The sequence below is a fragment of the Rhea pennata genome, chromosome 13 (genome assembly GCF_028389875.1).
Source record: "Rhea pennata isolate bPtePen1 chromosome 13, bPtePen1.pri, whole genome shotgun sequence".
NCBI classification, from domain to species: Eukaryota; Metazoa; Chordata; class Aves; order Rheiformes; family Rheidae; genus Rhea; species Rhea pennata.
In genome coordinates this window covers 5,028,465-5,172,643 of record NC_084675.1, presented here as the reverse complement: position 1 = coordinate 5,172,643, position 144,179 = coordinate 5,028,465, and the positions used below count along the sequence as shown (strand labels likewise).

At 39.9% G+C, this 144,179-nt stretch overlaps 4 protein-coding genes across 8 annotated transcripts in view; 1 reads left to right on the top strand and 3 right to left on the bottom strand.

The window, feature by feature from the left end:
- Nucleotides 1–38,085: 38,085 nt before the first annotated feature.
- SLC12A4 (solute carrier family 12 member 4) lies at nucleotides 38,086–87,189 on the bottom strand. 3 transcript variants are annotated; one of them, XM_062586916.1, is made up of 25 exons: nucleotides 86,928–87,189; nucleotides 67,915–68,009; nucleotides 65,426–65,557; nucleotides 59,228–59,374; nucleotides 58,596–58,650; nucleotides 58,148–58,278; nucleotides 57,474–57,715; nucleotides 55,344–55,558; nucleotides 54,250–54,414; nucleotides 54,067–54,165; nucleotides 52,782–52,839; nucleotides 51,700–51,874; nucleotides 51,170–51,288; nucleotides 50,584–50,682; nucleotides 50,104–50,223; nucleotides 49,213–49,317; nucleotides 48,021–48,189; nucleotides 46,762–46,957; nucleotides 45,626–45,795; nucleotides 45,318–45,449; nucleotides 45,117–45,224; nucleotides 44,117–44,301; nucleotides 41,271–41,404; nucleotides 39,140–39,235; nucleotides 38,086–38,459 (listed from the first exon to the last, which is right to left on the bottom strand). In XM_062586916.1, the coding sequence occupies exons 1-24, from the start codon at nucleotides 87,070–87,072 to the stop codon at nucleotides 39,144–39,146; spliced, it is 3,288 nt and encodes a 1,095-aa protein (XP_062442900.1). In that variant the 5' UTR covers nucleotides 87,073–87,189; the 3' UTR covers nucleotides 38,086–38,459; nucleotides 39,140–39,143. The 3 variants fall into 3 exon arrangements, with proteins under 3 accessions (XP_062442900.1, XP_062442901.1, XP_062442899.1); XM_062586917.1 differs by adding an exon at nucleotides 81,247–81,300 and having other exon boundaries at nucleotides 38,086–39,235; nucleotides 86,928–87,166; XM_062586915.1 differs by having other exon boundaries at nucleotides 38,086–39,235.
- A 10,289-nt stretch (nucleotides 87,190–97,478) lies between these two features.
- Nucleotides 97,479–113,182, bottom strand: LOC134146089 (dipeptidase 2-like). Of its 3 annotated transcripts, XM_062586274.1 has the most exons (13): nucleotides 113,016–113,182; nucleotides 111,384–111,481; nucleotides 105,737–105,789; nucleotides 105,508–105,655; nucleotides 104,644–104,770; nucleotides 104,016–104,145; nucleotides 103,530–103,671; nucleotides 102,589–102,658; nucleotides 101,890–102,066; nucleotides 101,564–101,651; nucleotides 100,825–100,900; nucleotides 99,099–99,234; nucleotides 97,479–97,934 (listed from the first exon to the last, which is right to left on the bottom strand). In XM_062586274.1, exons 4-13 carry the CDS (start codon nucleotides 105,636–105,638, stop codon nucleotides 97,755–97,757), a joined length of 1,257 nt encoding a protein of 418 aa, XP_062442258.1. In that variant the 5' UTR covers nucleotides 105,639–105,655; nucleotides 105,737–105,789; nucleotides 111,384–111,481; nucleotides 113,016–113,182; the 3' UTR covers nucleotides 97,479–97,754. The 3 variants fall into 3 exon arrangements, with proteins under 3 accessions (XP_062442258.1, XP_062442259.1, XP_062442260.1); XM_062586275.1 differs by lacking the exons at nucleotides 111,384–111,481; nucleotides 113,016–113,182 and adding an exon at nucleotides 111,018–111,101; XM_062586276.1 differs by lacking the exons at nucleotides 105,508–105,655; nucleotides 105,737–105,789; nucleotides 111,384–111,481; nucleotides 113,016–113,182 and having other exon boundaries at nucleotides 104,016–104,119; nucleotides 104,644–104,744.
- Nucleotides 113,183–125,818: 12,636 nt separating this feature from the next.
- Nucleotides 125,819–139,770, top strand: LOC134146347 (galanin receptor type 1-like). Its single transcript, XM_062586716.1, has 3 exons — nucleotides 125,819–126,526; nucleotides 127,662–127,727; nucleotides 139,453–139,770. The coding sequence occupies exons 1-3, from the start codon at nucleotides 125,819–125,821 to the stop codon at nucleotides 139,768–139,770; spliced, it is 1,092 nt and encodes a 363-aa protein (XP_062442700.1).
- Nucleotides 139,771–142,244: 2,474 nt separating this feature from the next.
- DDX28 (DEAD-box helicase 28) overlaps nucleotides 142,245–144,179 on the bottom strand; it is a gene marked incomplete at its 5' end in the record, with an annotated part of 2,179 nt that continues 244 nt past the window's right edge. The window contains one exon of the mRNA XM_062586848.1: nucleotides 142,245–144,179. This exon is cut by the window's right edge and continues 244 nt beyond it. Coding sequence (XP_062442832.1) covers nucleotides 142,861–144,179 — 1,319 coding nt within the window.

Below are 144,179 nucleotides of genomic sequence, written 5' to 3'. Positions count from 1 at the left end.
AACCTTTAGTGAAGAGTATGCTTAGCAAAGAGCTGAATTTGTAGTCAGACTCTGTTTCCAGACATTATCTCAGAGATGGGCAGTCTGGTAATACAAACACTACTGAGTGACACGGGTAACTAAGTGTATATTTGAATTAACCATTTGCTAAGGATCCAGAAAAGCAAACTTGCTGAAAAACATAATGGGAAAGAATTTCAAACAATAAATGCATTCAAGGATTTTATGATCTGTTCAATGGAAGTTTCACACCAGGAATAACAGTGGGGGTGGAGGATTGTTTTGTGAGTAACCAACAGCTTGATAGCTGCATTGTGCAGCAAAATACATTAAGCAAGTGAGCAAAGTTTCCAACAGTTCATAAAGCTGATACATTTCTATTAACTATGAAGAGTTTTAGAGTTTGTTCTATTTAGTTTGGCTGTTTATTTAAATTGGAATTATAAAACGTGCATTTTACACAGATACATGAAAGAGTCATCAGTTCAAGAATACAGCCAAAGAACATTTAATCCAGATGGTAATTATTCCTACAGTTTCTGGCTACATGTGCCTATTTTGGCATTCTGTAATACCTTAACATAGTAAAAATATATTTTAGCTTGGCAGTTGAGGTAGTAGAACAGTATCTGTAGTTTATTCCTTTCTTCAGTCCACTGCAGTACAGGTACTGTAAAATGAGTACATGAAAAAGTTCTCTAAACATTTTAAGAGCCATATATCCTGTCTTACTTTTTCTGAAGGAGATATAACACTGTCCTTACTCCAATAGAAAATAAGGACTCTTCTCCTGGGATCTCTCTTGAAACAAAACAAAAAAAAAACAAAAAACAAAAAAAATGTATATAGACTCCCAGAAAAATGTTTTCTGAGACTACACAAGCATCAGGTTGTTGGTATGTGATTTCAGTACCAAAAAGAAAGATGAATAGAAAGAGTTTTTCATCAGTTGTTGCTGGATTTTTATTTTTAGCTTTTAATCTGGAACAGTCTTACTAGAATTCTAAAAAGAACTTTCCCCATCTTAGTAGTATTAGACTGCACTCTCTACTAGGAAAAAATCCTCAGCCATTTATAAACATTTATTGTGGACTGTGCAATACAATCCCTATAAATAGCAAGCTTCTTGACAAATATCTATCTAAATACATTACTAAAACATTATTAATTGTTCCCAAGCCACTAGATTAAAATGTTTAAATGTTTTAGAAGTACAGAAAGAAACTGCACTCCTGCTATACATGGGCAAAGAATGTCAAGCGTCTATGACATGGCAGTCAAATGCCTGAAGCGCAAAAAACCCTACAACCTGTAAAACAAAATGACCATTCTTTTGAATAAATAAAACTTGTATGCAGACATGAAGACAATCTAGTTAGCAAAGGCTGCACTGTACTCCACAGGGTTATTAAGTAGCAAAAAAGGTTTCACTGTCACAAAAAGGTGCATTGGCAGTAATTCTTTTTTCAAAGTCACCATCACAGACTGCTGAGGGGTATTTAAATGAAGCCTCTGACCTGGGCTATATCAGGATGAGAAGCAATAACTTCAGAAGGTCATTACAAGAAGTACAGTCTCAAAATTTGTACGTGAATTACCTTATATTGATATGCAAGATGCACAAGTCTTGCGAGTTCTGGCTAAATAACACAATGGAGCCACATATGCCAAAGAAACATGCCTTCAGGGCAAAAATGGCACATGCTATGTAATTTTATAACCTCAACATCTACATCCTTTTCCTGTGTCTTGCTAACTATAAACAAACCAGGTCATGTGTTGTTATACGCAGCAAAACTTCCAGAAGTTTCAATTCCTCTACAGAACGTGAGGTTCCCAACTGAAAAAAAGAAATAATTGCTGGAGAAGTTGGTACTTAGTTCAGAGTTAAGCTAATACACACGTTTAACACGACAATAAACAAAGCTCACTCTATATAATTTTCTGGCTCATTGACAAGTACCATGCAATTAAAAGATGTCAATTTAACTTGCTTAGCAACTGCTAATAGTTTGCACATATTTGAAAAACAGAGCAATTGCTGTCTGCTACAAATTATTTAAGGTTGATTCATTCTCAGGGTTTCGTAGCGCCATAGCGCTCCCAGCTTTTTCATGACACTGCCTGACTTTCATAAAAATGACATCAAAAGAGTTTAGGAGTAATGATAATAAACAACCCTTATGCAACTTGTTAAGCTTTATTACAAAAAAAAAAAAAAAAAAAAAAAAAAAAAAAAAAACTTCAACAAAAATAGGCAGACAGTGCTCTTCAGGAACACCAAACAATTGTTTTTTAGCCTCAGGAAGCGTGTGATAGTTCACTTCTTACCATATCCCACCCCAAGAAAAATTGGGGTTAGAAGAGATGCTTCAAAGTACCTAACGCTACAAAGATCTTTTTGCATGTGAAATAGGAATTACGGAATTTTAAATACATAGCTTATATTGGGTATACTTCACCAACCTACATAATGTTGCCTGAAGCTAAACTCAGGCACATGGCTTACATTTAGGTAACCCTGCTATGCTCTTTCCCTATAAAATGAATGCTGTTACTTCATTCCCTCACAGAAATAAGCTTATTCATACAAGTTCTATGAAACCTCCAACAGAAAAACTGAGTTTAATACAATTATTCAGCTTTTCTGATTAATATGCTGTATACAGCAGCATTCTTGATTCATTTGATTCAACTGAAGCCTTCTATAGGGAAAGCAAGTATTGTGGTATCTAATGAAGAATTTGCTTTTTCTCTCTGGTAATATTGTTCTTCCTTGTGCAATCATAGGTGATGACAAATATCACTATGCTCCATACAATTGAAATATATTATTATGTTCCAAACAATTGAAATATATAATATTGAATAATTACAATAAATTTGTTAAGTTAATTTTTCCCCTGATAGAAGTCTACTTAACCTACCGAGCTTAATTTTACACTCAGCTCAACTGGGGAAAATGCTAACCAGCTATAGAACGACACCAATAAAACCAAAAGCAGAATCGGGCCTGATGAACTTATACTAAGACCAGGATCACTCAGAAGCTAAGGAATATATTAGGAAGTAGCTTTAACATAACTATAGTGTTATGATGGTTGAAAGAAGTGGGTATTTTATACATAATATATACATTATTTCAGCTGGGTAACCACGGATTTCAGTCGCAATGGAAAATAATAATTATGACTAACAACAAATACTTTCAGAAAGCCGATGGGGACTCAGAAATTCCATCTGTTATTGGAATTTTAGAAGCAATTCTCAAGCTGAACCAAAGATTAAAAAAGAGCAAAACATATAGTTTGAAGTCTCTGAACTTAGAGGCTTTCAGTAAAGAATGAGCGTATACCACCCCATCCAGATCTAGCACTCCTAGAGCACATCAATGTCTTCTCTTCTGTGCACAAGTCTCAATCACTTAAGTCAGTCTTTTTCCTTGGTAGGCTTGCAACAGCATAGGATTTGGGTTGTCTCAAAGATAAACCTGTAAGTCTTCGTTTCAGTGATTCAGATATATCCCTTAAGTTACAAATGAGCTACAAGGCAGGTGGGTGGATTGTGTGTGTACACACAAATAAATCATACTTTTTTTGAAAGTTACCATAGAGACACACTACTTACTATTGACCAGTATGGCAGCTCCTGTAGAAGTAAACAGGGCTGAGAAGACAAGAAGATAATAGACTTTGAGATGTAAAAACTAAGTCTCATTTATCTAGCTCTTCAATAAAACTCATTAGTTACACTGGGAATGAATTTGGTACTGAATATTCCTATGGGCTACTGTAACTCGTTGACTTCAGTGGAGTTACCTCAGGGATCAATTTGCCTCTGAGTTGTAATGATGCTCCCAAATCCTGATAAAGCTTACCTGTCAATGTAGAGCTGAACAGAAGGACTGAGTCAATAGAAAGCTATCTCCTAGCTTTGGCTGTAAGAACTCTCATGACCTAAGTGAAGCTCCTCAGGACAGAGCTACTGGAAAAAAAAATATACAACTGCCAGAACTCAAATGAATTTTATATTAAATTTGATTTAAAATGCCCCTTTCAAATCAATAGATAACTTTTATATATATATATATACAATATATATATAGTAAATAAATATATATATATATATACACACACACACAGTATGTTACTAGCTTTAACTCCTTCCAACTCCCAATTCCTCACTCTGTCCTCTTTTCCAACTCTGACAATCACCTACATATCTGTGTACATGTTAGAGTATTTTCATATCTTACCAGTTCTTCCCTTCTGTCGAATTGTTCAGAAACCTTTTCCTGCCCAGCATTTCTGACATCCTAATTAGTCTAGAAACAGCATCTTCAGGGAAGCCAGACCAGACCAGCATCATTTCCTCTAATAATGCAAGTGAGAAGCACCAGAAAACTGTTACCCAGCTCCTCAAAAGCTTAAAGGTTCGATTCAGATCAGCTACAGCCCTCTAAGTAAGGTGTCCTCTGACATACAAGCCAAGAGCCTGCTCTCATAAGAAAGCTTCCAGTTCAGTACATTTAGTGACTATTAGAGCAACAAGCAGAATTCAGCAGATACAGGAATAGTAACTTCCTGAAGGTCTCTAGATACAAGAGATTACAGAAGGAATGCGAGACATTGAAATAAAGTTGTATACACCACCAGGCAGGTCAAAACTTCACCGCTTCCTCACTCAACTAGTAAGATCCATTCATACCATGAGGGGAGGCTGCCACAGTCCTTCACAAAGGTGAGGGAGCACAGACAAGTAACAAAATGGGAGAGTGGAGATTAAACTGAACAGCTTTTATTGACCTCCCAGCATCTCTCTCTCTCTCTCTCTCTCTCTCTCTCTCTCCCCCCCCCGTACTAGAAAGTCAGCCACATACTCCCCAGTATTTTTCTGCCAGGGTAGCTGAGCCTGGGATGCAAAGGAGACTCAAACACCAGATTGTAACTAATTCACTGTTTTTGTACATCTGTTCACTATCAGGGCCGCTGGTGTTTAGACAAATATCAGATAACCATCAGTACACTTTGCAGGAAATAGTTGTGACAAGATATCAGTGATCAAGAAAAGCTTTTCAGATTTCAGAGACACTGCTACATTTTTTTTTTTTTTCCCTCAGAATTCTGGTGTTGAAGTTCATCTAACTAAACGATAGCATAATGGTTCACATCTGAAAATAATTTATGTATCAGAATTACTCACATTTTGCTGCCACCCAGCAAAAGCTGCCACAGCACCAGGCATGACGATGTTTTAGTTCTGAAAACAGCTTTTAACAGCTATGTCCATAAAATATGACAAAATATAATCAAATGATGTCATAAGATTCGCAAAGACATTTATAACATTTAAGAACAGGCGATCCACATCTTTCAAATCTTCTGTAATATTTTAAAGAAAGCCTTATTTGTTTTTATGTCCTGATTTTAATAAGAAAATAGCACTAAGGTTGCTACCAAAGCAATGTAACATGGCAGTTATAAAAGCTCACACAAAACTAGGAAAAGTTTGATACTTCAGACTGATTTTGTTGAAACTGAAAAGCTGGAAGACTGAAAATTGCAAAAAGATGTGTTTAAACAAGACAGAAGTATGTTCTGAAATGAGAAAGATTTTTTTAACGTTCAGTCCCAATCATGTTCCAACTTGCCTCATTTCTGAGTCTTCATAAGCAGAGTCTGATATATATTATGCAGCTAGAGATGTAACAACTGGCAGCTTCACTTCCTGGAAAGTGAAGTCATTTGCTAAACCACAGACTGTAAATATTTCTCCCCAGGAAAGCCATTCTAGGCTTACAACATGGTAAGATTTGTAACTAGTTCTCCCAACCTCCTCCTTCCCACAGATCCTCTAGGAAAACACAACAGGAGGATTTGTTTTGGACATCAACACATGTAGCATGCAAAAATATATCCTTAACTTTGAAAGAGTCCTTCTTCAGGGAGCCACTCAGGTATCACTAAAACTACTCTCTCCAAAAGAGACAGGAGGGGGAAGGGAAAACTGCAGAACGATTTTATTAGTACACCACAGATGCAGTCCAAAGAAAAAGCTGCTCCTTCCCTGACTTCAAGTCAAGGATGAACATCCAAAGCTCCTGAGCTTTGCCACAGGGCAGGAGGTTTGTCTGGATCAGTATTTCTGAAAATGTGAATATGGACAATATTACAGCTGCTGTATTCATTTCTTTCCAGCTCGAAGGATAGGCCAACACTCCCTCTTCCCTGTCACTGCTAGGTCACCTATTGTCAGAAACTTTGTTTCAAGTTTTTTGCTCTCCTTCTGGATTTTATAACTAAATAAAAAAATATATATAATAATAATAATAAAAAAGGCTATGTGATCCATTGTAGCAACAACAATCTTTCAACATTAATTCCTTACTGAAAACTGTATAAGATCCAAGTGATTGCTTTAGTAGGACAACCCTACACATTACTCAGATATCATTTACAGGATCTGACAGTTCAGGTATATTCCTTCCTCCCCAGCATTGCAGTTACTATTTTGTAGAAATAAAAGCCTCAGAAACCATTAATTTCTTTAAGCATTCTGCTACAGACTATATATATGGCTTCAGCAGAGCGTTTGGTCCTGGGGGGGGGGGGAGTAAAGAAACAAAGACCCTGAGACAAACAGGTGGTACTCCTTTGCCTAATCCAGTTTACAGAAGTATTTGCCTTTTGCTTTCCTTACCTGCCCCTCCATGTAGGAGCTGCATAAGATAGGAGACTATATGAGAGTCGCATTGCACTGAGTAAATTTAGATTTCCTTAATTTCAGGGAGTTAGATATTTTGGTTTAAATCTGCTTTTGTTGAAACTGCATAGGGAAATAGACAGTCCATTGGTGGTTTCATTTTTTCCTACCATTTGTTAATATTCATGCTAAATTGAAATATCATGTTTATTTCCACCGTTCACACACATCTTTTAATTGAAGTTTCTAGTGTAAAACATAAGATACTCAACAAAACAATATGCTGGGGAATATAAAACAAGTTCTTTAGTTCACTGAATTGGAAATGGCTCATACAAGTCTTTGAGATGAACACTTAAATAAAATCTCAATTTTAATTTCATGGGAGACTGCCTTTTCCTTCTGAAGACTGAAAAATGGTAAGATCCAACATAAACAATCAGTTGAACACAGAGAACTTTAGACTGTTCCCTGCAGGCACAGAAGCCAGAAGATCCCTACCACACATTCTACTTAATTGAAGCAAATCAGTCAATTTGGCAATGTCAACATCAGAAAAATTTCCACAGCCTCAGCAGGCACTGAAAAAAACCACTGAACTTTAACAAAATAAATGAAATCTCCTTGCCACATTAAAAATCATATTTAAGAAACAAAAACCCTAAAACATTAGGGGTAAACAAGTCAAGAATGTTGCAAATGGAATCTAATATAAGTTTTTATACCTTATTTCTATGCTGCTGATCTTTAAGTAAAAATAGCAGTTTACTGAACAGGAAATTGACATTGCAACATACACTTTTTTTTAAAAAAAAAAAAAAACATAGTTGGCATTATACTAGCTTTTGTTCAACTGCAATCCTCAATTTTTGGATTAAAAAAATGGTAGTAATCTCTTTTCAGTTCAACACTATGGTATGGGGGCACAAAGGAATTTTGCAAATAGCAGTAATAGTTTATGCCGTCTCTTTTATGAAGAAAGTCAAAAATAGACACAACCAAAATACACATTTACTAGAATTCCTCATTCTGCAAAGCTGCAACCCCACAAAATTTCATATAGAATAAGTATACTTTGGCAAGCTACAATGTTGCTATCAATGGCAAGAAAATGTGCAGTTTTCAGCCAAAAGGCATTCACCTAAATTTTACTTCATGTCCCCATACAAAAAATGCAGATGGTAATTCCTTCCACCATGCGTATGGTGTAGGTGATATGAAACTTTGGGGCATGGCTTCTTACAATAGGTATTTTATTTTGTGAGCCTAGAATGGGCACTCAGGTGCTCAGATTTAAATATACTGCAGGAACTGGGTTAGAAGCATATGTGAAACAGTGGTAAAGCTAGTTGTTAGCCAGAAGTGGCACTGAATGAATTATTTCTTCACAACTCTGCTGATTTTCCCAGCATAGGTAAATAATGGGAGATCATAGGATGGTAAGGTTGGAAGGGACCTCTGGAGATCATCTAGTCCAACCCTCAGCATGGCCGATACAGGGACTGAACCCACAACCTTGGCATTAGCAGTACCATGCTCTAACCAACTGAGCTAAACCTACCCTCCAGCATCTTCCTAGCTGAAGTGTTAGTTCAGTGTCATTTATGTTCAATACTGTATTTAAGGTTTTTTCTTTTAAGTTCTTCATTATTGGTCATAAAACATTGAATAAGTGAGCATGAACAGAGTTCTCTACAGGGAAACCACAGCCGTCATCTCCTAAAATAGTTTGAGAAGAAGCTTGTATAGCCTCTACAAATACAATATAAACTAGTTTCTTCAAAACGCCAATCTCAACATGCTTTTTTGAAAAATATCATTACCATTTTTTTAAAAAATCCTGCAAATTAAGGCATAAAGATGAAAGAGATTTGCAAAAGCCAATCAATAAGGCAGGAGGAAGGAATGAGGTCTTTCAAGCTCCAGCCTACTACCTTAGACCACTAAAGGTAAGTTTTAATATGCATTTTCAGAGGGGAGGGAAAAAAAAAAAAAAAAAAAAAAAAAAACTTTGCCTACTGCTGAGTTTTTCTTCCTGCCAAGAGCAAAATATAAATGCCAGCAGTGGGAAATAAGCACCCATCTTTATGTGGCTGAGCTTATTTCACTGACTGTAACCATCAAAATTAAGAGCTCGGTTTCCCAAGTAGCTGTAGTCCCAGAAGAGGCTGCCACTTTTCAAAGATGACCCGATTGCTAATAATTTGTTGAAAGAATTTAAGTGGAGAATTTAAAACAAACAAAAGCTCCAGTGATGACTATTAAAATGTCAGACCTTCATGGTAAATGCTGAAACTATTGACATTTTAAATAGCAACTATTTAGCAACACTATAGCAGAAGCCCTTTATCATTTAAAGAGAGCTATCCACTTTTTTTAAACTTCATATTTGTAGGATTTGTTTAATTTTCATCACTTTATGCATTATGTACAATTTAAGTCAAACATATTCTAAATCTAGATTATTTTTTCCCTTCTGTGGTAGCCAGACAGAATTAAGAAAAAGCCCTTCTGGTGCCATTTATAACAATGTCCTCACCCACCTTCCTTCTCTCTAGAGAATACTTACAATATGCAGAACTATAATTGTGCATTTCTAACACAGATTGGGTAGCAGCACTGCCACCCTCAACTCCAGTGTAGCAATATTTCCAAAAGCATTCATCACAGACTCAGCCTTTGCTGTCATTTGATTCATTTCAACGAGAGAAACAGAACAATACTGACCATGCTTGAAATCTTCCACCTGAAGTTTAAATTGAGTGATTTAGGAAATGCCAACACACAGCTCTTGAAAATAGTATACAAATTAATCCTTATCTTCATACAAGATTCAATCCTAAGAACTATTCTGCATAAGCAACCTTTCTTGAAGGCATTCCAGGTAACAGAGTCCAAGAAGCTGCAGTTCCATGGGTTCCAAAGACAACAACTGATCAAACTAACTAGAACATAAGGCAAAAGCAGGGATTTTTGCTCATCTTTAAAAACACATAATGTTGCATGTGAAGGAATGGAGCCACTGGAGGATTTTTCTCATTTAACATTAACCCTCTACATCAGGTTCTTATTTTCCTCCTTTCCTACACTGTAACTAACCACACTGTAAATAGCATTTCCAAGAATGACTAATGTTGTTAGATGACTAGTTTTAATTCATTCTCAGAAACAGTGCCTTGGTATGAAGTTAGGTGACAGGTAAATACTATGGACCGCATTCTCTCTCTCTAGTACAGCTTGTACATTTGCTCTACCAAATCACTAAGCTCTTACAACTTCTCCCTAATCTTTAACTCATGAGAGTTCCTCATCAGAATAGGAAAGTATAGATATCACATCACTGTGGCTTTATTGCGCTGCTATAAGTGATGCTCATATTTCATGCTTTCAGAGAATCACATTTAGACCAAAAATTGCATTCCTGATCATCTCAGAGTTAACTTACTTAAGCAATTAATAAAATACTATCAGCTGAAATACTGAATTTCAAAGCTTGAATTAAAATGGTATGATACATCGGCTACCTCTTCCTATCTGGGCTCCAGTTCTGCTCTCTCTTTTCTTCCTTTTTGCCAAGTAACTTCGAAGCCAGACAAGACATTGTTCTCAGCAACATTCTTTCTTTACTCCTTCCCCAAGTCACAGTCTCATCCACCTTTTCTCTCATGACTGATACAGATTTAGGGTAAAAATGATCATATTCTCATATAGATACTAACTAGGGGCCTCCTCTAACATTTCAGTAAAATAAAGTGGCACATCTCTCTTGTCCCTAGCTTTAAACCAGAAGGGGGGGGAGGGGAGAAGCAAATGCAAAAATACAGGTGTCCAAGTTGGATGAATTCCTACTGACATTTCCTTTGTTTTTAGCTCTGATTTGTGTAATTTTCGAAGTGCAGAGCTTTATAGTCCATAATTGTTTAAACTGCTTAAAGGTTGACATTTCTTAAAAACTCTGTTCCTGCAATGGGAAACCGTTTGCAGTGGCTTAGTTACAGTATTTTACACGTTCTTTTTGACAAAATTTTATTTACACCACTAGAATCTCAATTACAACTTTTGGTTTAAAGGACAGTATGTTTTTATTATTCAGGGAGCTGTATTACCCATTTGCAGTAGAATCAACTCATTAGTCTAAATCTCTTCCACCTCTGGCAACCATGAAAGGCTGTAGTTTCAAATGAAATATAACAAAAGAAATCTCAAATGGAGACCAAATATGCCTCGTCTGATAACCTTTGGTACCAGCTATAATAAGGTTTGGAGTGAGTGGAAAGGGTATATTCTCAAGCTTAGTGTTGCACTGGCATCAGAGCTGGGAAACAAGTTCAGATCTCATGTCATCATCTCCCTCTGTGACCTTGAAATGACTATAAAAGGCCAGATTTCCAGGAGACTAAGGGAGGCAGATTTTCAGATCTTAAGTATGATTGGATGCTGGCCTCAGATCTTTAGTTGTTGATCTGCATACATAAAATTAAAATAAATATTTCATCTCCCTGCCAGCTCTGGTCTGTCATAATGCTGCCTGCTGTAAACTTTAGAGGCTGCTGTTCTGCATTTTAGCTTCGCACAGCACAATGACACTAAGATTTATTAGGGCCTCTAGCCACTACTTTAACAGACAGAAAACTAAGATCTTAAGAAAATTCCAATACGCCCCCTATTTCAAGTGGCTGTTTAACTTCACTCACTGACAACACAACCCTAGGAGAGAGTTAATAGACAAAGGAGAACAAACAAAAAATATTTGTCTTTCTTTTTCAAAGTAGTAACCAATGCCCCACTGCTTTCATAAACTTTGCTATGTCAAAGGCCACTTATGTTTAACTAATTAAAAATAAAGCCAAGAAGAACAAACCAACATGGTAACAGAAAATGGGAAAAAAAGATTTGGGAAGTACAAACAAAATGGAGAAAATGTGAAAGAGTAAAGGGCTAACATGACTCAACAGCACAACTCCCAGACGGCCTAAAGAAACATTTTTTGACATAAACGTATGAATGAAACGACATTAAACAAATATTACCCTTGACATTTTTCACTCATCATTTTACACCTTTTCCTGGAATTTTCCATAGCAGCTATAGTTCAGTCTGTAGCCAAAATCCATCAGCAACTTGAAACATAAATCTATGATATTTTTAAGTAGTAAAATATAGTCCTACTGAGATTAAATAATTGATTTGTTGCTTTTAGTAAAGTCATTTCTAAGTAACTGTCATTTCTCTACTCCAGATGTAAACTTGAAATAATTAAAAGAAAACTCATTTAAAATTCAGGAGAAGTGTAAAGGATCACCCCCTCTTTAGCTGGATCATCATCAATATTAGATAATCTATTAAAGCACCAACAAACAACACTGATACTGTGTGAGGGGAGAGGGCAGAGAGGGTATGGGAAAGAAATTCATTCCAAAAGAAAACAAATCACATTCAAAGTGAAAAGCTGACAGACTGACTAGAATGGTAAGCAGCATAATAGATCAATGCACAATAATCTAAAATGGCAAATATACAAAAAGAAAGCTACCAATATCTGAAAAATACCACTGTTGTAAAACATACTAGCATTCCTCCTAGCTCAAAATACAGCTGTATGACCAACAGCAAATACTACAGAAAACCTTGCATAGGCAGATATGGGATTAGTTCCTTCCCACAAGCTTTCTCTCATCTAGTTTCTTCCTGCTCTACTTTAGAGGTTTGTATCTTCTTGTATCCACCTAACACAAGTGTCCATGAGCCTACTGCAATTCAGATAAACACCTATCTCTAAACCAAACTTCTACATTTTATAGCAACGAGTTCCACAGACTGTGAGTTAAACAAAGTTTAACAACCCTCTGAGGCTAATGTTGCAGTCAGAATAATGATGAACTTGTTCAGTGCCTTAAAACAAACAAACAGAAAACAATACTGGAAGCATCTCTTTCAGTACACAGTAGGGAATCTAGACCACATTCCAGGGTTCTTTATTTCTGCGGAAGCAGGCCAGCAGGTCATTGCTCAAGCATCCTCTGCAGACTCATACTACCCCAGAGTGATTCACATTGTAAGCCTGATGTTTGTTATTGTTGATTTTACACACCTTGGTGATGAACAAAGACAAAGCTCTCCAAAAATTACATTTTTATTCAACACTGATCATTTTAGTGATCTAGTTTAAAGGGTGTCCCCAGAAATACCACCTCAATGGAAAACAAAGTCAGTAGTCAAATGAAGAGGTAGGAACATGCATCCTGCTGACTGCGTGTTTTGGGGAGAGGGAGGTTACAACGGTATTTCTTTTGCTAGTTCCCCAAACTTCACTCAATCCTCAGGCCAACTGCAACACACAGCTCCATAGGAGAATACGGCTTATCCCACTTTTCCCAGCTTACAGTGACAAGCAAAGGTATCAACACATCAGCCAAATGAGGGAACACACTACAGCTCAATACAGCAGCTGTCACCTGCAGATTTATAATCATCCACAAATGATCACAGGTGGTACCACAGCTTTAATGCATTCACTTTTAGTTGTTCATTTTTCCCTTAGAGTGTACTGATCAACTTATCAATCAGTACAAATTATCTTCAGCTATGGAATACATATGACAGTCTCCATCACACTGTTTAATGATTTTAATGCTTAATGGTCCTGTATGATGGTTACACCTTTTTCTTTCTGGGCCTTTTTTTATTTTCTTCAAAACTAACATAACTGCCTTGCTCTCACACAGCTGTGAACAGTCTGGAGAAGCAAGAGACTTTAGACTGCAACCAACAGGTGAGAAAGGAGTAGGATTTGATTTTTACAAGCACTGGTCTTGCATGTCTCCACAAGCTAGACTGGCCATAAAGCATTCTGATTCTACATTTCAGCAATGACTGACCTCTTTACTACTGTCTGTGATAATACTTCCTCCCTAGAGGAACTGAGCTCACACTGGATTGTGCCTGACATGTTCTCCAATTTCATTCTTCTCCTTGGAAGGAAAAACTAAATTACAGGTAACCCCAAATAAGTGAGTACAAAGGGACTGGTTTGACTTCAAGCAATTGAATACCAGGATAAACTGAAACTTCATCATGTGACTATACCAAAGTAGCCAATTTCCTTTTCCTTACAACCCAATGACCTGAAACAAACTTACATTTTCCACTGACAAAGAAAAGACCTTGTTTCAAGTTTATTTCAACTAATCAATGTAGTTTTACTTCAAAAAGTTTGAGAAATTGCAGCTACTGATTGTAAGACCTCTATAAGGCATTTTCAAATTTTACAGGATTCTCTACCAAGGCATCTTCATGAGTACATTCTTGAGTCCATGGAAATAGTACTCTCATCTTTACCGAATGAGACATAACTGATCGGGATGAAGAGAAAAAAAAAATCAATCAATCATGCTTTTATTATCAAATGTTGGGGTTTTTCCTCTCTGAGGCAAAAAAGGCATGAATATAGTGCCCAGCATACAGTGAAACAGGTAGATAGCATACAATATAGTAGGGGAAAAGATTTGACGACTCCAAACATCTGCTAATGCTATGAAAAAGAAAAAAAAGATGAAATGTTTGATGGCAAAGTTAGTTCAGCTCTCAGTTTCTTAAGGTAAGCTTCAAAGGTCTGGATCTGATGTAACATACAAGCTTGAACTTTGGCTGCTCATCTGAACAGTGACTAGAAATCTCTGAAGAGCAGGCATTTTTATGAGTTTTAAAATATCTTACAGGTTGGGGCAGGGATGGGGAAAGAAGGGAAAAAAAAAAAAAAGGAGCTGCCCAACCTCCCTCTGCTTCAGAGCTATGGATTCCCAAACCTACATACAAACTAGAAGAGAAATTGAGCACTAGAATGAAACATAGTAAAAAGGGGGAAAAGTTTGAACATTTTCAAGCTCTTTAGTTTTGTTTGATGAGGCCTGGCCAGAAAACAAGAATTCTACTGAATTAAAAAAAAAAAAAAAAAGTAGTTTCAACATTTTTGTTCTGCATCCAAACAAAAATGTAAAACTTTCAAAGGAAATTTTATAAGATTGCAAAATTATGAAAGAAGCAAAAACCAACTCATCATCTACAGCCTAGCAGTAGGGCACTCATTTTACAGATCCTCCCTCTCTCTGATCCAAATCTGTAAGAGCATAAACTTGAATGTCTCCCATGTCCACAATGAAAATCGTACTGCTGGCTATTTTGGAATCATTTATTAAAAGACATTTCTTTGTCTTTCTTTACATTCATTGGCAAGGGAATCACAATTCATTTCTATTATTCTTCTGTAGCTATATATTTTTTTAATAATATAAGCTCTTACAGGGATACTAACACTCCTACCAACTTTGCATTTGCGATTCTTTTATTGCTCCCTTTACAGTCACGGCAGCAGCAAAGTTTCTGTTCTTAAACTCTTCCTAATATCCTGCAACTTTCTCGCATTAAAAAATCACAAAGACAATCCTCTTCTTCTAGTCTTCTAAATCCTTCCTTCTTCTGTGCTCTTTTGTAAACTAAAATTTGACAAAGCCTGTCACCCAAAGTCAACTCTGCCCCTACTCAAAACTCTCCCCATCTACAGTACCATTATCATTCTGGTCTACTTTTATTTACACATTTACTTAGAAGGAAATTTCAGTTTTTAAGTCAATTTTCTGCTGCTGCTCTTTTTGATTTTAATTTAGTTGAAATTTCCCTTTGAGATACAATGGGATACGTTTCTCTCCCTTTCTACATCTAGCTATGGTGCATTCTAGCCACATCTATTCCTCAACTGCCACATCTTCCTGAAGAAATGCAGGAAGTGCCTAGCTGGTAATATATGTCAAGGTAATTCCACTTCCAAGTCATAATAACCACCAGACAAGCATTATTTAACCAAGTACATGACACTTTTCCTTCTACGTTTGTCAGTAATTTGCTTTTAGAAAGACTGCATAACGGTTAACTTAAGATTCCTGTTGCACACAGATAGTTCAGCTTTTCCATAGCTGATACTACATGTATCAAAAAGCTGGAGGCAGCGCATAAAGATTCTAGGAAATTTCATGGCTAGCTACAAGAGAGCTTATTTCAAAGAAAATGTTTTGCTTTGCCTCTCAGGTTTGCTTTCATGACCTTAGTGTTTTTAACGGTTTATTCAGTTACACTCTTTAGATTTGACCACTCAAAAAGTTAGAGAATGTCAACGAAAGCTGGCACATAAAATACGTGTATACAAGGATAATAAAAGTATCTTCATTCATATTAGTTAGAGGAAGCACAGAAGTCACGTACATCTTTCTGCTTCATAGCACAACTTTAGTAGGGAAAGGTAAGGTCCAAAATCAACCAGTCTGATTTCTAGTTACAAGGTTCCCCCAACAGCTTGCTTCATGTGTCAATTCTGTGTTCTGCAGTCACACTTTCCAAGCACGCTAGTAAAACACATTATTTAGAGATACAAAATCTGTTGCGACTCCCTTTTAATCCCTTTCATCTATTTCTTTTACATACTTCTGTTTCTAGTTTTTCAATCCTCTACCTAAAGAGTTTAAAACACTGCCTTTGACTTTTCTTGCTAAATGTATATACTTCTGTGAGACATGCATCAAAAGACATTACTAAATATTTCAAAACTCAAGAGGTGAGCAGTGAACAATTTAGCTTGCAGAATAAACACGACAGAGGAATGCCTATACTGCTTAAAACAAAGCATCTGAAGTGGGTAACTGCAGCAGGTCAGCTTCAAACTACTCTAGCAGATTTGGAATGGAAACAGATTCAAAACTGCCAAATAATTACTGAGCGTAAAACCATTTCTCAAGGCAGTAAAACTAGCATTTTCTTGCACTGAAAGCATATAAAACCACAATGTCACACAACCAAGAGCACAGCTAAAAAATAGCAGGAAGCAGTCATCTGCCAATATCTTCTCTGCAATATGGTCAAGTGCCTATCTGTACATTATCAGAAAGGTACTCCTTGCTACACTTGCTACTCCTATTTAAGACCAAATGCCTGCTTTGGAACTGAAAACAATTATCTGTTGTGTTTGGCTTAGCTCTGATGTTCTTAACGATGATAAATATTTACACTTACTAAAAGCAAGGAAAATGTACATTGTTTTGTTACTACTTGTATTTTTTACCCCCTTTAGATTTTGCAGTTATATCCTTATAAAGGGTTTTTCTATAAGCCATTAGTACTGGCAGAATGATAATGTCATACTTAAAACTTTTCAGATCCAGATTAAAAAGCTACTCAAATAGTCACAAAAATAAGCACTAAGACTGTCACAGAAGTGAGAAAAAGAAATAAAAACCATGCTGCCCTTAAGACTTTCTTTCTACAGCCTAGGCTGTAGGTGTTTTACTGGACTATGTATTTTAGGCTCACCTTGATCACATGCTCATTTTGGGAAGTTTCAATTCCATCAGGTCATAGGTTGCTCCTTCAAGAGTCTGATAATTCACCTCAGGGTAATAGTGCCATAGTCTGAGCAGCAAAACTAAACGAAATACAAAAAAGCCATCAAAAGTCTTAGTTTTTAGGGGACAATATCCTACATAAAAAGAAAACCATTTCAAATACAAGGTTAATTCATTTTTTCATGAACTGAAACCAAATATATGAGAGAAAACTGTATCAACCCACTAAAAGCACACACATGTAACAAATATCTCACCATTCCAAGCTTTCTTGTTCCACTTCTATCAGCTAGAGTTAAAAAACTTTTGGAGGTATCCAGCATACAATCAATCGAAGAACTATGCTGGTGAAAGCAATTCACCACAGAACACAGCACTCACTGTTAAAGAGCTTCAGATGAAGCAAGTAAAGCAAGTAGCTCACGGATGAGGCTGAAGAACCAACAAAGCAGCCTCCCTTACACCAACACTACTAACAAAAGATAGGTTCAGATATAGTATTCCTATTATTTAGTAGTGAAGACCAAGATACTATATTAGCATACCATGCTTTAAGAAGAGTGCTTCAGTAAACAAACATACAAACATTTACATACAGACAAATTTGCAGGAAGGTGTACTATACTCTGCACAGAACTACCAAAAGCTTTCTCTTGGAAGTGTAGAGGATTAAATAAAATCAAATGGGGGAAGAAAGACAACTTAGATTTTACTTCCTTTTAATAACCCAATATATAAGAAAAAAACTGCAGACTAAGTGATTTTTGAGTACAGACAGCTCCCAGCAAAGAACTCGCATAAGTTCTAAACTAAACTTAAGCTTTCTTTTGAGAAGAAATCACAAAAAGGGATATAAAATTACATTTGTCAGCCAACATACTGCTTTGTATAGAGTACTACACTACCACAAAAATTAGATGTTGTAGATTTTGTTCTCCATCATGAGAGTAGATGATAGTTTACCAGGAAGTATTTACATTTTCAATAAACTATTATAAATCTGCATCTAGAGCAGAGAAATAGGCCATTGCCTGTATGATGCCATGTGCTTCTTCACAGAGATCAGGCTTGGGATAAGGCCATCAAGGATATTTGCTCCTGCATCAGTAATAGTCGATCAAGTTAACTGTTGCAGCAATCATTGCCCATTAAATAGATTAGGAAAAATAAAAACAAAAAACTTGCTGTTCTTTCTCATTCTTCAAAAAGCAACAGAAGGATAAATTCCTACTACAGATTTCACAATTGAGAACAGGAGCATCTTGAATTCCTGCCCTTTGGTGAAACTTTAAATGAACTAAGACTGCACAGACTGTATTGTTTGGGACACAGCCATTTGCCAACAGCGGCTGAATTCTGAGCATAACTGACTGAAGTTTGCTAACCCAGATCCTAATCCCAATTTATCATGCCTGTTAAATGTGGTGCAAACTGCACATGAACTAATAATTTTAAAGAAATAATGGGTTTTTTCTTTGGGTGGAAGTGGGATAAGAAAAAATGAGAGCTATTCAGTTTCTCTCAAAAATAAAAGGTTCTTGGCTCATTACAATGAAAAAAAAATGAAGGCGTCATAAAATGCAGACCAGGTTTTATAGATTCAATGAATTTTCCAGCTAAAATTGATGGATGATTGAGCCAAGCCTAGTTTATGACCAGATATATTACTAGATACTTGCCTAGGGCTACAAATAAGAGTCAGGATTTTAACATAAAGCCACCTCTACTTTCACAAACCCTAAAAAAGCGTAGGCCCTAGTTTTGGATAAATTGTTTTTTCTTATATTTTGCTTCACATCTCCAGCTGCTAAATGTACCACTACACACACAAATCCACTCTTTGTTAGTAACAAAAAAAAAAAACATTAAAACATCAAAAACTTATTTTGCTGTTGCTTGAAATCTACCCTCTCAAAATACCTGCTCAATAGCAGATGAGACGACAATGACAAATGCCTGACCAAACTACGAAATACTACCGGCTGTGGCAAGCATCGGGACCTGCCGAGACACCGGGGTGGAGACAACGGACCAACGGTCGCGTGGTGCTAACGGACAAACGGATCAACGGTCGCGCGGCGCCAACGGACAAACGGACCAATGGCCGCGCGGCGCCAACGGACAAACGGACCAATGGCCGCGCGGCGCGGCACCGCGCGACGCTCCCGCTGCCGTCAGGCGGCGCTGTTCGCCCGCAGGCGCCGCCGCCTGAGGGGGAGCGGCGGCTGCGCCCCGTCCCTGCCCCCCACGCAGGGCGGCTCCGCGCGGACGGCCGCAGGGTCCCGCCGCTGAGAGCGGGAAGGGCCCGGAGGCAGCCGCCCGCCGCCGCCCCGCCCCGTCGCTCCTCTTGGAGCCAGCCGCCGCGGCTGCGCGGGCCGCCCCTCGGCCGCCCCCTCCGCGCCCCCTGCGTTCAGGGTGCGAGCGGTCGGCGGCCACAGCCCTGAAGACAAGGTACGGTGCTCAAGACTATCCCTGCATTCCCCCTGCGCAGTGGAACGGCTGCAGTAAAATCTGTTTGTATGTCGTTCACTAACAGCTACCGCTAACTGCACTTCAAATCAGGTGATACACCAGTGCTTTCCCCCATCCTCCATAGCTTCTTGCCTTGGAAGAATCCTTCTAATGGGGGGGGGGGGGGGCTCACAGGTATCATCATGAAAAATACAGTTCTGATACTGGAGGCATTTTTATGGATCTCTATAGATCCATCTGCATCTCCCCTCCAACCGCAGCTGTAAAGAGCAAGAGCTACGGGAAATGAAGAAAAGAGGACAAGAGAAATTAGAAAGAAATCCAGGGTCTGGTATTCAGTATTGGCTTTCTAAAGTGTGCCTGTCTAATCTCTTGCAGTAAGTAAGTAGGTGCCCATACCTGTCATCCATTTTTAAATCCCCAAGTAGCATGTCTCCAGCATATGCCATTTACCAGGATGCAGGAAAAACAGGCAGAACAGCAGCAGAGGTTACCTCCCTGTTTGCTTTAATGCCTACACCCTGCCTTAGGTTACAGCTGTAGCAGTCGCTGCTATGTAGGGTTTAGAGCTGGGGGGAAAATGAGAAATAGCTACTGCTTAGGACTGAGATTTCATCAGTATCATTAGCTCAGGTGTCTCACTTGGAAAGCTCCTTCTACCCAAGTATCAGCAAAATCAGATTTAGTGTTCCCCACCCTCTGCCCAGTGTTTAGTGTTTTATAAGGGTTCTGAAAGTAGTTACACATTATAAAATACTATTTACCCCCCCCCCTTTTTTTTTTTTTAAGAAAAATGGTTTCTACTAATTGTGAGTCATAAGCACAGAGTAAAACCTACTGTTACACAGTAAATTGGAAAATTGCCTATTACATCTTTCCTTGAAAGTAATTAGAATAGGGGTGACCTTTGCACTTTTACTTGCTTTGTGTCTGTCTCAAAGTATATTTTACACTCAAAAAAAATCACAAAGCATGGCCTCAAAGAGTGAAACCTACAAGGGAAAGCAAGATTATCTCAATTATTACAAAAATACTAGTATGGTTACTCCTTAGATAAACCTTTTAGCAAGTTTGCTGCCACAAGAGCTGCAATTGCATGCAAGCCTGACTAAAGCTGACTAAAGAACATAGGCCTAGTACACTTAAGACAACCATTTAACATCCACATATAGTACACTGATAATTCTATTAAAGTCATGAAGGTATATACTTGCTTAAACAAGTTATACCCAAACTCAAATTAAACCAAGCAAAGCCTTATTTGTTGAGCTCTCACTTTCTGAAAGTGGCTTCTGAGCTGACAACTCATTGCTATGTTGTTAAAATATGAAACAATTTCACTTTTGCCTAGCTCAAAATGTGCAGTAGATATAGTTGTTACTGTTTTGAGTCAGTTTAATTTATATCTGATTGATGATACCTACTGCATATCAGGCCAAAATAAAAATTCAAGGCAACTTAGCTCACTGTGACATAAGCAGAGAGAATAAGAGATGGAGAGAAACTAATGCCAAGCAATAGGAGAGTATATATTATAGCTCCTCCTTTTCTTGTAGGCTGTCAAGCATGTTGAAAAGCTCAGGTCTTCTTTTGTAATAGGGTAGATTCCTTCCTGTGCCTTGAATCATGTTTGTTTCAGCTGAAGAGAATGAAGTTACAGCAGTTACATACTGCAAGACAGTTTGCTCACTGTTGGATGAGCAATTTTGAGGCTTGTTTACTGTAGTTTTTTTAAAAAAAAAAAAAAAGACAAGCTAGAACCTGACAATTTAGCTAGTAGTTGTCATCTTTTGCTTCCTTTAGTGTTGAGTATGGCCTAACATAGGACTAGATTATGAAATAGATATTTGGATTTGTCAAGCAAAGGGCTGCTATGTGCGATCACCACATTATCAAATGGTAGGATCTGTTTATAGGAAAAGTGGTTTCCTGTCCTTTATTTAGCTTCCCTTCAGTTATGATGTCAAGTAGATCTAGCAAATATTTCTTATGATCCTGAACACACAAGTCATAAGACATGTGAGAAAAGCCATCCCTTTTTTGCAATGCAGAGTTGAACTGCTCTCCCTCCATGGTACATTTGTCAAATAGGTATACCCTCCACTGCTTAGGCAGCTCAGGGAGCTACAGGTTGGCCACATGGTCTTCACTTGCTTTTTCTGATTACTCAGATGACAGGAAGGTAAATGAAAATACATCTCTAAGCAACAGCTGTCAGCTGGAGATACCAGAAGATGAGAGCAGACTGCTCTCCAGTTCCATCTGTTAGGCAGAAAGGTAAGCAGCAGGCTCCTCTTTAATTCTAGGAGATCAGGACTCATCAGTAGTACTTAGAGGATGGGAAAGCCTATGTGGGAAGAAAAATGAGCATCTTTGGAAGGGGGAGGATATCCTGAACACTGCATCATGCAACAGCCCTGACTCTTAAGAGTCCCAAAAGTCCTGTTATTGTAGGAAGTCAAAGGCCTCAAAACTCAGATAGAAAGACCTACTGCATTCCCGACACCCTACTTGTGACAAAGTGCACAGAGAGCATATACTATTTGCTAGCATTCACAGGAAACTGGGCTTAAGTCATCCTGTCCTATCACCTATATGAACCATTTTCTGATCCCACTCACACCTCAATCCATTGCAAATGATTTAGACAGAATGTTTTCTCTTGAATAGAATGAGGAAATACTGTATTTTCCCCCCGACTCTGCCCTTTCAGCCAGCTGGCCATCCTGCTAAGGCTAAAATCTGTTACTCCAGGGGAAAGTAGAGGGTCACTATTCTTTACTCTCTTAGATCTAGTACTTGAAAGTAGATCTTTCTTCTGATGCCAGTAATAGAGGAATACCAACACCTTTGAATGCTGAGTGACAGAAAGTGCATTTAATAACCAATGCTTTGTTTTCTTAAAACATTTGAAATACCCTTATGGGCCAGACCTCTTTCCCAAATATCAGAGGAATAGCAGCAGCAAGAGGTAATGTCAAAATAAAATCACAAGAAAAAGAAATGCATGATGCTGAGAAGGTTCATGAACAACATGGTAGGATGCATACTCCCTACTGCTTCTCTACACTCTCTACACACAAGCATTAGGTCAGACAGTACTGCCAGACAGAGTGAATTATTAGGAATCTCAGGAAAGTCAGTATTCACTTTATTGTTCTTTTTTTTTTTTTCATAAATTGATGCAGACCATAAATTCTCCCTCTACAGACCTTGCCTCTGCCAGTTGAAAGAAGCCAGCTGAATTAAAGCTGAACAATGGGACATTTGACTTCTGTAAATATTATCAGGAACACACACACTAGTAAGGGTGAATATTTATTTAAGCTAAATGACAGTTTTGTCACAAGAGAAATGGCTATAAACTGAGAATAAATCTAGGCTGGAAATTAGAAGACCTGAGAAGAGTTTTTGAAATAGCCCTCAGAACTCAGTAGCTAGGCAAAAGAAAACCTAGCTATTTGCAAGGTGGAGCTCAAGTTTGAAAGAAATGCATCCTGTTTTCTCACATCCATAGAACCAGATTTACCTCAATTCTGTTGTCTGCTGCAATTTTTCTACTTTTAGGACAGCCTACTGACCTGCCCAAACTCAATATATGAGACAATTGTCATCATTTTATCTCTGCAGTTGTGAGAACTGAGGCTATTAACTGCATTTCCTGGCCAAAGACAGACATGGTAATTGCAAGTCTAAAATTCCAGAAATTCTCTGGCTATTTCAGAGCATGAAGTGAGAGGTCTTCCAGGTGAAACAAAGACTCTTGTCAGGATGAGAAACAGGATATTTTGCCAATAATGAAAATATAAAACAATACTGGTTGTCAGTGCAAACATACATGTGCACTGGATGTAAAGCTTCATTCTGTGAGCCTCATTCCATGAGTTCTTCAGACTTCAGTGATTGTTCTGGATTTTGTACTGCCAGTGTCCCTCCTAGAACTCTCCAGTGTTCTTTGTGAAAAAGATTCCTAGTGGCAGGGAATGAGGATACTGCTTTATCTAATCCTATTTCTTCAGTAATCACATTAGCCCTAAAGTTAGTTGTAACATCATGATCTTGGAGAGGTAGTAGTACCATTAACTGAACATCACAGAGGGACTAAGCATGAACAAAAAAGTCACTGCAGTTTATACAAGGTATCCTGGGAATATTTTGATATTTAGAGAAGAGGGTAGAACAAGTATATTTAAGCATATTTTGAGAATAGGCTCTTTACTGCATGATAGATTTCACCATTTTTAGTTCTCTCTCACACCAAACTTCCTTTCTTCATCCTAAAGTATTACTGAAAAAACCTATTAAAAGTTACTTGTAGTTGTCACAGCTTCTCCATACATGAGTTTCCCTATCACAGCTGAAAGCATCTCAAAATTCCACACTGAGATTGTCAGATCAGCTATGATAGTTTATTATTTACAGCAAGAACTAGTTGCCTTTGCTACAAGGGAATCAGCAGGCAATGAAACAGCAGGCAGGAGGATTTTGGGAGAACAGAACTAAATATAATTGTTCTCCCCATGGACATCCTTAAAGGGATGTTATTACCTGCTGTGCTAGGTCTCCAGAATATAAGAGAGCTCAGGTGCACAACTCACAGGTCTGGTTGTTTCCATATCTTTTAGAAAGTCACACTGCAGTGGGGACTGCTTTGCTTTCATTAGTGGCAGTAGTCTTGAGTAGACACTATCCCTTCTGAATCTCCAAAAAACTCTGAATTCCTATCCAAAATGGGAATTCAGGAAGAAATGTGAACTACTATGGACACTCAAAGCATGAAAGCCCACAAGCTTCCTGGGTGCAACTTAATACTTGGGGGGGGGAAGCCAGAGATTTAGTGCTGCCTCCTGCTTGATCAAAGATGTGGGTAATTTTAATACATCTGACTTAAATTTTGATTTCCTAGTACAGTCAGGATTATTTCCCATAAATGATTAGTCTATAAATCAAAAAACTCACAGCACAAATTTCAGCACACCTCATCCCCCTTATTGGCAAGAAATTCTTCAGACCCCAGAAGAAGTTTAATGAGAAAAAATAAATACTATACAAAAACTATATAGAAATGCAATCCTCCTTACCCCTACCACACAGAACGCAGTGTAAAGATTCAGCATAACTGACAGTTGTTCCCACCCAGTGGTAGTGTACTCCTTTGCCAACCAAATTCTGACTGCAGTTCACTGCCAATAGACTATCTCAGTAATTGAGCTAAGAAAGTTAGTAACAGGCAGGCTGCTTGAGCAGAAGGTAACGTAAAGCTTGCCCCCCCCCCTTTTTTTTTTTTTTAAATTTACTCTTTTAGATTTAATACCTTTAATTTCAGTCAAGTTAATTGTATCCTGAATTCAGTTTTTCTGCAGTACAGGTTTTTGGCAGTACATTCTTTCCGAACAGAGTTACCACCAACTCACAAAACATCTCTGCTGGAAGGGTTGGGTGAAGGGGTGGTTGTGAGGAGCAGAGGAGGCAGAAAACAACAAATTTATATAAAACCAAACTGTTGCTTCTCTCTAGCTTAGCTCTCTTGCTTCACATCTGTAGATGATTCATTTTGGAGCTTCCATGAAAATAGTACAAATCATCCCAATCTAATAACAAACATTCAGTGCATCAGGAGTAGTTTGTTGCCAGTCACATAGAAATGTTACTGAATGTTGGTACCCATACTTCTTCCATACAGCTGCAGCAAGTGCTTTGACATCTTTCTTGATGAAAGCACCTAGGAAGAAATAAATCATTTGTTCTCAGTACAATTGCTGTCAGAAAGTGATGATTCTACACAATAAAAATTCCACATAGAAACTTTCCGCAAAGATTACTTTATTCTCCAACAGCTCATGTAACCCACCGTGTACATGCTTCCGGAAGAGGGCAACAGAAGCCCAATCAGATAAGCAAACAGGGATGCTATAGCATTTACTTCGTTCAAGAGGCAGCCTGTCAGAATTTCTTAATCTGCAAGTGTCATTGTACAAAAAGTATTTTTACTTTGTCTCTGTTCAAGTCAGGGAGGGTTTTCTTTCCTTTTAGGAACTAAAGTTTTTTGCATAAGATGGAAATTCTGTCTCTCAGCTAGCTCTGATTATGGTTCTCAAACTACTAAATATATCACAAACATGTATTTTACTAAGAGTAAAATTACCACTCTTGAGTATAAGGAAGCCAGAATCCTGCTGGTTTGAACTATACTAGCTCCACCTTTGATTTGTTGTTCTTCCTGTTCAGCTGTAGGATTTTTTTTTCTATTGCAGAAAGGTTTCTAAACCTTCATACTACTTGAATCATACATAATGCTTTTCCTGCAGTTGTTTTGCCAGAAGAATACCTATATTCAAAGTATCCAGAAGAATAAAATATTCCAGGAACAGAAGAGCCACTTTAGCAATTTTTGTCTAGATAAGCCTGTGCTAGAGATGCCCAGACTTCTCAGGAGGTGGTGGAGGTGTTGGGGTTTTTTTTGTTTGTCACAGAGCTAAGAGCTATCAGCAGTGGTGCCCTCTGTCACGGCTTCTGCTCATGGCTGTAGTTTAAAACAAACAAACAGTCTTCACACCACTCTGAAGTGACGTGTGTACCAGTAGCACATTGCTAACATAGGCATTGCTTCTCTAAGCTCTAAGATCCATACTATTTACTTGCCACATCTTTCATACAGAGCATCCAAAAAAACCTTAATACAAGCTATATTTGAGCCATATGTATTTGTATATCCTTGTCTGCATTGTAGGGCAGAAGTCCTGAGGAACACAACTTTGAGAGCATCATCATGGTAAGCTGGGAAAACACATCTGTTCATACTGTTTATAGAAAAGGTGCTAGGCAGGAGCCTTCCCCAGGCTTCTTGCAACCCTTGCTGTTTAATTCCAGTCACATGAAGAACTACTAAAATAGCTCATGGTTGTAGGGCACAGGAATGCAGGGGACTAAACACAGAGGCAGTTCTAGCTGAATTGCTTTTTCCAGAGCAACAATTACTTTTTATGGCTTGCTGACTTCCTATCATGGAAGGAAAAAAAAAAAAAAAAAAAGAAAAACACAGACAAGCTCTAGCAGCTATGTTAAAAGTAGGCAACAATAAAAGGAATCATACACCCCCCCTTGTACAACTAGTACACGCATCAGGGAGGGGAAAATAGGGAAGATAGAAAGCAGGGCAGACTAGGTATAAGCATATGCAAGACATAAGCTGCAGTCATAAGAGGTAACAACTTATAATGGTTATCAAATTAGAAAGAGGATTTTAAAGCAAGTTTAGCCCAGGCCAGACCCTGTTTAATACTTTTCAGCAGGAAGGAAGACATTAGCTCCTCTCTTCACTCTTCCAAGCAGTATATAACAGTGTAATCTAGGCAAACCTTAGATTTCCTAAGGTCATCTTTAGCACAACTCCAAGGCCACTGCTGTAGGCCAGTATGTTTGCTAAGTAGTTAAACCCTATTTCTATTACAGAATGTGAGTTCTTGACTAGTCAGATTCATAGTCCCCAATGTAAGCACCAGAAAGGAGAATCTATCCACAGTCAAGGATATTTGTATTAGTAGAAGCACAGTCTGCCAGCAAGAGATGGGAGAGAACTGCTGCAGACATTTGTTCTCATAGCCTAGTTCCTACATGTCCTGAGGGTTTTTTTTTTTTTTTTTTTTTGAGTTAATATCACCTCAACTGAGAAGTCCTGACATTTAATCATTTTTTCCCCTTAAGCAGTCTCTAAGCCTATTGGTACAGATCTCATTTGTCCAGAAAGGCTCATAAAGGAGCACAGTCTCTGAAACTTCTAGAGCAATGCTGCTGAAGAGGTCTGATCAGTATTGTATTCTCACCTTGCTTGAAAGTAGTCTTAATAAAAAGTTTGCAAATACTAAACTAGGGAGGATGGGTGGGATGGGTGTTTTTTTGTTTGCAATAACCAGCAATAATCTCACTGGAGCTTTCAAGACAACATCTATCTTGCAACAGACTATTCATGAGACATGCATTAAGACTGAAATAAAAATATGCGTTCCATTCATATATTTTAATTGGCTCAAAATAAGGGCTTGCTGTACAATAGCACATGTAGGGTTGAAGGTAACACAAGATCCCTCTGAACTGGCAGTTTCACCTATTCTGTATGGACCCATTTTACAGACAGTGAGTGTAGTACTCTACTTGTTTGTGGTTAACCTAAGGGTGTAGTCTAACAGGCAAGCTGTCATAGAGCACATGAGAACTGCTACTGTTTTTCCCTCTCTCCCTGTCCTCTGACACAAGAGGCATTAAGGTTACTACTCTAACAATGGTTTCAGAATGAATTTCTGACTTAAAAGGCATTTAAGTCAGCTGCTCACTGCAAGGTATCACAATTCGTTCATTTTCATCCCACAGCTTAGACATCTGAGTAATATTTATTGACCACATCATTCAGACTGTTCCCTGAGGTGAGGCACAATAGTTTCCCCATAGACAAGCACAGATTTTGTACCCCAAACAAGATTTAGAGTTAGCATTTCTAGCATTTCCTGCTCCAAGAATTGAGCCATTCAGTGACTGCGGAAACACAAGTTTACTCAAGCAAAATCTTCCTGGTTGTGCCAGATCTAATGCCCGGGCAGCACTACTACAAGAGCTATCAACAGTCAGTAATGCAGGTATGCACATGAGCAGCGCACGGAAGATAAGCAAGGCAATTTGTTTACCCTGTACACCTTAAAGAAACATCTTTAATCATAGGCACCATGCATATTACATAAAATGCCTCTCCCAGATTTGTTAAGCAAGAGCTGTAGTCTTGCAGAATTCCCCTACAAAATAAATAGCTTAAAATCCTTAAACATTTACAGCAGAGCAGAACACTAAGACTGCTGTAGGTCTGAGAGCAACTAATCACAATCTCAGGTAGCACTAATTGCAAACACTCCAAGCATCAGAGAAGCTAAAACAGTGAGAAGCAGAGCTTACTTTCTTAAGGAACAGTAATACAAGTACCTCTTTATCAGCCTCAGACCACAACTGGTACTTCCAAAGAGACAAAACAATGAAAGATAAACAAAGTAACCCCAGAAAGACACAGCTGGCATACCGCTCCAGGTTGACTATGCTGTTGCTAAGGTCAGGGTAGAAGTTCTGGCACATGCAAGAGCCTGCTTTAACCAAGTCAAAATCTCCTACCTGTAGTGATACTAGCCAGAAACTCCGAGAACAGAGTTAAATCCACAAGTGGTATTAATATATGTTAGAAAAGCTGTAGACATGAGTGGCAGTCAGTACTTGCCTGTAGGAACCCCAAATAACTAATTATCGTTAAAGGTGTGAACACACCTACAGGTGGGAATATAGTTTAGTAATACTAATCTGCAGCCAAGGATGTGTGTAGGGATTTTGTATGTTCTTCAGGTTACTCTCTTGTTTCTAGAATGCTAGTTAATGCTAGTAAATGCTAGGTGATAGTACCCTTTTTTTGTCAACTAGGAGAAAGGTAAAACACTGGGGCTACTATAGCTCAGTGCGCACAGTTTGTTTGCTCCTATTCACTTTTTTAGCAGCTATTCCCTAAGCCCCAGGAGTTTTGCATAATGTGTGATGCCCACAGCTATTCTCTCTGGGTATTCAGAACTCTTTTCTGGATTACCAGCAATAACCTAGTGGTGGGCTGGGTTGCTGTCATGGTCCAAAGCATGAAAAGTGGGCTAGTGTGCCAAGGAAAACCTGGAGGCTGGACTGTAAGCCTCAAGGTTTCTTAGAAAGAATATAAACACACAATATGGGGAAAGTACTGGAGAGAGAAAAGTAGAGTAAGATAGCTGCACACAATTTTGCGTCTTTGATCCACAAACTTACTGATTCAGTAAATGAGGGCAAGATGGAGCTGGTACCAATGCTCTATTGACTATCATGGGAAAAGTGGAATCACTGGGAACAGTGGGAAGGAGTACGGATAGTTTTTTTGGCTCAACAGCAGCACAAAATGAAGGACCATCTGTTACCATAAAGAGGCATGGTCTCTGAACCTTGGGGGAGAAAAGAAACATCTGAGATGCTGAAGGCTGAAAGGGGGGAAAAGTGCAGTAGAGAAATATCAGCCATTTGTTGAGAGGAACAGATATACTGGAGAATTATTTGACTGTAAAAAGGAGAAAGAAAAACAGCTATTTTCTTAACATTATCGAGAGCAGATACTGGAACAGTGATCTGTGCAACAGGCAGGGCAGAAATGAGCTAAATATTGCAATAGGCCTAAATGTGGCAAACAGGCCACTGCTGACTATCTCTATTCCTGTTTGGTCAAATTGATATGCTGAGCACATGGCAAATTCTGTTTAAGTGATCTTTTAGGATCTTTAGGAACGTATCAGTGGAAAACAAACTTTCTCCTGAAAGCTGTTGTTCAAATATGAAAGACTATGGAGTGCCCAGTGAGCAAGCAAATAACACATTTTGAGATGGGGAATAATAACAGTTAATTGCATGATTCTAGTTGTGAATAAGAAATTATATGAATTCCCAAGGTTCCCATTCTTACTATATGTCCTGAGAGGCATTAAGTCAGTATATTGAGGACATAACACATATTACCATTTTCTTTCAAAGTTCAGAAGGCTTTTGGAAATGGCTGAAGAAAATGCTAGAGATATGGAAAGACTTTCCAGTTGTGTCCATTCATATCATGTTTAACATTTATTAGAAAAAATAGTAAAATATAAAAGCATATGAGTTTTCCTCAGTGCTGAGCCTGGCTTCAGTTCAGGTACTGAGACTGGCCTTTGCAGCACCTGTTTGGAGTCAGAGACCTTTTTTTGTTGAGAACAGAGATAAGAAGTATCTGCTGTTCCCTGAGTTAGTTGTTTCACATTCCTGGTATAGCAATAATGAATTCATTAGACCTAGCGTATTTTAACTATACTTCTAAAAATAATGAATATTCGAACACAGGACCATGTGACACATTCCTGCTGCCTGGACCTAGAAGCTGGATTTTTCTATTGCTACTATGAGTTTTGGTTTGAACAGTAAAATGAACAGTATGAAGAATGAGTTTGTGCTAGTAAATCAGAGTCTAAATGTAATTCTGAAGAAGGGGCATGGAACACAAGAAAAGCTCTAGTTTCTTCCTTTAGCTTATCAGAGGTGTGTGGCTCTAGCTCAGGTTTCTCTCTAATTTTATTTGTGGTACATGATTAACCTGTGAAGATGACTTCTAGTGACTAGAATCTAGTGACTCAGGCTCACCATCTCTCATTTAGAGTAATTTCTGATTTCTCACTTGAAATGTTCATTTTAAAACCCCAAATCAAACTGAAAAATGGGCCCAGACTGCTGCAATGTCATCTGTCTCTTGTTTCCTTAGAACTTGAACAGCCCCTGTGAGCTCTGCTAACTTTCAGAAATTTATGGGTCACAGTCCTGATACCTTAATGCAGCTGGTTCGGAGTCATTATGGATTTTTGACACAACTTTCTTTGATGATGCCAATAAATGGTGCCACTTGGACGTCTGGGGTGGAGGCAAGTCTTAATACTTCAGTCACAAAGCTGAGATCAATTTCTTGACCAATTTTGGTATCTGAGATACACCTGAAATTAAAGGAAATGTCAGCATTGAGAAAAGGTTAGCTTTTTCAAAATATGAAAGCTTTTTCCTCTAAGCTTTTTACCCATTGTACTATTGATTTTAAAAATTTTGTTTTCTAAGTTACCTTCCCTGCTTCTTAGAAAATTTGTGTTTTTTTCCCCAATTTAAAGACATTATTGAGTTTTCCTAAAAATACTGTCAAGCAGGTTGTAGTACCCAGGATTTGATTGTTTAAACATGGTTAGTAATGAGATTCTAATTAGATTGTGATATTTAAGCCTGGTGTGAAAAGGGTCAGTCTCTTAATTGTGTTAGGCTTTGAAGAGATTACAGGAGTGACTTTTTCCTCCTTACAGACCCTGCACTAAGAGCCACTTCTTTTTAACTAGATTGCTGCACTAAATGTAACTTGATAAAATGTTGGCACATCGTGCTGTATTAAGTATAGAATCACAGGCAAAAGTTTACTCATTTTGTAACCCCAACAGCACTGAATTGCAGTATGAAAAAGGGGCATCCCACATGTACATCTCCTAGAATAAATTCTTGGCATAACCACAATTGTCCAATTAAACAAGCACTGTGTATTATAACAGGATTTTGTTCTCCTTCCAGACTTCAATTACAGAGGCAAATTTGCGCAGAAATAAATCTACCTCCAACTTCAGCCTCCCAATGAGTTTTATCTGACTTACTGCTTTTGTGTAGGCCAGAAATAACGGGTAAAGAGCATCTCTTTGTCACTTCTACTGCTCTAACCTCATGCAAAGTGAGGGCAGCAGGAAAATGAGCACCACTGCTGGTGTTAAGGAAGAGATAAAGGAGAGGAGGAAGTATGGGGATATAAATCCATAGCCTAGAGGGTATATGGGCAAAAACTTATAAATTGGTAATCTCGTTCACATTCCTTTCCTTCCCCTCACCCCTCAAGGAATAGTAACCTTTCAGTCATGGGCTACATTTTGAGTACTTAGAACTGTCCTCTGCAGTTTTCAACAGCAGCAGTATTTATTCATGGACCTTAAAAAACTGACATGTTCTTTAGAATAAAGGTTAGAGTATAAATTAACCCTTAATTAAGTTTACATCTGTGGGGTTGGGAGTCTTCAAAGTGAAAAACAAATCTCTAAATATTACAGAAAGAATAACCTACTTTGGCCAAAGCTGTTATGCTGTACTGCCATTGTACCCAATGTACAATCGAGCTAGGAAGGCAAAAGGAGTGATATGCATGAGATGGAAGAAGATGCAAACACCAGAATCAGATTTAGCTGTATTAGAATGTAGCCATGTTCAACACTTTCAAGAAATATTATATTTTCAGCGTGTATTCTTAACGTATATTACCTGATTTTGCAGACGCTAAGCTCCCACAATACTGTTTTACCCAATTATATATATGATATGCCAGTTTCCATTCATTGTTGAAATAGCGGATCCCAGAAAGAAAAAAATCAGATGTCATGTTCTGTCCCGAGACACAAGGAGTAAAACATGCCTGTTTAAATCAAAAAGTTGTTGTTCTTAAAATCTAAGAAAAAAAATACTTTGCAGAAACAATGCACCATTCTGGGAACAATACGACTGCTCAGCTTTGGACACAGGCAGAATCCTACGTGGTTTTAGAGGGCGTGAAGAACAGGAACAGGAATTAAGGTGAACCCACCTAAAAGAGACAGGGTGGAGGCAGGAGGAAATGTAAAGCTCACTCGCTTTTTCTTTTCAGTGTGTCCGTTTCGGTTGGCTGGCCTCCTGGCCGCTTCTGTAAGCTCTACTGAGGTGAGACATACCTCCATAAATGCAAGTAAGTTGTTTAAAATTGTAATGAATGGAGCACAGCTAAACACATTTATGAAAAACAGAGCTGAAGTCACTCTGACAAGAAAAGAGTTGTACTAGTTTAAGGTCCATAAACAATAAACAGGGCTGTGGTTCACCCCAGCACAGCTGGCCTCTGAGGAAGCTAATTGTACTTGTCCTTGAAAGAGAAAGGAGCAGATAAGCCACAGAGAGTTACATTGTGGGAACAGTTTGTATGGACTCTGGTGAAGGACATGAAAGGAGCCAACTAAAAATATATTCACTCCTGAGTGTAGCCAGCTTATTTTGATGAGGGCTATTTACATATTCCATTTAGATCTTTAATGTTTCTGTGGTGAATTTCTTTTCTTCTTTTTTTTAAAAAAAAAAGCTTCAGCAATTAATTCCTTTTTAACTGCTGTTTTTTATCTAACAGAAACCAAATCAAGGTATTTAATCATAGCTGTAAATTTAAAAGTGGAACCCAGATTCATTGTTACACTTAGGATTTTGTTGTTACATATTTCATCTGAAACATTTTCCTATGTATTCAGCCACATACATATTCAGCTTTTGCAAAGTACTAAATTCATGTGACTTCCTACATGTATTAAAAGTCTTGAATTTAGGATTGGTGCCTCTCAGTTTTAAACTGTAATTCTTAAAATCCTTACTGTTGCTTGGAGATCGAGAGTGAATCACCTGTAGAAGCATCAGTAACTGATAATTGAAAGATACAGCCAAAAATCAACTCCCACAAACAGGTCATGAGAAACTGAGGATCAAATAATCAAGATCTGTTCAGAAAGTTCTTGACTTTTGTTTCTATACTTTCTTTTCTTTTTTTTTTTTTGGTCTCATACTCTACTGGCTGCTTCTTCTACTTGTTGAGACACCAGGGAATGGGCTAGGTTCAGTGAGGAAGCACCCGTCTTAGCACTGACAGCATTATCCACCACAGGCACCATGTTGTGCAGCATAAGCTAGTCTGCCCAACAGACAGATGTTCTTGCACTAACTATGAAAAAGGGGTTCACCTCAGCTTTCATGTTTCAGTTTGCTAAAGAGAAGAGCTTTTTTAAAGCATCACTTTCTGAAATTGAAGCACTTGGGTCAAGTTGGAAGAAGAACTCATCCCCACTCAGGTTCACTGTCCTGGATCTCCTGCAGAAGTGCCAAGGACAGGCCAACCCCAACCTGCAAAAGTATGAAAAAGGTGCTCCTCTCAAACTCCATCTGTGTAGCACATTCCCCATTATATGGGGAGTAGCCATTCCCTGCTATGCTTCAAATTGCACCATACTTCACTATATTTGAATCTGGGAGGTTGCCTTGTATCTGGAGGAAGTTGTGTCTTCCTGACAGTGGTATTTTTTTGGTGAGAGAAGAAGGTATGGAAAGAGAGTGTCTCTCAGCTTAGCGCTGACAGGCAAAATACGAAGTGAATTATCTACTTTGGGCCAAAATGCTTTAAAGCATCATTTTTATGAGGCCTGGCTTTGCCAGACATTTAACTTTTATCTTGCCTCCAACACTGCAGTTTAGTCAGGCATTTAAGCCAGCATAATATGACACTGCTGCCAAAAGGCATAGTCCCATCATCCCTCCCCAACCTTTTGTACTGCTGCAGGGTGAGCCCAGTCGTTCAGCTGAGGTAGCTAAAACTAACTCGGCTTCTGGAAATGAGATTGCTCTGGATTGCTACATGGCCACATGAATGCTTGTGCCAGCACAAAGTGGGCAGCGGTAGCATTCCTGAGACAAGAACAAGCAGGAGGGAGCGGGCTGGGATGCCTTTCAGGAGCAGGGACAAATTATGCCAATTCAAAACTGTTCATGAAATTCCCTGGATCTGTGAGAAGAACCTTGGGCAAGACAAATGGTTATGTGCGTATCTGACAGTAGAAACATAGGTATCACCTGGGTTAGGTGAAAGGAAATGGGTGAAAAGTATCTAGGCATTGGATATTTATCCATTAAAATGCTGTTGATGGGCTGATGTGGCCGATCTGGTATTTCCTTCTTCCAGGATTTCTATAAAATATATTTGGTAAGATGGCTCAAATTCTGTTTTATTTTAATAATGGAGCCTGTGTACCCATGCAATTTGTGCCGCATACAGTCCCATCCCCTCTCTAATATATGTCCTCTAGCATCGTAGACTCCCTGGCATATTTGCATGACAGACCTCTAGAAGGGTCAGACCTCTGCCTAACTTTGTTATTAACTGATGAGCAATGACATCTCTGCAGATGAGGGACATATTTTGCTACATTTCTAGTTCAGTAGTGACATCTGTATATTATTGATGCTGCCAGCAAATAACAGGCCATTGCTAGCTGGATCACCTCAAACCTTCTCCTTACGTCGCAGCAAGTACTGGCTGCTGTCTTAGGAGATGGCAGAGAGACCTAAAGGGACAACCTCAGCAGCAGCTGAGTTAGGGGCATCTCCAGTTGCCACTCGGCATTAGCCAGGTATCCTTTTACTTTGCCAAGTGCCCTGTTTGATCAGCATTTCACCGACCCCCCAGCTCAGATGAGCCCATCGCGCACGCCAAGCGGCCTGGCTCTGCAGCACTCCTCCAAGCACTAGCACAGGCTCGCTTCGGGAGCTGAGCGGAGCCGTGCCTGGCAGCCGGCCTGCTGGGACCGAGCGGTGCCCGGGTGGCAGGCTCGCCGTCCAGCTGCAGCAAGAGGCAGGCCCTGACCACGCGTGGCGCGCCGGCGAGAGGCCTGCCTTTTGCCCTATTTTCAGGGTGGAGAGAGGATTATTTTGGACCGATGTTGCCCACCACAGGATCCAGTTTAGTCTGTTGCCCAGCAGCAGGGGACATTGTGTCCGGGGAGCTGGCTGTGCCACTACAGGGAATGTGACTTTTTACAGAAAAGTTTCTTCAAAAAACACGTCACCTGCTAGACTACGCTGTAGTTTTGACTGCTTCTGTCTGACATGGCAAACCCAGAACAATGTGGTACCTCTCACCAGGGAAACAGCACTTCATATTGGCGGGATCTGCCTACAAACCTGGGCCTGCAACTGTGCAGGAGGATAGTTACTCCAGACTGGAATGAGAACTTCTGACCCCTAGAACACAGCACCAGGCATTTCTTTTTCTTTCTCAAGGGAACTACTGAAGAAGTAAACATTATCACAGCTCACACCAGGGAGAAAATGAGAAATGGGAATGAGGAAGAGGCTGTATTATTCAAATGGAAATTTTTTAATTTATCACATTTCATTTCCTATCAGTGCATCTAGAATTCAAAGAAGTAATGTTTAGATGAGTAACATGAAAAATTACCACTCAACATTAATTTACAAATGATGTGGAAAACTGCTGTAGTATTTCTTCAAGCCTAGGGAACAATCAAACGAGGCATCTTAGTGCCCTCTTGTGGATTTTAGTGTCCAAAACAAAATATTTTTTGCAGAGCATTTTAACACTGAAGGCGAAACTACAAGAGAGCACCATACTGCTCCATATAGGAAGTTAAATGCATTTTTTTTTTTTGGTTCCGAGTTTTCTGGAGGTGAGGACTAAAGCAAAAAAAAAGTGGTATGTTTCTTCTACAGGAGGATTTTTTTTAATAACTAAAAACTAAAGTTTTTGATATAATTACATATATATATATATGTATATATACACATCTATATACAGATGGTATCAGTTTAGCTTTGTTGTACTTTAATTGCAACGTTATAGTTCATGTACCAAAGAAAAAGGGTCTAGAGTAGCGACACCAATGTAGGCTGACCATTCAGTTACACTCACAAAAGATAACTAAACTAGAAATTACCTTCAGTATTTTTCTTATTCCACTTGTTCTATGCTAGTTCCAGTTTTAATTTACATGTATCCTCAGACTCTGCACTGTGATGTAAGCCAAGTCTTAGAGGAACTTACTTTGAACTGACTATATATAGAGCTGTCTTGCATAATTGGAGCTTACTAAATCCTAAATCACCACACAGTGCTGCTGAATTACAGATTCCTCGGCATGCTTTTATTGGACATTTACATATGGTAAAGGAAGTATTTTCTCATAGTTGGACCTACAGAAGACTGAGAAATAAAATGATTTCATAAACACTACTACTCCTAGAAAAGAATGCTTGTGTTAACTATCGTGATTGCTGTACACTTACACACTACTACTGAGTCCTCTGAAGATGTTAAAAAAAACCCTCTTTACAAATAGTGTACTGTTTACAAATAAAAAAGCTTTATTTTTTCATTTTATTTTAAAATGTAAGTGAAAGGAATCGTTTTGAAAGCTTATCCATTACAGAAGGTTCATTTCCTGTTTTCTTGCAGGTATCTTAACATGTATTAGTGCTGACCTGCTCCCATCAAGTATGTTCTATTTCATAGAGAAGACAAACTCATGCTTGAAATATAAAATTCTAGATCTGAAGAAAAATGCTTTTCAGTGTGGTCTTTTGCAGGTGAGACAAGGAAGAAGGGCAAAAAAAAAAAGGTGGAATTGTCAAAAACATTTATTTTTTATTATATTCTTTCTTAAGATAAAAGGTCTGGATAGTTCTTCAGATTCCTGCCTTACAGCTAGCTGATCATGCTGTTATCATTGAAATAATGAATATTATCACAACAGAGAAGGCTGAATATTCATAGCCAGGTATAGTATCTATGAAGCCCAACTGCTTGATATCCTGCTTTTTATCTGTTAAGTTTCCTTGGGGAAAAAAATACCTGCAGTGTCAGCCTCCGCGTTTCACATGTACAAATATCAACTAGTAAGAACATGTGGTCAGAAAATGTGTCAGTCCTCACCCTTCTTCCCATACCTCTGATCAGTCCCCTAGAGGTTAGCTCAGAATTATCCATCAAGGGGACTGCAGACAGAGCCCGAAATCTGAAGGGGGTTGGAGTTTGTGTTTCATGGTCTACTGCTATGTACAGATAGAGCAACTCTTGACTATTAAATACAGTAGTAGCTCCAGACTGAGGAACTTCACCTCCCTTAGGCACAACACTGGTTTCAGGCCTGAGCTGGCACCGCCGCAGGGCAGCACTCGCACCACTTGGGCGAGCGCAGAGCGGGCCTGCCCACGCCAGCAGGCTGCAGTCAGATCACTGTGATTCTGCACAGCAACAGACACATACTGTATTCCTAGGTAATTCAGTGTAGCGGACAGAGCAGAGAATAGGTTCAAAGTGTATGCAACATTTTATTGAAAAAATACGAATGTTCTGTACATAAAGTACAACTCGATGGGCTTGATAAAATCTCCAGAGACTTATTGGTTAAAAGGTCGTCTTTTCTTCTTTTTCTTCTACGGACATAAAACGTATAACGAAGCAGCAGGTCCCCTGTACTTGTGCAAGTGCAATCCCATCGCTGTGTGCGCAGCGTAGCGCCTGGCTCTACACACTGGACTCCAGCATGCTCAATGTACCTTGATGGATGGTCTGCAAGAAATTTAAAGCATCGAAGAACTGCACAGGACTGGTCCTTCAATCCGCTGATGATTCAAATTTTATTATGAAATCTCTGTACTCCTGCTTCTGCGTATCCAATATTTCTGACAAATAAATACAAAAATAAATAGGGGTCTGGCCTCATAGAACCTCAAGTCTCAGAAGCAACACAGTTTGTAGCAAGCTACATACATAATCTCAACTATATCAACATAATTTATTTAAATCTCTATCAATAAATGTATTAAAAGTATAAATTCTTAATCCAATACTGAGAGTTTACTTCTGGAAATAAATCCAGAAAAAAGAAAGCTTTTTTCAGTCCTCTCTTATGATTTAGTGTGCTTTTTTAGAAAATGCTTTATAGCTGAACTGCAGCAGAAACTAGCTGCTATATAATGTAATTCTATCCCCCAAACCTAATATAAAAAAGCTTTTAAAATCTTTTTACAGTAACTGACTTTCATGTCCTAACTTTACATACAGTTACTAAAAATACTGTGCATAGCAGTGTTGTCTAAAAACAGGTTTAGTGTTAAAACTACATGCACAAATGCCAGAGTACCAAAGCAGAAACTGAATAATGTGGCAGACACACAATTAACTTGTGTTACTAATTGGATGGTGTAACAATACTGCAGTCTCAAAGATATGTATGTTGCAGATGGAAAGACAATGAATAGGACTGGATGAGGAGAAAGTTAGGCAAAACCCCCTTTTTTTCTTCTCCATTTAAAACTGGAATGTCCTTTTATCACCAAGAAGAAGTGTTAGAAGCTCGTACTAAATCAGGAGTAAATTGTGATGACTTCTCGGCCACCTCCTCTAACAAGTAATACTCTCTCCAAACCCTCAGTCAAGACTTCAAGAAACTCCATATCTGTTTCACTAGAGTCAAGGACAAAAGTAATGTTAAAACCAAAATACACAGTGATTAACCTGCCTTACAAAACCGTAATAAAGCAGGACATGTGGAATGCTGTAGGCAACTAACCTGTCCCCACCAAAAACCTCTGAACATTTGCTAGTTTGTACTTATTGCAACTCAAAAGAGTTGGATTTTTTCTATAGGCAAATTTTGAAAAATCTGGTTAAGTGGGTTTTTTTCCACCTAAGATTCACTATCTGTAGCTGCAAACACTTTTAATCATTTATGTTGTGAAATACCTCATTGGAGAAGGCTGAACGAGAGATGAGTTTAAAATGTACTGCTTGACTAAATTTGAAACATCCTATATTCATCTTCGTAAACAAGTATCAATACAAATTTAATAGGTAGCAGTGGTACAGGACTGATGAGAGTTGCCTATAAATCTATCAAACTTCTCATTTTATTTACAAATTTTAATATTACTAAGTTCATTTTAATACATTTAAAATCCATAGGTGACAAACTTTTTCCCATTTTATATAAAATATTAGGCCTCTGACTATCTAAAAGCAGAATTAGTGCTTTTGTGTGGACTCAGCTGCAGTTACAACACTTACCTGCCAGCATTTTGGCAAAACGCGTTAGTACACGGTTCAGTCTTAGCCATATCTGAACTCCAGTCTAACTTACTTTCACATGTTGCTCCTATTCAATAGGAACTGGTTTCACCACAAAGGTACGAAGAGGAGAGAAGAGCAGGAACAGACTACCCTGTATGTCCGAGTAACTTCTCAGGTTTTGGGAGGAAGAGGCAAGGAAGGAATCTAATGGCTAAAAGTGAACTGTGTGAGTTAACTTGAAAACAGCATTCACTCTTCCGAGTGAGTGATCTGAACACCAGGTTACACAGCTGAACTCTCTCCTAGCTGCTCTTCATGAATTTTGCATGTTTTCCAGTCACAGTGGCCCAGCCTCTTCGGGGAAATCAAGGAGTAAGTATCCCCCCCTCCCTCCCTGCCCCCCCTAAAGTCACTCCTAGCCTGGAGTCTGAAAAGCTTCCTGGGCTGCAGTAGCTGTGGTTCCTGCTGTGCTGCAGGGGGGTGTTCTGGCCTCTTCTTTGGCCAGCTGGCTGTCATGTAACAGCTGTTACCACTGCCACCTCCTCCCAGGTATAGGAGAAAACAGCGGTCATTTTTTCTGCGATCTAAAGCCCACAACTTGCATAATGTTTTTTGTCCCAGGTTAGTGCAAGGCTTGCTACTTTAACAGTACAAACTGAGGCTGAAAAGCAGCTGCGGACAAAGCACTGCCATGCCAGCTGGCTCACCAGGTCACAACCCCCAGCTCTGGCTTTACATGGGCATGGTGCAAGTGTATCTTTAAGTGCCTACATACTGTAGGTTGGACTTTTACTCTTGCTAGAGCATCGTACTTGGAGCAAAGCTCCCAAATGCTGGTGTGTGAGCATGTGCACGAGTAACGCCCTCGTCTTCAGGACTTCCTGCTCACTGGAGTGGAGATATTACCTGGCGCAGCATGCTGACCGCTGTGAATGTTTCTTGTGTCTCTCCTACACCCACTGTTGAGAATTACCAAAGTCAGCGCTGTGAATTCCACTCCGGGAAGCAGCTGACCAACCTTTCAACGATGCTGTATTCAGTATGGCAATATCTATGTTACTTTCAGAATCAGCCTTCACTTCTGCCCTGGAAGATGTTAAAGGTTGCCAAGTTGTTTAGCCTTTTCCGTAATGGCAAAATACTCACAAATGAATTGCATCATTGTGGCCAAAGCCTGAGACTTACCAAGGTCATGGATAAATTAAACTGAATCCAGTAAGAATTCAAACAAGACTGACTTCAGACCTTCAGTGGCACATTATCCTTTAACCAATTACTGTATGAGCGCCACAAGCCAGTACTCTCCACTCACGGGATAGTTTGTCACATATTACAGCTTGACAACATTTCCAGTAAAATAAATTCAAGTGTACAGATTTTTAAAAGACCTTGTATGAGGACTTAGGCCTCCCCTGAAAGGATACAGTTTTCATCACCATCAGTATTCTTTGGAGGACCAGGCATGTTGAGGAGAACAAGTCTGGCATCATGGGACCTATTTACAATAACTTCATTTAGCTTCACTGCTGTGTGCATCCTTCGGACATTAGACTGGTTCCTGTTGAAGAATCACACTTAGATTTACTGTTCAGAAAAAAACATGCCTCTGGCCTCTGAAAACTGAATGATTAAAAAGTTATTCAAAGCAAACCTTAAATCTCCCAAATACTCTATTAAATGTCAACTCAACACACAGTAATATAATGAAGACACAAAGACATTTCTTGCATAGTTTTTCAGCTACTTCTATTCCATCCTGCAGTCAGGTCTTCAGATTCCAAAGTTAAAATACCTTTCAAGGAGGGCATTTTATACAGATCATACAGTCTTGCACAAGAAGTTAAACCCATTTGCACAAGGGTGCATGCTGTCTGACCAGGGACATTTGTGGCTACAGAGCCGTCACTTCTGGCAGGCTTCTCTGGCTCCCCTCACTCCCACGGCAGCACCCGTCATGCATCCCTCAGGACTCGGTACCAGAAAACTCTTTCTCAGAGACTCCTCAGAACCGAGCAGAAAACTGGCAGCACTGGCAGCAGAAAAGCCCAGACTTTTCAGGAGAGCACTTGATTTTGGGGTTGAACAGCAGCTGACATCTCCAGAGAAAGCTTGGCTATCTGTGGACTGGCAGGTTGGAATGCAGCCTACACACAGGGGGAAGCATGCGTGTTTATGGGCCTTTTCTGATAATTAGTAAGAATTTTAACCTGCCCTCCAGTTAGGCACTAATCAGCCTCCCTGTCTGGCTGACTATTTGCAAGAGAAAACATGTATGATCTGAGCATCTTCTAAATCTCAATCATGCTTTCAAATTTGAGTAGCCACTTGGTTCAAAAGTTATGGGAGAGAAGGGAATAGATGCAGTATGTGCTCACAAGCCTCTATTCCTTAGGAAAACAGGCTAAAAGAGGTATACAATTATCCAGAAGCTATCATCACAAAATAACATTTTCATGTTATTTTCATGCAGGAACAGAACAGGAAAGTATCCTAGGGGGATTTTGAGCCAGGGAATGTTTCCTTGCTACAGGAAATCAATCATTATTTTGGTAACTTAAAAGGAAAAGCAAAACAGAAATAGACTTAAAGGGAGAACATATTCTCCCTTTGCAGCTTTGAGGATTTTCCACTGATTTTATTTTAATATATTTTAATATATTAAAAACAGTTATTATTAGGAGAACTGAGTTGAATATGAATCTGTAGTTTTGTTGATTCAGCTTTACATATTATGAGTTAAAGTCTTCAGTAACTTTGCTTCTTTTCTGAACTTACATTTCTGATTTTAGGTTTGCAAATAAAGTCTATATATACAGAAAATAGAAGATGCAATGACACAATTAATATTTCTTATACTAACAACAAAGTTTATCCACTTTGAATTACCTCTCTGTTACTTCATACTATTTTATTTAGAGCAAGGACATCGCCTGTCTTTACCACGTCAGCATCAGAAAGCCAGGGACAACACAGAGGCCAGATTATGTTTACAGGAAGTGGGGAAGAAAACAGCACCAGAAACAATGAACTGTTATAACTATGTATAGTTTTGGAAAAGTAATTGAAAACTGAAGGTTTGGCATTCTCCAAAGTGACCTCTAAAACTGGCATCTCTGCAGTTATCTGAAAGTGCAGGCTATAAGAAAGTGTTTGCTTGGTGCCCAGAAACCATCAGAAACACCATCATAGCAGTGTTGTAGAATTAGAGCTTCTCCAAGTGAAGAATGTTTCCAAATCTTATGCCATATTCTGCTTGAGAAAATAGGCTCAAACTTGTAATTGTTTTCTTTCCTGATTTAGTTCTTGTCAGGATAACTCCTACAGGTTTTTTGCATGTTATTTGTAATGATACTTAGCTTAAGTGGCTAATCCTGCTCCCTTCAAAAACATTGCTAAGATTCTGTTCAACTCTGACTCCTTTTCTTTTCTTCCATAGTTACATATAGTTTTCCAGCTTTTAGTTGAGAAAATGAAATCTTCCCTCTCAACCATCTTAATGTACTTCTAAGTTAAGTAACAAACTTACAAGTTTTCCCACTCTCTGAAAGCATGGAAGAGGAAAAAGTACAGGTAGTTAACACCAAATTCAGCAGAATTTCTACAGTATATATGATTCATCCTAAAAGAGACTGGAATTCTCACTGATTGATTAGTAATAAGCAATCTGGAACTTTGCCAGGTTTGCAAAGCTGACTGAGTGGGTTCTTGATACAAGATGTAATACGTCAGAGGTCACAGGAGATTTGTGCCTTTTAATACAAAGCCATGTATAGAGCTTCACTTCCAGCTGTTTGAGGGGCGCACACATGGTAATACTAAGGCTGCTGTTACATGTCAGTGTTCCTAAAACAGTGAATCTGTCTTTGATGATTTTCTCACACACACGTATTCCACTCCCAGTCATTCACCACCATCTCCACTTCTAACAGATGCCACCAGCTCTTCCTTGCCACGTTAGACGTCCTCACTCCTTACTAGATCAGTGAAATTTGCTTTCTCGAGGTTTTGGGGAGATGGGAGGAGGGTTATAATATCGTTTAACAGCTCCAATTTAAATTTGACTATACTAAGTATAAATACTGAGGTATTTGTGTTGCATTTAATTGGTCAGCAATTTCCCAGGACACTAACTGCTGTCCTTTCAGTAGCCAGGTCTCACGCATACTGTGCAATCCTAAACCAAGGATTAGGAGGGGAGCGGAAAAGATAATAACAGCGTAGCACAACTAGACTTTAGGAGGTGCAAGCTGTTGACTCTGACTAGACTCACGGCTTAATGCTGATCAGATCTCTAAAGCTTCCCACAGCACTGCTTCGGTTCCGCTTCTCAGAGTCACATTTTTCCTTTGTCCAGGTCATCTGAATGTTCTCGGGAACAGGGTCCGTCTCATCTTCTTCATCTGAGTACAAGCTCTCCAGACGTGCTATTGAGTGTCTGTCCTTTACCAGCTGAGCCTAAAGAGCATATGAACGACAAGGTGAACTCACACTTCATTTTACCTTCTCTCGTTCCTTTTCAGCAATGGAAGGCTTTTTGTTCCATTGTATCTTTCATTTTTTACAGTCAATATAGCATCTAGGGCAGCTCAGATACCAAACATCTCGCCTAGACAGCCATCTTGCATACCAAATGGAGTTCAAACTGTCTTGAGGGGTGTGAGCCATGCAGAATTTGGACTAACAGAGGCTGAATCTACACTAGAAGAAAGAGATAGTCTGTCTCTCAGCAGGAAATAGTCTGAAACGAGAGGCAAGTCTAACCCAAAACTGACAACAAAAAGTTCGACACACACATGCACAAAAATAATATATAGCCTGTATCTTTCATAGCTAAGTGTCCTAACAGTTTAAACTGGAATGAAATTTGCAGTAGGAAAACAGGATATACTATAATTGAGACAAACACCAGATATCCCATATATACCAAAAACAAGGTCAAAAAAGGGTCAAGACTTGCATCCTCAGGTTCCCGAGTATCATTTACATTGCAAAGGGGAACACACAGATCATTCCTACAGCTTACATACTGCCATCATTTTCCCCCAAACATTTCTAGTATGGCTTTGCAGCACAGCCAAGCTTTTCAGTGACTGTATGCATTTTTTTGACACAAGAACTGAAAAAATAAATTAAAAGCTGCACTAAAAGTATTTCCTTACAGCTTTACATCACAGGAGTTAAATTCAAGAAGCAGCTATATAAAACACTACCAGGAAGGCATTTTGTTTCATCTGCCTCAGCACTCAGTAAGTCAACCACAAATGACATACCTCCCTTTCCCTCTCTGTTTTTGTCAGCCTCATTTGCCTCAGCATCTGAGATCTCTGCTCCATCATAAGAGTTCGCTCATAAGTATATGCTGAGATATCACTATTGTGCTGGAGAAATAAGAAAAATATTGCTATATAATCAAATCATAAGCAAACACCATCATTTGCATCATAAAGTGAAAAACTGGCTCTATTCCTTACCATTTCTACCACTTCTACCTCTGCCTCTATTCGGAGTTGATAGAGGAAGGTAGCCAAGTCCTTCTTCATCTGTATGCTGTTATCATCCATCTGGGCTACGGTAAAAATTCTCATTTTGCATTTTCTCCAAACCTGGTGAGGAAACATAAGCTCTTAGTACACTTCAGCCAATAACATTTTGCTCTACAAAACAGAGCCTTACCAATACAACTCGTTTATCAACACAGACTCTGTTATTGGGCCGTGTTTCTTCATGCTGAAGCACACAGAAGTAGGTAATAACAAACATGCGTTTTCTAGTTCCTTACTTTGTGCTGTTTGAGTAGAAAAGGAAGCAACATCAACATGCCTCCATCATGCACAATCCACCACACATCAATGTTGCCTTCATTGTAACGCTCATGATTGCTAGGGTAGAAAGACACATTTTTGGGAACCAGTAGGGCCAAATGAGCTGCAGTTGTACAACGAACAGTACCTGCCAAAGAGAGGAACAAGGATTTACCTCCAATGCTGTACGGGTGACCTACTGTGGAAAAGTTACTCACTGAGCAAATGCCAACAAACCATAAAAGTCATCGCTTACATAAAAAGTGAGTATGGCAAGGCTTGTACAGGCAGGTCAGACCAAATGACACAGGATAAAACAGACTTTCAGGAATATAAGCCCTATTTCAGGTTTGAAATAAAAGCAGTGATCTTCAAAACCATGTACAAGGAGAAAGGATCTGCTCAGTTCTAATTTGACTGTATTAAATAGCTGGACCTCGGAGGAAGGAGGGGAATGCAAGGAGAGTGTTAGCTCCAACAATAAAGAGATGGATAATTTATTGCACCTGTGAAAAGACAGAGGTTATCTAGATAAAGTAATTATAGTTTGCTATTAAAACCGTATGCCTTAAGTCTCTTATTTTTTTACCTATACATTACAGAAAGATGAGTTTTAGCTCCAAGATTAATCTTTGAAAAAAAAATCTTTCAAAGGTTTCCTTAGCTAGGAAAAGTGGTGTTTCAAACAGAGAAGTTTTGCAAGAAATCATCTACTGGTAATAGGATTTGCTGGTTGCTTTGCCTGAAAGCTTAGTTATATTTCTCCCCTCTGTCCTCAACCACATCAACTGGTATCGAAAGAGATATTTTCTTTACCCTACAAAACTTGCTTCAATTGCTACACTTACTCCTTTTGTAACACAAGTCTAAGGCTCTAGATTACTGCATTTATTTAAAAACACTAGCAATAGCATATAAATTTATTAGACTGCATGTATTTTCTAAGGCTTAGCTTTGTTAACTAGACAATAAGTTCATGATCAACAGAAGAAACCACAAATAGTAGAAAAAACGGATTTCACAGAGATTCTGTTAAAAACTCACAGTGCGTACTGTGTATGTAATGAACACCTTGGTGAAGAATGTTTGATCACACAGAACCTTCAAAACTAACCTATAAATGTTTTCCATGACCTTGGATCTTCACTTTGCCTCCAGCCATATGGCCATCCCAAAACCACGGTATTGTGTTTCATGCCACCTAGTCCACAGGACTGAATCAAGTGGGCAATTCCTTCTCGAACTTTATTGGCTACAACTACTTGACAAAATCCTTTCACCTTCTCAATGTCCATCATATTCTTAATAGTCTGGAAGACAGACAAGGAAAAACCTCACAACCAACTTTTTCTGCATCATTCGATTACAGTGTAAATTCCTGCTTCGCATATCCACAGGTGAAAAGCATTTTAAGGCAAAGTTCTGCTCCCCTACTTTCCTTAAAAATAGAAAAGAAAATGCCCACTAGTTATAATATAATACTTGTTTTAAACATACATAGTTCCTTTTCAAGCATAATTATTTCTAACAAATTAAGAAAGCTTTTTATGCTGTCCCTTATTTGTAAGAGTAGTAATTGTTAGGAAGATCTGTTACTATTTCACTTTCTAAGCCTAGAACAATTTTTACTAACCTGAGGTTAATGAGTTTCACTGGGACTTCCTGTTTCAGATTCCCATGTATAACATGTTGTGTTATTATATTCATTTTACATATACAAGCACCAAAACCCCACACACCTATCAACAATACCATACTTTGTTTAAAAATAAACAAACAAACTAAACCCATAGGCCTACGAAGCCGTTTTCCATTTGTAATGATGTTCCTCTACAAAAAGCTTCTGAGGAAAAACAACGACATGGTGTAACTACACAGATGCAAACAGGGCTATGGTGTCGTGCTTATACAGTGGGGAAGATGAAATGATACATTAACAAATTTTCAAGACTGTCCCTTCATGTTTTTGTGATAAATTTATCATGACACTGAAAGAACGAACATAGCAAACTTGCTAAGTTCATATCAAGAAACATTTCAGTATGTCAATTCTTAGGTTCAAAAAGCTAGTCCTCTTTCCTCTATTCATCAGCATACCTAAAGAGTGACTATTTCTTATAAATCAAGATGGTTTTATGCAGTAAGGCTTTTAATACAAGTTGCAAGCACTGGTCTTACATTCCTGAAGCCACAAAGGGACAAATGAAACATATCTGCAAACTCTTTACTGAACAGGCATCAGACTACTCAAGTAATCCTGTATTTGATGCAAGTCTTACTGATGCATCTTTTTCCATGTACAGTTATAAAACTTAAATTCTCTCTCCACTCACCCTTCTTTTTCATTTAGGAATTTATGTTTAAAACACTGACCTGTTCAGCAGCCTGGGCTTCTCCGTAAGTCTCCAAGAAATTCCCCTGGATCACAGATCCTATGATAGTCAAACCTTTGCCAGCTTTCAGCTGGGATGCAAATGTTAACAGTCTAGGGTATTTTACATGTAAATCTTCATCAAGCTTCAGGAGCACCAGCAACTGAGGCCTAGAGAAAGTAAAAATGGGAATGTAATCTTTACTGATGTTTCACGAAAACACTTTTAACAAACCGCCTCTCTGGTCATGCCAATTATGCTTGAGTATCAACTCTGCCACCAGCAGCAATGCAGGATGGTCTCTCTGTACCTCACACATTACAAAGGTTCTATCAATACTAGCTTTACTCCTCTCGACTCAGGGCAGATTTGAAACAGTGAGGGAATTCTGCTGCTGTACCCTTTTGACAGCATTAAAACCCTTTCATGTACTTAGCTTAAGAGGCTTGCATTAATGTCTTATTTATGTGTTTCATTTTCAAGGCTTTGTTAAGTACCACTAGAGCATAAACTACATTCATGCAATAGGCCTGTCCCTCCAGATCTGTTTGGATATTTGTAGCAAATATTAGATAAAATATTCATATTTCCCTAAACATACAGATCCCACCTGCCTTCTGTCCCTTAAAGTACCACTACAAATCTATTAAACATTTTCTCTCTCAAGCTATGATTAGGAAAGTATAAGAATATATAGAACTCTTATTCAAGGCAGATATCTACTACTTGTGTTCAGAGCCTAAAAGGAGAGCTGTGTAACCCACAATGGAGAAGCGGGTTCTTGCCCGCATAGTTTAGCTTCAACACACAAGGCGAAAGGGAGAAATGTTGGCTACCATTCCAATTTTTAAGCCTAGAATGACAGCAGTGATTTCTCCATGCACCCCAGGTGAGTTACATGGAGCTCTGGGCCTCTGTACTCACAGATTGCTGTAGTTTCCTCAAATTTCACTTTGGAGCTCATCAGAGCCTGATTAAAGATCCAAAGCTAAGAAAGGTCTGCCTGCACAGGACCCACCCAGCAAGGCTAGGTTAGTGTCGGGACAGCTTACACAGGCTCATTGTGTTTTATATTTTAGGCATTTCCATTCATTCACATAGGCCAAAAACATCTCATTTGCCGTTCAGTTCAGTTTCCTACATGTACGTGGATAATCACAATCGATTGCATTTTACCAGACTAAAATGAGTACCTCCAGTTCTTTGTGTGTGGAGGGCCCTCCTCCAGTCTGAGTAAGGCGTATCTTGCTGCACTGAGTGAAAGACCCCGGATACCATCACCCCACTCCTTCTCCGCACTGTAAAGGATACACAATTTAGTCGATAAATAGTTGCATTTAATTGCACAGTTACAGCTATGTAACACTTATAAAAGCGTGAAACATACCATTTATCAGATACATATGCATGTGTATCACACATATGCATAAGTATGCGTAACATGCTATACACCACACGAGCAAAATGCAAGTATCTGAGGCATGACAACACCATCTTTCTGTGTTTCATTTGTATCCGATACTCCACTGCGGATGAGGTTTCTCAAGTCTAAAAAACGAGGCCTTCCAATACATGATTTAATAAGATTAAGTTATACAGCCACACGGCCAGCCTGACCCCATAAGATATTAACTATCTCAGGCAGCCTAGCCAAGGATTCAGCTTTAAGGACTGTTCCCCACCCCACCCCAAGGGCTGTCCTTTTTCAAGGACAGACCTTTGCACCAGATAAACGGGATTAAAAGGTGGCTGCCTTCAGGTGTTCTGGGCCTGAAATAATGGTTCATGATAGACAGCAGAAACAGTCCCCAGCTATAGTTTGTTTCCTCTGATGCAGGAATTTCACAGAACACCTTTAGAGGCCTAACAAGCATATCCCGAAGATTTCAGAAGCTTTTGTTCTGCACTGATACAACAAAACAATGAAAAAAGTACTAACAAGAGAAAGTCTGTAATTCATGTCTCTAGACAGTGCCCATTCTTTCTCCAAACACGAAGGCTTGAGATAAGTTATATAAAAAAAAAATTAATTTAAAAAATAGACCCAATCTCCTCCTGTCCTCTTCTATCCACTTAATACTTACCCTTGATATTCAATGTACTTGTATATCATGCCCGCAATAAGCATAGCTACCAGAGCATAATACCAAGATGAAATAAACATCAGTGCCAGGCAAATACTCATGCCTAAAAATGACAGGGCCCTAAAACAAAACAAAACAAAAACAAGGATTTTAATGAGTAGTGGGGGAGGAAAAGCTATGAACAAGTCAATTTTCTTGCTTCTTTTTTCGTTAAAGGTTTCTGTTTTGAACTGGCAATGAAAGTCAAGCTTCCAGTGCGTACCACCCTCACCAAAGCTCTAGTACCCTGTTGTGGGAATGAAACTTTCATCCCATTAAGTGCCTCGGTTCTGGGTGAGGATGAATATTACATTGTTGCTCCCTTGGCTAGGGCAAATATCCAGAAAAATAGAGCATTTCCATAGCCCTCACTGACAGGGTTCTTCCAAAACCCATCTCAGATTACAGACTAGGTGTAGAGTGCACCAGCCACTTGCTTACCAGTGATAGTATTTAAATCGCGGCCGCCAGTTTGGAGTTCTGAGAAGTGTTTGTACTGCACATGCTAGATTAACAAAGAGGTAACACATCAAGAAAAACCTAGAGATGAGGAGGAAGGAAAGAAAAACCCTTTAGCATATCCTTTTATATATTTTTGGCACATATTATAATCACATGCACGACCTACAGCTAAAATTCATCTGCCTTGTCATGTGCCTACCCCCTAATTTTTATTAGCCTGAACTATCAGAGTGAAGTAGTTAGAGAAGTATTTTAATTGGATCTAACTAGATCTCTTTGTAGCCTTACCCTGATCTCTCACAATGTTCTATGTTAAAAATAACATTTTTTCCAAAGAAGAAAATAATCCAGCAATAGCAAAAATGTATTTATTCACAGTATACTCCAGAGCAGAAATAAATTGATTTATGCGTAAAGTCAGATGACAGAGAATTCGTAGAAATAGAAGTGGAACTTAGGTTCCAGCAATATGCTTTATTGGTTTAAGATATAGTCCTGAACAGCTATCAGATTAGCAAAACACAAAAGCATATCACATTTATTTCATAGCAACTGCCCTTCTTACATTGACAGAATTGGAGCCACCATGTCAAGCGAAGCAATAAGGATTCCCAGCTCAGCAATTAACGCTGTTAACAGAAGAGCCCATGTGGGTTCACCATTTGCTTTGCCATGGCCAAAAACCTGAACAAACAGAAACATTTTCAGCTTTCACCATTAAGCATAAAGCATGCTTGCCAAGTATTTCATGAGGTTATAGTAACAAAAATTATGTTCAAAAAAAAAAAAAACAAACAAAACAAAACAGCAATTTGCCTACATACTTTTTCTCTAGAGCAAGGAGCCAAATAATTCTAATGGCTTTCTCTGCTTCACTGAATTAGATGTTAGACTTCTTCATAAAATTTCATAAATTATGTTTATTCAAACTCCTTTTTAAATATTCCTAGTTTTTAACAAATGAAAACAAAGCATTAAAAAAATACTCATCTTCAGTTAGATGTTGGGCAAACTGGGAAAAATAAGTTTGATTTCTAAGAGTATAAAGTCAAATAGTTACTATGTACAGAATGCCATTCTTTAACATGTACAAACCCAGAGGAAAGGAATAATGTTGTCTTTCGCTATAGCTTGCAGCAGCCGGGGGGCTCCAGTAAGGCTCTGTAAACCTGCCCCACAAGTGGAGAAGAAGGAGCCTATCACGATGACCCACGGCGAGGGCCAGGAGAGGGTGCCCACCACTAAGTTCTTGTTCACTGCATCGCCATACCTGCAGAAAGAACAGCGACATGTTAGTTTTTAAAGGAGCATTTTGATTATCACGTTTGATTTTCTGGGTTGGTTTAGAAATGTTACTTCTTGAATGGGAAATACAGGAATTGGCAAACAATCTCTGTTACTCCCAATGCACTGATGGAAATGTCTGCAGCCCAGGTTCAGCAATTTGAAATCTTTCTTTTAACTATTTATTCTAAAACTCTTACTTTGTTAACAGAGTACTATTTCCTACTTTCAGCTGGTAATATGCAGTCCTTAACATAAAAAATTAAGCACATTTTTTTAAAATACCCAACCAGTGACGTTCTCTGGATTTTTTGCTGTAAGCCTTTTCAGCACATGATAAAGGGACGCAATCCAGTATCAGACACTCCTACAGAAGGGCATGGGCTTTTTTTTTTCCTCCCTCCAGATTGAGTTTTATTCACAAGCAATTCCCTGCTTATCCACTGGAAAAAAAAAAACTAACAACACAAGGAGACATCTCAGAAAATGCACCTGTTCGGAACACTTATTGGATTTATAGACTGAAATGTTTGAGAATTAATAATCTGAGAGCAGAGATAAGCAAATACCAATTTTACCCTGTAATGGTTCTCTGGTTGGGTTTCGTAGTTTAATTTGCATGCACAAAAATGATTACAAATGTTATGAGGAAACTGTTTCCCCTAATGTGTACAGATCTAAGCGCAGGCTAGCCACCTATCCTGTAAGATTTTTCTTTAAAATCTGAGGGAGCCAGGCTACAAACATTAAATCAAATACATGGAGTTCCAAAAAGTCCTTTACCAAAAGGAACCCAGAAAGGGGAAGAAAAAAAAAATACAGTGCAAAAGAACATACCTTCCCTGCAAAAAGGAAGGAAAATCTTAAAGCAGCAAAACTTAATGGTTACTTACTTATCTCTCAGGACTACACCTTCTATGCAGGCTCCAAATAACAACACACAACTGAAGTCTTGAGTACAACGTATGCTAAGGAAGCAGGATTTATTTAAACAGGGCAGATGTAAATAACTACAGAAAAATATTGTAAGAAGTTCAATACATGCCTCAGCCCTATGATATCTGCACAGCAGCATATCTTATAAATACTTGATAAAGTTGCCAAGTAAATTAATGTCTCAGTGCTCATGCATACCTTTTAATATTAAAGGTTATAGTTATTGTTTTAAGATGCAATTTTTTAAAAAGCTAATTTTAAAAAGATAAAGGAGATAACTTCAAAGAAAATAATCTTACATGTAAACACCAATTAATCGTCTAAGAAGATAAAACAGAAACTGTTATTAAAATATCTGCCCCCTTCTCCTTTATTTGAAGATGTTTTGACTGGATAGCAAACCATTAGTTTGCACTTTCTCATTTTATGGTCTCTGATATCACTCAGATCATCAGTAGGTCTTTGAATATTGGTTTTATTATTAAGCTGGACAACTGCTTTAGGCAAGACAAAACACTTCAGGTCCTTTGATCTGTCATTCTAGGGAGTTTTTGACCTTGCGATTTAGGTTTACATGGATGTTACAATCTCAAAATCTACCTTCTTTCTCTAAAATATAACCATAAAATACAAAGGGTACTAAAAGAGCAAATACTGGTGGCTTCTAAATATTGTGGAGTGAGCTTTCTACTGGGTGGCATGTTAGTATCTAGATATAAAGTTATCAAGCAAGAAATAAACTTTGAACTTAAAAAAATTGTTTATAATAGTAGAGCTGGAGGTGATGTCTGAAACTATGTTAAAAATCTGTAATGTTAGAAAACAGAATATTCAGTACAAAGCTGGTTCCAGAAATAGCAACTGGAAAAGGCTGTGCTCCTAAAAAGCTGCGACAAGCGAGCTGAGAGTCTGAGGTATGATCTCCACATTTTAATGGTCCACTACATCCTTAAAAAAAATAAACAAAAAAGCCTCCTACTTGTACTCAACCAATCTGAGAAGCCATAGGCCACTGTGTAGCAAAGAAAAGCAACCAAAACACAAAAGAACAAAATAAAACCAAGAAAAGGAACAGAAAACAACAAGGCAACAATTCAGATGCTTTCAGCTCAATGACTGCCTCAGTTTACACTAACTGATTACATTTGTGCTGACAATTTAGTCAACTGAAAGCAGTTCCAGATACACAGTCATTCATCTGAGACGCAATGTGCTAGGACTCTGCTAACTTTAAAAGGATACAGACTAGTGATGTGGTGACAATGGCAAGAATTGTTCCAATGGGAATGGATTTCTGTGCATCTTTGAGGTCCCCTGATCTGTTTGAACCAGCCATGATGCCTGAAAATACATTTTGGACATAAGACCAAAGGAGCAAAGAAAGCTCAGAGACCCAAGATGCCCTCTTTTCCCCAGTACTCTCACCAGTCACAGAAGGGAAGAAGATGCCAACCAGCACCATGAATGAAGTAGCTATATCTGAAAGCACGTACAAATGAAGATTGTTCTTCTGACCTCCTGCATCAACAGATGGGTGATGTGCTTTCTCCAGTATCTCTCCTTTCTCCAAATAATTGCTCCATAAGTTATCTTAAGGTTATTAACACACCACAGAAAAGAAAAGCATGTTTCAGTTCAAACCTGTTCTCGTAATGGGTTTATGACTGAAGGATCACAAATGCAATTCATGCAATTCAGTAATCCACACAAACTAGACATACACAAGTTACATGAAAGAAAATTTCTATTTCATGTTTTCAAGAGAATCTGTAACAAAAGAGCAAACTTGTACGAATAGCCTGTAAGAATTTAAGCATATTTACCTTTTACACTTTATTACCACCAAAGGTAACATTCTTTTAATTCCACACTTATTTTAACCCCAAGAAATACATAAAGTATTTCTAATGAAGTGCCATACTCATATGGAGTGATTTGGAGAACCCAAAGTAGCAATACTGACCAGATCTGTGGATAAAAACTAATTTATTTTCAGACAGTCGAGAAATTACAGAATTACATGATTGACATAGGAATAGATGCTTTGAAATTTCACAAATACTGAGTCCATTTTAAAAGCTAGCCTAATGGCTCCCATGAAAATGAGACTACTCAACACCTTCACACAGCAGCTAACAATGAACACATTTCAGTGATATTAGATTCAGGAGCAGGCAAAGGACGAGACATTTTCATACACGTGCTCTTATCCTTCAGGCCATAGTCTATGACTCTCCAGTTTAGATGAATTAATATAGCTTTGAAAAATGGTATCAACTTTATGTTAGTAATTGACTTTCTACTGAAATTGTGAGATGTACAAGGTGAATTTAATCAATTTTACAACACAGAAGTACTGTATCAGAACATAAATGCCATCTCCCCTTTTAAGAATTTTTAAGAATACCTGGTTTTCTTCATTGAAGAGAATTTTCTTCACTGTAATTACATTAATTTAGTCCCTCTTTATCAACCAGCATGGAACAGTTCAACCCATTTCACCTACTTTTCTATCATACCTTTTAAAATGCCACTAGCAGCTCCTGGAATCCCTGCTATCTCTGACACATTGTTGAGTAGGAAATATTCATCACAGTTTTCAGTGGTTAAGTTTGTACTGTGGCAGAAGAGCTCCCAAAGTTTTGAGGCCACAGTAATGTTATCCTTAACTATGGTTTTGGCACAAACATCAAACTGATCCCTTGACAAAGTCCTGTTGCCCAGCATGCAGATCCTGGAAGAGAAACAAAGAACACCTTAACAGTTACGGATATTATGTGGCACCTGGAAATGAAATCCCCCTCTTCCCCACCGTTCTCCCTTCATATCATTGTAACTTAAAGTGGCTCTAGCCTGTTCCATCATTTCTCTGCTTTAAGCAGATGCTAGGACTGTCAAAAGTATGAAAACCACTTTTCCAACAATTTTGGGAGAAGTATGAAAAAAAAAAAAAGGAAAATCAGTACAGTTTAATGAATTCAGTATCAAAGATAAAATTACTTTAAACAATGAAAAGGAAAGATTACATAACATTTTTGTTCTCCTTTAAACAGAACTATTAGAAGGACAGAGAACCAAACATTATTAACATTCCAATGATTAAAAATTGTTAAGAGTCTCTCAATATATAGAATAGCGTTACTCCAGTTTCTGCATAGTAGCACTTAATCCCTGACATTTTATCTCCAGAATTAGGAGCACACATTTCAACCAAAATAAGGTTCTTGTCAGAAGACATAGTACATCATTGCTAAACCTGTCTGTAATTTTATAATCAGGTAAAATCCCCCACTGCCTGTTGAACGTCAAACCACAAATACAGCTTACTCCAAGATTGAAGATTTTTAATCCACACCCTACAAATTTGGTTCCTGAAGACGTGGTGATACAAAAACTTGCTTGCTGTCACTAAGGAGTTCATTTACCCTCTCTTTCCAACCTCTTCCCATCCTCCACTCCCCGTTCTGCATTCCCTCACTTCCTTTGTGCCAGTCCTGGCACTTGGACACCAGATCTAACTTAAACTGTCAGAAAACTCCTCTGGGAGGGGTGTGTGTAAAATCATTATTTTCTGCCATTTTAATGAATTAAATTGAGTCACAGCATTAAAGCCAAGGCAGGGACAGGGCTCTTTCTGCAGGGCTCACAGACCTGTAAACTCTTAACTTCAGACTAGCCTTCCCCTCTAGAAGGAAAAACAAGTGCTGTATCTGCTCCCTGCAGCAAAATAAAAAGGAATACAGCCTAAAGAAAGGTAGGGAGAAACATTCAAGGACAATCTAAGAGATAACAAAGGCAAGGTAGAAACATTTATTTTTACTACTATAATGTTTTACAGCAAGGTCAGATTTATAATTGTGGGCCCTAAATATCTAAAGGGAGCACTTGAGGGGCTGTAACTACTCAGTTATTATTCACATCTCAAGGTGCTGTAACAATTACACAGGCTCAACCACCCTATTTCCATTCATCACTTGTCAACAGTATCAGGAAACACTGCTGCATTTCTGTTAAAACATATGCTTCTATGTTATTTCTACTCCAACGTGGAGTTTAATACAGTGTATTACACATTTAACTCTTGCTGTGCCAAGGAGCATATGCTGTGTTCAGAGCAAAACTACTCTTACCATAGACTCATCTGTGTTCAGGCCAGAAGGAAGCTTCACTGGGGCTTTGGCAAGGCCCCGCACATCGTGCCCCCACACTCCTGAGATCCCCTATTTCTCAGCAAGCAGCTGCACACCACCTTCACAGCTTCCACCCACAAAGGCAGCACATCATGTCTAACCGGAAAGCAGAGCTGCCACACTGCTTCCTACTGAGAGGACTGCAGTAAGTAACTCAGCAAAAATCTTGCTAAAAATGAACTGAACAGCCCTGGGCTAAGACAGTGGATTGTCCTTGTGGGAGGCTGAGATATGTCAGCCTTCATCAATCTGGTATCCTCACCAGAAGACTTCCTCTTACCAGCACAGCTAAAGAACGTAGCAACGTGCTTACTTTTCACCTGAGAAATTCTATTCCATTGCGCTCTGCATATAAAAAACTATCACTGTCGCTGTATACAGTGACACTGAATCCCTCCATACCCTCCCACTGAACGGTAGGCAAAGCAAAACATATCCCCATGCAGAAAGATTACTCACGGAAATTCTGGTGGATCAAAGATGGACTTGATAGCTCCAGCATAAATGGACAGTATGGATATTACTACGCAAGCCAAGAAGAGGGAAGCAAATTTGTTAACGTATTTCACGCCCACAAAAACCACTACTGCCATTAAGAAGAGGAATACAGTTCCATACACCCTCATATTGTTTAGCATAGCACTGGATGCATCATGGGCACCGGATGGATGAAAAATTGCTGCTTGTGGCACAATATACGTCTGAAACAAGAAGAAAGCAAGCTGAACGAACACAGCAACAAAACTCTGTCTAGATTACAGTAACGATCTTTACCTATACCAGCAACGTAAACCATTACCAATTTGCAACACACTCATCACTAGGAATCTTCAGTTTATAGAAAAAAGTCTGAGATAAAAGAATCACAGAACAGCAGGTGTTGGAAGGGACCTCTGGAGACCACCTCGTCCAACGTCAAAGGCTCATTCTATTTCAATAGTACAATTGAGCCAACTTTATCAATAACAAGCATGTTTCTTTGATTAAGTCATACTTCCATATAGGTTTTCAAGGAAGCTTCCACTCTGGATACCCACAAAGTATACAACTTTTAGAAAGCAACACTAGCTGTGGAAAATTCACTTTTCATATGTTAATCATCTTAAAAACGGTACAACTACAGTACTACTCACCAACAAAATCTCAATGGCACCAAGGATATACATCGCTCCTGCAAATGTTGTTCCCAAATAAAAGCACAGCCCTACAGCTCCACCAAACTCTGGGCCTAACGATCTCGATATCATGAAATAGGAGCCACCAGCTGTGAAACAAGAAGAGTGGAAGAAAAATAGTCATTTCTTAATTGTCATAAATTTCCAAATACTCACAGCAAGTATACAACAAAATTATACATTGTGCATCTGCTTTTTTAAGACTTCAGTTAAAGTATCTTTTTCTTAGCAGAGTAACTAAAAGCCCAATAAATTAATCTTTAGCCAAAGCAATATAAACCAGAGATACAAGATACGATTTCAGGCTTTGTATCCTTGCTTAAGCAAATTTCTGAGAAATAAAGCCATGTTAATAGCTTTTAGTAACTATTTTTCCATAAATGAGAACTTTGTAAATTATATTTACCTGGAACAACACCATTTGTTGCAATAGCACTCATTGATATGGTTGTCAACATAGTCTGGGGTAAACAAGGAAAAGGAAATAATTGTGTCAACAACATTTTTTAAAATGTAACTTATTTCTTGCTAGAGCAAAGTTGCTAGTATTTCTACTTATTTTGCCTTCATAGGTCATTTTCTGGAAAGAAAACAGTAACAGGAATGTAATCATTAAGCTGTTGAAACTTTTGCCTGAGAGACAATTGCTGCTTTATCAGGTCAAGTAATAGGTCTCTGCAGACAAAACATGATAAAGAATGCAGGTGTCACTGTCTGCAGAGCTGAAATTCCAACTAAGAGCAGCCCAGCAGGGAGCGATGGCCTGGGACAGGGCCAGAAAACAGCTCTTTGCTGAGAAAATGCCATTTTTAAGACTATCTACATTGGTTACAGTTTGGCAGTTTCAAATTACTACCACAAAAAAAACCCAAAAAAAACCAAAAAAAACAAAAAAACCCTTATGCTTACAGGCATAGCAGAAGCATTTAGCGTAAATCTGGCTTTTTGTTATGCACCCGTGCAAAGTGCAGCCTCTCCCAGCTTTTTGATAGTCTCACAAAAGTGACAGCGCACACACTGTTTTGACTATGTACTCACACAACAGCAGCATAGTAGGACAATCAGGAAGGACTGAAGAACTCCTGCCATTCCCACCATCCAAGTTAGCCGAAGGAAGAGAATAACCCCGAAGATATTCTGCATGCATGGTAAATACACTCCCATCAGGGTGCCCATGCTGGGTGACTGAAAAAAAATAAAAAATACAGCAGCAATAACTGGATTTATTCAAAACGTAGGTGGCCAACCCTTCCCCCAATTTCAGTTTTTCAAATGGTAGAAATCATACACACACACACACACACACACACACACACACACACACTCACTCTTCAGGCCATTGTATTCAGCATTTAACACCAATTACTAACAACTGCATATGTCTGTTTTGTTGTAGAACTAGAGCTTTTAGTATGAAAGCAGAAGAGGGCTGTAGACTCAGAGTAAGGCAGATTCTGCCCTACTCTCCAGAGCTGACAAATTAGTTGCATGCAAAATCTACTTCTGTAATGTTACACTTACAAAAGATTCAGAAGCAATCTGTAGTAAAGTATAGTGCATTGTCTCTCATTCTGTGTAGAATTAGTGATCCTACCTCATTTGTGTTCATATAATGTTAGCATTCAGACTGAACTACTTAGTTTCTGAGAAAATTCAGATTAGTTGAAGTTTCACGGGAACTGCATATTACCAACATTTAATATAGTATCTTAGAATTCTCCCTTGCCCAAAAAGTTATTGTCAGATCCCAAACGATGATACTGAAGGGCCACTGATACGGGTTTCATTTCAAGCAATGCAGTAGCATTCCCCATATTGGCACACACAGTACTGGCAGCAGCAGAGTGCCAAATTTCACTGGTTTCCTGCCAAGACATTTCACAGCTTCTGTTGTCTGAGATTTTCTTTTGCATTTAAAATTATACAGAATTCTGAAACATAGGGGGAACAGACAGTGTAATTTTTCTAAGCCTCATTCCTTTTCACACTTCTCTCATAAATAAATTTGAATTCTAAAACACATTACCTAGAAAGCATTTAAGGAAGCCCATGACCAATCAACTAAGCGGCATAAGGTCATTTAATGGAGATGACAAGACTTGTTCAAGATTTGACTCCACACAGCATTAACTATATGCAAAATTAAATAGGCAACACACACCATTACAGACTAATTAGTCATCAGATCAAAAGCAGTGGTATTTTAAGATAAGCATATTACTCTTCAACTGATAAAATGGCTGACAACAACTTTGTTCTAGCCTTGTATTCACTAAGGAAAAAGATAAGGTAAGGCAAGAATATGTTTCTTTACACAAAGCAGAATCCTAGAAAATCAGATCATTATAATTTCAACAGGTCAAAGCAAGCACCTTAAGAACTTCATGCTTTAACTTTCAATCATATGTTTAAATTCAAAATTTCATCTGCATTAGCAATTTGCCTCACCTTAGCCGAAAGAACTACGCCTAAGAACATGATCTGAACAGTTCTCTGTTCAAAATGCCAGGCAACTGCTGACTGGATTTTTTTTTTTTTTAACTGTTAATTTTGTAGCTGATCTGATTCACACAAAGAATTCACTTTCCCTCAAAAACGCAGCAACTTGTGTAAACATCCTGAAGCAAAATGGGAAACATAACTACTTGCTGACAGTTTGCAGTGGGCCTGACTTACCCCTTAGAGAACGGAGCCAGACAACTGTGTTGCGAGTTACTCAGCTGTTCCAATGCCAGTGGACTAAAATCCCCCTAAAACTTCATCTACCATTTGTATAAAAATTACTGTCTTGTGGAATTATCACAATCAGTATCTCCTGCTTTGACAAGCTAATGTACGAAGAAGAAAGGATTATCTTCCAATGTTAACAGATACAACACTTGGTACATCAGGATCCTGATCAGAACATGGTAAGGAGTTGGAAATTAATTGTTCCAGTATTAAAGGGGATGAGGATCTTCAAGATACTCTTTACAGTTTACCTACCTCCTCTCAAGGAGGAGAGGTTTACATATTTTTGATTCAGACACCACCTTCTGATTCAACTTGAGTTGTTGGCAGCATAAACATTAACAGCTGAGAAAGTGCTAAACAAAGTTGCCAGGCTCTGGACAGCAGAGGTTGCCCTGTATAAGGGCTTCCCAACTGACACTGGGATATACAAATACATCAATGCATTTGTAGCCTCATTCGGAAAGAGGCATTCTATGCAATTTTCTCGTCCATTTGCCCATTCATTTGTCAGTCACCTCCCTCACATCTCTGAGCCCAGCAGCCAGTATCAGCTGGATTCATCAGACACGTAGATGCTGGAGATAAAGGTCTTCCTAAGAGCTTGTCAAAACTGGCCCCTGAGAGGAAGGAGGGAGCCCAGCCTATCGCTCCTGCGCTGCGGGAGCGGGTGGAACAGTAGTTGGACCCTCTGCTGACAGCACCCCGAGCACTAAAAAAACAGGTAGGCTTTAGGCCTGTCTGTTGCAGGTCTCCCAATACCTCATTCCTCCCTCTGCACAAGGATTCATCTTAGCTTAATTCTTTCCATCTTCTGCTCTACTCCGTCGCTTTGCTCTATCATTCACCTCCTTCTCCCCCTCCCTCTGAAGTAGTCTCTTAGGTGGATTGAGTTGCAAGCAGATCTCAGCCACAGAGGGAAGGAAACTGCATTAGTTGTACAGTTATGAGACTACTGCAGAGCAGAATAGCCTAGGAGAGGCGTAAGCGTCTGCTAGTGGTCACAACCCAAGCCGCAGTATTGCTAAGGGCACTGCAGGCATAGAAGTTTGCTCTGCATTTTCTTACCCTGTGGAATAAAAATACCAACAGTAAAGAAATGATGCACGAGTACTACTTGCACCAGCTTGTTCACATAAATATTTAATACTAGCAATTTGCAACGACTTGACCCTTCTGGAAAGCATCTTATAATTAGCAGATTCCACTGCAGTAAGTGATGTTAAACCAGTGCTCTAGTCTCAACAGAACGCAATCTGAAATCAGGGAGGTATTATGTCCAGTCTCAACAGCTACCAAACAAAAACATTTAAACACTCCATGCTGCACAAAGGGAATAAAATACAAAGACATTTTGATGAACATTGCTTTAGATCAGCTGACAAGGAACAGAAAATCTCTATGACAGTCTCAATTTCAATGATGCAGATCAGGTTTCCGCATGTGTGGCACTTGCTTTTATCAGCTGCAGATGCATAATTGATACAAATATTGATTCGACTCTGAAGGACACCATTTCCTTTGTGCCAGTGTGATGGGTTATCAAAACACGTGGCTGCAGGGCTCAGGGAAATGGATCGGTAATGACAGTTCTTGGGGCTGGGCTGCAGCATGAGGACAGAGAGCAACACAGAAATTAAGTGCCTTATTAAAGATACACAAACTAAAATAGTTAATCTAATTTCCATCATGAGGTGGGGATATTTTTATAGCACTGTGACTATTAAATGCTGTAATAAAGGCCAGTATTTGCAAAATGGAGAGCAACTTAAATCTCTACCCTATTATGTGTAATAAAATAAATTCTATCTGATGCATATCTAATATCATCAAAAATACTTAATAGAAATGTTGAAAAAGGACAATATGCTTATACTGAGCTGTTTTGCACTGAAATTTTCCTGATCTTTATTTTAACCTTCCACAAACTGTGCAGCAATTATTCTAAGGGATGGAGAGGAGAGCCACGTAACACATTTTCCAGAACTTAAAAAATTTTCAAAATCTCTTTTGGCCTTGCAAATTGAAAAGCAGGTGTAGACAACAATGATCTTTCTTTACAAACTAAAGCACCTCATTCTCTACTAATTTAAACTCAAAATTTGGAAGAAAGATCTCATTTTTTCCCAATAACTGCCCCTGATAGATTCGCGCACTTCACGAACATTTCATATGCACACAATTTTTGTTGCTGTTGTTGTTGTTTTAATAGATACAAGCTTTTTCAGGTCTAGGTTTCATAGGGGAATTTACCAGGAGATCTGTGTTCCTTCCTCAGATAGAGGATTATATATATTCACTTACTGAAAGGTTTGCTCTTTTCAATCATTTTTCAATATCAAGCCTAGAGTCAGCTCATCCTTCCTTACTCCAGTTCCCGTCTATAAGATGCCAATTCAGGTAGCTGACATATGAGGACAGGTAGCTTACTTGTCATGCTACCTGGGGATATATTTGCTGAGTGCACCTGGTATAACACTCATTCAGCAAAGAGTCAGTTAACAATGCTGGCACTTAAAAAGAGAACATGCCACTGTGTTAGGGGCTGACATGCTTCTGTGCAAATGCTCAAACGGACAGGATAAGGTACTCAGCAACGCATCAATATATACTTCAAGGATGAAAGAAACATTGTTTTGAGAAGTTCTCAAAAATCTGTAGAAGAATCACATTTGTACAGGTTCTGGGTGTTTTCAATCCATGTCATTATACAGCTTCTGTTCATGAATATTCTGTTTTTACTGTTGTAATTATCAGCCAAAAAAAATACTACAGCTTCTTATATTCTGTAAGCTGTTTAGAACCTTCATAGTACTTATGTCAGGAGAAGGAATTCAGACTATAGTCATGATATTACAACTCACGTAATTATCTCAGAGACGGACATGCTAGGCAAAGATTCACTACAGAAACTGCAGTGCTTACATAAAAAATACTGAGATATCACAGGATGGTATTGTCACTTTTGGAATGGTTATTCAGTCCATGCTATAAAAACATCTGAGAAGCCTCTAAATACACATTAGAGACACATAATTCACTACAACCCACATACTGAGCCCAAGATGTATTTGGCCATAGCAGCACAGCTTTAAAGAGGACAGTAGCAAATGGGTCCACTTTACAGCAATATTGTTTTAAATTACACAAATTCTAGCACAGATCATACCTAGAAACAGAGAAACTAACAACTTCTCAGTTTCCTATTATCTGTCACATTTTTTTCTTACTGAAGCCTGTTTTACCCAACATTACAGTGCAGACCCATCACCAAATTCTCCCCCAATTCTTTTCCATTAGAGAAACAAGTGTCATCAGTTGATGCCTGAAAATAATTATTCCCCCCCAAAAAACAGAGATGCAGCCTGGATAACTTATTAGTAGCATGAAGGTAAGAACTTTGCACAGACCCAGCTATTAGCATGCCAAGTATCACACAAAAGAAATTCAAAGACAAAAAGTTTATTTTAAATATAGGGTTAAAGTATCCGAATGCACAGTTACAGCATCCAGAAAACTTTCATTTAGTCTTGTGACAACATTGTATTAACTATAACATTACAGCACTTTAGCCCTTGTAGTCTCAGCTAAAACTGAATTTTAGTTTCATATTGATTAAATAACTTTGTTAGCATCAGTGTAAAAACATGCAGAGTAAAGAAGTGGAGGGCAAGTAAGGGCACTGGAGTTCAGCGTTCAGCATGGGGTAGAATGCATTCTCATGGAGAACAATGTGCTGGGTTTCAGCACCACCACTGCCATCTCTTTCCGAAAATGCCTTGACAGGGCAGTACTTTCAAATCTGTAGGATCCAAGTGCTGTCATAGTTTATTGGAAAACCTTCTTTTGACAAGATTTGCAAGCAAACTGTCAGGCCTGTAAATGCCATAAAATGCAGCCCCGCTGCCTGAAGTTTTAGCCCTAGTTGAAGCACTTGCTAGAGAGCCTAAAAAGAACGATTAGAACGTAGTCCCCCTGACAGAAATCGAACAACCAACACGCGATCCTCACCTTCTACCTAGTTATTACAAGATTGCCCCAAATGGATGAACCATCTAAACGCAGATCGTTCCAGGTGGAATTTGCCCACGTGCCTAATAGCAGAGCGACATTTTAGCTGCACCAGGGTGACCCATCTGACTCCCACTCAGCACTCTAGAAGAGTATTGTTTCTTTCCTGCAAATCCTGTGTCACTTATACCAGGCTTGTACAAATGTCTCAAATATTACTGGGCACCTAAAACAGCACTAGGAAAATCATTTAACAGGGGTGAGTTTTGTTGTTTTTTTTTTGATTCACTACTAAAAGCCTAACCTACTTACCTAAATGCACTGCAAGCGTATGCAAGTGTACTGGAGCTCATAGTCCGCTACTTCAGCTCTTATTTTCTGACAGTATCAGATTACTTACCATTGACCAATTTCTTTGGCATTTCTCTAGCTTTCCAAAATCACATATGTAATCATCCCATTTGTTAGCCCGCCATTGAGAGATTCTTTACTTACTTTTGATACTTTCTTCTTTGAACCATCAGTACTTTCTGCTTCTTCGTGTTCCTTAACACCTTGAGTAAGATTTGTGTAGTTGACCAACTTGCCAAGCAGAGATGACACTTTTGGTCGTATATCCAGTTCCTCCTGTGAAGGAAGACAACTAATCAACTTCTGCAAGTTACAGCCTTTATGAAAAGTGGCTGAGGTTATGCATTCCTTGATATGGCTCATGGCTGTGGCTGCTGGTAGATACACAAGGAAAATCAGCAATGGAAAGAGTATTTGTTGTGCCTGAACCACTGATCAGAAGGGCAACTCTGACAGAAGAGCCTGTAAGCACTCTTCTCCTCATGCTGCAAAGCATTAATTACAATAATAAAAAAGAACTCTGAGCTCTGAGACTGTAGGAAGATGAGCAACCTGCATCTTGCATGTATTTCTAATGTCAGCTTACATCAATAAATTTATTTTTATGAGTCAAGTCTCCAAGTAAGTCAGAGATTTAGTGATCATAGCTCAGTCATTGTAGGCATGCCTGTATTCTGATCACATTATTACAAATTTCAAACTGTGTAATCTCGTTCACCCAGGTCTAGATAAAAAACCCGGAAACTGTGTGCATATAGGCCTTATATCCTCTATCTTTATTTTCTTCCCATCCATCCTCTGCTTCTGAAAGTAATTTCAAGGACAAATCTATGGCTTCCTCTTGCAAACAAGTATTTTCCTCAAAAACAAAAACAAAAAACAAACAAAAAACCAGAAATAGCTAATCTGCAAAGAAACAAAATCAGGGCAAAGTCATTCCCTTCTTCTTTCTCTATGAAAGGAAAGCGTCTTATGTGTCAAATTGGACAGTAAGTAATGCATGGCAAAAAGAAACAACTTTCTACACAGAAAATACAAGCTAATTAAGAAGGATTTCACTGTCTGGAGTTTGATCAAATCTCCACGTATCATTAACAACAGTTTCTCAGAGGATCAGTAGGATTATGTGCTGTTGTACATGATGCAGAAGTGACCCCAAATGGATAAATGGATGCCATAAGCAGGAGAACAGTAGTAGTGGGCAGCTGTTGTTAGACAAGAACAAGGTCAGAAAAACGCTGCTATATTGATTCCAGAAAATCTCTTGGCCCTGAAGCGTCTACACATCGTTCCCTTTGCATTCTTTCCTCAGATTGTGTCTATGGGGACTGCGCTTCCCATGTTTAAAACTCTGATTCTAGGATCTTCCAGCAAGTGGTTGAAGTAACAAGCATTTCCATTCAGCTGAGCAGCATGGCATTTGGGATGCTACCTGCTTCTCCTCCTCTTTAACATCACAAAAACACCCTACACTCATAGTGCAGTACTGTTACTGTTTATGGCAAAAGGCAAGTTCATGACTAATGGTAGCCACAAATTCCACAACACAGCCAACTGGCCATTACCTGTGAGCGAGTTTATCCTGGACATAGATCTACTATACCTTGGAACGAATAGACACTAGAGCCGGGAGTGTGCTTCATGATTTTCTAGCTCAAGTACACTGCCATGCAAACATGGCTGTAGGATTTCCAGGGGGGAGCTAGCTATCTAGTAGCAAGTTAGCTATACTAGTTCAGGCTCTAGGTCACGTAACAACTCTGCTGAAGCCACCACGACCGTGTGCAGAGTCAACTCTAGTTTCCCTGGACTGAGTTCCCAGAATGGAAAACACTGGGTGCAAGTTGCAGAGATTGCTTTTAAGCTGTAACTAGGCAGCTCAACTGGAAAGCAGTTGCAGAGCCATGCAAAGACACTCTGCACTGCTCCAGGTTCTGAAAACTCTTTTTAGATACTTGGTCTTAGTGCACCTTGAGATATTCATGCTTACTGCGCTGTCAAAGCACACAGCCAGAGAGGTGAGGAAGAGGAGGAGGATTCTGCTGGACTCTGTATGGGTCCAGCTGGTCTCCTGTGTATGAGTCTGGATCTCCTTACTCTCACATTAAATAAATCTTCTCTCTCTGCCTCACACTCCCAAGCACTTATATCTGGCCTTTTTCCATCACACAGGATATCCTAGCACATCATTACTTCAAACAAAAATGCCCACAGGAAAGCATTCGGAGCAGAAATCTGTATTATTGATAGGTTGCAGTTGTGATACAGGATACCCAAGCTAATTCAGGTACCTGAATTCAGACACTGTCCTACAGAACAGCATAGACCTTTTCAACATGATATATGCTGATTTTCCACACTGATTACCCCATAGTGCCACAGCTTCACTATTTAAAGTACTCAGGTCACCTCTGGTACCATTACACTTTGGTACATTGTAGACATACCTATAAACACACCACTGGCTTTTAGGCACCAGATTCCAATGCAGTGGCAGTTAGGAACTGACCCATCACCTGGATCTTTGCAATACTTCATCTTCCCTTGAAAAATAAACACTACATGCTCAATCCCTTCAGCTTTGAAGATCAAGGATACTCACATGAGAATTCTGAAAAACAGTCAGAAATTACCTCAAACAAGGCCAGATTTTTGTCATAGTAATCACCTCCCTTGCCGGCTTCCAAATTGTTGAGGAAAGGACTGTTTTCTTTATGGTTGCCATGACCTGCAAAAAAACAGAAGTAGGTTTTGGTGAGTGTAGAAAGATCAAAAATCCCAAGAAAACCTTGTAACCTTGACAAAAACCAAAAACCACGCATATGGAATATACTTGTTTATTCATTTGAATGTTTCTTTTTAGCATGTAAGGTTATGCAAAAGTATCAGTTTTAGAGTGATAGCATATTCAATTCTGCTGCTGCTGCCAGCATAGATCTATTGCTATTTCTATTTCTCCATTTTCATTAAAATAGAATAGTAAGTCACCTCAAAGCACAATTTACAAGTAGGTCACAGTTGTGATGCTTTCAGGGCCTTTATTCTCTCAAGTTTCCTCTTACAACTATTTCTTGTATAGAACTGTGACAAGTCAAAAGACAGTTCTTCTGCACTTGGAAGTCACTACTAGTTTTAAAAGCAACTTTTGAGCAGTATGTTCCAACAGATTAGATGGATCTAGTAACACTGAACAATTCAAAGGCTAGACTCTTTCAAGTTACAGCATTCATCAGTATTACCCCCAAAAGTGCTCTTTTACTAACTCCACAATGTTCTAGACATCAAAACATGCATCCTTACAATGCCTTTTCTCTTCATTGAGCTTAACGTCATGCATAGTAACAGTACAAAGTACAATGAAAAAAAAAACCCTCACACACACACACACAAAATAACATAGTAGATCAATAGAGCTTTTTATAGTAAGTGGCAATATTAAAAAATATTCAAGGGCACAGATGTACAAAACGGTCTCCACGAGGAAGAGAGGAAATTGTTTCCAGTATTCAGGTCTCTGACCTGTGGCTCCCATTAAAGCCTGAATGACAAACAAAAATTCTTTTCTTTTGCCTAGAACTTTGCCCTCCCTGCTCCCTCAGCCAAAACTAACTAAACAGGTTTCCAAGAGTATCTCCTTAAAAGAAGATCAATACAAGGAATACTCTTATTTCTATTTACAAAAGAAGTATCCACTACAGAAATTGAAAATGAAAGGAAAATTCACTTAAAGGAAAATCCTGCAAGTTAAGGAAGTACTGTAGACTAAGTACATAAAAAGTAAGCAATTAAAGAACTGGATTTTGGAGTGTATATTTTCAATTGAACAAGGTTATGCCGAATTATTTTCACATCATTTAAGTGCAAGTACCTCTGCATTTTGAAATCCAAACTAATGTATATAACGAACAAGAGGAGAGGCAAAGAGAGGACTCCTCCACACACACAGAAGAGCACATAGTGTGCTGTTACAACAGTAATTGCTATAAGCAAAAATTGATGACAAAGTTCAGTGACAGTCTTAGGGAAGGGATGCATAGAAAGAAGCACTATTTGCTGGAAATAGCTCACAGATGCTTTGAGCAAAACTGCTGGAAAAGACATTCACAAGTGATAAAGGTGTTTTTAAGCTTTTGGAAGTAAACACTTTGCTGACCAAAAACATTTATAGATAGCCATCAGTCCTGTTTGTCCATTACATTTCTGGTAACTTGGGACTATTAGCGTCACATTACTAATCAGCAGTTGCCTTTCACTAATGGGCTCGGCTTATTTGCTGACCTCCACCTACACTTAAAAAATCTTCATATTGCTGCATACTATACAATTTTACAAGATGGGGAGGGAGGGGGAACATGAGAGGAGAAGAAAACAAGAAAAAAAATAGTAGGCTTAGCAACAGACCATCAAAATAAAATGCTTATCAACTTCAAAGGCAAATATTTACAGAGCACAACTGTAAGAACCACCTTCTTGCTGCACTTGTTACGTCAGAAAGTCTCCAGCAGCGAGTGATGATGACAGAGATATTGCCCCCTTCGTTCTTCAAGACTTTGATCTGTGCATAAATTCTCATTATTAAACTTATCACATACAACAAGGTCACAACTAACTTTGCTCCCATACTAACTTTGGATGGACTCAATGCACTGAGGGAGGGGGGAATCAAATGGAGTCATTTTAAAATCATTTCTCTGATGACACTTTTCCTTGTTCTTTCATGAGTATCTTGTAGATGCAGCTTAACATTATCTCAAAAAAAAAAAAAAAAAAAAAAAAAAAAAAAAAAAAACCTACAAGGGGCATTCCTTTATTTGCAATGCTTACAGAACTTCTTTTTAATGAAAAGAGAAAAAAAATATATCACACACATCACACTGCTGCCAATAGAGCTCACATGTTCAATCTTAGATTGTTTTTTAAGAGGGTGACAATTGCTTTACTCTCTTCAAAATTCTAAACTTCTCATTACCATTCTTAGTACACATTTTCCTTAGTTAAGAAAAAAGAAAATACTATTTTATACCTACTCTCTGAGCCTGACAAAAAGACCAGAGCTCTAAGATGAATATTCAAGTTTAATCAGCACTGATTTTTTTAGATGCATCTTCATTTTAGCTCCAGTAAGTTTTCCACAGTTGCTCTCTTGAGCAGTTCTTTCTCTCGTCCTCCATTTGCCATTTTCCAGCATCACTCAAATCCTTCCCATTGGCCTTCCTCTCTGAATCTGACTCCTTAGTCTGCTTGCTCTATACACCTTCCTGCACCCAGGAAGTCCAAATACAGCTAATTACACTGAAAAATCAGTAGGAATAATGACTGGAATCAGAACATTGTTTCTGCAATTGTTCGGGCATGTTTCTCTCTCTACAAAAAAAAAAAAAAAAAAAAAAAAAAAAAAAAAAAAAGAGAGAGAGAGAGAGAAAAAGAGAGAGAGAGAGGATGACAGAGGAACACAGCTGGCTTTTCTCCACATTTAGAGCACTAGCTTGATCATCCTGAAAGCGCACAGACAATATGACTTACTGTGGACAATGCAAAATATAAGTGAGCTTTCAATCTACTGATCCAACAACGTGGCAAATTTAACCATCTCTCAAACATGGCACGCTTCCAACAGTGAGCAAAGAAGTAAAAGTTTATTTCAAGTTCATTACCAGGGCATTCTATCTTAACTTCATCAGTGTTGTTGATCTGGGGGCTGCAGAGAGGGTGCTTGAGCACTACAGGGCTAAGTTAAACGCAACTAATAACATGACAGTCAAAATCACCTTCCCCACAGTTGCATGTTCTAGGTAATCTGCATTTTTCAGGCATGCCCTAAACCACCACAAAGTGCTCATCTCATTTTCTCTATTTGCTCCCATTTCTGATTTCACAAGGAAAACCTATGCAAGATGACTCCATTTCCTCCACAAAACAAGAATCACAAACATACTTGCATCATTTTCCTGAACAGAGTACAATCTACTGTAGCACAGAATACAATACATACTGAAATGTTAGTCTAGCAATATTCCTTCTGACAATGAGCAATATAAATGAGCCTTCAAAGAGACTTACTTGCATGTGAAGAGCTTGTTATCTCCATCAGTTTTGGAACAGAGTATCTTTCCTAGCTCACCTCTACCGAGGGGAGGGAACTCTTGCCTCAGCTTCACATAAGGACGATTTACATTCTGAAGCACAAAATCTCTTAGGTAAGCATCAGCATGGGACATGCTTAGTTATCAGGTCTTCAGTTTTGGAGCATAGCTATGCGATGTTAGTTTTCACGATGCAAGACTTTTGCAAGGAACATTTAAAGAGAAAGTTACAAACTCTGCAACAGAGAACAATTTATTTGTCTTAGTTCCTAATTAATCTTGATTTTTGAGGCAGAAAAAGTATATTCCAAGTAGGTTAATGTTTCCTCTTCACTTGTTTCACTGCTTCTCGGTCTTCATTATCTTTCAATAATTACAGCATTTTACCTCTGAATGCTGCCGGTTCACTTCCAAAGCAAGTAACTGTTTGCAGCCACCACTGCAATTACGCAGTTCATCCAGACATTTCCGTCACAGTTTACGGAGCTTCTCAGAGCTCCCCCTACTCAGATAGGCATATAGCTCTCTCAACCAATATTTTTCACCTTGTAGATCATCAGGGTTCTATAAAATAAAGATGATCCATACCATAAAACCTCTAAATCCTACATATGCACATTCCCTCATGTGCAAACACACAAGTCTTCAGGAGAGAATAAAAGTAATAAATAGTTGTCAAAACTTTTGACTGATTTTTATTTTGTTGCCAAAATAAAACCCTGCAGCAAAACTGTACCAGATGGTCTGTGGATTTTTTTCTGTTCTTTTCCAAAACGTTTATCCTTCTTATTTTGGAAATATATATCTATATTTTTATATATAAATACATATATAGTATGTGTGTTTGTGTGTATGCGTGTATGTATGTATATGGAGAACAGTATTCACATTACTACTTTACTTCTGAAATGGAATTAGGTTAGAGCCAGTGTCATTGGTAGAGCACTCCATGCACAATTCTGTGCTAGCTGCTGCTGTGTTTTCTTTAGTAAGTGAGGGATGAAAACAAGAATTTAGAGAGAGGTACAGACAAAATATATTAAATATAACAAAGATAGAGAAATGAGGATAAATGAAAACTGAACAATTAGGCATAGTGAGGCTATCACAGACAGAAGCTTCACAGCGAGAAGGTCTACTCAGCCAGTCTCATAAAGAAAAAATTACCCATAGTAACAAGCTGGCAGGAGGAACAGGCTGCATGACTTAACCTGTCAAGGTTGTCTTCTCCACTCTTGTCTATTTCTGAACTTCCTTAGAAAGGAATTACCACTCCCCTGCTTCATCATGCTCAGTTAAATAAGTAGAAATTGGTACATCTTAAAACACCTTCAGATCTTTCCATTCAGACATGACTAACTCAAAGACTCACCAGGTTCTTATAGAGGCTCTAGCTATCCGACAAGTCAAGGCAGGCTGGAGGAACAGATGGACATAGTCTGACTAACTTTAGTCTAGCCAGCACAGATAACATAAGCACGGAAGAAATCGCAATGCTAATCAAGCTGCAGTAAGAGTTAATACAAAAAACAAAAAAATTCCCAGGAGGGCTATACCTTGATGACAAACCCGTGCCACCTCACTTTCAGAGACATGTATCTGTGCTAATTAAATGGAAGTTAGTAGAGGCACACGTATCACGCTCCCATTATATCCTATCCATAGTGCCTCAAGAGGAACGCACAGACTCGCAGATATGCTTTGCAGGGCTGGACAAGCTGGACAAAGCTTCACTCACTGTTATGACCTGTGATGATGGCATGCAGAGTTGCCATAATTCTCCCTACTTGAAATTTCAAGAGCTGCATCTCAACTGAGGAGTGGAATTTCTTCAAACAATTTTAGTGCGAGTCGTGAGTTGAACTGAAAAGCTAGGCTTGAGAAAGAAACAAACCCATTGGTTTATATACATCTTTATGACTGACAAAAAAAAGCAGTGACTTAGTAGAAAGTCAGAAACTCTGAGGAAAGCCCAATACTCTTCCCTCCAACATAATTAAAAATAAGTTATTAGCTCTTATACTGCTCCAAAAATTAAATTATATTGTACACGTACAGACTTCTTTGCATAAACTGCAATAAAAATATCTGTAATGAAACAGACTACATAGCCTATAATACCACTTCATTCTGTCATTCAGACATTGCTTATTTCATATGCAGCACTAGTCACAAAGTCTGTAGTACCTAAAGATATAAACTGAGATATTTTCATGCACAGAGAACATCTCAGGCTTTTTTTCATAAAAAAAAAAAAAAAAAAAAAAAAAAAATCCATGGCTCATACTTTCATTATTCTTCCTATGAAAAAAAATGAAATTTAAGATTAGAAATTAGCATGGCTACCCAAGCACTTGATGTCAGATTCTTTTAACCTAATTTCAGCTATCTAAATAGCAGGCATTTACATTCAAGTAATCATGTAGGCTCACTCTTCAATCAGAAAGAGACAGCCGAATTACCTAATCTCTGGAGTGCCTCTCCTGTACACGCACCTTGGCATGCTGCAAATTATCTCTAAAGAGAACCTAACTCAAATAAAACATAATTGATAGACAGCTTAAGGTATGCAAAACCGATCCCTCTTTGATGGAGTTAAGTTCTGTTTGAATAAATTAATTATGCTTTTGCAAATTTTCAAGAATCAATATTTTGGAAATTCCTACACAACTGATAATTAGGGCAGAATTCAGTTTTAATTTTTGCCCAGGAGACATTAATAAATTTGCTAGACTTACTGTTCCTGTACTTATAAGACCTGGGAACAAAAGCATGGACTCAATATACATTTTACAACAGAAAAAGTAAGAGGAGCAATGGGATCACTGCACACACAATTCAGGTAGAATTACAGTTTTGTTTCTTGCATTATTGAATAGTTTTGTTAGCCATAACGATTTTGTGATGACATTTGCTCACAAACTTAAGGATAAAGTCCTAATACTAAAAAAATGTCCATGTCCATTACTTTTTTTACAAAAAATTAAAAGGAACTATCTTAACGCAGTTCTTCACAAGCAATTTCCAAATGTTAACAATCTTTCTTCCAAATACTTGTATCATAATAAAAACTTTGTTTCCCCTCAAAAAGTTGTGCTATGCTCAGGTACCTTTCTTCTCATCTTCCAACAACACTACAGCTATCTGCAGAACAAAGTATCATTGAAGAGGATAAAACCCTAAGCAAGTTTCTCGACCTTTTCCTAGTAGTTCAAGAAGCCCGGTATCTCTATTGGTAGTAGAACAACTAACAAAAAACTGTTAGCTACAGTTCATCTAATACCTTGGACTTACAGATCTATTTCACTGAAGGAGAAAATAAGGAGGAAGAAAGGACGAGCCATATTCCAGGCAGACTCTATATTTTATGAAAATGAAGGACAACGCTGTGCTAGGTAACTCAAACAACAGGAATTCTGTATGACAGGAGCAAGTAGTAGAATGAAAGGGCAGAGCTGTGATCCTTATCTGGACCACTTTCGGGAAGCAAAGGGATGCTTTGTACTTTAAACAAAGTTTATCGGTTACACTGACGACACCGAACTCTCACATGCCAGATGCGGACACATGCTTCCGTCAGCCACTGCAGCTTAAGGCCAAACCTATTGACATCCATGGGTATTTTAAGAATATAATGTGTCTGTTCACAGTTTTAAGACTAATATGTAACATTATTAACTTCGCTGCAAATCATCACTGTCATTAAAATTCTGTATTTACTGGAGTTTATGGGCAAGCAAAGGAGGACCGTTTAAAATTCATTACACATTACACTGCAGGTAACACGTATGTATTTGTAACCAGAAACAGCTTTGGCATCTGCTAAAGACACACAACTACACAACGTAGTTAAAAAAAATGTAAAATTTATACTGTTGATAACATGATATTAACTCCTCTGGAACAGTTCAGAATTCTGAAGACTGCTTTTGTTTGTGCTTTACATGGAAGAAAAGGCCAAAGCTGTCCCAAACTGTGCAGCAATTGCGCAGTACCAGAGTATACAATTAACCATATAGTTAAGGCGCAGATCTTTAGACTTCTCCCCCATAAACATGTATGAAGTTAAAATCAGTTTTACTGCACTCTGCAAAACTAGACTACAGAACAGCTTTACCAATCAAGTTGGTTGATCTCACGAAACTCAAAAGACTTAACAATTTAATAACTCCATGTTCCAGAAAATTCCAGGATTTTCTTCTTCAGTTAAGATACAGATGCTTTCAGAACACTCAAAACCTTTGTAGTTTATTAATATACACATGAAGTACTTACCCTTCAGCAATAATTCTTTGCCAATTTCAGGAATTTTGTTTATTGATATTCTTCCTTCTGACCTCAGTATATGCTTTAGTGAATGTCTTCTCTGTGAGATTCTGAGGACCAGACAAACTTAATAAAACTGTACTCCCAAAAGTAATTTTTTCTGCTGCCTCTGACAAACTGACTGCTGGCTGCAATGCCGCATGGTACTCTCTCAGGAGGCAAAACAGTTTCTCACAGAAAGCTAAACTGACATTGATACAATCCTGACACTATAATCCTTCCAACAGCAATAAAATGTGTGTGTGTCAGGATCTTATCAAAAATGTTATTTGTGAAATCCACACCCAATCACAGTTAAGAGGCAGACCGCCAGTTGCTTGCACACCTATTTGGAAAAGTACATGTCAGAAACCTGCCACTTGTCAAGTGTGGAATCAACAGCATTTTCAGCTTGCTAATGCCATGAAAAGCATAGCTCTGACGTATTTCTTTCCATCTTCAATAATTTCTACTACCGTTACCCACTAATGGAAGAATCATAAGAAAGACCACAAAAAGCATCAACATAAGGAAATGAAGGTTTATACAAGATAAATAAGTAGATATGAACTTAATGATTTTAAGTAGTTCATAATTACCAGAACACTTTCCATTCTACTCGTTCATAAAAAGGTACTCTGGATACCTCAAGCACCACACTGAGAACATCTACAACGTACAGTAGACACAATCACCAAGAACACCTGTGTGATTTAAAAAGCCAAGTGACTTCTGGGAAACTGGATTTAGAAACTCACATTGCTTAAGAGCTTTCACAAAAATTGCTCATCACTGTCAGCTGAAAAAAACATACTACAAAAACAACCTTTGTACTTCACTATAATCCATTTCAGAGGTTCTTTCATGTGGAATGACTCCAAATCATTCCTCATGACTATCTTCCCTGAAACTCAGTCCCCTTACACGCATGAGGGCACCTCAGATATAGCACACCCTGTATCAAAATACAGGAAAAAGCATTTTAGCATTTTCCCCATCTCATATAAAGCCCCTTAACTAGCAGAAAAAACATTCTCATTTTCCCTGAGACATACCAACATGCACTTATGAGACTAGCACACAGTATTGTATGTGATATTTAATTCATTTTTCTCTCCAATATCAAATTCAGGAAAATGTTTTTAGCCTTGTACCCATTCCACTGACCAAGGCTGCACAGTAAGAACGATGAGAGAATAACAAGAAAATAATTGTTTTTCAGACAGATTTGCTCCCTTGTCCAGCCCACCACTCCGCCAGAGAAACAGCTGTGCCGGCACAAGGTTTGCAGTGAGAACAAGCAGTTGGTAACAACGGTCACGAAGCCTGGGCATTAACCAGCTCAAAACGCTGTCTGCAGAGAACAAGTAGAACAGAAGAAAAGATATGGGCCAGACTGATAAGCATCTCCAGACACAACTAAAAATGGCTTAATTACTCTGAGAATTTTCATGCATGTACATTCTATGCATAAAATACTATAAAACATACATAATAGACAATTGCTATCCAGTCCCACAAGACTGTGGAAAGATATCTTTTTTATTGATTGTATCTTATAAGCCCTGAATGTTTCATTAGTTTTCAATTAAACTGTATAAAGAGCACTAAATATCAGATTTTTTTTCATGCATTTGAGTAGTACTTCATTCCATGTAAAAACAAAGTGCGTGACAGATTTTTATTTTAAGGAAAGAGGGGGGGAAAAAAAAAGAAAGAAAAGAGACATGATATGAGGATGAAGATCAGAGAGTCCTACAAACATCCAAGACTCATAGCAATCCAAGACATAATATTTAAAGACAGAGCACCAGAAAAGACAAAGATAGTCAGAGAATTCTCCAAGCAAAGGAGGTCACTCCATCTGTACTCAAAATTTTAGTGGGTGGAGAGTGTTCTGATGTTGTACATACAATAAATTGCACTACCAAAAGACACATATACATATATTCACGCACACATTTTTAGAAAGACCTCCTCTAAAATGGCACAAACTATTGCACAGTGTGCAACACATGCTATAGACCAAGACACAGCTAGATACCTTGAAAAGCCACAGTGGCTTTTATCATCACTTTACAAGAAGTTCAGCGTGCCTGATCATCAGAGCAAAATGAGAACATCGCATTGGCTCAGAGAAACTGTTCATAGAGGAATGGGCAACATCAGATCACTTGTCATCTGCTCCACCACTCAAACATATGCAACAGAATGCAAGTCACTGGAAACTCAGGGATATAAATCAGCGAGCTTAACCCAGCCAAGCACATACTTGTACCACAACATCTAGAATACAGTATTTTCAAAAAGGTCTAAGGCAAATCATCACAACTACATTATTCTCTGTGTTGAACTGAGTTACAGCTTTAAAGCTCCCTAAAAGAAGGGCATCATAAAATAAGGTAGATAACCATACCATTGTCTGGTTACACAGTCTTGGGATGCAGCAAATATAAATCAGCTATACTTCTGCATCACGTCTGGCTCCGATTTCCCTGAAATTAATCCATTATGTTGCCACTGCATCCTCTGGAACATAAGGCAAAATCAAAAGTGGACAGTTTGTTTCCATTTGGGTAAAGTAGCCTTGATATGAGTTATAGCTAAGCGAGAATCGAATTTGGATAAGGTTGGTAAGGGTTGGTTTGTGATGCTCTAGAAACAACTGTGCCTTGGAGAGCACATCACAGCTCGGGGAGGTGGAACACAGGATGGGACGGGATCCAGATGGGGGGAAGAAAGAACTACTTTAAACTAGTATTGCTGCTCAACAGTTTGTATAGTAAAAAAAAATCACAGACAAAAGCACTAAGTAATAACATTTGCAGAAGAAAAGTAGAAAATGGGAGCAGCAAGTTCTTAAATCAGACCTACAAAATTCAGTAGAGGACCTCTACCCTTGTCCTTTCCATCAACTATGGATACAAAGTATATAGGATAGCGAAAGTAGTGAAAATTATGTCAGTTAGTTTATTTACAATTGGATCAGTAGGGCAAAGCTCCTGATTACAAAAGGTAGAAAGCAGAGTAGAAACTGAAATGTGCCGTCTTCCATCAGAGAGACAGCAGCAGCTACGCTATCTTCCTGACTCAGATCTGACCTCGCACCCAGAAATACAGAGGTGGACTTCGCACACATTAACTAAGTCCAGGGCTGCTCAGACAAGGGTCATAACACAAAGTATAGTTGCTATAGATAATTTTATGAAAATCAATTATACTCCAGGGCATAAAATTTGCATTTTACTGCAGCAATCAGCAATTTAAAGTATGCAAGAGCAAATCTCAACAAGTTTGTCCTCCTCAGCAGTTAACATAACTCAGCAAATGGGCAGCTTCTAATGGCAAACCACTTATTTGCCTTTAAAACAGAAGTCTGGAATGTCTAACTTGTTTCATAATATGGAGATTTCTATAATGACTGAATGATGTTCTAAATGACCCCTCATGTGTGTGTGTGTATATATATATGTACGTGTGTGTGTGTGTGTGCATATATATATATATATATATATATATATGCATATAAAATGCTGAGTATCAATTGCTGGGAGATCAAAATGAAAGATGATGATTAAATTGCACAGAAAACATGACTATTGTTCAGCTATACGAAGCTGAAGCAGAGATGACCTATATGGAGCACAATATGCCTCTACCGCAAACACTTCACCCTGTGTCAGCTCCTCTCTCTCAGGATCTTGTTATACAATCTCCATTACAGTTCCCTTCGAGCCAGCTCCCAACATTAGCTTACAGACTTGATTCTAATTTTCAAAGTAATCGATGGATTGCATCCTAGTTATATGACAGACCACATGTCAATCAACGAAATACTTGGGCTTCTAGGACATTGCAGGTCATGCTGGGCAGGAGAATTAGGTTTTCTAGATTCGAGGGGATAGACCTGTGGAACAAACTTAAAGGGATATTGGGCAAACTTGGCATATGAGTAACAGTAGAAATGCTAAGCCATCCCCTACAACACAGGGGCAAACAAACCACCTTCCTTGTCTCTGCTCAGGGCACTGTGACCACCAACACAAAGGCGACAGCAAGGTGACGATGACTGTCCCGCAGCTGCAGCAGCAATCTCTTCTCGCTCCGTTCCCTGGCCACCAGCCCACCACCCCAGCCCAGCCAGTACGGGGACACCTGGGAGTGCTGGCCTCTTGTCCTCTGCTCTGCAAAATAAATGCCATTTCACTTACATTTCTGACAAGTCTGAGGCTGTCTCCAGCGAGCAATGCATAGCTAACTTGGCAGTTTTGTCAAGTGATCAACCTTCCCTGTTCATCCACAAGATAATTTAGTCAGAGCTCTTTTGGGCAATCAGCCTTTTATTCTATTCTGCATATTGAACCCCACCTCTCTGTCCTACAGAGAATGAAGATCAAGAGACAATTTAAAAAATTCCAAGCATTTCTAATAACATCAAATATTTTGAAAAATTAGGCTCCCAGCACTGTCCCAACCTATACCTCTGCTGCTCAGACATAAACTAAACTGCTGGAAAGAAAACAGTCATCTTTCCCAGTCCAAACGTAAGATGTACGACAAAAACTAAATCCCTATCGCACAACCTATCAGCAAGAATGCTACCTCCTTAATTCCAGTAAATTTTTTTTTTTTTTTAATGGTACAGAAGTGACAGTGTAGGACTCTGGAAACAATGTTTAAAATAAGAGCACACACTCAGAGCAAATAGGCAACATCCTCAACAGGCGTGCAGAGGACAGGAGATGGAAGCACCACCTAACAGCATATAAGAAGCCACCGTATTTGAAAACTCAACAGAAACTTACCACATGTACATTATAAAATCTGTATTTTTCCTGGTCATGTAGGTTTTTTTTATTTAAAGCAAAAACATATTGAATGTACCTTCAAATATTTGACTTTTTACAAAAACACTAGTAATTTTTGTGTAGCATTCTGTTCCTTTGCTTGCCTAAGAAGGAGAAATTGTTTGCTTAGCATTTGCTACAGCAGCCACTGTGAAAGAGGGATAGTTCTCCATGAGTGACAAAATCCAAGAATCCTGAAAGCAAGCTTCCAAAGGGGCTCAACCATAAGAAAACACAGAACTAACGGCAGCCATCAATACTAGTCATTGCTAAGGGATCACCTGGCATCATTTAAACAAACGTGTGTTGAAAATTAGTAACCAATAAAAAGGTTTTACTAAATCAAGCTGCAAAAAATACTGAAATTTTCTGATCTATCAAAAAGAAAATCAGCTTAATACAATAAGAAATACAAAATTTACATATGAACAACCTGGTACAAAGGTTACTGAAGACAGGAAATATTCCTAACACATAATTCCAATAGACTTTAGATCATGTCTTAAAATTTTCTCCCTAGTCCACGTCACTTAGCAAAGCACTCTATAATCTTGAACCAATGAGTTAAAGAAAAAAGACCTCTGATCAAATGAAACTTACTCCCACAGATTGGTGATGATGGCCATTTTTCTATAACATAAATCAGTCTGCATATTAAATTCTTTGTTACATCACAGTCAAGAATAAATGTAAACTTAAGTTTTTTCTCGGACAGGAAGAGAAAACTTACCAAATTCAGCTTTTCTCTGTGTGGCACTGGATGTCCCCCATTCTGTAACACGCACTTAAGAAGAAAGCAATGATCATTAAATATGATTTTCTTCAAGATTTTTGTTCTTCTTTAGCTAGTGACATTTAGCATGTTTGGCTGCATTTTCTAGCCAATGAAGCTGCAGTGTATCTTAATCCCCATTCTACATGGGGCTTCATAGCATATGCCAAGTTTAAGCTTTACACTGAAGAGCATGAGAGCATGCAATCACACTTTTTTGCAGCAGCAGCAGCAAGAAAGGAAGTATCACTATATGCATTAAGGAAGCGAAACATTGAAGAAAACTGCAAGCGAAAATGGAACAAAACAAGCACAAATCAATTTTATATATGTGAGAGATGTACCACAAACACAGGATAAGAAACCCAGTAACTGATTTGAATTCCTTTAGAAAAGTGCAGAGATGAAATAAAAGATACAATTTCAGCACATCAAAGACTCTTACTGGTGACCAAAGCTTGAAAGGGGTACTCAGCAAATCAAAAGCAGCATGCATTTTCAGGTATAATTAGATAGAATTTTGTGTGCAATTGTTTAGCCTTCTAACACAGGTGTTCTAAGCACAAAAAAAAAAAAAACCAAAAAAAACAAAAAACAGTAGCTACACAAGACCGGACTGTGTGTGTATGCACGTGCATTTTTAGTTTTTTTGCAACATACAGACCCACCCACATGCACTTACAGGAGTTGCTTTTAATTCACTTAGACATATCAGAAAGATACTTCCCAGAGCTTTTTCCAAATAACTGAAATACCAGAGAATCCACAAAAAGATCCATTTTTTCTATATTTAGCTAAGTTGTCTCCTGGCCGCCCAGCAGCTGGCACTGAGATCCCCTTGGTGCCAGACAGCTGCAGCCTCACCAGTTCTGTCTTAATCAAGTTAGAAGACATGAGAGACATGCTTAGTAAAAGAAACATTTATGTAGAAATATGAACTCTTTTACCACAGCAAGCATTTTTATAAATGAATTAAACCTGACAAAATTACATGCTACTAAAAAAAAAGCCTCTAGAAACTTGGAGCACTCATGAAACCTCACTAAAATAAAGTTCTTACTCTGCAGGTTTCAGGGAAATTCTTGCTTTTGGGTTGTATGAACCCTAATGAAGGAAGTATATACCATCACCTACCCAAGTGTCATACACAACCAACCAAGTCACAAAGCACTTCTCCACTCTCGTTTTTCACATACCACACTCTTATCTTCCTCTTATCTGCAGCAAGAGTCCACTTATCTATGCACCTGTATTGTTAAAAAAGTTATTTGAGAGTTTAGCAGTGCTATCAGTGCTTTGCTAATCACGGGCTACACAAACAGAAGAGAAAAAGATGACCACGCTGTTAAGACCCCTTTCAAGATCTGCACTTCCAATGATAATAATTTCTGTGTATCCTAGTTATATTTATTGCAAAGGGGAATAACTCAGATCAAAGTACCTCACAATTTTGTTTATGAAACAAATATTGATGTATCTAGCACTCATGGGACACCTCTAAAACCAAAGTTACACAGTAAAGTTTACAGAGAGGGAAAACGGAGATGCCAAGCTTGATAAAATAGAACACCTTCTTTGTCACAACAACCGAAGGGAAGAAGATACAGCAGACGATGCATACACGTACAAACAACAGTACTCATACTATTTTCAACAAGTCAGTAGCACATAACTCCCTGGAAGAGAGAGTCCAGTGGCGTTAGGGACAGCAGCGTACTTCTGTTAGTTTCCCCCCAACCAGTTCTGAGCCTCTGCGTGGACTCCCTGGCTGCTTCCCAGACCCTCTTGCACAACTTCCTCCTACAGCTTTAAGGCAACATGGAGAATGCTGAATGAAGACGCACGTGCTACAGAGGTTAGGCAAAAATACCCCGCTATGACTACGGTAACAGTGCTATTTAACTATATTACTGCTAGCAGAGTTCCACATGAGTTTTAAACAACCTAAAATATATTTGGACATATATTTTTGTCACTTCTTTAATTGCATTATTTAATTCATTATATGACTAATTCTATCTTGTCTCCGGACTTTGCCAAAACACCTACGTATAAGAATTAAGCGCTTTATAAAGGGATTTTTTTTTGAATGATTCATGCATCTTCCTTAGAAGTATTTTCAGACATACTCAGTGAGCTTTATTTCAAGTCTTATAAGCAGCTTAAACTTTTTCTAGTAAGTCACTCTATATTAAAAAACAAGGAATTGGGGAAAAGACAGAAGTAAAAACATGCTGCTATCATATCAGAACTTCCTTTACCAGTCTCCCCTCATTTGAAAATAGCTTATTACAACTCACTAACGCAATCTATTGCTACAGAAGGACCCTGTAGGTACTAAAACAGATTGTAATCCTGAGAGAAAGGTCTCAAGACTAGTCAGAAAAACGTGGGCTGAAGGAAAGCCATATGATAATGTGAACGTAAGCAAAGCAATTCATTGGCAAAAACCAAGGGTGGCAGCTGACCAAAGTCAGTTAGCGACACCAACCTGATTAGCGTCTCATTTCCACAAACAAAAGTCACAGAAAGATAGATAACTGAAGTGCAACGTTCATGTGTCCTGTGGGAAGTTAACAGGGTCCCAGATCACTGTGGAGCTGAGATCCTTATAAAAGCAAAGCTTTTCTGTTTTTCTAAACACTATTCAGACCCCACTTTCCTTCTTACTCTGTGTATCCAACCTAACGCGCTGGCATTATTTCAAAGACACAAGAGATGCCAAACGCACATTTCTCATCCCTGCCGATCCATAAAGTAGGGCTCACGTGTTTATCATAGGATCACACAATAATTCTTTGTGCTTCTTTTTCTAAACGGAAGATGTCAAAATCTATTATAAGCAGTGGCAGCAGGTAGGATCTGCTTAGCAGAAAAAGCTGATTTTATTCTCAAGCAAGCACTGGAGTTATCTGGGAAGCCTAAATTATTATACCTCAACTAATGTATTCTCATGCAAACGGTTGGCAAATTCTATTGCAGAATAGCCTCACCTCTGTAGTGTTTAGATGATGCCTCAGCATCTCTTGAGATCCCAAATAAAGCAGAACACAGAAGAAAAAAAAAGAAAAAAAGGCATTCAAAAGTAAGACCATGTTGTGACAAATTAAGGTTGGAGTGAAAAGGTCAGAGGGAAATTAGAATCTACCAAAACCATAAGCAAAGCTCAAGAGACTGTGCAAGGAGCATTTCAACAACAAAGCCCCTCTTCCACCCACTATTATAGACCAGTTACAGACAGACTTATGTTACTACGATAAGCCACACAGTTGAAGGAGCGTACTGTTACTCAGACACTTTAACCCCTCTCCACTCACATTGTGCAATCCAAAGAAGTCTTCAAATGAGGTTCTTACTAGTAAGCTGCTAACATAAAAACTTTATTGGAGAAGATGCAGAACAGTAACTCCAATAGCCAATCCCCCATATTGACTATAGCAGCACTACTTGATCACACAGAGAGATTGCACATACAGTTCAGGCAGCCCTGCATGCAATCACGCAGTGCCAGCATGAATGGTATGTATTTTGATAAGGCCACAAATTAAAACTGTGAAACTGTGCACTCAAATCAGAATTTACCTTATCTGGAACCAAAGTACCACCTCTAACAAAAGAGTCCCTCCACAAGACCCAAAATCAATTGCCACAGAAATCTCTGGAGAGCCATTTTCTCCCCTCTAGCCAGTGCTAAACAAATGTGAGACTCTCCATCTTCAGAGCAGGAGCCTCCCATCTCCACCATATCACGTTATTAACACTGCCCAAGCGGGCTAGTCTCCTGGACTCTGCACAGGATGTGGAAGGAGGCACCAAGAAGCAAAGGAATAATACCACAGAGCTCAGATTCCCCTCTACAGAGCCACAGACCCATGAAATCTGGCAGGGGACACAGAAGGCTGGGGGGGAAGAGCACAGTCAGTACAGGTAGCCAAAGCAATATATCTTTATACACACCCTGAAGATATAAAACAGCACTTAATTACTGTGAAAGTAAATTAAAAAATAGAAGGTAGTCAGTTCAAATAGAAATAGAGCTTAACAAGCGTATATTAATAGACATATTATTGGATATTAACCAGTTTTAAAATAAAGGGATTCAGCTAACTTCCAGCAGCACAACTCGTGTGACAGTCTGAATAGCAGTGCTGACAAGACCACAGCTTGTCAGCTACTGACAGACAGGCACTGGGAGCTGAATATCTTGATAGGAGTTGTTCACACACATCATACAGGCACTCTGATATCCAAATGACAGGCAGTCTGAGCTGGCCTTCCTTTAGTAACCATGGCAATAGCTTCCAGAAGTCACACTTACCAACCCATGGCCAAAGCCAGCTAACAGAGAAAGTACTCCGCCAAGTCTCCACTTCAACCTGCTGAGATAGGTGGAAACCACCTATTTGCATTACTGTCTTATGTATTAACTCTACGTTCAGTAACCTGAGGTTAAACACTGCTTTTTACAAAATGAAGCCAACGCCTTGCATAGCCTTTAGGCACAGAGCCTCAAACTAATTCTGTGATAACAGACATGCTGGGAAAAGAAATTATGTTTCACCATTCCAAAATGGCCACACTAGAACTTGATATAATGGATATTAGACCTATATAAGCCACTTAATAACAGAAAATGAAATCTAAATATCCTTTGAAAGTTGAATATAAAAAAGAAAAAAAGCCATCCTACCAACTGGAAACTGAAGCACAGAACTGAACAGGGTGCCAAGCCCTGAAGCGGACCTTGGCACCATGACAATTCAACATCACTCTCAGCAAAGCCTCCTTTTCTTCCTCCTCAAGCCTAGGCCTGCGAAGAGCAGGCTCCCTTCTGGGACTGCTGTGCATCCCACAGTACCACAAAGCTTCCGCCAAGTTTGACGGCGTGGGTGAGGAACTCGGGTACTTACTGACTTGTCCTTATTGCCTGGAATCACCCATGATTCACAAAGGCCAAGTCAGATTCATCCGCTGTGCGCACGAGACGACTTTTCTTTTCCTGAAGGTTACAGTGCTAAACACAACCAAGGCAGGAAAAAACAACATTTTTCCAGAAACACTCCGCTCTCCAAATTTAAGCCTCCTTCCTCTGATCACCACAAGCATTCATTGCATTTAACTAATTTATACCTGAAAGTCACAGTGAAACACCACAGCAGGCCGAACACCGACACTATCTGCTAATTAAGAAAACTACTCTCACCACCCCAAATCCCCTCCCACTTACGTGATCCTCTCTGTAATCGGAATAAATCAGCCCCTAAAAAACAAGCAGCTATGCCTAGCAGCAGCAGTTGTGAAAGCAGCCCAGCCATAGCGGGCCCGGCTGTCAGGGGAGATTCAGCTGGGCACACACACCTCTCGGGATTACATAAGCCGGGAAAGGCAGACAGCCCCCCGCGGGCAGGGCTGCTCCGCCGGGTTTCCTACCGCCGCTTCCTTCGGGCAAAGGAGCGCTCCAAGCGCTTGGCCGCCCCGGCGCGGGCGCCGCCGCCTCGCAGCGCCACGCTCGGCGCTGCCGGCGGCTGGGGCGATGCCCGGGGCAGCCCGGCTCCCTCTGCCCCGTCCACCTGCCTCCGGCCGGGCCGGGCCGGGCCGAGCCGTGCCGTGCGGGCCCGGCGGCGGCGGCGCTCACTCACCGTCGGAGCTGACGGTGTCGTAGGGGTCGGCGGCGGCGGCGGGCGCCGCGGCCGGCTCCCGGTAGTCCACCCAGCTGAGCCCCTCCACGCCGTCGTAGTCGGCGCGGGGCTTGTCCTCCACCGGCACCACCGTGAAGTGCGGCATGGCTGGCGGCGCGGCGAGGGCGGCCCGCGGGACCGCGGCGAGGCAGGCGGGATGCGGCGCGGAGCCGGCGGCGCATTCCTGCCCCGTGCGGTCACTTCCTCTCAGGAAACCGCGCTCCTCAACTCCACCCATTCCCCTCCGAGCGGCGCGGCGCGGCGCGGCGCGGCCAGGGCCCGGCGCGGGGGCGCTCAGCAGCGGGGCCGCGCAGGAGGGGCCGCGGGCGGCGCGGCGGCGCGGGGCGGCGGGAGCCTTCCCGCCTCGCTCATGTCGGCGGCGGGGCGGGGCGGCCCCCCGCCGCCCGCCCGCGGCCCTCCCTCGCCAACGCTGCGTTCCTGCCGCGGGGCGGAAATTTCCCTCCGCCGCTGAGCAACGGCGCGGCGGCGGCGGCAGCGCCCCCCCCCGCCCGCGCCCCCTCAGCGCCCGCCGCCATTTCCTCCTTCCCGGTGCCCGGGCGCGCGCGAGGCCCTCGCGGCAGAAGGGAGCGTTCGGATGCTCAGAGGCAATGAAAAGCAAACAAAAAAAGAACACAAAAACGGGCCCTGCCAAGCTTTGAAAGCAAAGCGGAGCGGGGCGTCGGCGAGCAGCGCAGGCGGAGCCGCCCCAGACGAGCGGAACCGCGGTTCCGGTGGTCACCAACCAACTGACTAGAGGCGCGCTGTCAGCCCCGGAGCGGGTGTTTTTAAAGAAATTAACTTCAGATACCACAGCCGGCCCTGTTTCCCGTGTTTGCAGTGGCTGCTCGCCCTGTTCTGGCTCCCTTCTCTCGCCGCCCGAAGCTCCCCAGAACGACGCGGCCAACGGAGCCGCCCAAGCAAAACCAGCGACGTGGCGGCACAGGACGCCGGCGCGCCGCAGCCCGAAATTCAGCCCGAGCTGAGGGCACTTCTAGCCCTGGGCAAAGCCGGCTGCCAGGCCCCAGACCGTGCCAGGCCCGGCGGCCGCCTCGACCCCACCGCACGCTGCCTCTTAACCTCCTGTCCGCCAGCGAGCAAAATTCAATTTTGCCTTCGCGTCTGAAAAATCTGCAGCCAGCCCTGGGTATTGGAACCTTCCTTTTGTGTACGAGAGCCTTCACGGGGAGCTGAAAGATGACTTAATCTACTGTCTCTGTCTGAAAGCTAGCCTTGAAAGTGAAAGGATTTTTTTTAAGTGTAGTAAATAATCATCAGAAAAAAAGCTTAAGGCAAGGGTTTGTGTCTTTTACTATGGGGGATCAACTCCAACTTACTGCGTAGATTTTTTTTTGACTAAAAATACCCCTTACTCAAGAAATATTTGTATAGTGACAACCAGATCCAGTGCTGATGCAAGTTTCCTACAGGAGTAATGTGTTCTAACACTGCTATTAGACAGTACTGAAACCCCACAGAAGTCTGTGGGAGAAGATAAAATTCTATTTCGACATTTCCTGTGCTCAGAAAAACCTTATTCTTAAGCTTTCTGAACTTGTCCTGCTTTTTGGCAAAGCAATCTTCAGGTCACTGAGATAGAGAAATACGTAACAAGCAAAAGAGACAGGCAGGAAGGAGAACTCTGTTCCAAGAGCTTAGTAGTAAGTCCATTTTTAATTAGTTGGGTTTTGAAGTAAGCAAAATGGATCCATGCCATGGAGTGACTGCAGTCAAGCGGGGATACAGGCCCCTCAGTTCACTTAGTGCAAAGTTGCTGATAGACCACCTCTGGGGAAAGCCAGAACAATTACACCCCTTAATATTGATCAGAGAGGTGGAAAGACTTCTAAGACTGCTGTGTTTTTATATAGCCTACATTTTACTTACATATCTTAGCTCCATTAAGACAACCGTGTTTCTTCATTTGCCTGTGAGTATCTCAATTACAGGCTCGGGAGAAACATATCTTTTCCTCTCCTCAAAACTTACAGTAACTTGAAGACCAGGGGTGTGATTTTTTTCCAGTAGCCCTAAAATTAGCACTTCTGTAAATATGATCCCACTGAGGTCTGTAGAGTTTTACCAGCAATTTCTATGAGCATATTAGCCCATTTTTGAGAATTACGAAAGATTTCTGATAACTTTAGAAGCATTGATCTTGGCAGATTCACAACATGCTAATGCTCCACTTAGTCCACAGTCTTGTGTGCAGCAGCATTCGTTGCTCCAAAGGAAAGTGGAACAGTTGGCCAAAAAGTAGTGTTTTCTTTTTGACCCTCTGAGGTTTAATTATGTCTTTTTCGTGTTCATAATAAGTGTGATATAATCAGCTGGACAGCGACCACCAAGAAAACAGAAAATTTAAATATTAATTGATAAGAGACAAAGCAGAATTTTCTATAGGAGAGGGCAGGATGAGAAATTGCTACTAAGCAAGTTAGTTCACACTTAATCTTTTGTCATCTTTCCTGTTTTCTACTTTATAAAATTTTTGAGTGAAAGTATCTGATCCAAGTTGGTGTTGTAGGAAAAGGGGACGGGGATTGTAACAACTATGTTTCAAGAGTTAATGTTTTTGGAGTCATGCGTATTTTGGAGGAAAAGTTAAGCTAGGCACTTCTTTCTCATCTAACCTTTGAAAGTAGGTCTGGCAAGGAGCTGTCTTTCTGTAAACACCAAAAATGCATCTAGGCCACTGCAGGGTGGTTTAGTATCTTGAGTTCAATGGCTCTGAAATTCTATCCCTGAGAAAAAAAGATCATGCACATATACCAACAATTCTCTTATTTAGAATGAGAACTTTATCCAAGTGTCCAAGGAGAGAACTTGGCACTAAGAAACGATTCAAGCTTATTAAAGCAAAAATACTTGTTTTATCTAAAGACAATAGCTCTTTACTAGTTTGGGACCAGTCTACATTTGAAGGTAAAAAGTTACCTGCCCTTACAACTTTATTTAGCATCTTTGTTGTGAGAGAACTGAAATTTCAACCTGGATGATGTTTGACTTCTTTTTTTTCCTGAATACAAATACTGATTTCCTGAATAGGAGTATTATTACTTACAAATGATATGAGCAACCATCAGAAGCTTAAGAGTTGTTTGATAGAAGACCAGATGATCTAGAAGCCATTTACGTCAGACAACATTGTTATCTCTCATTAAATAATGGGGATGGAAATTAGCTGTTTGCTACAAAGCTAAGTGGAATTTGGAATTGCAGTTTCACGTAGGTACAGACTGATCAATTAAAGCAAAAGAAAAAGCACAGAGAATGTATTCATTTCCTTTTTTTCAAAGAGGAAAATTGCTCCTCGCAGAAAGAAAGGCTAGTAGTTTCACTAGGAGAGACATTAAGGCCATCTTAGCAGAATCAAGTCTTACTAAATGAGGAAAGGCCTGAGTTTTGTTAACTTAGTTAACTTATTAACAATATTAATGAATTCAACAGCTTGAAGATCAGCAAATATATGATTATATATGATTAACACTGGAACAGGTTGCCCAGAGAGGTTGTGGAGTCTCGTTCTGTGGAGGAGAATGGCCTGGATGCCACCCTGTCTAATATGCTCTAGGTGACCCTGCTTGAGAAGGGCGGTTGGACTAGATGATCTCCAGAGGTCCCTTCCAACACCTTACCCATTCTGTGATTCTGTGATTATTTTCTCTCCAGTACACCATCAGGAACTGCTTTTTAAAGTGTTTGTTTATTAGATAATAATAAACAAACATTAAAGCAAAGCAAACTTTTGCCTACACAAAGCAAAGCAAAGACCCCATCCAATTCCTATTCAGTAAGCCACTGCATATTTGTGAACTAACTTAAGTAGGCTTAAGCTTCCAGCTGACTGGCCAGTATGCTTTGGCAGTTAACACCTATGCTATTCAAATCAAAGCAAACAGGTTATTTGAGAAGCTCAGAGCTTTCTAGAGGGGTAGTCTGTAAAATGCTGAAGGGCCTAACTTGCCTCAGGACAGGCAAGCAAGGTCAAGTTTGCCTTTACCATTTTATTACAGATGACAACACTCAAACAATAAATAATAATAATAAAACAGCTTGGCTTTTACAGGTTAGCATGAGATAGTGGTTGCACCCCACCAACTGTTACAGAACAAAGTTGACTTACGAGGCAAGGCATCTTAGACAGCCCTTGACAGACAGTAATTCACAGATCCTCGCGTGCTCCTCGTATTATCATCCTAGGAGGAAGTGAACATCAAATTAATATCAACAATAGTGATTGCTTTTAAGGGTAAAGGCAATAGCCTGCATTAGCCCCCCCAAGAGGATATAGTACATGCATTGGAAGGCCCTTTTAAACAAGCTCTGGAGTATTGTTTATGGTTAACTTAGCCTATGGTCTTTCAATATCTGATGTTCACTGTAATCAAACAGCAAAAAGTAACTCTATTTCATCTTATTTTCAATAAAAATTTGTAATTTGTTTAGGGGTAGGAAGACCCAGCATCTGAAACCATGTATCTTCCCTTCCTCCTCAATTTAATGTGAAGAAGCCTAAGTTTAAATGAAATAATATAATTTTTCTAGCTAGAAAAGTCGTGCAAAAGATAAAATCTTTAGAAAACAAATGTGTCACAAATTACAATTCAGATGATGAAAACATTTAAAAATCACCTATAAAATTGTGTTGGCACTAACATCGCTTGGATTGCTTTACTATAATATGATACCATAGAAAGCTTTGTAGAAAATTTAAATGAACTTCCTCTAAATAAAGCTTTGAAATGCCTTATTGGTACACTAACTTGCTCAGTTCCTGCTGTCATTGCTAACTCTATTGCTATGTCCCCAGGCAGAGCACATGGGACACTTAGAGGTATGTGCATAGGATGCACAGGTCTAGAAGCCCGAGAGAGAACAGTCCTAACTGTGTTTATCCAAAATAGATACCATTCCTTGAGTGGAATACCTCCATTCGGATGCTTTAGATAATAATCATATTGTATCTCTCTGATAATACAGACCAATGTAATGCTGCTTTTTTTTAAAATCAAACTATAGAACTATGACTGAAACTGCTTGAATCAACGGGAAATTTCTAAACTACATATGAAAAGTATTTTCTTAGCCATCCTAGATGACCAAGTCAATAGCAGGGTGGTGGCCCAGAAAAAAAATATATTTCAGTTAGAGCAGAAAGCAGGTTGTGGGTTAGAGGAAAAGCTTTCAGATTAACAGAAAGCATATTTCTAATGTAGCAGAAAAGCTTTGTAAACTATTGAGATGGTTATGAACCCTGAAACTTGGAAAACGGTAAAAAGTCTCCGCTGGCCTTTGAGCAGTAGTCAGTTCCTGAGCTGTTTGCAGGGGAAAGTCCCTTGTAACAGCAGAGCACACAGTAATTTCATGGGTTTTTGGAGCCCTCTGCTTCTATTAAGGGCAGATGTAAGAGCAAGCAGGGTCATGAATGCAAAACTTCAACCGCATTTTCAGCTCAGGGGCAGCTGCCCTACCCTGCTGTGCTTGGGCATGTCCTTACTAGCCTCAACCGAGACCTTGAGCAGTGATGAGGGGCAATGGATATAATTACCAGATGCCTACACAATTCTTCTGTACTGCCCTTGCCTGCAGTGTAAAGGCTGCAGAAGTACTGCCTGGAGGCTGGTGCCTGCCTGCAGCAGCTTGCACCCTGGGCGCTACATCAGCATGGTTGCATAGCCTAGGCTCATGGACAGCTGTGGTGTCATCTTCAAAGACAGTGCACCTAAACCCAGGGCTGAGAACTTGGCAATAAAGGTGCTCCTGGTAAACGAGTAGCCATATTCACTGCTGGGGGTCCAGCTGCATCAGAGTGTCCCTGTAAGCCAACTCTGGGCTCCACTGCGGGCACTGACCCCCGCAAGCCTAGTGCGGCTGCTTTCGAGGCAGGCAGAAGAGTCTGGGAAGCTGAAATCTTGCTCAGGCAAGGTCTACATCCATGCAGGGATATAGACCCTGTCTTGCCCCCAACCCAGCCCCAACTCGGGACAAAATAATCAGAGCTTGTGTGGCATGCAATATGCAATCCTCCATATGCCATTAATGAGGAAAATAAGGCAAAGAAAGCTCACATTGTATTTGTACAAGAACTGGTACATTAACAGCCACTGAACATTTTGCTCTTGTTCTCCTAGAAAACACATCAGATCTTAAACACTGAGAGACCACAAGAGGACACTGTGGTGCCACTCATCATCTGGATTTATTTACTTTAACTTCCTCCTCTTCAGTTAACTTGTAAAAACAGTCATAGCTGAATTTGATAGGAAAAATAGTCTTATTTTACAAAAGAGAACTTATCTTTCGGCCTGGAAAAATTACCCAGTCTTTAGGGCTTTGTTTGTTTCCTTTTAATTTACACTCTGTAAACTCAGGTGAAAACTGAATCAAAGTTTTCTCCACCAAACTTTGGAAATTGCTGAAATATTTAACAAGTAAAATTAAGATGCTGCAAAAAATATTAGTCATTGGGTTTCTTTCTTTTCTTTTAATGATCAAGTTTCAGCTTTTTTTAAATTTAAGAATTGATAGATCCATTCAATGCTAAACAAAGGAGAAGAAACTGAGCATAGGCAGAGGTAGGCTCTTTAGATGTTCAGAGCTATCTCCAGGAGGATAGTCTGGAAAATTAATCCAGATGGACTTTTCAAAGCTGTATAAAAGTCATTAGTAAATGCTTGTATTCCAAACTAAAGGGACCTTCATTTAGTTTGTCTAACAAAACTTGCATTACTCTGGAAAGGGACAGAGATGAAATGATATATAGCTTTTCAAAGCTGATCCAAAGGTGCAGATGCCCACTAAACTATGTTTTAAATGGAGAAGAAGTGAATAGGCTTATAATTATACAGGTAGTTAGACTTAATATATGATGTTTGCTGACCCCAAAACATACAAATATGATAGTATTTCTGCAGCTCAGAGCAGCTCAATGACAGCAAGGAGGAATGCAGATGTTAAATACCAATACACTTCAGGACTCCTTATCTCAGCTAAAACATGCAACTGTCTTTCCAGAACCCAAACAAGTCATAGCCTCAGCAGAGTTTAGATGCATGAAATAGAACTACTCAAACTTTAAGTAACAGATGAGTTGTATACCTAAAAACGGCAGTAGGCTCTTTAAGACTGGTTTCTAGCATCACCACTTACCAAGTGAGACAGCTGAGAACTGCAATTCTTTATTTATGTAGACATTGCAGCCTAATATTTTGAAAGAGGTAGCACTGGGGGAAGGGCTCTGGCATCAGTCCGTTAGAGTCAATCAGTAATCTGCATCAGCATTTTGTCTGTTTTTCGTTGTGCATCTCATGCATCTGAAAGCGTAAGGTTTGAATTTTTAAAGAAGCCTTGAAGTTTGGCTCTTATTTACAAAACCAGCCTAAAATACTTCAGGGTACATCAATTTTGAATTTTACAGAAATAGTAATAACTATTTTCAAAATAGATATTATCACAACTCATTATTTAGACAGAGTAAGTAATGAGTTGTGTTTTGTCCATTTGGCAACTAACAAAGCCCATTACAAAGATGCTATCTTAATTATATCTGATGCTTCACTGATACCACCAGCTGTAATAGAATCTGTCAGTTTAGCTAGCATTCATTTTAAATTACCAATGCAAATTGCTCTTATTAATTGGTGCATGGCAAAAGGATTAAATCCCTAGATGAATCATCCTCCCTATTTGAGGATAAAAATTGGAGTGCAACCATTTTCTGCTTCATCAGTTGGAAATGCAGTATTGTGACTACTACTATGAGCCGCTGTCACTGTGACACTAGCACTCACACCAAAAGGCCGCTGTAGTTTTTCTGACAGCAGTTACGGCCACATCTGACATCATTTTACTTTTGAAATGCACTTCTAATTAGATGCCTTTCGACCATGGTTCAAGTTACAGCTGCATAATTTTGAGCATTTAAGAAAAAACTAGTTGCATGTAGGCTAGATACCATCTGCACAATCTCTGCAAGGTGCATAAGATTCCATATTTTGTTTGATGGTTTTGCACCTTGATGTCAGTTTCACTCAAGCTTATTTGAAATTTTCTGAACAGATGTTATAGCTAGTAGCAGAAAAAGCAGCTTTGTGGACCATCACAGATCTGTCAAAAATGCTGTGAAGTAGAGGCTGTCCAACCTTGGGGTAAACAACTCGTCCAGATCCCCATAAACCCTCTATGACTTGACCTGCTTGACTGAGTTGTCAATGTGCTGCAGGAAGCACCATCAATATGGTATCACTACAGTGACTTTGAGTCATCTCTGTTGCCTTTCCAGAGGTGCATGCTCAGACTTCTCTGCAGGTTGGGCTACAGCCAGCTGAAGATGAATGAGGCCAACTGCTCATATCCAGGAAGCTCCAGGGTAAAACCTACCTGATTTTTTCCTGCCTCCTGTGGCAAAGCTGCATTCCAGTGTGGGGCACGCTCCATGGCCTCAGTACCCTGGCCTTCCTCATGCAGCAAAGTTGCATGTTACTTTGGGGGTTTTCTGCAGTTCTGAACATTACAGTGTTTTGCCAGATTACGCCACTATCTAGCTGGCTTTAAGAATTTTTTTATTTGGATTTAATGTGTATATTTTGACACAAGGATACAAGTTACTCTTATAGAGACCAGTCAAATGAATAAGTGCAATATATTATACATAAAATAAAGAAATAAATTACAAGTATCTATAGAATGATGAAATCAAAGTCATATAAAAGTTATTACCCATATCTTCAAGAAGAGGAATATATTTTGAATCCTTGCTGCTGTATGGACAAAAGGTAGAAATTAGTAGGCAGGGAAGTGACAACATGGTAGAAGGAAATAAAGCTAGACAGACTAAACAAGCATCTTGCATTTCAAATGTGCAGTGAACTTACTGTTGCAGTACTAATTCTGTGCAGAGAGATGATGGAAGGCAGTTTCCCAATAGCTTACAAACTTATTAGCAAAAGTATTGATGAGAAGCATATATTTGCCCTGTTGAATTCATCATCATTCCATTGATAGGTGCCTTAAAAACAAGTTCTGATGCTAGTTAAGAAGTATCAAGGAAGGCAAGACATTTGAGTCAGTGCACTAATTCCAACTTACATATACATAACCAGAGTCAAATATTTTTTGAGAAACCGTACTTAATGTGGTTTGTATGCACTAGATTATTCAACATGATTTGTACATGATTTGTAAAGACTTCAGCAAGTGACTCTAGCATATTCAGTATATTCTTATCAAAGAGACCATCTTATCAGGAGAGTTAATGAAGCTTCATTCTAAAGCAATAAAAGAAACACAGTCTTTGTCCAGCAACCCTACTTGTATGTGGGCAACAACAGATGGCAGGAACAGTTGTCTTAGGTAACTCTAGAGAATGGCTGACTTTCTGTTTCCAATCTATTCATGCTTAGTACCGTCTTTCAATTGGTAAATATTTAGTGTATTTACAAATACTGTCCATAGCCCAATTACAAGACTTGGCTTGATACTATACTAAAGCTAAATTTTGCAGATTATTATAACAGTAAATCACAACAAAAGCAAATATAACAAAAAAAGAAGGCATTTATCAGCAACCACTGGGAAATAACTCCATAAAGATTTACTAATGCCATCTTGCAATTTCAGCATGGATCTCATGTTATTTTAACTAAAATTCCACCTTTAAGTCACATGAGCCTACCAAGAATAAGTCTATCACAATACATGCTTTTCTGTTAAAAAGTAGCTTCTAGCCTCACATACATTGTGAATTTGAAGGAAGCATATTCCAAAGGCTGAAGCAGAAGATAAATAATTTTTTAAAAATTAATAACAGGCTTTTTAATACTTTAGCAATGTTCTGATCTTAGCTGGCTGTAAAATTAATAAAAAACCTGCTACTGTTATGTTCATTTCAGAAGCATTGCTCAAAATGTGAAAACTTCCAAAAAGCTGATGAACATTTTATTAAATTTAATTTAAACTCTCTTTTACAGTTCAAACTGCAGTAAAAATACCATAGCAAGTTCTCTCCCTCTGAATAACTATAGTTCCTGTTTTGGCCTGGCTTACTTCTGTTTCCAACTGTATGGACATGCAACAAACAGCATCCCCCAAGTGATAGAAGAGCATGTACAACTCCACCTGGCCACTCCTACCTGAATACATGACACCGACCTCCTCTCTTCTGTTACTCGCCAGTACCTTAGTTGCCCTTATGTCCTGGTCAGGGTTCAAAAATAAGAGTTTTGTACTGCAGGATGGCTCTCTAGTGCTAGTGGTAGGTAGGCTTGACATCTGAATTCACCCAGCTTCTCACAAACACCCCTCACCCCCCACAAAAGCTCTTCCACATCTACAGGGGTCTTCTTCACCAAGCCACTAACTAATGGTTGAAGTTGTATGCATTTAACCGGAAATATTATTGAAAGCATCCTAGCATTGATGTCTGAATCCCATCCTCTAGTTCCCATGTGGAATTGCTGGTATTTCTGAACTCCAGTGTTTATATCAAGTACCACTAGACGGGCATCGAAAATATATGTCAAGTATTAGAGGATTTATTCATTAGACGTGAATAATTTTCATCTGTTGGTCCTGGTTTTGCCAAGATGACATAGAATTTATTGTTTCAAATTCCAAATGCCTTTGCCACAACATTTAAAATCTACATTAACTTTCAGGTATGCAGGCAAATTTATAGAAATTATATCAAAATTTTAGCATAGCCTTACATTAACACCACCCCAAAAAAATAGCTAGTTGCATTGCAAGTTACTTCATTTATCTCCCTCTTGACTCCATAGATCTTACGATTCATAATATTACATATACTACAATTACAAGTATTAGATTGAAAGATTGTGCCACAGAAGGAAATCCAAAGGATGTGACTGTCTGAAGTCGATAATTATTTAGGTCTAGGCGACAGGAATTTTGTACTTCTTCTTGAGGGATTTCTTTCTCACCTACATCCATTAGTCCATTGTCCCGCACCTAGAACAGTTCAAAAGGATGGCCCTGAAAAATCAAACTAGCACAACAGCAAGACATTCCGTGCAGCTAGCAAATTCAATGCTACTTCAAGTGAACTAGCTCAAACTGTACTGCAAAAAACACATTCGAATGTGAAGAAAGCAGCATCATTATCCCGATGTTTACACTCTTACAAACTATTTCCCAGAATTCAATACACCTACAACCAAGAGTCACAGGTCTGGCTGTTCTTTGCCTTGACTCCCGGTACATGTCAGTGCAGTAACTGGAAAGCCTTAAGTAAACTCATGAGCATTCTTCCCTGAAGTCAGCTGACAGTCTTAAGACAGAGCCTCAAACATGTCTAATTTAGAAAGAAAAAAAAACCTACAAGATGTCATAGATTGATGAGTGCAATTTTCAGCCTTTCAACATTAGTCTGTTGCACATGCAACTTCGCATAAGGCAGATTAACTGGAACAGAAGACAATTCCTTGATTTCTGTTCATCTAACATATTCCAAAAAGGCAAATAGAAAAAAAAAATCATTGTGAAATGTATACTGCCTAAAAAGGTCTGTGTATAATATCTACTTACTTATCCCAGTAAAGAGAAACAGGAGGAGGTAAGCAGTTGGCAAGTTTCAAGCTGGGCTTTTGAGAAAGTTATCATCTAGGAAGTCCTCACTCTCATACAGTCTCCCTCCTGCCCTCATCCCTGCACAAGCTTCTAGCATTCAGATCTATAGCTTGTTGTGATCTAGCTTGTTAGCAATCTAGTCATGCCTTTGGATCCCAGCCCGGTCCCATAACAGTAATTCAATGGACTTGCAGGAGTCAGCATTCCTTACTGCGCCAGTGTACATAGCCAGAGCTGCTGTTGTGACGTGAGTCTGTCCACGGCCTCTGCATGCTGTCAAGTGATCCCATTTAGAAGCCAACAACGTGTACTTAGCAAATTACCACAGATGAAAAAAAGAGCCCCACAGAGCTCTGTCCACTCTCACTTTGCTTTATTCTGCTAATGCTCTTTTGCAATCTTGCTTCCTTTCCTAGTATTTGGAATTACTGCATTAAGTGCTTACATTCCCTCGTAACTCTCTCATTGAGCTAAAAACCAAGGCACTGACAGTTCCTCTCTCCCCCCTTATCAGGGATCAGGGTTCAGTTTAGTTTTTAATCTTACCCTTTCCACTTCCCTGAAGACACGGAGGAAGTTTTCCCTTAAGACCCCTTTCAGTTCAGTTTCATTCCATCCTCTTCTAAGTAGTTCCCCAATCAAAGAGGGGTATTTAGAAACATCTTCGAGTCCCTCAGGGAAGCTGTTGACAAGAGTCACACAAGAACATTCATAGATCGCTAAAAAAACGTAGAGAAATATTTTTTCTTTTAATTATTATTTCACACAAATTCACTTTAGGAATAAGGTCACTAGGGACTCAAATCTTTCTTTGAGAACCCCACCTCCCATCCACCCCTCCCAAAAAAAAGGGGGGGGGGCTTTTTCCTGCATAGAGGATCCCGTTAGAAGTACTAAACTATGTATTCTGGAATGAAGAAGCACTTACATGCAGGCAGGACAACAGCATGAATGATACTTAAAAAAGAAAAAATCATGTAAGCAATAGTTCTCCTTTACATCTGGCCTTTACAGTAAGAAGAAACAGCTGTATTACAGATGGAGTTAGTGTATTCCACCCATGTAGCTGTGAACAAAAGGGAACCTGCGGAAGCATGATGCAGTAAAGAACAGAATACAAAAAAATGCCTGCAATTGGTTAAAAAGTCTTTTTTTCCAAACAAAATAAAATTAGAGCAATAATGTTGTTCTAATGAATTCAGTAGTTTAGGCTATCAAAAGAAAGCAACTCAGAGATCTCCACTGAGGAAATTACAATAAACAAAACTTATGCCTTATGCTAATTCTTTTCAGAATAAAGGGAAATTGGAAGTAAGGAGCTGTTCAACCTGCATTTAACAACTGTTTTAAGTTGTATTTCCACGAATCTTCAGCTTTATTTTGAGATCACTAATGTTTTCTATTTATTCTTTTCTGCTGGGGAGGCTGCTGACATAGGTCAAGCAATCTGTACCATTACTTTCTAGGGTTTAGCTATGACCTTAATAGCTCCACCAATGAAACCGGTGGTCTTTGTGGCAATGCACAGAATGAAATGTCTCCTTCTGTTGTAAACTATGGTTTATTTGGAGACTATAGTTTCAGAGCTATGATTAGCTAGTCATGGGAGAAAATTATTTTGTGGTCATGCTACTTTACAGATGTGAATCTAACCATGACTTTCATACCCAAATGTGGCACATGCTACCTAATCTGCATTTACTTCCTGTGCTGCAACATATCGTTAACCCATCTCACATCATCCCCAAGGAGTGAGCAAGCGGGGAGGTCACATTGCAGAGACCAGGCAGTCTGCTGTGCTCTGCTTCCCTCAAGCAGGTGCCAAGGGTGGCAGCTCAAGCCCAAGAAGCAGGAGCGCTCTCATAGCCCCAGAGCACTTTGGGCTTCCCCACTGCAAAGAAATAGTGGAAGATCGACATATGCAGCTCTACTGGCCTAACACATTTACCTTCTATAGGCTGAGGCAGCATTTCTATCACTTGTCATTGCCTTCTGGAAGAAGGCACCCTCCGTCACCCTTTTTGTATGCACAAAGCCCTGTCTACAGCACACGTGCAGAGCTTGTAGGACATCCGGACTAGTTTCTGCACTTGGCGCACACCTGCATACAGTTCTAAAAAGAAATGCTTAAGCCATCTTTTATAAAACTTGTTATAGTAGTCATCACAGGATAGCTTGCTACAGTTCTTTTAGTTTGCCTTCTTTTTCCCCAAAAGGAATTAAAACCCTCATAACAAGAAGCAAATATTAGTGCACATATGGCTTTACTTACTGTTCCACTCCATCGTAGTCACCACCAATTCCTATTGATTCAGGACCTGCAATTCTCTTTATGTGGTCAAAATGATCTAAAAGAAAATACAAAAAGAAAAAAAAAAATCAAAACATCATCTAGATATAAAGCAATAAGAAATAATTCTGTTCAGACACATTGGTGCTCCGTTAATATTCTCCTTAATCATGGATTCATAATCAAATTCAAAAAAAGTCTAAAGATATCCTGATAAAACAAGTTAAAATGTAATAATAGAGTTGATGTATTCTTGATATTTACTGGTGCTTAACTGGATGTTAACTGTTGCTATATACCCCAGGTAACAGCCTTCAAAGTAACAGCTACACTAGTGAGATGTTCATGAAGAAAGACATGAACATCACAGTACATTAATTCCCAGCAAATATCCCATATACACAAATAGGTTTTGTTACCCATTATATACACCAAGGTTTTCTACTCTTAACTACAAAGGTTTAGGGTGTTTTCCAGAAAGTAACAACTACCTGAGGATTAATAATTTTTGGCTCCCTCTGGGGGCATCAGTTCCTCCAGCTACGTATCTTTTACCTCTTGTTATAGTTTAATGAATATAAGTTCCAAAAGGATCCAGAGCTGGGGTAAGGTGGGATAGGGAATAAGCAGGCAGCATAATTTCCTCAATCTGAAACATGACTGAGATGCCAAGAAATTCATAGAAGTCACCCATAAGAACTGCAATATATTAACTTCAAACCTGCCAGGGTAGAAACATTAACAACTTTTCTGCCACAGGCCAGTACATCTGCATTGAAAGTCACCATGATAATTCCCTTGTTTCTTTTCTGAAAGAGGAAAAAGGGAAAGGCAATGAATGGCCACTCAGGCTTTCTGTGAATGTCACAAGCATCTTATGGGGATTGTGTGCCATGCTCCAGCTCCATCTATCTGCAGGTGATTATAACATCACAGGCCAGAGAAAAGGGTTTTTTGGGGGTTTTGTTTGTTTTTTTTTGTTTGGTTTGTTTGGTTTTTTTTTTTTTGTTTTGTTTTGTTTTGTTTTGTTTTTGTACTATCACTCACCAGTTGCTGGAGGATATCATCAGGAACATTTCTTGAGTGGTTACAAACGGCAAAAGCTGAAGAATGGCTGAAAATTACTGGTGCTTTTGAGATATGTAGTGCAGCTTTTGCTGTGGTTAATGAAGTATGAGATAAATCTATCAGCATGCCCAGGCGATTCATCTCCTTTACCACTTCCTAAAACAGATTTACAGGCAACAGTATCAATATTATGTTTCTTTAAAGGAAACCGTTTAGCTGATGTATGACAGCAGATAAAGATTTTGCAGCTGTCAGCCAACTCTAAACATGCTATGCCTACATAGGTGTCTGTTTGTCTATTAATTTAATAGTAGTTTCTTCACTCACAGGTAAGTAGCACAACACTGCATGCTCAGCATTTAGAAAGCTCAGTCAATCTGCATTTTATCAAGACATAAGTACTCCAAACCTAATCCTTCAGATTTTTATTCAGATCCTACTACTTCCACAGACTAATTCATACATCTGATCTGTATTGGAACAATTATTTTAATTAAACCTAACGCTTCCATTGCCCTTAGAAACATCAAAGAATTTGGCTTGCTTGAACTCTCTCCTAAGTAGCAAGAATTTCCTGTAACTAGTTTTTAATGACGTGTTTCTTTTTGAGAAGATAAGGCCAGAAATTGTTAGTTGCGTAAGAAATTGCTTTGATTATCATTCAAAAGAAGTTCTTACCCGGCCAAATGCAGTAAGACCAGCAACATTAGGATAAAAGCTATGTATTCCTTTAGACGACGATTCAGACCTTAAAAAGTGGAGTGAGGTAGGAGAAACATCACATCATTGTGGACACTGCAGTATCAGCAGCTGACATTTCTTATGCCATACACAATAGAAATCACCACCTTGATGTCACATAGCCAGATTTAGGGATAACAAGCTACATAATATACATCTTATTTGTGCAGTGCACTTATGTTCATAATGGTCTTCTAGGAACTATTCCTTCATGTTCAAGACTATTGCACATTTGTGAGGCAACAGAACACAAGCAAAGAGAAGCTTGAAGCTTGTCAAAAATTTTCCCATTAAACAAATCTTTGTCAGAAAAAAACAGATACACTGAATCTGAAATCACAATTTCCTGTCAGCCAAAAATCAGCCCTATCTGCACACACTTCCCTTTTCCCTGCGTCAGTATGAGGGGGGTGTTTGCCACGCAGGAAGGCGTAGGTGCTGTCGCTGTGTCACAGGAACCAAGCACTCCTCTGGTCTGTGCACAGGGGACGTATGCTTTCTGAGCTGGCCAGAGAGGACAGTCCTGGCTGCTAACTGCTGAGCTCTCATGTAGCATTTACCATCTAATCTACATCATACACATTTAGTCCTTTCCCCCCCATCTGCTTTGCCCTATACAACTTTTCTAGTAAAGGAAAGGGGATGGCCATTTCCCCATATTTCTATTATTAATAAAATTTTAAAGTTCCCAGATTGTCACAGTAACTCTCCCACTTGTCCAGCAGCAGAGAGGGTTACACAGAAAACCTGTGGTTATCGAGGTGGTTCAGACCACATCTGCCACAAGAGACTCCTCCATCTGAATCCTTTTTTGCACCATCTTGGAAGCAGCACAGCTTCGCACTAGACAGTTATACAAACACATGCATATTGGTTACCACGGCGTATTGCAGGAATGCGTTAAAGTCAAGTAACGAACGCCTAGATCATAATACATCCGAAGTGTTGCCAGACTGCTGTCAATAGAATGGCCACCTTCTACTCCAATCAAGCATGCAATCTTCCTACTGTCCAAAATACCTGAAAAAGTCCGAGGAAGATAATTGCAAAGTAATTTTGCGATAGATGAAAAGCCAGCTCTACTGAGCGACGATTGTTACTGAGAATTACAAGCAATAATACTGACATCTTAATGAAATGTACTTCGTTGCAGTGCACAGTCATATGGCAAATAATCTTTGGACTGCTAGGACTGTGCACAGAGTCAGTTATTGTGCTTTAGTGAGTAAACAGTTACTCTTAAGACCAGGACAACTTCCCTGCTTGCAGTTCTCTTTCAAACATACGCAATTTTGTTTAAAATAAATAAATATATAAAAATAAATAAATCACACACACACACATATATATATAAAGATCATCACCTTGGGCAGTTGTCACGAATTCAAGTTCTTCATAGCTGTTACACATCCTCTTGACAACATCAATTTGCTCTAAGGTCAGGCGTACAGCATCCTTGTTCTGAGCGCTGCAAAGAACATACACTGACCAAAACTGCAAGAGACATTGACAAGTGAACTAGGTAACCTGGTCTCCAACTTGGAAACATCCGATTGCTAATAACAAGCTCATGAGCACAGACCACAGTAATGAAAAGTACTTAATTTCCTACAGTTTACAAGGAACAAACTGCAGTTTTTCTCCCCCGAAGGAAGAGTTAGAACTTCAAGGCAAGAGCCTCCATCCTAAGCATGATTAAGACCTTTTGACGCACTCAGCTATTCCAAAGTACACCCAGAACAGGTGTAAACTTATTTGAATTGATTTGTCACAAAACAAATATTTTGGTTAAGAGTCCCTGGATTTTAAAGCACAGATATTTCAAACACAAATGTTAAAATGTCTGCTGCTGTTCAGTTTCATTTTGTTTTATTCTCTCTCTCAACATAAAGAGCCCAAATACAAGGCCCAGAGCACTTCTGTGATTGAGGAGGGAGGGGGTAAGTGCAAAAATGTGTACTCAGACTGTCTTGTGGTGGTGGTGGTACATACCTGAGCTCCCACATAGCCCGCTTGAAGTTTGTTAAGGTTTGTGTGGGTCTTGTTGAGTTCCCTTAAGTTGACTTTACTGAGTCTATTTTGGTAAAATATTCTCAGCCGCAGCACAAAGTCATTGTGGCTAGAATAGCAAATGAAAAGGGCTTGTGACAAAAAAGTTCTTCCCCTTGTCACCCAAACTTAATTTCTTAACTGTCCCTTTCTTAACTTAGTCCCTTAAGCCAGTAATTGCCAGTAAGACTAGCAGTAACATATACTTGAAAGACTCCTTCCTTTCACAAAGTTTTATTCCTTAAAGCACTCTCTAATCAGGATAGCAAAAATATTTTTTGCTTTTCCCAGTTTTGTAGCTGATGTGTTTCTATACCTATTTTCCTCCCCATTCTTTCTGAAGCAAAGCAGAGCTGAAATCAGCAGCCACGCTCCTTAGAAGCAAATATTTGTGGTATGGCATCATGCACCAGGTCAAAATATCCTCAGTACAACCATTGCTTCTTTGAGTTGTGAGGGCACTCGTTCCAGTTACGATGCCTTACTCCTAGCTGCGCACAGAAGTCATGGCTAATGAAAGATACCTTAAATTATGGGAAGGAGACAAGGATGTTGTGTAAAGGAAAAAACACATAGGTGGTGGAATCCAGTCAGGAAATTGCAGGTTCATTTAGAATAACCTGACCCTACAGTAAGCACCTTCTGAACTGAAATTCCTAGTCACATAAATCACTGCAACAATAACCAACTACTACGTGCTGCACACTGCTTATATCTCTATTCATCCAAACACATTTTACCATCTCCTCCTCACTTATCAAAGTTGCCCCCAAGAGGGCTTATTTGAACATGAGACATTTTATATACCCATCGATTAAATGAGTATCTTGCATCAGCTCAATAGCTCTTTCCCTCAGTGATTTCTCATCGCTGAATGGCACAGCATTGGAGAGGAACACCAACAGCCACAGGAACAGCTGTGTCGGATTTCTCTTCATTTCTGTATGCTTGTTTGCTAAAGCAAAGAGATGCCACAATTATTCACTGATGACAATGACATAGCCACATTTCCCATCTATGGAGGTGGTGGACTTACTAGTTTAGGCAGAGCCAAAATACCCCTCTTTCTGGTAAGCTTGGAGTGAGATTCTGAAGAAAAAGAGAACAACAAACACAAGGTGAAGATAGCAGGGGAAACAATAAGACAGCTGCATTCTCCACGAGATTAAAAAAAGACAAGAAAAGACTTCTGGTTATTGCTGAACCCCAAACAGCAGATTTTTTGCACCTTTAGACACCTGGTATGCACTGCAGCTGCCACCAGCTGTCCACAGAAGGAACCATCCTGCCCCCCAGCCAGCGGACCCACTCTGGGAGGCCCTGTGCTCCCACCTCCCCAAAGCAGCTTCATGTCCAGATTGCTGTGAGCAGCAGAAGTGCTCTTTTTCCAAGTCACATCAGCTAGTTTGTTCCTGCTATGAGGGAAATCTTCCACTGAACTGAACACTCAAATGTTTTTTGAGAAATTCTAAAAATGAGCTTCTGCTTCTCGGTGAGCCCTGCATTGCTAAAATACACAGCACCTCAGAGTATTGCAGAGTACTAAGATCTAACACTTTTTTCATGTCATAGCAAGAGCAAAACATGCTGAATTTGAAAAAATCATTGTATTTCCATGACAAAAATGGGTATGACAGCAACTTAAAAAAATAATTAAAGCACCCAGTACTTTTTTTTCTTTTTTTTTTTCCTCCAATATATTACTCAAACTTGTGCAAGTCTTTTAGGTGTCAGCCACAAAGCGTTGCTACAAACAGTTTAGAAAATACATCCTGTTCCATGTAAAGAAAACAAATTCCACCAGGAGCTGAAAATATATATACCACACTCACAGTTCCTAATAGAATGACCTATAAAGCCAAAAAGCAGGCATCTTCTTGGTCTGTCTAGTGACACCTGGATTTAGAGGCAGGCACCCTGTGAATTTCTTTTTATCATAATGAAAGAAGTCTAGAGGATAAGGACTAGAATTTTAATAGTGCACAGTCAATGCTCAGACTTTTTTCCAAAAGATTACAAAAAAAGAAAAACAACATTGACCTTTCCTTTGCTTTCCACTCTGAGACAATGAAGTTTATGTTCATAAACCTTTTTCTGGCAGCACAAAAAAAGTTTTATTTTTATTAATAAAGGAAGTTGTTTTCATTAATTCCTTGTCTCCAGAGGTTAAAATGAAATAGCAACTATCCAAGATACAACAAAATTATAAAGTAACAGAGATTCAGCTCGCCAGCGTGCTTCCCTTGTGTTTATGCAAGTCTTCTGAAATAGTAGGAGGCAGGAACACATTCCAAAGAAACAGATTCCTTTCTAAAACGGCATACTCTTGAACAAAGGAACAGATATCTCAAGGGAGATCCACAGACAACAGCAGCATTGGAAGCGATTTCAAGTCACTCTGAGCAGATTACCTGCTGATGGCATCATGTTAAAAACCCCTTTCTTCCTTTTACTAGAGCATTTTGATAATAAAAAAATCTAAGCTGAAATAAGAGTTGGCCTAGAACCAGGACATCAAAAAGCAGCATAGTGGAAGGTGTATTCTTAATAAACACATATTTCCAGTCTATGCATCATACTGCTTTCTGGTTGCCTATAAGATGGAGAATGTAAATCAAAGGAAAAGTTAACTGGCTTATTTGCCCTGCCTATGTCTAATGGAATGTAAATGTTTTTAAAGGAATTATATTTTAATAATAAGCCAGTATAAGTTTAGTTAAGCTTTGTAACTACAGATTTAAAATAAAAATGCACTTTTCGTATACTTTTTCTCTCTAAATCAAAATAATATAAAGGCTTACAAATAAAAATAAAATTAACAATGACCTCGCATCTTGGCTTTAGAAAGGTGCAAACTGCCATTCTAACAAATCCTTTTACTTTGACAAAAATTCCTAAGGTTCTTCTTTCAAGAAGTTAGCTTTAGCTTCTTCCATTTCACAGGATCTGGGAAAACATCATCTTGTGGGACCACCTGACAGGAAGTGCCTTTGAACAGTGGGAATGTACAGCTTTATGCAAAAGAAAGCATGGACGGAGAGGCAAGTTTAAAGTCAGCTCTGAAGCGGTCTCGAGGACAGCTGACTAAACATAGAAGCATGCAGGCACAAATGAAGATCCAGTGTAGACATGATATGGGGGAACCATGACACTAATTAAAGAGAGGAAGCACTCCTGGCTCCTTAGTATTTTCTATGAGAAACCCGTAACTTAAGAAACGGCAGAGAGGGTATCTGCGAGGGGAAGAGGCCTAATGCCATGCACAGGAAAGCTCTGTAGAAGTGGACTTGTCCCTGTGAGGATGTATAATGGTGCATCTTCCCATTCACTAACACACACGTCAAAGAGGATCAGCTCCATTGAGTTTCTCTCGTACATACAAAAGTATTTTTTTTTCAAGGCAATACAGGAATCAATTTACATCCTAAGTCTACACATTTGGGTTTTCTCATGAGAACATTTTCCTTCAGCCCTGACTTCGCAAGACCAGGATGATATTCTCAAGCAACATGCCCTCGACAGAGTTTATTTACTCTGTGGCAACACTTTGGTTTATCTAGGATTCCTATCATATATTGAGGAAGAAGTAATTTTTTCCTCTGATATCTGTACAGCAACGAAGGGATCCTCCTATGTTCTTCCCACATTAACTGGTTGGAAAGAAGAGATTTTCCTGCTTTTATTCATTGCCACAGCTTTTTGTTTGTATATATGCAAAAAAAATAATAGGAGAGTCATTGTCTATCCTCCTTTTCTTTAATGCTGCCTCTAGCAACAAAAATGCTTGAATTGTCCTTGGAAACAGCTGAGATGTGTCACTTCTGAACAAGCTGGCCTCTGTTCTTACTTTTACTCGGAGAAGCTGAGTATTTATAATTATGCTCTGCTTCAATTTTCATCCAGATACAAAAAGATATATAGACCTATAATTCCTCAGGCTACACACTACACCTAGATACAGTGAAATCCAGGTTCAAACATGAGTCCTGCTGCACTACTTGGACCTTGTGTTTGGTTTCCCTCTTGTATTTGATAAAATCCAGTTAAGCAACAAGGTACTCAAAAAAAAAAAAAAGAAAGAAAGAAAGAAAGAAAGAAAGATAAACAGAATCGTATCAAAGTCTTCTACGTATTTAAAACTGCAGTGGTTTGCTTACAATTGATAATATTTTAATTAAGCTGGTGCAGAAAGTTGGATAGTACAATGCAGTAGGAAAATAAAATAAAAGGTCTCTCGCACTCCGAGGCAGGCTATTCAGCCAAAGCCCTGCAAACGTTCTGCAGAAACGGGGGTAACGTTACAGGGGACCACGAGCACAAAGAAAATCCTCTTCCGACTTGCAGCCCTGCTCCAGCTACACACAACGTCACAGGCTTGCAACACTCAGGAGAAAAGAGATAAGAAATGAGATGTGAAATGCACTGCTGTTTCCTCCACTTTTCTTTGAGCCAAAATGCCTCATTCTAGACTTGCCTTTGCACCTCTCACTCAGAGCAGGACTAATTTCCAGCCCAGACACCTAACCTCTGTCCACAGCATAGGCCCAGCAGTTTTGGGGCATCAGGCTCAGAAAAGTCACCAGCTCACAAGCCGACAAGTACTAAATTTAGACCCTGGAGAGCTGGGTTCAGCACAGAGTGAGTCTTTGCAGACTCCAGCTGCAGAAGTGCAGCTTTCCTATTCATGCTGTTTCTTTCAGGCATTAGTTTACATTCTTTAGGCTCTTCATAAACAGCCAGGAAGTTACTATCAATAAAACATGAGTGTGGAGAGAGTGTGCATTGCATTTTGAGGGTTCCCACATCAGGGAGAAGGGAACTGTGGTGAAGCTGAAAGGCAGATCTGCCATATAAGGATGCAGCTGGATGGAAGAGGGGCTGCTCTTTTAATAGACGCATTTCAGTGGAAAGTTTCATAGTAAGAAGGAAAGCTTTTCTGCATGCTTCTGTCATTTACCATCTTCGGAAATACAGACAAGCTGCCAGGCCTCTCTTCTCCTTTCCAGCGGGCAGGCCAGACCTCAGGTCAGACCTTATTTTCCATCTCATTCTTTACTAAAAGACCTCATGACGGCCTTGACATTAATACCCGAGTGCGCTGAATTACTGTGCTCAATCAAATCTATAAAGTGCAATAAAATGGATTTCACAGCTCAAGAGAGAAACACCTCCTGTAAAATGAGCAATGTTCTTCCCCTGCACTATCCAGTTATCCTGAGAGCTCATGGCAGGAGTGCTGAGGTAACTCCAAGACAGCTGCCTTAGAGCATAGTAGCAGCTGAGCTGCAACAGCACAGACAGCCAAGGTGAGCAAGACCCCAAGTTAAAACTTTCCATGTGAAGTCCAGAAAGAGATGTTTGCTTTATTTGGCAAGGAAGTGAGCCTTTACTCTGCAGTTTGCCATGCTTTTCATTGCACAGCTTACAGCCTGGCTTAAACCCCAGGACATCACGTAGACTCAGCTACGTCTGAACATTGTGAACTGCAAGATCAGCACTCTGATTTCCTTGCTGAATTCTAGCAAAAGTATTAGTTCTCCTTACTGCTTAGACTAGGAGGCCAGCTTTTAAATAAAAAGATTAAAATTAAATGAAACCTACTTTAGGAGCAAAGACACATGCAGCGTTCCATTTTTTTTTTTTTTTTTTAAGTATGCTGATCGCTTTAAAATTCCCCTTGTTGAAGTCTTGCCCTCAATTTTTTTTTGTTCAAAATTCTTTGCACCACTACTACTCCAAATCACATTACACTTATCTGCTACCTCGCAGATATTTAAGATATTTATTGTGCTTTATACCTCCTTAGCACTGTCCCAATACAAGTATTACAACTGGGAATTTTCAACATGCAATCCCTTCCCTGATGTGCTGCTGCTGCTCAGTGCCCTCCCAGCAATGCTGATGGGACACCCCCAATGCTCCCCAGCTGCCACTCCACTGTGCACAGGGGTAAAACATGGGAGGAGACCCAAAGTGCCACAGAGCAATGAGAAAACATGGTGCTGCTAAGCCTGTAAGTTGAGGTAGGACTAAAGGAGAATAAATACAGTCATAGATGAAAGACATTACAGGATCTCAAGGGAGAGAGCAAGAAACAAGCATGACAGCTCATCCCAAGCTTTCTGGGAAAGAGGAACTCCTCAAGAACAACACTTCCATATTTGTAAATGCACTCTTAGCTTTTGCCCTGTTTATCCTTGGATGTTTCACACGCTATCCACCACGCATATAGACAGCAAGTTTTTTTTTTTTTTTTTTTTTTTTTTAATGTAACATAACCTCACATTATCAGTTGAGAAAGATTGCTCAAAGCTTACCTTAATAAAACGACAGCTACTGAATTTCTTTCCAGTCAGGTTCCCGTTCTTTCCTTCACCACTTTTTTTTCCTGTTCACAGCTTTTCAAGGCTTTTTCACAAGTTCAGATTACTGAGTCTAGTAATTATGAAGTAAAAGGGAGCTCTCGCTAATGCTATGTGTCTTATTACTTAACAACCACTGATGAAAATTATTTTCTCAGAAATCTTAAATTTCTGAAATTCTTGCAACTTCAAGACAAATATGCTTTATGGCATAATTTCCTAAATACAAAACAAACCAAAAGAGCCTGACAACTACCTCAATAGTACTGTGTCAGACCATAGATTATCAGCCAAAACTACCTCCAGCTTAAAAGTGCTAACCTTAGCAAGCAGCTGGTTAGGAGTATTTCACTCAAGCGCTGGGCTGGCTCCTTCGATAGCATGCAGATCTCTTCCTCGCACGTTGCGAGATCACTTTCCTGGAAGGCAAAGCGAAAGCCTTTGAACAGCGTGTACAGACTTGAGCAAAGAGCTTCCCCTCCACGAACTGTGCCAGCTGTGTGTGCCCCACCACACTGCGCACAAGGGATCCTTGCATTTCCCCCTCCAAACCACCCTGTCGCAGGCCCTGATCTGCGCTGCTGCCCCCCATTTAACCTGCATTTATGCCCGGTGCCCCTCCGTGTGCTAAAGTCTCTTGAAGATTCGTCCTCTCAGCCCCTGCTCCCAACCTGCTAATCCTTTTTACCCACTTACTGATAATATTTTGAAATTGTTCAGAGGCTGCCTTCAAAAATTATGCTACAGAACAGTGACAACTGCCATGAGGATGAGCATTAATGACTGAGTTTTACTGTAACAAATGTGGCCTGTCGAAAGTGCTCTCCTAGGAGGTACTGAACCTTGCTTCAGCGCAGGTCAGCCCACGGGGAAACTCATGCCACAGTGAGGCTGCCTGCTGCTTCTGCACAGCTGCACTAAGCGGTGCAAGTACAAACTCACAGTAGAGGTGGCAGCTGACAGTTTTAAGAGAAGAGTGTTTTCAAACATACTCTGAGGTTTGATTTTTCCTGCTGCTTGCATTTTTTCAAAGTTAAGCGATGGAGAGCACTTCTTCATTTTCTTCTGATCATGGCACATGAATGAAAGATTTTGAGAAACACTGACTGCTGAAAACATAACTGTTCTTGAAATGCTTCCTGAAGTGGGAGCGCAGTCTTTGCCAGGCTCACAGCCCAGAGCTGCAACGCATGTACTCTGCCAGACGGTGATAAAATGACTCCTGAAGGGAGCACGGAGATCTAATAAGTTATTATGTAGTCTGCTGTATAGTAGAGCATAGCTACCATTCAAAAAACTTGTGTAATTTAAGCATCATTTCAAAACGCTTAATGAGAAAATAGCAAATCTGGTTCACCCAAAGACTCTGTTCTGGAGCTACATAAAACTGTTGCACATTATAAAATTTTGATTCAAATATTTTCTTTTATTTTTTTCATCATCGATATTAAATATACACTGATATTCAGGAAGATTTTAAGCAGGAAGCATGCCTGCTTACTCAGCAACATCAGACAACTGTTAACAGAACCAGTCTTCATCTACATGTTACCTAAGCTCTGTGTACAGAACTTAGGAACAACGTACAGAAACATTGTTCTTGGTAGCTACAAGAATTTCCTACTTAACATTATTCCAATGTCACTAAGACCCAAATATAGAGAATAAAATTACATTCTAGGTTTCCTGCTTTTACAAAATATGCAAAGGATTCTTAATACTACAAGACAACTCATTCACCTTTAAAATTGGGTAGGTAAGACTCAAAAACTATCATTCAGAAATGACAAGGTACACGCTATGCTTGGCATCCCTTTTTCAACAGCAGTGAACATAACATAGGAAACCCACACAGTTTTTTTTCATGCTGATTGAGCAAAGTTGAGAAGTGAAAGTTGACACAAGATTTATAGCTTTTTCTTGTTTATCTTAAGTTTCTTTGGAGCAGGTTACCTTGTTAGGAAAATGCAGCGGAGACAAAATCCATGTTCCACTGTGCTGGACGCAACAGCTCAAGCTTGGCACCAGATCCACCTGGCATCAGAACAGTGCTGAAGGAATGGCTGGTGTTTCCTCAGCTCATGTGTCGTGGGCTGCACGCTTGGCAGCAATGCGGTGGTTACCCCTTGCACAGGGGTGAAGTCTGCCAGAGCTTCCCTCTGCGCCCGGGAGCCCACGCGCCTGGTGCTCAGCATCCGGCATCCGCTCCCTCTTGTGGCAGGCTGCTTGTGCAGTCCAGCACCCATCCGTTCACTAACACCAAATGTGTTTTACATCACTCTGCTTTTATTGTTTTAGAAACAAGTGCTCATCATCACCAACTAATTGAAGTTGGAAGGGATTTCTGGAGGGATTTCACCTAATCCAGCCACCTGGCCCCTGGGGAGCTAACTGCAAGGTCAGACCAGGTTTGCTCAGGCCCTTGCCCAATAGAGGCTTCCATGTCTCCAAGAAAAAGGATTACACAGGCTCTTCAGGCTCCTGTTCCAGCACTTGCTTACTCACATTGTGAGCTTTTTTTTTTTCTTCCCCTTATAGCCAACTGGAATCTGCCTTACTGCAACGTGTGACTATCACCCTCATCCTTTTGTTGATTTGCTCTCAAAATAGTCTTTTAGATCCAAACTTGCAAAAAACAAGCTGTAGAGGTAAGCACCTTCCCAAAGAGCTAATGTTGCCTCCTTGACTACATCTAACCCAATAAAGATCTAGCTCTAAACTTGGTAGATTTTAAACAGGTAGTACAGTACCTTTGACGTGCTCAGAAGTTAAAGGTCACCCTCTTGAATCTACGGGGATTTCCTACTCCCTTTATGGAGTCGGCACTTTGAAACAGGTAAAGAAATACACACAAAACCACCACCTTGGAGCTGCATGAGAAATAGAGGTTGCTGATCATCATTTTCATTTTGCTTCAAGGTTTCAGCAAAGTGCAGTCAGGCAGTAGCTCTCTTGCAAAAGGGCATCGTGTTTTTGCTTGGGATTCTTCTGCAGAGAAATAAGTCTCACACAATCAAAATATCCACAGAGCCATTGCAGAAGTTGCAGCTTAATGAGAATATTTGTTTGTTATCAGCACATGAGTTATCAGTGTTTGGAGAACTTCAGTCAAAACTCCCATATCTCCAGGAATTCTGCTTCACATCCCTAAATCCATGAACTTATAAATATTTACCATCAACACAAGTGGACTGTAGCATCCAAAACAATGCGTGTTTAATATATTCAAGCTTATCAAGGCCAGGCTCATTTTTATATCTATGACAGGAACCTGCTTCTCCAGTTTAGTTTATGGCAGCAAATAACAGGCTTAAATTCATTTTCCCACCTCTGATTTAGTTCTAGCTCATGTTTCCTTGCTGACTCTCAACTTTGCAAATTCTTATCCTCTTCTAAAGTAAGTGAAACCACAGAGTCAAATGCAGATGCCTATTATAGCAGCTGTTTTTAACTGAAATTTGATTTCTCCACAAAACCCTTGCACTCCACCAGCTCACAGCATCATCTTCCCTGCATACAGGCACTCCAGCCCTTGGCATGAATATATTTCTGTGTGCGGATCAGGTTTAAAACTTCATAGCAGTGAAATGGCTTAGGGAGAAGCCAGGTTAACATAGTGTTATAAATGTTGCTTAATTAGTATCTGAACTGCACCTGCCAAGTAAAGATTGCAAACTCCCAGACTGCCAGTTGGCATTGATTTTGAGCACAAGCACCAATGTTTTAATTAGAAACTGTTACAACATGTTAGGATGAGGAAATCCAAAGGTATCAAGATTTCTGTTGGCATAAAAATAACAAAACTGGTACCCTTAACTGCTGCAAATTAAATCCCAGTTATTTATTCTACTGATCTCAGTATTACTTTCAGGTCCTAAAATGGAGTGAGAATTCACATTTGGAAGGGGGTGAAGGTGGGAGGTTGGTTGCTTTAATCCATGTAATTCACTATGGTTTCAACATATTTCTCAGATAAGAGTTCTATTCACAGAAATATTAACCTAAGCTTGGGGAATCCAAACAGATTATGAGCCAGGTCAATTAGAAAAGCTCTTTCTCAGTTACTCGGTCTTGGTCTGGTGAATGGCCGAGGCTGCCACAGTTTTGTGACCCTCAGTCCAAACAGTTCAGCTGATGACAAATCCTCTTGGGTCACCAACACTAATTACCTGTGCAAAAGGAATAAAAAGGAGAACAAAGATGAATGTCTCTCACCACAGAGTCTGGTTTTATCTTCTCCAGTTCTGAAAAGAGAAGAATCATCATGAAGTACCTTAACATGTCACAAGAGCTTTGCAGTCAGGGGGAACAAAGCTGTAGCTGAAAGTTTCCTACAGCTGAAAGTAGGCCATGCCAAAGGGAGGGCAGGCACCCAACAGGGATTACACAAACAAGGACAACACTGGTACCTTCCAGTGACCTCTGTCAACAACTTTTGACAAAAGTACCAAAATCATCATGGGTTCTCCTGGCTAAATATCATACTTCGACAGAGGTATTTTCTGCAATGTGCTAGAAGGAAAGATGAAGCAAGCTGCTGCTGGAAAAAAGTTGAAGTATGATAATCTACAAAGAGCAGAATTACACTAATTTTAAAAAATTACTGTATGAGAAATTACTATATTACAAAATTACTGTTTTACAACTGATAATGCCCAGATACTGAAGCAAACCAAACAAAGCATTGAGTCTGGTCTCCCTGCTTTCTGTTTGTTCAGTTATACAATTGGCCTATAAAAGTATTACACCTTACTTTAACTTTCCTTGGATCAAAAAAAAAGTTCTTTGCTGTGACTCCTGTTTTTAAAGCATGTAGCATGTCACTATATATATATATATATGTATATATATATATGTGTGTGGGTGTGTGTATATATATACACATATGTTTATATACACACACACACCCCATATGAGTTGCCACAAGGTGGCAGGAGCTTCCCAATTGAAAACTAAATATATTCACACATACCAATTCCACCAGGAGGCATGTGCAAAAACATACCAGACTGAAAACACACTGAATTTCACAATTCTGTAAATCAGCTTCATGGTGAGCAATAAAAACAAACAAACAGAAGAACTTACATCATAAAATCACAGCAGTTCATTTCTCCTTGACCTGCCACGGCATTTGTGGCAGAGAGAGGACCAAGCAGGAGTCACACAGCTCCTTGTAGGAGATGGATTTCAGAGTATGACCGGGGTTGCACGAACCAAGGTGTCGTCTTTAGTAGAAATTCACAAAAACCTGACAGGAAAACAGTTACACATTAAATGATGTTTCAGTGTTTCAGCATACAGCTCCTTACTGAATAGTGGGTTATGGCTTAATGTAAACCAAAAAAGCTTTTTTTAAATTCAAAAATGGTCACTTTTACTGGTATTGTATGGTGCTCCTTTTCCAAGTGCCTAGTACCTACAGGCACACACCACACTGCCTTTATTTTCAGACCACACTCATCACTTCCACTCAACCCCATGGCAACTGCCTTGTGCTTTGCCTGGGCTTTCGTCCCCCACAAAAAGCCAGGAGAGCCCACTGGGCTAGTGAGTGCCTCAGCAGCTTTTGCATCACAGGTAAACTTCCAAACAAGTTAGTTTTGCCATCTCTGATCTACACTCAGTGCGCTCTGTGCATTGTAACACAGGAAAGCCCAAAGGCAACTCGGGTTCAACAGATTAGAATTTCCTTATCTAAAATAGCACAGTACCTTATGGCCTCCAAAAGGAATAGCTCTGCTTGACATTTCACATCTTAAGCAGTAATTTAGCAGGGGCAATGGAACAGTAACTTCAAAACTTTACCTGAAGGTTAACAGATTGACTAAAAATATAACCTTTCTCACAAAACAGTTGATCTTCGTAATAACTTGGATACTTAAAGAGATTTTTTTTTAATTTAATGCTTTAGCTTACTAGACTACTTCTTCCTGCAATCTGGCTACTGAAAGCATTAAGGAAACTTTATAACAGAGCACTGTGACAACTGAAAGAGGCACAGCTGAATTTGTAAGCCTTCAAATAAGCTAGCTTACTATTATGAAGAAATTGGTGACAGCGTTTTGCCCGGTAATTTACAGGAGATTCACAATTTTTATTCAACTTTAGCAGTAAAACTATTGCTTTTACCCCTTCCAGCCCCCCAAACTCCAGCTAAGATAACAAATCTTTGATTTCTAATAGCAGATGCCTCTTTGTCATTGCTTTTACATTGGCTTGAGGCAAGGCTAATTCTAAGATTTAAAAATAACTGGGATGTTTCACCTTTAAATATCTGCAGTAAATAAAGCAGCAAAACCCTCTGATAATGAGTCTACAAAGCCAAAATGCTTATACAGCTGATACAGAAATTTCAGTTTAGGAAACAAAACCATTTTTATCAGCATGAGGTCACTAAAATACCAGCTTTAGCCTCCACATGTGACTTCCACCCAAACCGTTTTTCTTGTATTAAAAAAAAAAAGAGAGAGAGAGAGAGAGAAAGAAAAAGTCTGCCTCTATTGGATTAATATTGCTCAAACTTTAATGCAGCGCGCACTTCTTGGGAGGAAGCATGCTCCCTCCAGCTGCTCCGTCTCTCCAGTCCACCCACACCAAATCACTTCAGGCTGCATCTGCTCACGTGCATGGAGAAAGCAAGAACCACTCTCAAACTAATTTTGGTCCCTGAGGATGGGCCAGGAACAGCACCAACTTTTAAGAGCCAAAGAGGCCTCACCTATGCCTCTCTTGACAAGACTTAGGTTTTATGAGAGCAAAATATCAGCAATTGCTATAGACATAAATGCAAGAGATGTTTCCTTGGGATGCTGCAGTAAAATATCTACCAAGACACATGCCTAAGTGCAAAAGGCAAAGAACAACCATAAACTAAATGAGTGTACGGTTACAGAGGGTCTAATATTGATCACTCGCTATACCACAACATAGCTACAAATACCAAAAACAACTGTTAGACAGTAGATTTCTACTATGTTTACATTATCATTATGAAACATGTTCATGTTCTGATGCCACGCTTCTAAAGAAGCTGTTGCGTGTTTGTCACCATTAGCAATTCCTAAAGGCTCATACAAAGGGTCTTTGCTACATGTCTGCAGCCAGATGCACTGGGTGCATGTGCACATACACACAAAAGTTATTTCCTTACTTCAGAAGTTTTATGAATCTAAATGCAGCAGGAGATAAATTGACTAGCTGTGCCATCTTGTCCAGCCTGCAGTGAACAAACTACAAGCTCAGCAAAATTAGTCATTCAAAGCCTGTCAAGTGCTTTCACAGAAATCAGTACCAACTCAAATGAAAGAGGGCTGAAATTCACTGCAAGTATTTTAAATAAGTCGGCAACCTCAAAATCTGACATGAAACATAAGCATGTGGTCTTAAACATTGAGCGCTGTGTGTAAATAAGATCTTATACATATAATATTGAACTTTTTATAGTAGTGCTGTTAAGGCTCAGTCACAGCCTTCAGTTTAACAGACTTCAAAGCAGTTTGTTAGATCAAAGTCGTTGTCAGATCAACAAAATTTGTCGACTTAGAATCCTTTGTTTCTGAGCTACTTTATCACCTATGCAATACATTGTGATGTTTATGAACAAGTTTCTTTAATTGAGGAATTTGGCCATAATCTGAATAAGGCAGTAGGTAGCAAATAACAGTGATTCTGCTGGAAACAGAGCTCCCTTGCAGCTATCAGAGAAAGTCACCATGTAAACATTTCTGCTAAGGTGACATGAAAGCATAGCATGGCTACTTATATCTCTCTTTTTGTAACAAGCAGTGTTTTGTGGTACAGTCTGGAGGGACTGAATAAAAGGGCTATTTGCACAGTAAGAGACCAGAACTTATTTGGGAGAATTATTGCAGAATTTTGTCATGTCTTAGAGCTCGCCACATGACAGTCTGTATCTTGTTACAGGAGGGGAAGCATTAGGAGATGAACAGGGCAGGTGATGCTCGTTCACCGAGCCAACATTCATGCCAGTGCCTCATTCATAAGAGACAGTTGTGTGCTTTCTAGGACCAGCGGGCAAACACCAACAGCAGAAAAAAACAATATCAGTTTTGCTGAGACAGGAGTTACTTTAATAACTAAAACAGAGTCAACAGGTTAGTACACACATGGGAAGAGAAATGTTTGTGATCTGGCCTTAGGTGAGATTATCACCACGGGAGGCTAATTAAGGATATTCCTGCTTTTTGAGTTAGGCTGGGCTAAGCTGATGCTCACACGGAGCAGAAGGACAGCTACGTTGACCTAAGGGTTGTAACGTCAAATTCAGTGACACTTCTGGATCTGGCACACAGTAAAGTCATTGTAGAGGCCACAGTCAGGACGGAGTGAGAAAGGAGCCTAGGGAGGCTGTGATGGTTTCTCACCTTCCTTCATCTCAGCACCACAAGTCTGGCACTGGACAAGGGGAGCATTGCTCCTCCAGGGTGAGGACCCCTTCTGGCTCCCATGACACAGACGCAGCTCCTCAGGCTCTGTGCTGGGATTTGACCACACTGTGCATGGAGTCATACATTAAAAATATACTGCTCTGTGAATCTAAAATTTATATAATACATCAATACAAATTTTACATCATTTACTTTCTCTTCCCAGTGAAGAGCTTGAGGCAGAATAACCTGCACATAACATTAAGGTTTAAATAAATAAAGTAGTAAATAAATTTAACACCAAATATTCAATCACAGCAGACAGGGAGACAACACTCTGCTTTTCAAAAGCCAGTGTTGACCCACTGTACAATAAATTGAGTTTTAAAAAGATTTGAAGATAAGGTTTTTTTTTTTTTCCTTTTTGAAACAGAGCACATTGTTGAAAGATTTAAGCCATTTACCAGAACATACATTTAAATTTACTTCTTTAGAAGACCACAGGTTTTGGCAGTTTGAAAGAAATTGCTTGATCTTGGCATACAATGTGAAGCAACACTTCACAAGATAAGAGCTCAATAAAGAGATTATCATCAGTTGTTTTAGTAACTATATGGCAGACTTCTCAGAAGAGTCAGGCAAAAAAAAGTTTCAACTCCCTTGATCTGCACCAGGTTGAATGTGATCTGTTTATTACCAACATCATTTTCTGCCTTGGAGGCCAACTTCACAAGTCATTATAAACAGCTCTGCAAGGAGGAGAGGCACAGCTCTGATGTGTTTTGAAACTTTCCACAGACACATTCTTAAAGGCAACTGTCTGAACACAAGCTACACATGATGATGGTTTAGGTGACGCTGAATTGCATCCACACTGAGGGAGTAACTATTTACAAGGTTTAAAAAACAACAACAGAAATCCCCAAACCACAGCTGTTCCATAGGTTCCTGAATAACTTCCTTAATCTTTTTCATACATCCAGGAAAGCTCTGTAGCATTAGATTTGTTTCCTCACCACTAGAGGAACCTATTTTCACATAGCCCACATTGTTTGGGAACTGGGTGTTTTTTACTTATGAAATACATTGCCTGTACCTAAGGATTAAATGTAAGTAAGTGGGCAGTCACTGTATATCCAGTCCTGTGGTCTGAGTCTCCTAAAGAGCCCCCTAAGAAGTATTTCTATAAATCTCACTCCCACAGGGAACAAAGACTGAGCTCCTTAGTGCATTTTATGTGCTCAGTCAGCTGCAAGTGAGATAGACTATCCACAGGTCACAGCTGGTGAATGATCTGCAGATGTCAGAACAGCTCAGCAGTGCATTCAGTCAGGTGCTGAGGGAAACAAAAAATGGTTAATTTGTCAGAAAATGAAGGCTGTCTCAAAGGCCTGTCTGAAAGTAAACTGAAGTTATACTTCAGCTCCTTAATCATTACAATGGATGGGAGAAAGCTGGACCTTACAAGAACTGGCGCTTCTAGAAAGGCAGGTACTTCCCAGAGCAGTCCAAATAAAGCACTGAAGGACTTGGAATCAAAAGAACATTTTATAGTTCAAGCACCTTCCACTAAATCACCCATTACTTTGATTAACTGTCAAAATTAGTTGTTAGAATTGTATCTAAAATTATTTAATCTGTGGGAAAAGACCAATGGAAGGAAGAAAGTTAACATCAGAGCAGATCCATGCAAATTTTACAGTTAAGCACAATGCACCATTATGTCATATCAGAACATCTCCAGAGGTTTGCTTATCCTATTTTAGGTTATGTCTATGTTACTACAACTGTTGCTGTACTACTGCAAGTGGTTCAGATCAAGAGAAGCAGATCTGGAGAGCAAGGACCCAGCAAGCATCCTGCACGTCCAGGAGTTGTACTCCAGACCAGCCCTAGGCTAATCTCACGGTCCGAATGCCCACTAGCAGCTGGAGCGCATTAGATGCTCTCTTGCAACACGTCATCTGCTTCGGTTTCGTTGCACAGGAAACCAGTGTGCAAGCTGCACAGTGCGAGCCGTGCCATGACAAGCAGGGACAATCAGCAGTCTTCCTTCAGACATGCGCTGCCAATGCAAATTTGGGGCAGACACCCTTACACTCTTCCCGTCTTCCCCCTGGGGATGGAGAGCACAGAACACTTCCTTGGTTTGTCACAGTTTCTGCATTTAGTCTATATTTACATTTAAGGTTACACTGTTTTGCCTTTGTTACATGGCTGTATTTTCCATGAGGTCTTATCTCATCACTCTTACCTCATCTGACTCTTAAGCAATACAAACAAAGCAGCTCTGTAGAGCGAGCCAATAAGCCCACTCAAACAGTGCCATCCTTAAGTCTTATTAGAGAGGACTAGAGTACAAATTGATCCAACAGATTAAGTAAATATTAAAAGCAATAGACCTCCATCTGCTGCTCTAACTCCTAGCTGTACTGTTTCAATGGCAACATTACACTGCTTGGAGCAGCTGTGCTGGAAACTATCCTCAATTAAAAAAAAGAAAAAAAACTTATCTTGTCAATTATTTGGAATCTAAACCCCTTCCATGGGAAGAGTTTTACAGCATAATAGTCTGTTGAGGTCAAGTTAAAAACTTCCCTTCAAAAGGGGCCAAGTACTTGATCTCAGGTAACTGCCTTGAGTTGCCTGTGTTCAGCTGGATGCTCTCTCAACTGGCCCTGTCCCAAAGGCTCCCCGCCACATACGTATGCAGGTTTGTGCTTCCTGGGCAGCAATATACCAAACTCCTGCCAGCCCTCCAAGAACCACAAGTGAGGGGAAATAGATCTTTATTACCTCTGAGTTTCTAGTTTAGTTCACACACTTTGCATTAGCACATTAACAGTTTCAGAGTCCTCATAAGAGATAGTAATTTCTTTTCATATCGTGTAACATTCAACGTTTCCTGGAAATATCTATCTATCTCCAGTCCTATGATGGAGCAAGACTACTCCACACAGCTTTGCCTGCAGCCTAATGGCCAGGTAACTTAGTGAGTAGGAAATGAAGGTTTTGGATCCCTTAAGAACAGATTATAAAGGGGAAAAAGGAATCAGATCTGGGGTCCCATTTCTTGTCAAAATACAACAAGCAGGCAGCAGGACCTCCTGCCCCTCTCTCAGGGTCATACTTCAAGAGGACAGGCACTATGACTTCACTCACCATGGGATAGCCAGGTCCCAGATCACAGGAGCAAAGGGGCTTGTTCCCTACTAGCTCCATCTAGGTAGCTCACTACTCAGCCTCAGGAGTTTTTCCTCCCACAGTCAACTCTCTCCATGAACAGTATAAGGAGTCAGATGCCAAAATCAGCTATGGACTGGATTTCAGTGGCCAGATATATCTTTGCTGTCTTTTAAATGGTTCTGGGTCCAAGACAAAACTGCCTTCACCAGAGAAAGGAAAAGAAGTGTAACAGAGAGGCAAGACTATTGCTCTCTGCTATGTTCGAGTACCGCCCTTCCACTCAGAAGTGAAGAGGCTTAGAGAGCTAGTGCACGAGTATCAAAAAGCTGAACGACCATTATCAGAACAGCAAGAGCGTTTGCAACATTCCTGATATTCAGTGTAATTAGCAGCTGAAGCACCCATTAGCAATTATAAAATGGACAAATTGGTTTGCACCTACACAGGCTAAAAATGTTACCATTTAAATATTATCATCTAATATTTTGGGTTTTCTCCCCTGCCTTTTTTTCTAGGGCTGACATTCTCCCTTTGCTGTCCTTGCTGTGGAAGCACTGGTTTATCTAGAGGCCTAATGCTGTCCTTCCGCAACTTGATGTTTCTAATAAGGCTAGATATTCAACAAACATGCAACTAGCACTGTAAGTGATTTCTCCTCAAGTAAAACCACCCAGCTTCCCTCTGCAGTCAGACTTGCAGCATCACAAGTCCCTACCAAAAACAAGCTGAGTTTTTGCACCTAACCTACTAGGTATTTAATAGAGCAGGTCAGCACCACTTTACACTCAGAATATTCACTCTTCCTCCTACTCCTCCAATCAAAGCACTGTTACTGAAATCCAAAAATACCGGAGCAGTCTGGTTTGATGTTATTGGAGCAAAATTCTGAAGACAAAGTGAAGAGCTAGGAATGCCTCTTTCTCAAGGAAATCGGATTGAGCTGCTCAGATTTGAAAACAAACAAAAACCTCACCACACTTCAAAAATGTAAAATCCCTCTCACCCCACTGCCAGAATTTTACTGCCCTCTGCCTATGTTCTGGGTTTAGTGTGACACACAAGCTTTTAGGTCTGCAAAGCTGTGTTTGTTCTGCATATAATCAGTTATTGCCTCAAATTCTCTGCAGTGGAAAATGTGTGGGATGCAGTTGTTTATTTTTCCATCCAAATCCACTATTAGAAGAAATACATGCTTTCATTTTGGCACAGAAGATTGCTATGAGTTCCTCTTAAATAATACTTTCTTGCACAACCACCTACTACACAGGAGGAAAAATAAAAACCAACCTAAAATGCAGATGTAGCTGTTGAAGCCAAACCACAGTAGCATTCTCTAAAATGTTGTATGAAGTTACATGAACAGTTACAAAAGTAACCTTACAATGGTCCAATACTGTCAGAAAAAGAAAAGCATATTTAAGTTTCATGATTTAAGGGGTATGTACACAGGGGTGGGGGAAGAGCAGCACCTGCCTGGTGGGATTGTATGCTTGAGGGAAAGGAGGGGCAGGACCAGTGCAGCAGCCTTCCAGCAGGGAGCGGGGAGACGATGGCAGACAGCACTGGAATCTGCGGCCTGACTCCAGGGCCCGCAGCTCGCTGCCTGTGACCACGGCAGGCTTCGGTGCATAGGCACGAGATTTGTGAGGCTGCTGCAGTTCACAGAGCCCAAGCGCTACGGCACAGCACGCGAGGCAGCCGCGCCACAGCACACTGGGAGAGGTGTGGAGGGGCACTGAGCCTGTCCGCTCTCCACTCGCCCCACAATTAGCCTCAAAGCTGAAGGGGAATGGGATGGGACACAGAGATTAGCTTCAGTGCAAATTTTAAGCAAGAGCTTAGAAACAAATTGCCAGGCAGAACAAACCTCTGTTACCACACTTCACTTGAAAGATCTCCAGTTTCCCTCCAACATCCCCAGGAGCCAGGGTGACTCTGCCCACTGGAAGTACAGATAGGCGCTGATCTATGCAGGGGACTGTCCTGCATGCACACAAACCGCTGCATGCGGGTACAGTTAATATCTACCTAAGCTTTGTTTCTTCTTACTGCTTGTGGAGCTCAGAATCCCTCATCAAATATGAGGAAACAGACCATTAAAAGCAAGTTGCTTAGAGCTTTCTAAAACATACTTACTCTCTATTCAAGCAAGTATCAGAAGTAATAACTAAGCCATTAATACTTAATTAAAAAAAAAATCTATATCCTTTTCCTCAAACAGGGAATATTGCAGCTGCTCACAGCTACGGAGACTGAACCTTTTCTTTTCCAGCCAAGATGCTCCTGGCAGTGCTGGACTGAACCCAGAGCTTCTTTAGGGCAGCATCAATGAGAACCGTAAGCTACTCAGGCACTAAGGAATTTGGAAAAATATCCAAGAATTGGCAGAAGCCAGCTGCTGAGTTGAGGGTTTCTGCAGGCTCTTGTGCTGAAAATATCACATCCAGATTCTTTCATGCTCTAATGTGAGCACATTAAAGACTATGGGGGGAGGGGAATCTACTCTTTTTCTAAAGGCTGGATTTTAGCTTTTTCCCTCTCCACACAGCTAGTTCCAATGATTTTCCTTCTAGCACTGCACAAACTTGCACTCCAGTAGCTGCTGTTTGATCTGTGCCCTTGAATGAGAATTTGTGAACGCTGGGCTGGGACAGGGCTCGTCAGGGCTTTTTGTTTAAATGGCAGGTCCCACAGAGTGCCTGCTCCCACTGCTGCAGCTCCAAGCAGAGCTGGGAAAGCAAGGGTGACAGCCGCAGCTCCGGAGACTGATGTGGGAGGGCAGACCGAGAGGAGGGGCATCAGGAAGCTGGGCTGCAGCTGCTTTGCCTCTGCTCCAACTCCCAGTGCAGCTTCGTCCTCAGCCTTACTGGCACAGACTCTCCTCTGCCACAAGAGCTCCTCCAATAGTGACTGAGGCAGCCAAACCTGCAGTTACATCTTGGACAAGACAAATTCCCCAAAAGCTTTCTTCCTCAGCTCCTAGAAGAACCTGCGCAAGTCATCCTGCAAGAGACAGACAGCGCTTGTGGGAGCTCAGAAGGATTATCCAAAAGAAAGAGCTCTCCAAAGCAAAGGCACAGAGCATCAGAAAATCCAAGCATTCAACAGCCTCTGGCCACCACCAACACAGACCTGTCCTGCTACAGCAACCAGTCCCTGCCTTCCAGGCAGCCCGGCTCCATGGTGGAACAAGAAGACAACTTGGTAGCTTCCCTTGGAGCCAACACTCACAAGTGCAGCCTTAAGACTAACCGAACAGAGTCCCCACCATGCTGGTCAGGAGCAATGAGTGGTGGCCCTGAAGTGGTGATTGTACCGGTGCTTTTTGGGCTGATCTTCCTCCTGGGAATGGTGGGGAACACACTGGTGTTGGTTGTTTTGGGGCGCCTCTGGCCTGGGGGACGTCTATCACGCAGTGCCACAAACATCTTCATCTTGAACTTGAGCATTGCAGACTTCTCCTTTCTGCTCTTCTGTGTCCCCTTCCAGGCCACCATCTACTCCCTGCCAGAGTGGATCTTTGGCGCCTTCTTTTGCAAGTGGGTGCACTACTTGGCTATGGCAACAATGCTGGTCAGCATCTTTACTCTGGTGGCTATGTCCGTGGACAGGTACATCGCTGTGGTTCATGCCAAGCATTCATCCTTTATCCGTAGCAAGCGTAACGCTGCCCTTGGTGTGGGCATCATTTGGCTGCTGTCTCTCCTCATTGCTATCCCTGTGGCCCAGCACCAGGCCCTTGTGAGTGGCCATCAGCAAGCACCTAACAGCTCCTTCTGCTGGGAGCACTGGGCAGATGGTTCAACAGCCAAGCAGACATACAAGGTTACCATCTTGGTGGTGGGATACCTCCTGCCCCTGGCACTCATCACCTGTTGCTACGCCAAGGTGGGTGAAAGGGCTGTGAGTAGCATTCAAACAGATGAAAAGGACATCGCCAGACTCTTGGTGGCTCAGATTTACACAGTCAAGCTACTCAACCAACAAATAATAGAACCTTTTTATATCTTCTCCTAAGGGGGACTATTTCTCTGGGTTGGGGGAAAGAGGCAAAGGAAAGGAGAGAAGGAGGAGGGGGAAAAACAAAAAAGAACCACCCACTCAGCTTCCCAAAAGGACTGCAAATATTTCTATTCAGGCACAAATTGCTGAACTGCCACAAGTTCACCCTCAGCCTGCTACCTGAATCCCTAAAGACTTTTTTTTCCCCATCAGTTTGTCCTCTCTTGATAACAAATGCTTGTTCCTAGTAGGATAAAAAGCCAATGGTGGGAGAAACTGTGCAGAGTGTACAGAAACTGCATTAATGACAGTTCTCCCCCCCCCTTTTTTTTTTGATGTAAACTTCAGAAAACTTGCAAAAAAAAAGAAAAACTTGGCAGAGTTCTATTTGGCAAGGGATCTCTTTATTGTGGATTGCTGTCACTGAAGTTTTTGGTCTTGCCTTACTGATCTTAAGTATGTTTGAGACTGACTGTAGGAGTGTATGAATTGTACAGGCATACAGAGTATATTTTCTGTGAATTTTCCGTTTTTCCCTATTATGCATTAGCTTGGGATTTCCAGGAAGTGGACTTCCAAGACAAAGCACTAAAACATAAGCTAAAGACCTCTAAGTCTCAGGTCTTGCTTGTCACCGGAGGACAAAACCACATATCCTGCATTGGAGAGCATAACTCCCATTACCTGGAGCTGGTAGCTCCAGCTGGTTTTGTGCCTTCCCTGCCCTTGGTGAGAACACCAGCAACCAGATGGGGAGACGCATTTAATAGAGGCATTAGTTAATTAATTAGGGGTAATTAAGTAATTCAGACTTTTATCTCCAAAAGCCAAAGTATAATCATGGCCAGGTTACAGCCATGTCACAATCTGAAAGGCTTAACGTAAGTACTGTTAATGGAGAATTTTTCAGAAGCACTTCAGCATTTCTTATGATTCTCTCTGGATACATTGAGAAGTTCATATATTAAACACATACCCATTGAATTTCCTATTCAACATATTGCTCCTTTTTCTTTTTCAGGTTTTATATCATCTCCATACAAAAGTAAAGAACATTTCCAAGAAGTCAGAGAGATCGAAGAAGAAGGTAAATGTCCCCAATTTGTTTCATCTGTATATCAGCTGCAATGTAACAGACACAGCAGGTCTCTAACTAACAGCTATTCAAGCTTCATTCACATACTGAAAGCGTCATTCACATGCTAGTTTTTTGGCTCAAGTTTCAGACTGATACTGAATTTGTTATACCTTTATAGACACTATACTATAGCCAGTACAAAACACTATTACCTAATTACTATATTGATCCCTATATACATGTCTGCTGGCCTTCCTTTTGATTTATTGTGCTATAATAGACTGCAAAAATATCCAAGCTTTTTAGTACATCTCAGCAAGCAAAAAAAAAAAAGAAAAAGGAAAAAATGAAAGAAAAAGAAAAAAAATGTGAAGAATCCTGGAACTGAAGTACCTCAGTTTTGCTGCAGTTTGCATTTAAGATCTTTACTAAGGTTTGGTTCCAAGTGCATGGTGGATTTAGGACCTGGTCAGCACTTTTGATCCCTTTGCCAGCCAAACCTCAGGGTTACCCTGCTCAAGCTTTCCAAAATCAGCAGAAAAGGAAGTTTTTTTTTCCTTTAGAATAGAAATTCAGAATAAATAAGAATTTAGAATAATTTACTTTTAAGTGTATAAGCCACAGTTAATAGAAGTTTCCAGGTAGCAAAACTCACTAACTTCAGTGACACAATATCAGATTTTATCTGACGTGAAAGTGGAAAACATTATTCCAGCCAGTCATGTTTTAATTATTGTGCGTACAGCGATGAGCAAAACCCCAGATTGTCTGGCTAGCCAAAGACAGCAGGTAACAGGGTGCTATCATTAGCTGCTGATAGCATAGCTTAGTAACAGCATGCCAGCAGTGCAGCAACCTCGCATCCCAAGCGTGCATTGCTGTGATCCTGCCTACAACCAAAATGAGGATCATCACAGCAAATGTGGCCATTTGATGGAAAAAAAAAATGCAAAAATGGAAAGCATCTCAAGGCTTTGGTTTGGCTTGGCTCCTGCAAAAACAGACATAGGCCCCACAGCTGCAACAAGCTGTGGAGGCACAACCAACGGGCTGCAGTCAAGGATTATCCACTGGTGGCCGAGGACTCCCCTGTGGAGCTAGGTGACTCATAAGACATGGATCCAAGACTCTAGATTTCAGCACGCTGCAGCTATCCTGCCTAACAACCTAATCCTGCACTTCTATTGATTCCCAGGTCTTCAAAGAGACCTGGGTAATAGAGGCAGAAAGATTATACCTCTAAACAAATCCAAACCACCTGTTGTTTGCCTCAGAGAACAACCAACCTTAGTAATTTCAGATTTCATATGCACCTATGGTATTGCAGAAAAATTTACAGTGCTTATCAACATAGACATCTTCATGACCAACCTATTTAGGAAAAAGCAGGTATATTTTTAAAAGATTAACTTCACAATATAGATGCTATAGTAATATTTCAAACAGAATTTTATAAAATACTAAAATACTACTATATTTCAGGTATATCCTCTGTAACACTGCTCTACACTTGTCTGCTCTGCCAGACATGCTGCTTTTAGCTAATTTAGAGCTATTACAGAGAGTATTGCCAGTCTTATGCCAATTAATCCCAAACTGATTTAACTCTACATCATATTTAGTTTCTGCTACTAGATTACATTAACTAACATACACTCAACTTTGGTTGGCACAATACTTATGGGAGGCATGCATCACTCCTTAACTGGTCACGCACCTACACTGCCTGTAAGGATAGAAGTCAGCTGGAATTTGCAGTATTATCTTGCAATACAGAAAGGCTGCAGAAGTTACTAGTAATACACTAAAAATATAAAATATAGTAATATACTACTACTAATATACTGTGTGTGTATATACGTGTATATATACACACACAATATTTAACTGACACAGGAGTTACTTTCCCCTTCTCCTTGGAGGGCTTTTGATCATGTGTTCTGTTGCTGAGTCCCCATAGTAAACACAGAAAGCCCCACAAATATCGCTTCGCTTATCTGCTTGTTCTTGAACCTTATTGAGACTAATGTTACTAATCCAGCCCACATAATTTCAAACACCTTCCGATGTTTATTGGAATCGATGTGAATCAAATTGCCTTTTCTACACAACAGTTATCTGCTATATGTTGCCTGCTACAGGAGCACCACCAAACCTAGGTGAAACAAATTACACTGAAGGATGCTGTGTTTCATCTGGCCTACTGAATTTCTGCTGAACACTGGTACTGCAACAGATACACCGAGAGTTAAAACTTGAGCAACAAAGGTTTAATTTCTGGGCAGACAGCACAGAGTACAAGGGGAAAGCACAGTCAGAAGCTGATGTGTCTAATAGACACTGACACAGCCTGCACTAATTCCAGCAGCTGCTACAACAAGAGGCAACCAGAGACCTGTCAATGATTTTGTTCATTTAAACTATAGAAAATAAAGTGCTAAAAAGAACTATCTTTTTGCTTAGAACAATTTAAAAACTTCAAGTTTGCCAAGTTGCTTTAGGTGCCAAAACCACCTACAAACTCTTAAACAATCTGGATACATTAAATTCTCCTCCTCTCCTTACTTATATAAGAATGGAATGCTACGAGTTGTCAAGAACCGATAGTGACATCTTACCTGAAAAGCAGTAAATTGCAGAATATCATTTATGATAGTCATTTTTTTGGACTTTACCTCTGTATGATTTTCAGACATGACCTGTAGTTAGATGAAAAACAGCTCCATGGGTTTCCTGATTAGTTTTCTCCATTACCTGATCTTAAAAGGCATCTTTGCCTCAGCCTGTTCAAATAGAATCATAGAACTGGTAAGGTTGGAAGGGACCTCTGGAGATCATCTAGTCCAACCCACAAACGAGTGGCCCATGTGGGGACTGAACCCACGAAGAAGCAGTGTTTATTAGGCAGGTTGCAAGCACACTCAATTCCTTCGTGTGCCTCCCAAGCGTACTTGAAATACATCAAGTGTCAATCATTTAGAGTAGATCTCCTTAAGAACACTTCACATTAAAGTTTAATAGGAAATATATATGTATGTATGTATGTGTCAGTTCTGTTTAATTAGTTTCCTTCATCTATGACTAACTGGTTTATTAGTGACAAGTACTTCTGTTTAATTCCTAAACTTCAGGGATACAGTAAACAGCTTTTGCTTATTTTGCTCTGATATGTCTGGCAAGTGAACCTTGCTCCATGTTTGAAAGGTTAGTTTAGCATATACAGAATATTTAGCTTTAAGAAATGCATGCAATTTCAGTGGCCAAACCCAAACTGCCTTGATCAATCAAAAGAAAAACAGAACATAAAAGCAAGATCTTTTAACATTAGGAGATACAGTTACCCAATTCATATCTGCTAATTCACAATGAGCATCTTGACAAAAAAGGAGAACAAGGTACTATACTACAACTAAAGAGTTCAGGTGGGAACTATGACTGCTCAGCTTCATCCTACCTCACTGTTATAATTTCGAGAAAATAAGACACCTGAGTTCTTCTCCTGCTTCTATCCAAAGCACAAAGCTTTGTTTTGTTTTTAACATTAAGTAGTAAAATTTGCATACAGCTGTTTGCACAGATTCCACTACCTTTGGCTGGGCTAAATATGAGTAAAATCTTCAAAGGAATAAGATTTCAAGCTTAGAGTCCTTGTTGATCAAGAGTTACCAGTGAAATAGCTGCCTGCATCACCACTGCAAATGACTTGTTTTGCCACCAGCTTCTATGAGTTTGCAGATCAGAATTCTGGAAAATACAGTGCTTGGCCTGCTTTGTGCTATACAGCCTCTTCAAGATCAGAAGCCTTCAAAATTAAAACATGGTTTACAATAAAAGGTAGGGTTTAGGAAGGGCTTCTTGAGACAGCGTTCCTGATGGTGGCTGAAAACCCAGCATTGTTGCTGTCCATTACAGAACAAGTCTTTAATAGTCCTAAGGACGACATATAATCTTCTATGCTTCTGTACAACACAAACTAAAAACAGGTTTGTGCTTGCAATGCTGTTTGTAAGGTTTTCAGTTACAGCATGATTATATTCAAACTACTGCACCTTTCAATTTGTATACACTTGAAGGTTTTCAAAAATTTCACTTGCACAAAAGTTGATACATCCTGAGTTCATATTTTGCTATCAAAAGTGTTTCACCTTTAATTCATACTCCTACTTCACACATTTTATATATACTTGACATCTATAATATCAGTGCTGGACATTCTTAATTTAATATTCTTTTCTAGTTTTATGCAATATCTATGCATTAGATAAGGGAGAAGTTTAATACTTTTGTAATTTAGACTGAAAATGCACATAAAGAACCAAGCTAGATTGTGCTTGCAGCAGCATGAGAAGCATAAGTGTCAGTCTGCTCATTTAATTCCATGCCAGCTGCACAAGCCTGCCAGCCTTAAAAAGGAGATGGCATGATGCTAGACTACCCTTAGCAATTTTGGATAATTGATTGTTAAGGCAGACCAGCAAGACCACAAAATAAAAAATCCCATGCACCTCTCTATCCCACATACACCTTATTTCAGTTCAGTTATTTCTTTTCTGCATTAGGCAGAATACATTAAGTCTGTAATTTGGCTCTAAGGAAAAAAAAAGTCTAATGATTTCCTATCTGACAGTGTTGAGAAGTGTTTCATAAGAGTCAAGCCCTAGGAACTGTGAACATACATCTACAATAAATAAGATACTGTAATAATGGAAATGAATGCAAACCAAGGTCTATTCTGATCATGAAATAGTCCTGTGGTGTCTTACTGGCCTCTGGAACACACCAGGGTTCTTCACTGTTTACTTAGTTTTCTCCTGAACATCTTTAAAGAACAAACACCATGCATTGCAAACTTAAACCAAAATGCTTTTTCAAGTTTAAAAAGGGTCCAGGGAGGCAAATTTCACAGCTATTTTGCACTTCCTCAATACGACTGGCTTGAACTGTCCCAATCTCTACATTCCTACTGACCTCCTTTTGCCCAAAAGTCAGACTTGCACCCCCAACCTTGCATCTTTACCCCACATATCAGGATGCTGCAGCTATTACTTACTTAATACTCAGTTTGGGTACAGTAAATGCTTTGTTCTGTTTTGGTTTTAAATCTAGATTCTATTACAAAGCTTATTATCTGCTCTTCCAATCTCTTCTAACTCACATGGTATCAGTTAAAAAGATAAGAAATACACAGGTTCAGACAGGATGCCCAGCTAGCTCAGCAACCCATTTTCAGTGGCTGTCATTAGATACTTAGAGGAATAACCATGGACACACAGAAAAGACATACCATAGTTCTCCCAAGTATTCTCCCAGCTACCAACTATTTTCAGAGTTCGTTTGTTTTTAAGTAACTTTCATCAGATTTCTTTCAAGTGTTTGTTCATGGATTGCAAGGAGACAGCCAAAGCTTTCACAGATGAGCAGTTCTATGGGTTAAGCATTGCTTTAGTAGACTTGAACCTGCTTCCTACTAGTGTCACTTCTTGTATGGAAGGAGACAGTGGACAGTTGACCCATAGCACTCTTTCCATCTCACAGCTCTGTCGGTCTCTTCTGCCCTGCACCCCACCCCCTCTCCCCCAAGTGTCTTTTCCAGACTGAGGAGTCCCAGTCTACCCAGTCATTCTTACAGGAGCCTGTCTGCATCTTGTGTTCAGAAATAGGCAACAGGCCAAGCATTTCTAGTTCTGATGCAATCTTGTTGGCATAAGAGGATGAAAACAGCATGCAACATTTATGCCTGCAACACAGGTGAACCATGCTGATGTAGTAAAAAGGAACATTTCTTGTTTTGTTCTCTATTTCTTTCCTAATAATTCCTAAAATTTGATTTGCCTTATTTTTATTATTCCCCACCACACTCCCTCCGACCACTACTTGCAAACTGAGCCAGTGTGTTCACAGAACTATTACAAGCCAAAGATCTTTCCTCCAAGACTGCAATGGTAAATTCAAAATACATTCCTTTCTATGAAGCTAAGTAGTTTTCTCCCTCAGTTTGTGTGCTCATCGGTTTTTACCCATGCAGAAATCAGTTGTTCATTGCTCCTAGAGCTGAGTAAATACAAAAACACAGAATTGATTTGGGACGCTCTCAGAAGCACCACTTTTTCAAGATCATATGAAATTAACATGAGATAAAACCTACAGAAGTCCTCCAAGGTTGATGGGTACTCCTGAATATCTTGGGCCAAGAGAGGCAGGTGAAAATTGTGCTATATTTGCTTCCTTTTATACTGAACTACTTTATCTGACTTCACACAAGTGGAAGGTTTCCATACAGCCTTAAGTATGTATTGTGATATACAAGGCTTCAGCACTTGAACAGCAATAAATACAGCAAAGGAGCATGGGAGATCCTGGGATCCATCTAGCAGCAAATATAACCAGAAGTGAATCCTGCAAGTTGTTTTACTAACGAGAGCCTAGAGTAGCAGGAATAGAGAGCATCATTTCCAATTAGTAGATAATAGGAGTATCATAATGCTCATAAGGATTTATGAATACAAAGTAGGTGAGTATTAAGACCATCAGCAGAGGAGATTAGAGGCATAATCACAGAATCAGAGGAACACGCAGAGCAGCAGTCAGAACACCACCAGCAAGCTCCCAGGAAAGGAAGAGTCCATCTCAGCATGCAATGCAACTAGGTAAGATGAAGAGATAACACACTGCAAATCCATGTTTTTATCCCTCCTATTTTCATGACAGCCATCTCCCATTTTTGATAAGTTCAAATCACCTAGGAAGATGCTAAAAGAATGTGCAAGTAAATGCTAGGTAACCTGTGCTTCGAAAAAACAATAAGGGAGAAGCTCATCTATTAATCTGATGAGCAAAAACAAAAAAAAATGTTAATGGCTGCTAGCCTCCGATTCCTGCTCTGCCATTGATTCACTATACACCTTCCAAGCATGCCTACTTTGTCTGCACAACAAATAATGCACTGCTAGCTCCTTTTGTGGAGCAGCTTGAAAGATTTCTAAGTGTGTAAAATATTAATTGCCTCCTATTAGAATAAGAGAGGGTCAGACAATTCACTAAAAGCTGTTAAACATACCTATTATGCTCACTAAAACTTCAGAGATGAGCCAGAAGTCCAGTGTTACTGTTGGTTTAGCTGTGCCCAGTCAATCTATTAACTGTGCAAGTTGCCACAGTCCACTGAACAGACTCAAGCAGCACACAAACTATTTGGATCACTTCCCAAACCACTAGTCACAGGGTATATTAGCATTAGTTTTAGCTTCAGAAGAACTTCCATGTTAAAAGCCAGAAGGAATATTTTGTTTCCGTTTCCTCCATCTTAATTAGATATTTCTAATCTTTGGAAGAATAGACTCAAAAAATGTTTTTGAAATGGAACTTATGTCACAAGTTACATATATTATTGCTCTAGTATTACCTATGTTTCCACCAGAAAAATCCCAGATAGCTGATCCTCAGGACCAGCTTTCTGCTAATATATAGCAACTGCAAATCCACTTTTTAATACCAACTCTATGCCAAATGTGTAATTTGTTATTTCACAATAAAAAGAAAAAAAAAAAGACCATAAGTATATATCCCTTATTCAAAAGAAGCCTTCAGCATTTGTAACCCCCTAATTTAAGTAGAAGGATAGAAGGATGCTATGAAAGGTTGTCTTGGTAACAAGCCTAAGCTAATTAACACTGGTAAAGGAGAAAAAAAAAGGTAGCACTATTATTGCTGATAAGAACAGAACCTGTTTATTAATATTTCTTTAGTACCCATCATAGCACAGAAGGGAAACGAGCTCCCACAACACTACTACTTTTGTCTGTCAGTTGCATCAACTTCTGATCATATCAGTACATTATTAATAATATCACCTGATTCCAATAGGAGTCCATTTCAGGAAGCTGGGGAGAAGTTCACTCACACAGGAATATGCAGTGTCACCTTATGTCAGACAGGTCTTCTGGTCTGTGAACCATATGTGGGATGCACTCAGAGTATGCCAGGTAGAGGATGAAAACACAGATTATTGCCTATCAAAACTAATACAAGCTTACTCAAGAGACCAATTTGACAGAAATCCCCATGTGTTTATTTTTCTTATATTGTAGACAGATGCTTTCTCTTATCTGCGCATAAATCTTGATCTGATGCAATAGTATCTTTCTTGATATGTTAACAGACAGCTCCTACAGCTTCCATTTAGTTCTTAACGCACAGTTAAGACAAACTAAGGTTGTACTTCCGGCTCAATAATTATCTTATTACAAGAGATCATTGGTGTAGGCCATATGCAAGCATAATAAAAACGGTGCCCATCCCACTGAGGGATAACCACTCTTCATAATGCAGTTGATTTTTCTGTGTGGTTAAATGACATGAAGATAAAACAGTTCCCAGATAAAGCACCTTTAGCCCACGCTACTACTGTCACAGTAAGCAGAATACACTTCAAGCGTTTTAGTGCAATCCATTCAGAAATAAGACTAGACAAAATGTTCATTTCAAACAATAACTCTACCGTGCCCTCACATTCAGCAAGTTTTAATAATCATACTTAGGAAGGTCACAACAATACAAATGACCTGATCTAACTTCAGTTGTCTCGGTGAAGTAGGCCCTAGCCAAAGACTTAACAACAAACTATTTTTGAGCACAAATGTAACAGCTTCACAGAGCTGTAAGTGGCTTTTAGAGTATTTTACAATTATATAAAAAAAAAAAAACTCTGAAAATCTCAAAACAGAGTTTTAAAGTTGTAAGCAATTTTAGAAAGCTATTACTGAGGCGAAACAGAAGAACCTGTAAGACAAGCAGATTTCCTGCCACTTCACCCAGTATCTCAAAACTCTTCCCTCCCCCCGCCCCCAATTTCCTGGAACAAGCCGATTTACAAACGTTTCAGACATATTTGTAAGAATTTAAGCAGCAACTCCCACAGGTTCTCATGTATGTGACTGCAAATTTCTGTGACTGTGACAGCAGTTTTGGGATATGATCCCAGATGCTCTGCACCAAGATCTAACTGCCTGGTATTCTTTCTGCTCTGAATGACATAGCTCTGCTTTTTCCTGGAGCACGCTGTCATTTCTCCATGCTGTAGTTACTTCCAGAACATGACATTGATAGTTAGCCTGCACCACAAATACCTCCTGTTAGTCAGTGTACATTCACAAACACAGTGTACGTTCATTGACATGGGAAGACAAGAAAAGCCCTTACTGAAGTAAAGACTCCATGTAAGTGAAGTTTTATGAGATACTGGAAGAGCCACTGGCAAGGGACATGGTGAAAATGTTGGGAGGAAAAAAATATTTTAAGTTTTACTGCTGTCTTCTGGGACACCAGAGAAACCATCTAAGACATAGCCCCTTAGGAAGGCAGGCTTCACGTTAGGTCTCCTACTCAAAGGAGAACTTCCCTATTTTCCCCCATATTACATTTCAAACAAGACCACTGAGCCCAAAGCCAGCTAGAGTACCAGAGAGCAGCAAACCCTGATGAACTGCCTTCTTAGTTTAAGAACTAAGAAACTAACTTAGAAAAAAAAGTTTTCCCTTCCCCTTAAGGAGGTTCCAAGTTAAGTAGCTTTGGTTTGTTAATAGATATATGCAAACCTGACTCTTTGCAATTTCTAGATATTTTAACATAACAGGTATAGTGTTACAGCAGGTATAGTGTTAGAGTGCTAGAGAGTGATTTAAAATGCTAGAGATAAAATCCTGTGGTGTTTCTCTAGCAGACAAAACAACTGCTAGGTGCAGCCATAATAACCAGTGATTAAATGAGCTTTTGTTCACTAGAAGATTATCCCTCTTCTAAGAGAGTAATTATGTGCCACTAGCTTGAAATCAGGGAAGCAAATTATTGATACAACTGTTGAGCTAGACTAGTAAAGCTGTAAACTTAAGTTGAAATGAAATCAAATTTTGACTTCACTGTTTTTCTGCTGCTTGTACAGCAATTCATGTTCTCCTTAGAAGGACAGCTGTATACTCACAAATTATGTTATATTCATTCAAATGACAAAATATAAAATACTAAACACTTATCACTCCTTCACCTTAAGCTGAAAAGATGTGCATGAAAAACACACACCTTGCTGCAAGTCAGGGGAGGGGAGAGAGAAGTCTCCCTGCCTTTCCTGTGCATCAGCTATAGCATCCCAAGAAGGAGGGATTAAACAGGTGAGAAAATGCTCACCTTCCTTCTCAGTGCCACTTACTATAACTGTTTTTGGAAAGCTCCTGAAGCCAGGTAGAGAGAGCCAAGCAGAAATGTGCGACAGAGCATCCCAGGGCCCCAGCCCTACAGCCCCTCAGGCTGGGCCTGCCAGCACAGCCCAGTAACCTTGGAGCCCTACTGGATAAGAAATGAGAGAAAACATCCCCACACTACTTAAATTTGAAAGGTGTGGGCTTCAGGAGAAGCTGAAGCGACTTACAGTTTGATTCCACTCGCTGTAACTTATGGTCAACAAAAGCCATTCTTCATCCTCTCCAAAGGCTTCTAGGAGAAGAAAAATAAAATCATGCTTTTGTTGCTAGACAGTCCCATAACTGTATCAGGTTGAGGATTTTTAACTCAAGAAAAAAAAACCTTTTCAAGAAAAGACAAGCTATTCCTTGACACACACACCCTTCTGATCCCCAGAACATGAACTTTACAGCAGTACTCACAGCAAAAGGCTTCATCTACAGCATTCCCTGCTGGCATTTCCCTTTTGAGGGACAACAGGCAGCCCAGCTATACCAGCAAGAGCAGCAAAAATCATACAAGAAACCCACTAAATATCACACCAAAAGGCACAAAACAGCTCATACCACCTGACTTCCCTCCAGACTGCATTTCTCCACACAACCCAGCAGCAAGCAGTTTTTGCTGTTCTTTGAGAGCTTAATGAGGTGGCTCCTCTGCCCTTGTTAGCCTTCCCTGGCAGCAGCTGTGTGGAGACATCACACCTGGACTGGCCAGCTAGTTCCTAAGACTGCCTCCAGACCCCTCACATTAATCTTACTGGTGACTTTAAATACCGTTGTTCTGGGAAAACTTCCCCTCAGCTCCCGATTCACATAGTGCTCTGGGGCTCCCAAGGATGGGGATGTGGCAGGGGCAAGGGTAGCATGCCACAGCAGCCAGCCTTGCTGCTGGGGCAGCCCACCATGAGCGCATGGTCCCGCAAAGCACCTGCCTGCTCAGAGGCTAGGCTGACCTCTCTGTGGTAACTGCCTGGCTAGGAATACATTCTGTGGAAATTTCTGAAGGAAGGGTATATACTGTTTAAAAAAGAAGCCCTCTGTGCTTTGTTTGCTTGGTCTCTTCCACAATGGGAACCTCCTGGAGAAATCATTCTCCTCACACACACACAGAGGCCAGCCTTTGTTACTCCTCTTTCCATGAAGCCAAAGACTGGTTTCCTTGCAGTTATTTGCAATAACCCTAATGTTCCTCAGCCTTCTCATGTTAGTTCCACTCTTTTATGTGATATAGTTAGGATTGTTGCTATATCCTTGATATAGGCAACTTCATTGCCCATAGAATTAGTTATTTGAGTCAAAGCCAGGAAAGCCTGGCTTTGCAGCGAATAAGGTAGTTTTTCAATGTCCTTTTTCATATGGTCATAATTTGTCCACCTGTCAGTGGCCAGTGTTGCCTGGGTCGTGTTGCCCTCATTTCCAGAAGAGGAAGCCAAATTCCTTCTTACCACAGACTCACTTGAGCACTGCAGCCATTTAATGCATAATCTTGTCTTTTACAGACAGCCCAGACCGTGCTTCTAGTGGTCACTGTGTTCTTGCTCTCCTGGCTGCCACACCACATCATCACCATGTGGGCAGTGTTTGGGCAGTTTCCCCTGAACAACACCTCCTTCACCTTTCGCATCATCTCTCATTGCTTGGCCTATGGGAACTCCTGCATCAACCCCATCATTTATGCCTTCCTCTCGGAAAACTTCCGCAAGGCCTGCCGGCAAGTCTTCGCCTGCAAATTCTTCTTGCCACCAGTTCCTGCCGAAAAGCTAGTGAGAATACGCATGGAGAACTTCACCACTACACACTCAACAACTAACATGTAAAGCAGGCTCAAAAGTGTAAATACGTTCCAGGAAGCATGAGGAGGAAAGAGGGTATCTGCCAAAGTTTTTCAGGTGCGCTTCATGGAGTGGTGTCTGCAAAAATGTGGACACTGTCAGACTACTGGAGTTGTAGGAGGTTTTTCTCCAGCTACCTGTTATGACACATCACATAGCTTGTCCAAGGACACCTTGCTATGCACTGGGCTACGTACATCAGAAATATCTGAATGTCCTGCAGTGCACACGAGGACCAGCTTTTACACAGTTGTAGTTATGCGCATGCAGGCTGAGCTACAGGCTCACACAGTAGGTAGAGTTTCAACAGACAAGAGGATAGCTCATTATGTTTAAACATTCATTAGGATGTGGACTGTAAGCACTGAGACACTTAAGAGAGAACACATAAAGCAGTTTGGGAAAAGTCTATTTACCAAGTCTCTGAATATGTCTTTGTTTCTTAGAAGTGCTGTTTTACCATACGTGATCTACGTTTACTTTTAGCTCAATACCTTTGATGAAGTTGCTAACCTTTTTAGGGCTTTCCTAGAGTGTTTATCCATTGGGTAGTAAAAGCTTTCACATGACATACCTGTCAGCAATGTGGATGTCTGCATTTGTTGGTTCTGTACCAGCTTATATACTTCAAGGTTTGAAAGTCTTTGTGCTCCTGAGTGTTATTGCTACTGTTAATCACTGTCTCTAGTAACCACTTGTTTGTGAACATCCATAGGAAAGTGAGATTTCTCAATACGCTTAAAAGAACTGTGATTTTTCTGTTTGAAAGCAATGTTTACAAAAGCTTTTATTGGTTAACGTAATGTTCTCTGAGTGTATCTAACCAAAGCTTTTTATTGGCCACTTTAGTATATAAATGCCAAAAGGTACAATTTTTTTTTGGGGGGGGGAGGGAGGGAAAAAGTTTGATCAAGTTTAGAGCATTTGTACTGAATCTAAAGTTACTCTTTGTGAATATATAAGTGCATATTACTTCAAATTTAAGAAGTATATGGCTGAAAGAACTTTATTTTTTTCACTGTGTTGTATAATTTGTGCATGTTGTATTAAAACTTGGTGTGCTGCACTTCCAACTAAGCCGTCACAGCCCTAACCATAATGTGGTTCCAGATTCATACACAATCATCCATGTGTTGAAGTTTTTAGGAGTTACAGAAGTTAACCTACAAAGTGTATGTTGAAAAAGCATATTGAAAACATCCAAATAGAACTTCATAGAAACATCTTCTTTTGTTATGGTCATCAGAACCCATACGATTCATTTCTGTAACACATACTTAACACTGCACTCATTTCTTCCTTTAACACCTATATTTTACACCTCAGTGTCACATGTGCCCACACTGCCTTTTATAAATTTAGTGAATTTATCAGAAATCAACCTTCCTCATATTGTCCTGCCCCATATGTCAATTCAGATAAAAGACTACTCTCTCCTATCAGCAATGCCCCGTAGATAGTAACTGATACAAATTAAGTGGATGAATTACAAAGGAACATTACAATTTGATCAGGAATCTTGAATCAGAAGTCAATGTTTATGTGATACAAGGCAACTAATTTAACTTCCGTCAAGCAGTTTTCCCTCTCTCAGGCAGGAACCAAGCATACCTCTAGAGAGTTTGTGTGAATTCAACTTGCTTGCATTATTTAGCCGGAAACTGTGGTTAACACAGCAAGGTATTACAGTTCATAACTTCTACAATAATCGTGAGAGATCAGAGTTTGGCCCTAACAACAGACTGATTTAGACCCATCTGTCTAAATACCTGTATGAGAAGACAAACATTTAAGCTGTAAGATCCCCAGCAACAAAACATTTTGGTTTAAAGCAGAAGAGAACAATGTCATGATATTCAGAAGAAACCTTATGAACTTGCTCTGTTACAGTAGAACCTGTGAGTTTACATACTTCTTTTTTTTTTGGGGGGGGGGGTATTCTGTCACAGGAGACATCTCAAATATTTTTTAAAAAATCAACTCATAGAATGAAGATGTCTTTAAAGCATATTTTAGACAGCATCATACTGGCCACTGTATTTCTCTCTCTTTGTGGAATGATGCATTAAAACAGTGGCACCTAGTACACAGGAGAAATTAAATGCTCTACCTAAGCTATAGACTACATTATGGTCTATAATAGAAAAAAACTGCAGTCAAGACATTGGCTCCATTCCCTGTTCTACCACTGGACCAAACAGCTACTTTAGATCACCTACATATCTCATTTTCTCCAGCTGAGAAGACAGGATAATCACGGTGATCCTCTTCCAAGACACTGTACATGTGGTAGATCGCTAAAACATTACAGCATCAATAGCTACTGTAGTGAAAACACAATTAGAAGATTTAAATTTTTAACACAGGAACAAGCAGAAAATACTTGCAGGCTTTGTTGTTGTTGTTTTTATAAAACATAAAGCAGCACAGACACCCTTTCTCAAGTGAAAAGTAACCATAAAGTGACAAATAAATAGTTGAAAAAAGTATTGAATTTTATTGCATTCCCACCAAATTTTCAAAGTATCTGGTCTAAAATTCTCTCAATGAGCTGCTATGCCACAAGAGGATCAAACATAATTTGTGCTTTACTCTTCCCACAGATAGCTACAGCAGGGCAAGAAGAATAAGTTGTAACAAAGTTAGAAAAATAATTTCATCTTTTTTTCTGTCACAGAAGTAATTTTTTAATAATGATGCTTAGCTGCTGTTGATGGGAAGCAATGAAATACAACACAGCAGCACACCATAAAGGCATACTTTCACTCCAATTTGAATTTAAGTTAAATGGCTCAGCAAAATTAAACCAAAGCAAGAGATAAGAGGAGACTGATTTTGTGTCTTCTCCACAGGCATTTTATTATTTGCCTATCATACTCCTTTTAGAAAACTGTGAGTTAAGACTGCCTGTGAAAATAACTGTTGCAGCTTCCAGAACAGTGCAGTTAACCTGACTACCTGTTACAAAACTCCTTTCTTTATTCTTTCAGCCTAGTTCACATGCTTAAGCTCACTGCCTCAATGGCTGCAGGCTTAATGCCCACAGGGTCACTTATTACCGTTGGACACCCTGAATCAAGCCACTTTAGGCGGAAAGTCCTTAATAGAGGACTCCATGCCTGGGAGATCAGTCCTTTTCCGGGCTGCAGTCTCTATTTTCCGCACAAGGTCAACATCCCATCGATAGGTGACAAAACTAACTACTGCTCCAGGCACCTTACTGCTGACTCGTCCAACCCGCCCTGCACGATGCAGGTAGTCCAGCAGGGTGGATGGGAAGTCATAGTTGACCACCAGCTGCACACTGCTGGTGTCCAGGCCCCGAGCAGCCAAGTCGGTGCAGACAAGGACGTCCACCTTGCCCTTCTGGAAGGCAGCAAAGATACCAGCTCTGTCAGCTGCCGACATCTGTCCCTGCAGCCTCAGGTGCTTGATTTTGTGGTCATCCAGGATGTAGCCCAGCCAGTTGACGGTGCTGGCGCTGTTGCAGAAGACTAGGACAGCCCCAGCAGATGGCTGGCGGTCCTTGATGAGTTGCAGCAACTCAGTCAGCTTGTCCCGGCACTTGATGCGGACAAACTTCTGCTGGACGTGGGGCGGCAGGCTGTGCAGGCTGCGGGTGGCCAGGGTGACGAAGCGGCTCACATTGGTGAACTTCCCCAGCACCTCGCTCAGCCCAGTGGGGAAGGTGGCACCCACCACCACCACCTGAGTCCTTGCCTCCCCAGGGCCAGCAGGGCCAGGGGCGCCCACAGCCAGTGGTGTCTGGGCCAGGATCTCCTCCAGCAGCGTTGCGAAGGAAGTGTCCAGCAGTGCATCGACCTCATCCAGCACCAGCCAGCGCAGCCGCTCAAGGGCCAGCAGGCGCCACCGCAGTGCCGCCCGCAGCGCCCCGGGGGTTCCCAGCAGCACGGCAGGACCCGGTGGCGGAGCCCGCAGCTGTCGCCGTAGTCCGCCCGCCGCGCCGCCGCCCTCCAGCCCGCGCACCGGCAGCCCCACGGGGCGGCACAGCGCCGCCGCCACGGCGCGCACCTGCGCCGCCAGCTCCCGCGACGGCAGCACCACCAGCCCGCGAGGCCGCGCCGGCGCCCCGGGTCCCGCCTCGGGCTCCGGCGCCTCGGGCTCCGGCCGCGAGAGCAGCCCGTCCAGCAGCGGCAGCAGATAGGCCAGCGTCTTGCCGCTGCCGGTCTCGGCGGCGCAGAGCGCGCTGCGGCCGCGCAGCAGGGCGGGGATGGCGAGGCGCTGCACGGCCGTGGGGCAGCCCACGGCCAGCTGCGGCAGCGCAGCGAGCAACGCCGGCTGCAGCCCCAGCGCCGCGAATGAGGCGCGCGACCCCGCGGCGGCGGCGGGCGGCGCCAGGGACGGGGCCGCCTCCTGCGAGGGCTCCAGCTGGA

Bases quoted from the DNA above. Each gene is read 5' to 3' on its own strand.
- SLC12A4 (XM_062586917.1), bottom strand. From the start codon at position 87,072: ATGCCGCACTTCACGGTGGTGCCGGTGGAGGACAAGCCCCGCGCCGAC. The intron at 52,840-54,066 runs GTATCCTTTTAA...GTTGTACTCAAG, and splicing joins TGTCACCACATCACTAGTCT to ACTTCAGTTGTGTGTTGTTA. The intron at 48,190-49,212 runs GTACTCATTTTA...TACTTTCTCTAG, and splicing joins CCACACACAAAGAACTGGAG to GCCTCAGTTGCTGGTGCTCC.
- LOC134146089 (XM_062586274.1), bottom strand. From the start codon at position 105,638: ATGAAGAGAAATCCGACACAGCTGTTCCTGTGGCTGTTGGTGTTCCTC. The intron at 104,771-105,507 runs GTATATAAAATG...TTGCTATTCTAG, and splicing joins GATACTCATTTAATCGATGG to CCACAATGACTTTGTGCTGC. The intron at 102,659-103,529 runs GTAACCAATATG...CCACTTTTTAAG, and splicing joins CATTCCTGCAATACGCCGTG to GTCTGAATCGTCGTCTAAAG.
- LOC134146347 (XM_062586716.1), top strand. From the start codon at position 125,819: ATGGTGGAACAAGAAGACAACTTGGTAGCTTCCCTTGGAGCCAACACT. The intron at 126,527-127,661 runs GTGGGTGAAAGG...TTTCTTTTTCAG, and splicing joins TCACCTGTTGCTACGCCAAG to GTTTTATATCATCTCCATAC. The intron at 127,728-139,452 runs GTAAATGTCCCC...TGTCTTTTACAG, and splicing joins CAGAGAGATCGAAGAAGAAG to ACAGCCCAGACCGTGCTTCT.